The following is a 144179-nucleotide window of genomic DNA, read 5'->3' as shown; positions in this document are numbered from 1 at the left end:
GCTAGCTCTGAGTGTAGTACCTTGTCACCACCCCCCTTAATGTAAGAGCAGTCTATTGGTATTCAGCTGCACAGGTATCTAAGAAAGCATAGCCTTTTAAACATCTTAACTGCTGTTTGTTCTGTCTCTAGAGGACATGTGCAGTACACTGGGGTTTTGGGAATAGACAAGGAGAATTGCAAATTTGTTTTGCCAGCTACATGTGCTCTGTAATTTCATGCCTGATGCATTGTAGCCAAGTGTGTTAGATTTTTTTTTACATAAACATGCACAAAGGTGGGATGTTTTGTTTAATTCTTAGAAGATTTGGGATGTTTAGTTAGGATTAATGACTCCTCCACAGGAGAAACATTATGCAGACAGGGGATATGATGTACCATTGTTTTGTTGTTGCTGTTGTTGTTTTTTTCCTCTCAACAGCTACAGAACAACAAGAACACACGTAACAGGCTTTCATATGTATCAATTTGGATCAACATTAGGTCGTGCGTGTAAGAGGTGGTCATGATTTTGATGCCACTTTAGGATTGAGGCCTGTAACCATGCAGGTCTGTATCATGACATCACTATGTATATCTGGCTTAACTCTCAATACTGTAGCTGTTAGTATTTTACAGTACAAGTTTCTGATGCCTCACTTAAGTTCAGCACAACAGGGAATGACCTAAATGAGAGCAGAGGGAAGTTCCCCAGGCGGAAAGTGTAAGAGAACAGGAAACCTTCTCTGTGTCTGTCTCTTAAGTCCCGGGCATGCATCTGAATGACAAACCTGTGTGTCTGTCCCCCTTTTAAGAAATCCTTTACAAGTGGTGAGACACCAGGGCCTGGGCTGTGGAGGCTGTATATTTCTATTCATAATTGATGACCCGGTCCCAGACAGACAGCACACTACACATGTAATATGGATTCACTCTTGGTTTCAGATGCATGCCCTCGTCTGGACTTGAGTCTGAGCCATCATTGTGTGTGGAGAGGGAACGGAGAGGGAATGGTGTATGTGAATGAGAGTGTGTGTGTGTGTGTGTGTGTCTGTCTGTCTGTCTGTCTGTCTGTCCGTCCGCCTGTGTGTGTGTGATATGTTTGTTGCAGCCAAAGATGTAATGGAATAGCCTTGTGTTTTCCAGCACCAGGTTGGCGTATATTTTGACTGCTAATACCTGGTTTGGTTTTCCAATTTTCTGGTTTTTGAAATATTACTTTGATTTCTTACAAGTTGTTTTTTGTTTTATACTTTTTGGTTCCAGTGCACCGAAGCACCTTCACAATAAATAGAAGCACAGTGGGTTAGCTGCTACCTTTGTGAATTCCTGGGGACTAATTGATCAGGTATCAAAGTCCTGGGGCGTTTGTTTGGTCTCACCTTACTGCTTTCCCCGATTTCTGTGAAGGTTCGTTTGAGAACATCTTGTTTTTTTCAAATCCCTGGTGATTTGTTTGGCCTTGCATGTGATGTGATCCACTACTTCTGTTAGCACTAATCTGTGAGGCTCGATGTATATAATATATAAGGGAGATGAGGATAAATGTTTGGTGTGCAGTTTTTCAGCATAGTTAGCTAATTTTTAGTTGTTGATGACAGACAAGAATCACATGTGCATCTGCTTTCGACATCAAAAATAACTGAAATCTATAGACTAGTGTCTAATGCGTTTTGAAAATGAGTTGTGACTCAAATATTTTTGTGGTTTGCTAAACAGGTGGATGAATCACCAAAAAACCTTTTACAATTATCACATCTCAGCAGAAACAAACCCTGTAGCCACACACTGTAGCTTTGTTGCATGTTGTTGTCATGATGTTTTATTTTTTGTACAGTAATAGCACTTGTATTTCCCTGTCATGCACTTAGACAGTTAAAATCTTAACATATGATTAATAGATGGATAATAGTTAGAGATGCACATGCGGATCGTTCACACGTGAGACCAAATAGAGGTTATGGTATTACACCTCACACCACCACAGACTTCCAAATACAGTAAACCCACTATGGTCTGATATTAGCCAAGCTACCTACCAGGGAGAGCTTATGTGTCATTAATTGCATGAGAATGCTTGGGCAATACACAGAAATAGAAACAGAAAATAGAGAAAAATAATTTTAGTAACTAACGCTAATATTTTGAGAAACCTGTTCCACAACTGCAAAATTATTGGGGTTTCAGATCTTCATAGTCACAGCCACCACTCAGTCATTTTTTGCTAGTTTATACTTATTGATGCTTAGCTATTGCACTCCATTACAGAGACAGAGAACTGCAGGTCTTCTCACTAGTTTGTGTCCCTTAAAAAAACTTTGATTGACATTACAGACACACTTTATGTTCATGTTTTTCAGTTCTCTGTGATTTGCTCCTGAATTTGTTGAGCTTAACGCAACATAAATCCTGGTTCTGGACCCCCGCTGCTTCTGCTGTCAACTCAGAGCTGAGCAACTGTTTCAGATTTAAAACCTATCTGTTTTTAGTAATACGTTTGAGTATATTAGCACAGAAACATAATTACAGATACATCTCATCATAACATGGTAGCAGGCAGTTCTTTTACAATACTATATCAAGTGTTGAGGTATAAATTAATACTTGAGTGACACTTTTCATAACAAGACGCAGGATGAAAGGAGGGCAACACATTTGTGATTTCAGATGTGTGTATCACAGTCGCATGCACAACACTATAGAATAAAGGCAAGATGCACCATTAACAGAATTAACATAGTGCAACCTTTTCAGTTTGATTCTCATGTCTTTTTTTTTGTGCATCTTAGGTTCAACTTTATATGTGACTGTTAAGTGCTGAGATAAATCAGCAGTAATGATAAAACAGAAATGTCACAAAATTCCATGCCACATTAAAGATATGCTCTTTGATTTTGTGATAGTGCCAGACAGTTGCCCCAAATTTATTTCCAGCTCACTGCTGAAGTGTTGATACTCAACTGTGAAACTGTGCTGACGCTGAAACTTCCATCACTGAGCTGTGAGGAGATTTTGGGATTCATATGTGTGTTGCTGAAACACCTCAACAGACTCTGGAAATATTTTTTGATTATTTTCGATTAATTTAATGATAATTTAATTGTCCAGTAGCTGAATAATGAGCCACTTCCTCTATCTGCATTAGAGTGTCACTCCTCCTCATATCCCGATTGATTCAGCGGTTTAATGGACTTCTGCAGTTGCCCCTGAGTCTCACTCTCTCCTCTGGTCTCAGCTGAAGTTCACAGAGGGCAGAGTTCATACCCCACGTTCCCATAGCAACATATGACATGTCACCCTCAAACAGAAACTCCCTCTCAATCCTCCGTAATGGATTTGGCCTCTGAACTCTGTCCCCCACTGCCTCTCAAACTGACACATAGCCAAGTGTGAAGCCCCACTGGCTGTAGCCTGCAGCAGTGTCCGCCGCATTACACTCCACATCCCTGCCACACCAGGGCTAATGATCAGCTCTGCAGTGGCATATGTCATCTAAGTGAACAGGCTCACATGTAAAGGTTAATAAACACCATCACTGAAAAAAAAAAAAAGAAAAAGAAAAAAACTCTCAACAATGACACAAAGTAAGTGGGGATTTCTTTTATAGCTGACATGGTTTTGGTTGAATCCTGAGCTTTACCAGCAGAGACTGACTCACTCCGACCTCACACTGGTCCCCTGTCATCGTTATGCAGCTTCACCTCGCTGCAGCCAATCCTGTTCTCGAACCAGCCTCGCCTGCTGCATTATTTATGAGCACTAATCAGGACCCCAGCTCTGGTGTGCTAGCCACCCTACCGGTAACATCACTTCCCTGACCCGACCCTGCCTGTTTCCCCACAGCATTAACGCGTGTTTACGCTAACGCCTGCTCATTAGGCCTAACTATGCTAGGCCAGGGCCTGCTGCCTGAGAAGGAGCTGGGGGCCTTTTTAACATGCTCTAACCAGCCCAGCCGTCCCCCTAATGGGATGCAGAGAACAGCTACGTGCTAATCTCAAACAACAGGAAAAAGCAACATCACTAGCCAGTATATATAGAGGTAGTTTACTGGGAGACATGGCCTGCGCGGACCTGCGATCAGGCTCCATTATTGTTGTAATTAGCGTGCCTCGGCGGAGCCCCGGCTCCCAGGCAGCGTGCCTCGACCTCCCTGCCTCTCAGTCTGTTTACAGCCAGCCAAGGCAACAGGGAAAGGGCAGGGGGCTGGCCACACAGCTCGATACCTCCACACAGCTCCAGCAGTAACACAGCTGTTTGTTCATTTGAAGCATGAACACAGGAGAGTTTTCATTTCTCTGCTGTCCTACGCTATTCAAATGTTTATTCTAGCTGTAGTATAGGCGAAGGCAAACTAAATACCCAGGGAGGTGCAGAGGGGGTCAGATATTGTGTTTATGTTTTTGATCGGTTATTCTGAGAGACTACAGCAATTAGCCAGTGTACATCAATCAATGTCAGGATCGAGCCTGTAAAAACATCAACTAAGCATTTGAATCACCCGGTATCATTTTGCAATCTGCAGCCAGCCAGAGGTGTGTGCGCACATGTGAAATCATGCATGAGTGTGTTGTGACTGCGAGTGTTGGGTCTAAACCTCCTCGTTCAGACTTATCATTCACATTCAGCCTCAACCTTACAGCAACTGCCTTACATTTACCCCAACCCTTTGGCCCCGCATCATTAAAAGGCCACCCCCTGGCGCGACACCCATCCCCTGATCACCAATTAGCAAGGCCGGTCTCTTTCCCTGCGCAGATGCAGAGGTGGAGGCGTGGAGAGGCAGAAAGGTAGAGAGGCGCGATCAGGGCAGTGTGAGGTGGAGGTCCCATGAAGGACACAGCTCCCTGGGTGGCTGAGTGATGAGCAGGGGAGCGTGAAGGGCTGAGGCAGGTCTTTCCCACAGACCATCAGTCCTTCAGTCAGCCAGTCAGTGTTGCAATGCTGAAGCACAAACTATAATCAGACAGCCTCTTCTCTTCTACCCTTTCTGATTCATTTTGAATCTTTTTTTAGTCATTTTTTTCTAATTGAGACATTGTAATTATGTGGATGTCTGCTCTTACATGTGTGTGGTAGCTTTTTTTTTTTTTTGTTGTCAGTTTTTTTTGGCTGTCTCCATTTGAGCTTAGCTGCTCTGACATAATTTTGATTAAGATAAAACATTGCTCTCTGTGTGGACATTGAGAGAGAACAGCCTTGTCTTTCAGTGGCCTTCCCCAGTGTTTCTCCTTGTTGTCTCACTTCATTCCCTCTCTTATTGCATCTGATAAGAGACCCCGTGTTGTAGTGTGGTAATGAAGCCTGTGTTAGAAGATCAGCACCGCCGGGCATTCAGGCCCCGCACACCTCGGAGAGGCAGAGAGGCGCGTGCATATCGATCTTATATTGTTTCCTTGAACCCAACTGCCTTGGTGTGCTTTGTGCTCTCGCTGCACTGCATCGCAGTTCACTGTAGTCTAATGTGTTGTCATGAAAAGCTGTGAGTGAAGTGTTGCTGTGTGTGTGTGTGTGTGTGTGTGTGTTTGTGTGTGTGAGCGTGTGTGTGTGCACGCGCTCTCACATATATACTTGTTTGTTGTTATGCTTGTTTTGTATTTATCTGTACAGTCAAACAAAAAAAAATCCATAACCATTTTAGAACTTGTATTAATTGAATCTGTAACAATAATAATAATTTTGAAAATAATCTGATATTATAATATTTATAAACAAGGAAACAAGGAATATGTTTAAAATTTGATTTCGACTAAGAATACAATTTGTTAATGTTTTTTCACAGACAGCATTAAAGCCGAAGCATACATAATTTTATACAAAGAATAACTATGCAGACAAGTCTCCTCCAAACCCAATAAATAAAGTATAATGCTAAATATTTGACAGAATACTAATAATTATAATATGCATTCATTAGCAACTACAGACATCCTTATAAATAAATGAATGGGAGGTCCAGTAACATCATGCCAGAGCTTCTCATATAAATCTAATGTTATTCTTGATGCAGCTTGTTTACATGAGGCCTAATCTGTTCATTCATACAGGCTGTGTGTTTTTGTGTGTCTCTCTTGCATGAGAAAGTAAGAGAGATCTAAAGGGCTAAAGCGCCATCTGGTGGAGATGTAACATGGTGGTTTGCACTGTGTTAAGAATCCATCTGCACACTTATGATTCCTTCATCACCAGGTTAAAATATAAATGCAGACATGTAGTATAAAGCATCAGTCTGAAACTGTGAAAATCATTTTGAAAACTCAAAACTTTAGGGTTTAATAGTTTTGTGTAGCAGATTTTTCCATGCATATGTTCAGTTGCTGCATGAGGGAAAACTGAAGCGATGTCTATCCTTGAGGAAACTGTCTTTAAGGGTGATTTTTAGGTCAGAGAACAGGGAATGGTTTTATTTTTCATTGTTTAACATTGTAAAAAACTTACTTCTTACTGTTTTAATGCAGTGGCTTTTAGACACTACTTCAGATCAGGTAAGAAAATTTGGAAACGATACGAAACATAGATGAAGTGTGGTTGCATGATACTGAGAAAAGAATTCAGTACACTGTTTAGTTTATTTTTAATGACTCTATAACACAAATGTTTCTCTTTGTACCTGCACCATACACTGAATGTGCTTTATTTAAATTTGAATTATCTTTAGAGTAAATTTCTTGTACTAAGTGCAAAACAAATATGTCATGTTTTGGCATCACAACAAGTGCTGAATCTCATTTGTTTGCAGAATAGCCAGTGAAGCTTGTCCACGCTTTTTACCGCAATTCTTTGTACACAAAAGACTTATTTGGCATAATGCATGTAGAGAGGGCTCACTGTTCTGTCCTCTCTAATTGGCGCTGTCAGGCGTCCCTTCGCTGGCTTGTTTCACAGTCTGATCGGATAACCCAGTCCACATGAAGAGAGGAGTGAAAGACAGCCTGAGCAAACTAAAAAAGAAAAAGAAAAAAGAAAAAGAAGGCAGAATGAAAAGAGATGCAGGTTGTTAAGAGGTGGTGAGCTGCTTAAGAATGATCAACTGCCAAGTAGACGACAGGCTGCGCTCTCTTTTATACATAAATAGTTGTCTTTCACCCGGTATTTCGGCAAACAATCGCTGATCAGAGGTGTGTAAGCAGGTAGAGGAGGAGGGACTCTAATGCAACATGACAAAAGTGCTACTTTGATATTGCTGATATCATTACCCTCGTTAGGAGGTAAATGCCACTGATAAGATAGAATGGGGAAATAGACATGGAAGGCCCTGCTTTTAAGTGCAGGGAGGAGCATGATGTTTAAGTGAAGAGAAGAATGCAAAAAACAACAGCTGATGTTATTCTCTTTTATTCTTTTTCACTAACTTGTCAGTCTCTCTCAGTCCAATTTACTCATTTAATATAACCTGTTTTCTTTTTTCTTTTTTAAACATTTTTATGCGTCTTCCACTTAATCGTTGGTGTATTTGTGCATGTGTTCTTTTCTTTACCAGCCATGCTTCTATGTCTGTGTGTGTGTGTGTGTGTGTGTGTGTGTGTGTGTCTCGTGTGCGTGTGCGCGCGCCTGTGTGTGTCACAGTAATACCTGTGTTACAGTCGAAAGTAAGTAACTTCAGAAGTCAAGTGTATCATGTTGCCAGGATCTTCTTTGTGGTGACAACAGTGATTAATAATGGAAAACAGATGTTGGCATCTTGATCTGAAATTTTCATGAAACTTCGCTAACGTGATTAAAGTGTATGTCTTCCTCAGTCACTCCGAGTCTTTTAACTCCGCTCTCTGGGGAGTGGCAACAAATCATGGTTGAGACAACATGTCAAATCATAGAGAATCTTATGCATGTTAGAAACAAACTCGTTTTTCCTCTCTAACATTTGAACTCCTTCTCTGTTCATTGAAGCCAACAAAGATGGACAAAGTTTGATTATTTTACAGCATTTTACACTTTTTGTATTTTCACTTTCATATTTCTATTTCTGGTTGACTTTAAGTATTTACAGCATTTCAGCAAACTAGGCCTTTAGATATACTTTTATTTTTGCCAGTGAAATTAGCTACAACACAAAATTACAAAAAATAACCAAATGGATGAATATAATATTTGAATAAATGGTCATTTATGTTTTGTTTCTATTTGGTAGTATTGAATTATCTCAGTAGTAATTGGTTCCACATCCAAACCTAAAATAATCCAAAGAACTTCATTTGAGTTCTAAGTTGAGATGAATAAACTTGACTTCCAGCGTGCCAAGTGTCTTTTCCTGTGAAAAGTGATGTATATTTCAGAAGAATTTAATGACATTTCTATTTTCTCCTCATGGAAAGCTTCAGGATTCATCTTTATATTTTTTTGTAAGGGTGGATAAATGCATTTGCAGCTTCCGCTCAGCAAAGTTTATTTATATCTTAGGATGCATTTAAAAGCCCGGGCTGCTGTCACAAGGAGATGGCTTTGCTCACTTTGGATTGCGAGGTGCAAATGTATGAAAAAAGGCTTGAGCTGGAGATTCAGCGCAAAGTAGCCGGGAGTGTTGTGGCAGCAGAAATATCACATCACTTAAATGCTTTCTCAAACATTTCTTGAAGAGGCACCAAGATCATCTTTTATCTCTCTATTTTTCTCTCCATCTTTTTCCCCCTCTTTTATCCCTGTCTCCCAATTTCCTTTCCCTCTCTCCTCCATCCCTAAAATTACAACACCTCACCTGCAGTACATCTGTACAGATGAGCGCACTTTCCCTCTGCACTCCGCTGAGAGACCATGAATAAAACCAGTGTGATGAAAATAATAAGAATTATGTAAAACTTTTTTCTTAACCTTATAAGTACCTTTTTATTGTTGTTTTGGTTTGTCTTTTGTTTTGAAAAATGAAAATAAGTCTCCTGATGTTCTTTATTTTTCTTATTGTCAACAAATGACATGAAAAGACTGAAACCAACCATAAATAGTTGTGTGTCTGTGTGTGTATTACGTATTAAAAACACATCAAGGTGCCACATTGCTCACTGAGCGACACTGCGATGCTGGTCCCACGTACATCTTTCCTACTGCCATAAATACTTATAGGGCACCAAATGTGTTTTAATCCATGGCTGAAAATAGTTCCCAACAGATACAGTACTTATTACTGTTTGCCCAGCTGTTTTGGGAAATTACTACACATTTAAAAAAAAAAAAAATGAAACTATATATTTTAAACCTTTTTTTTTTTTTTTTAAAGGTTTAAACGTCTTATTTTGAAAACAGTGGACATGGCTGTTGTCAGAAAGTTGGAGTTTTTATTGGATAAAGACCCTAAAACTCTGACCTCAGCTCCCCTCTTTGTGAGTGAGCCCCGACCAATTGAAAATAATATGATCAGGGCCTCACCGTTGTTCATGTAATACTTGGGATAAGTTAACCCCTCTGACAGCTGATGACTTTCCATCTCAGTCTCTTTTGCTTTTCCTCTGACGGTTGTGCGACTTCCACACAAGGAAAAACACCAGCCTACCAATAAATCCTGCGCGCAGTACCTCCTGAATTATAATGTAACACAACAATTTGTGCAGTAATTCGAACAGAGGAGGAGGACTTCTGCTGACTCAAATTTCCTTTGTCATTTGACTCTCCCTACTTCAAATCCACTCTATTTGGGCTCTAAAGAGCAAGCACCATAAATTGCATAAAAGAATGTGTGTAAATGAATATGAAAAGCAATGTTCTTTTCAGCAAGGCAATGATAGCTGTTTTCACATTCCATCTCATTTTTGTGTTTTCTCTCCTACCTTTCACACTCTTCCCTGAGGCCATAAAACAGTACTTTTACATATATTACCTTTTGATTAATGGAGCTGTATTCATTATTCTGCCCTATTGCTAATTAGAAAACGCACCCTGCTAATGATATACAGTTGGAATAATACTTGCCCACGAGGCACGCTATCACATCAGGTTTCATGCTTGCACGCTCCTGGTATGAGCCTTTACTCATAGATCCAGATCTGCCTCCTTCCTCCCCGCTCGGCTTGTCCATTAGCAAAAGAGTCACGGCTAGCATAGGGTGTCATTGTTTTTGTTCTGGCATAATGAGACCTGTTTTCTCTGGGGAGTTGTCGCTGAGGGTTGATGAGGTGTGCAAGCACTGAGTCAGTCTTAATCAGGAGATCTGTAAGAGCGTGTGTGTGTGTGTGTGTGTGTGTGTGTGTGTGTGTGTTTGAGTGTATACCTGTGTGTGGTCTGGATTGATTTTTTTTTTATTGTGCATGTGGATATCCTCATTTTGTCTTTGATTTACTGCTATTAAAGAAAATATTACATTTGATATCAAATATGACCAATCAGATCATATTTGATTTCATTAAGGGTTAACATAGTAGAGTGGCAGTGGAGTATCAGGTGATTCCACTGCTCTGAAAGTGCTCCTGTGTGACTGTCTGTCATGGTCCAAACAACTGATGGCAGTGACAACCATCAATATTACACCAGCGGACTTGTCTGTACTAATGCAGGCTTATTCCCCTGGCCGGGCCCTGACTGTGTTAATGGCTGGAGGGGTGTGATGGAGGCATAGTGGGGAGGGAGCGGGTCACGACATATTGGTGACAAGGTAACACCAACTTTTGAGCTGACATCTGTCATTTGTCCTCTTTAGACTACCAGTCTACTGATACTTTGCATCAATCCTGATAAAAAGGCAATTATGCACATTATACACATGGTTTTAACCCTTTTCTGTAAATTATATATTAAATATCTGCCTCTGCATGTGCTTCCGCAAACTTACTGTAATTTCTGGACCAGGTGTAAACAATAAAAGAAGTATCTCTACTGAAGTTCAGTTTTTCAGATTGTGGCACTTTTACTCAGGTGTTTTCATTTGTTATTCTACTTCACTACACTTGGAAACCGAACCTGACACTAGCACTTTACAGGAACCTATGAGAACATAATGAAAGTTCCTACATTTCTGTATTTGAAATTAATCAGTACGCGTCTACTCTAAATATTGCTTAAACTGTTAATGACTCAGTGATTTAAATAAGACCTTTACACACATTGTACTGGTAACACGTATTGAATTTGAAGGCTTTGATGTGATACTGCTTTTATGTACAGCATTTTCATTCTTGTTTCTTTAATATGAAGAGGTCCAGTTTTTTGTAATTCAAGATTGCAGAAGAACATTTGAACTTTGTATTAAAAAAAAAGAAATGAAAACACCAATTTGATCATTGGGGCCATAATTTCAGTCCTCAGCTATCTGACTGATTCATCCTATTATTTGAAAAGACAGTGTCAACAACAACTGTGACTGTTTTGCTTAACTCCTCTAACACACAGAGACCCCTACACATGCCCAAACAAAATTACCGTGCTAAAAATTAAGCCTCTGGTCAGAGGAAAACAGAGCTTTTCTAAAGGAGATTTATCTTTGGTTTCATTTGACCCTAAAATAAGGGCAGTGAGGAGGCAATAGCAACTACAGGAGCTGGGAAAAAAAAGGAGATCTGCTCTCTAAAGTCTACAGAGAGAAAGAGGCCAAAGGTTATAAAGAAAAGCTTGGAGTAGTGCCAAGCAGCCGTTAACACTTCTCACCTACTTTTTGTGGCTCAGAGGTCAGCGTTTTCTGAGATTACCTCTTCTTATTTTCTCTTTTCCACTCTCTCCAAGCACCATTACAGCCCAATACACAGCCATTAGAGATCAACAGCCCATACAGTTGTAATAGCACCCTCACATAGCTCCAGGGTCTACTAACCCACAGCCTCTCTGTGTACTGTATGATCCTGCTGCTGAAGTCCTCGCTAAGGTCAAGTAGGTTAGTGCAGAGGTTGGGCTACAGGAGTACAGTCTGTGTTACATCCATGTTACCAGTCTCTAGTTAAATAATAATGATAATGTAGTGCTTTATTGATCCCTGTGGGGAAAATTGTTAATGCCTCCCAAGAGAATTCAACGTGCACAGTCAGCTACACAGCAGTGTGTGCAGTTATTTCACTGTCTTGCTCAAGGGCACTTCAGCAGGGTGGATGCTTGTTGGCACAAGACTTGAATCCATGTGTTTTAGTTAAGTTCATCCTTTTCATTATGTACTCCACTGCTGGATAAGGGGTTTAATTCACGTAGGCCTTATTATTTGTTTTTCCATCATTCTTCCTCCAGTATGACAGTGATAAAGGTATCAAATTGCCTTCTACGTGGTATTAAAAAGGTCTTAGATTTTATTTGGAGAAGAGTGTAGAAACCCTATTATAAAACTATGTGACTTAGTACTGTGCGTACACATTTCGTCTTTTGAAAATTTCTTTTGGCTTCTTTTAACCATGACTGCGATTTTCCCCTAACCTTAACCGAGTAGTTTTAGTTGCCTCAGTCTAACCAAACTTCAAACGTTGAGGTAGCAGAATAGAAAATGCTCATATATTGTATTTGAAATGGTCAAATGGGTTGTTTTACAAAGCAATGTAAAGTTTTTTGAACAGTGTGCTAAGAAAATAGAGAGATTTTCACTTTAAAGTCATAAGAATTCAGTGGATTTGCTTACAAGTTTGTCATAGCAGCTTGAGCCAAAACTCAGTTAACACAGCTTTAAGTGTTTAGCATATTGTCAGCTGATTTGGTTTATAGTCATTTCAGCCAGAGATTTATGATTCTTTTCTTAGGACCAATGCAAAACTCCAAACTTTATCATTGTAACATTTCAAAGTGACTCCTGCTGTATGTACATGTATCCTGATTCTCCGGCAAGAAGCTCTGTGCTGCTTGATGTGGGAAATCTAATCACTCTGGATTGACACAGGATTGGGAGTATAAAAAGGCAGAATCAAGACAGGATAGGATTGTCAACTAAAACAGATCTGCCATTGGACAGGAAGACATAAATTGGTACCAGATGAGAAATATTTTGGCTCCCCTGTCCCTCCAGACCCTCCAGTTTGAATCTCACTTTTCCATTTTGATAGCATCGCAGACGCAGTACTTACCCTGCTCTCCAGAGGCAGTGACGTGTCTGTCAGAATGACACGAAAGGCAATGAAGTCAAAACATAGACTCAGATGGAGAAAGCAGAAGGCAGCACGATTCAGTCATCAAATTGCTGCAAGCTTGAATCATTTGGCAAAATTACAACTTCTTTTTTCACAAATCTTCAATCAAATGCAAATTATTAAATGATGTGTGACCTCTGTCAGCTCCTATTGGCCACTTGCTAAAATTCAAAACTGGCAAGTTTTGAAAGCATGAATCCCACACCTGAAGTTTTATTAATCACCAGCCCTGTTAAGATAAACAGTAATTGGGATATGATCGTTTTGGGCAGTAAGAATCTGATGTACTGTAATTCTCCTTGAATTTTCCGTGTACATACCTGTAATTTGCAGCCAGTTATTATACTATTCATCACTTCCCCGTATGGACAAACATATAAACTATGTGTTACACTGTCTCTCACAATATTATCTGGGCCAACATGCCACAACATTTCCAAGATGCTGTGGAAAAGTGAAAAAGTAATGACACAAGCACAAATGCTGCTGAGGCTACACACTGTACTTGTAATGTTGAAGCTTGTGGCGCCTGGTTTAATGAACTTGTATTCCAGGTTTCCGCCTGAGAAGACAAATCAAAGTGCAGCTCTACTTTTGCAGACAAAATAAAAACAAATTAAGCTCATGTACATACAAATTTTTAACTATATTTAGAAAATGCCTTGTGTTTCCTGCTGAAAAAAACACCTTTTAGCATATCAGCAGCAATTTTACAATATGTCCCTCAACGCTCCCTTTACCACCTTGTAATAGTCACCTTCCTTTTTCTGAGGTGATGATGAGATTACAATTAGAAATTAGTCAATTGTTATTCATGATATTTGTTTGATTTTGAACATAAGCTTTTGATATGTCTGAGTTTTCTGTTTAATCCTGAGATGTTAATGATAGAAGACACCACACTGCAAAGCATTCCTAATTCTAAATCCAATCATTACAAGTGAACCCTTTATTTAGTTCCTGTGACATTTTGCAATCGAGTACTGCAAGAGAGAAGCAATTTGCAGCTAGTGTAAAAGCACAAACACATGACTGTTTACCTACGAAATCAAACATATTTAGATAATTGCAGAGGGACATTTTTATATTATGTGATTCCGCTAGAAGCCAGATGGAGGTCACTGGGTCTGAAACACTGCTGGGAATAAATGATTCATCCTAACAAACAGTGTTTTCAGTGCTGCGTTCATGCTGTATGTGTTTTTGGAAGTCTGACGTGAGTACACCACAAAATTGGTCATATACAGATTCTCACTAAACTAACTACAGGTTCTACATTAAGAAAACAAAACAAAACATCACAAGTACGTGATGAGAAAAAACTTTTAGAGATGCAGCAAAAGGGACGGTGACCAGTTTCTATGAAATTTTGTACATAAATATTAGTTGCAGAAAATCTTGGATTGTTGTCTTTCTTTTAGCTTTGCTGCTGGAGGACCTTGCTGTGTTTCCGATATTTTACATACACCAAATGACACGGACAAAAAAAACGAACAAGTGCCAAAATACATTTTAAAAAACATCATAATTCAACAGTGCGCCCTAAACTTAAACTTTTTTTCTCTGAGCTTAGCTTTGCGCCTTTCTGCTGCTTAGTAGCAGTCTGCTTCCTCCCTGCCCCTAAACCATCATCATCTTCATCACTGATCCTTGTTCTGCATATCTGCAACCAGTCTTTACACAAGGGCCAAACTCAGGCTTTCAAAGAGTTGAGTTGAAGGTGTAGGCAATAGTACTGGCATGGATCCCCAGGACAGCAGGCCAATTATAAAATTATGAGTGAAGAGTTCCTCTATATCCCCCGTTGTCCCAAAGAACCCCATTACCCAGAAGCCTTGGCTTTGAAGCACCTCTCCCACACCAAAAGATGACACAACCTCTAGTGCTGGCTCCTGTCAGGCAAAGGTTCTGCAACAGAAGCCATTTTTTCTCCCTCTCTTCCTTTTCCTCTTCTTCCATATCTCCCCGAGTGTTTTAAAGCAGCACTGCAGAGCCGCGTTTCCTAACAGTGTCGGTTTAAAGGCAGCACTGGCAATATGACAGCCAGAAGAAACAGTGAGTGCCACAATTGACATATTCCCCATCCTTTTGGCATGTCATCTCCCTTTTTCTGGACACCTGATTGATTCTGACAGCCTATATTGGGTATTTCATATGAAAGAGAATTTTGTGATTAAATGTTAATGAGTTGGAATTTCTCTCAGTGCTTTTATTACAGGCCGCCAGTTTTGAACATTTTTCAAAGTAACACACCCAAATTCCACTGTTTGCAATGAATTAATAATACAGTCTTGTCACTGAAGTATCATGCATTCTTTAATCAGGCTCCGGGTCTGAAACAGAAGCTTCTTGAAAGGTATTTCTTTATGATCAGAACAATTAGAAACTTAGCGGCAATCATAAAGGGCTGCTCACAAAGTCATACATGCATATATACAGTATGTATGTGTATGTCAGAAGCAGAGAGAGACCCCTGGGGTGGACTCTGCGGCTTTCTTGTAGCTGCGATCTGAATTATATGTCTTGACTGGCTCACATCAGTCATGACGGGGAACTTGAGAAGACTGAGGCCAAAGGCTGTGTGAACGCGAGGACAAAAGAACAGAACCATGCGTCTTTGTTCCATGTTCTCAAAGTGCTCGCCAAGTTGTAAAATAAACATCCCCAAGTTTATCTCACCCCCCCCACCCCACCCCACCCCACCCCACCCCACCCCACCCCCTTTGTGCAGCCAAGTCTGGAATCAGTCCTCCATTTCTGTTCTTGTTGTTGAGGACAAGACACAAATTTGTGTTGGTAGTTTGTGGTGTTTGGTCTCCTTTGTGTTGAACTGTATTGGAGCTGACACATATCTCATGTCTGCGTCTGCCTCCTACCTGAAATCCTCTGCGGCTTTTCTACAACTGCCAACACGAGAAGAGATGGGAGCAGCCAGACTGTTTTATTTCATCATCTCAGATCATGATACTGCCTACCTCACCCACACTCTCTTTACCACTTTACCACCCTCTGCCAGTTGTGTCTGTGTGCGCACTGACATGGAAATAAAGAAAAAAAAAAAAAGGAACAGGTAAAGTGAAAAATACAGGGTGCTCAGCAAAATGTCTGAGGTGTACTCGCCACCAAGTGCAGTAATCACAGCAGGGAATGTCATTCTCTTAGAAATTGTCCCTGGCATCCATATTGTAATTCTCTGGCAGTCTCATGTGTGGTATGTGAAAGCTGACTTTCCCTCACAGGGCAGAGCAAGAGACTATGACACCAGGATTTAGTTTTTGTCAAAAGAGTGAGCGGCCTTTGTGGAGGGATTGACTTTCTGTCTTTCTGTCTCTTTGGAGTTTGTTTTTAAGAGTCTCTTCTGTTCTCCTCTGCAAAGTACAAGCTCGCTGAAACAGACCTCTGCGCTCTCAACTCTCCCTCTGTTCCTGAGCAGAAGTTAGAACAGTTGGTGCCCCTCAATAAGTTATACCACCATCATCCCAACTCAGAAACACGCAACAGTCTGGAAGAATTTCAGGTAAAGGCCCGGCTAATTAGTTCCCATCAAAAATGTAATTCTTTTCTGGAATTACGCCGCAAGGGCTGAGTAGCCAAAAGCGAAGATACCTGGTGGAGAAAAAAAAAAAAAATGAATGAAAAAAGATATTCTAACCTCGAGCCATAAGTACATTTATATGCTTGACATGACTCTGCCATCAATGTTGGGTCGAATTCTAATTTAATTTCTGAGATGTATGTGTAATTTTGCCATTAATATGAATGTTACCACCCTAAATATTTTACGCTTCTCATGGATATTGTGAGCGCCTCATATATCCTTCAAGGGTGTATTAATTAATAAACTCTTTTCTGATACTTTTTTCGCTGGAAACTTGTAATAAGAGCAAGCAGGTAGGATGATATAGTGAGAGGAGCCAGAACATAGTTGTCTGGTGCCTCATTAACATCCCCAGTTCATTAGGAAGAGGCTTTTTTTCCTGTCATCTTTTTACAATGTGCCAGTGTTGTGTGGCCTTTAAGGTAATTAATAATGAATTAATTAACCAAATTAATTCCTAGGTTAGAAACGTTGTTCAGTAGTGAGGCCAGTCAGTTTGGATTTGGGCCCTGATGGGTGAGGCCCTTTACAAGCTGATGTTGTTCATGCTTCTGACAGTGCCAGCCCCCTGTCTAAAAGCCCTAGCAAGTGCCATTTGTCTCCGGGTTAACAGAAAGACGAGATATAGGGCGGGCTGAATTATTTAAGCTCCCACAACACATGCACTTTTGCTTTTCAAGCATGAGTTATAATTTAATTAGAAACTTCTGGTGCGTTGCTGGCTATTTAAATATTAAAATCTTCCGCTGATCACATTGGATTAGCCATCCCTGTGAAATTCCCTGAGATGTCAGTTGTTGTCTTTCTGTCTCCCCCTCTCTCTCTCTCTCTCTCTCTCTCTCTCGCTCTCTCTCTCTCTCTCTCTCTCTCTCTTCTCACTCGTCGCTTTCTTGCATTTCCGTCAGTGTTTTCTGAAGTCCCGCGCTCACAGATTGTTTGTCGACTCCTCCATTAGAGACAAAGGAGTCGTCATGGACCTCTGGGAATCTTAATGGTGCCAGTGTGCATGAGTGTGTGAACACAGAACTGACCTGATATGAATGAGAAGAGAGAGGGGTGATGCTTATTATCAGGTCTGGATTCAAAGAATATTACATTAGGCTTCTCCACTGACAGTATTAAAACAGGGGGGTGGGGGTCATGTGCAGGCCTGTGGTCCAGCGCCTTTTGTCTCCTGAATGCAAAAGATGCAACCTGTTGACTTGTGGTGATGCATGTGTGTTTGTGACTTTGTTCATGTTTTTAATTTATTTATCAGTAGTTCCACAGAGGGCTGGGTTCTTATGCAGGAGTAATAGAAAACCTCATTAAAAATCAGATTGGAATAACACAATTTATTTAAAAATTTCAGTCCCACAACATAACCTTGCTCAACAGTTTGTCATATGGTTTACTGCATTTGTCAAGACAGAGATTCTAAATTTAAAAATCTAAAAAAAACTGATACAATGTCTTTATTATTTCTGTTTTTTACAGCCTTTAAGTTAAGATAAGATAATACTTAACTGATCCATAGGTATGAAACTGTTACAGCAGCATAAGACACAAATATACATAAACGTTTGAGCAAAGGAAAAACTAATGTGTGTGTGTGTGTGTGTGTTTGTATTATAGACAAGAAACAGACCGTTGCACTTACCTATAATGTGTGTGCTTTTGCACTGGTTAAACTTTATGGAGCTGTAGTTTTTTGAATGCTAACAAATCAGTTGTTGTTTAAAGAACAATTCTGATGGTGATATTCAAAAAAAAATCTTCAAAATCTAAATCTTCCCTGTCCTGTCTGCAGCACTCAGCTCCGAGCCCATTCATTCCCACTGAAGACATAAATCTGTAAAAACAGGTCACAAATGCACAAATGTGAAAAGGTTAAGTAAGTTTCCTAAAACAGCTGGGCACAGTGAACATCACTCAGACAGGAGAAAATTAAATTATTTGTTGGGGAATATTTTTAGCTGCAGATTAACACACATTTGCTGCACTAGTGACAGCAAATGCAGGATGGAGCATGTGGGATTGGCTCAGCGTGCCTGCATTCATGTTACTGGAGGAACATGTAACCTCACACAAGTGGCTCATTTTTGGACGTCGTTGGCACAGATAATGAGATTAATCAGGCTTCAGCAACACAGATACTTGTTAGCTGGATCAATTCTTCTTGGTTTGAATCTTTTTCATTGGACTTCTTGACATTAATAAAATACAGAATATTGCCGACTTTATCCTTCAACTTTGTTAAAGTGTTCAAATCATAATAGCAAGTGCTGTCATATAGCAGACACTCATTTATAGAATATGGATGGCAAACCCAGAGAAGAGGCTTGACTTTTTCAGCAAGACTGATGAAAGAAACCCCTCAATGAGAGACTCCATTAAGTTACAGAATGTAGTGGAACAGTGGCTACTCCAAAAGCGACTTCATATATTTTGCCCTCTTTAAGTGATTGTGCATGCCACGCCATGCATATGCCAAGTGTGTGAGAGGAACACTGAGATAGAGACTGCGAGAGTGTGTACAGCCTATGCACGGCCTCACTGTACAGTTTATGTGTAAATTATGGGTGACAGGTTGCTCAATCCTTCCCCCAGTCAACCCTGTGACACACACACTCTATCACCAGTGGCAAAGATGTACTAGTGATTCCTAGCTGTGGGCCAGCCGGCTAATTATAAACCAGCATCTACTTTAATCTTCCAGACGGTTATTTATTCCTTTATGCGTTATCTGTTATCTGTTAGCTTTAGCTCCTCTCTCTTGCAGCAGATGGATAGAAACAGACGGTAGATACATACCTCACCTGTCTTTGACTCAGAAATAGCTCTCACATGACAGCCATGGAATACCTTACTTTTCTTCCTCACTGAAAGCCTGTGTGTGTTTCTGTCTTTCTGTGTATTTCTACCCGTCATTTTGTGTGTCTGAACAGGTGTATTTGTCTGCTCACAGTGGGTGCATATTGTGCTCTGTTTCTCCAAAGTCTGGGAGGGGCCCTGGCAGTAGCTCTGCAATTGCATGTCAATCAGGCAGTGCTGCAGACGGCCTCTCCGGCACCCCATCGTGTGGGGTCCTGTTCTTCTCTTGTCTCGTCCTGTCATCCCAAATTCCTTTCATCTCCCCCTCTGTTCCTCCCGCAATCCCTCAATCATCATCATCAGTTATTCTAAGAGAAACATTTCTCACTTACAGTCTCCTTTATATCAGGGATCTGCTGCACAGTTTTATGGTGAATGGTTATAAAATGATATGAAATGAAACAGAGATGTACAGTGTTGGTCTGTACAAAAATCCTGGGAGACTGATACAGAGCATTCAGAAAGTATTCAGACCCTCTCACCTTTTTACATTTTGTTATGTTGCAACCTCACGTTAAAATAATTTAGATTTATTTTTCCCTCATCAGTCTACACTCGGTACCCCTGAATGACAAAGCAGAAATTGAATTTTAGAAGTTTTTACAAATTTATTAAAAAGGAGAGACTGAAATATCACATTAACAAGTATGCAGACCCTTTACTCAGAACTTGGTTGAAGAACTTTCTTGGGTTTGACGCAACAAGCTCTGCACACCTGGATTCTGGGATTTTCTGCCGTTCCTCTCTGCAGATTCTCTCAAGCTTTGTCAGTTTGGATGGGCACTGTCAGTGGACAGCCATGGTCTCTCAGGTCTTTCCAGAGATGTACCATTTGGTTCAAGACAGGGCTCTAACTTATCAGAATAGTAGAAGAGTATATGTAGTATAGAGGTAGTAGTATAGTATAGTAGTTAACTAGCACTGGATGTGTTGTCATAGAGAGTTTGTGCAGGCTTTGTGTCATGGTTATAAAAATACAACCAAACCTAATGAAACTCTTTATTTGTCTTTAAGTACTGTCTAATTTGTATGGGCAGTCTGACTAGGCAGACAAACTGAGTTTTATATATATGGTTTTAAAATTGAACTGACAAACTAATTTTACAAAATTCATTTCTAAATTCTTTGAACTTAAGTTCTTCAAATTAACATTCGGCCGTGAGACTCAGACTCTGAGATAATTCAAAATAAAATCTCCTGCCTACTGATGAGGACTGGCTCCAGTGAAGGTGCTTTTCCTCGCCATACTCTCAGAAAGTTCAATTTAAATTTGGTTCTTGAATCTGATTTTTTTCTTCTTTTTTTTTGATCAATATTAAAATGAAAGTTACATCATATTGTTTGAATTGCAGTTCTTTTAGATTTCTTAAACAAGGTTACAATAAATATCTTTTACCCAGGGAGCAGTTAGTTCAGTTCTCTCAGACAGAGACGGGAAGGTGCAAGTCTTTCACTGAATAAAATTCTAATTCAAAAAAGATAATTAGCAGGTACTTGATCTTCTTTCAAGCAGCCTTTCATTAGGTCATGAAGGTTATTTTCTGTTTTTTGCATATTTCAGTTTTATTTGCCCTTACAGTGACTTTAGTTTCATGACTTTAAACACAAAAGGCCTTTTGCTGTGTCTTTAACCCGTAAGACCCCAAGATAAAATAAGTCATTTCAAATACAGTAACACTGTCGCAAAGACAAACCAGAACCAGAGTAGTTTGTATCTAGTCTGTATTTCAATTTGTTCTCTGTTATAATAGTTTGAGGATGGAGATATCAGTTTGTTATCGTAATATAACATATAACATCAGTATGATTATTGAACACACTTTCCATGTTACTGTGTCAATTCTTGATTTCCTTGATGTTAATGACAAATGTGTAAAAACTAAGTGAACAGCTGTGGACAGCTGTGGACAGAGGCGTTACGTTTCGAGGTTGTCCGTCCGTCCATCCCATTCTCGTGAACTAGTGATCTCCATCATTTCTTCAAATTTGGCAGATTTTGGTGGTCAAAGGTCAAGGTCGCTGTGACCTCACAAACCACATTTTTGGCCATAACACAAGAATTCACAAACTAACTATGACACAGTTTCACACAGATAAAATAATAGGATGATGTGATGACACTCATTATTGAAAAGGTCAAAGGTCAACATCACTATGACATCATAATGTTTTGCAGAAACGCAGTCTGGCCATTATTCAATGCCATAACTCCGGAGCAGAAGGAGGGATTGTGACCATATTTCACAATCGTTCGGATACTGAGTTGGTAATTATATAGATCCTCTGTGCTGCCGGGTTGAAGATGTGTGTGTATGTGTCTTGGCTACAACTTTGTGTTCCATTAGAATCAGCTTCATCGGCCAAGCATGAACAACAAAGCTAAACAAAGTCCAGTCAAATCAATTAACTTATATATCCCCATCTCACAAATGAAAAAAAATTGCCTGAAGGGGCTTCACAGTCTGTACAGCAAACGGCTTCCTCTATCCTCCGAGCCTCAACTCAAATGAGGAACAACTCCCATTAATGGGATAGAATAGAAGAAACCTGGTGATTGTTGGTGGAGGCATGCAACCATGAGCAGGTAATTCTAGTCAAGAACAGTGTACAAAGGGAAAATTTTATATTTCTGAATACTGGCAGGTGCTCTTACCTGTTCAGTCGAGACCAGTCAATAACCTCACTCTGTCTCTCCTCCCGTGTCTCTGTTTCTGTCTCTGCAGTCCTCCCCAGATGTTATTTGACTCTTATTTGCTTTAATGTTTCAACAGTTATCACAGCTAGAAGGGAGGATTTGCTGCATGCCTTAATAATGTTACGCCCCTGTAAACAAAGTCGGAGTCACAAGTTTAAAATGCTGATTGAAACAGTGTCTTGGGAACTTTAACTATTATGACACATTGAACTCAGTGAGGTCAACAACATTCGAATTTTCAGCCAACTTGACTAAGTGAATAACATGACCTCCAGCTACCCCAAATGAAGTCTTTTGATCTTTTCACCCTGTATTCTTTTAGATCTATTGATTATTTTAACCTCCCAACATCACTATGAAAACCCTCTCAGTACAGACATTTCAGCCGTGTCTTTTCCATATTGTATTTCCATGTATCATGAGCTCATCTGCAACCAAATGTTCAGTTCAAATATGCCAAAGCAACCTCTGAGTCAAAGACCTTCTTTTTTTTTTTTCCTTTTTTTTTTTTGGAAAGAGAACTATCAGATGGCTCTGACGATTAATACTGTGGCGAATGGGGCACTTTAATTATTAACACTGCGTTACATTTGAAGAATACTCACCAGGCGTGAGATTTAAAAGAAGCTAATGTTTCACTATCAAACCATTTCATCCAATCTTCATAACAGATGTGTGTGCAGGGGAGGGCATTAGTTTCCACAGCAGGCGCTGAAAATATGCCTGCTTTCCCTTCATCAAGAAAGAAGTCATGGTTTGTCTTGAGGGGCCAAGTGTCTTCTTGTGACTGGCCATTGGTTTTAAGTGGCTTGTGCATTTTTCATGGGACAGTGGTCGGTGGGAATGTCTTGTCACTCTATTAAGGCCTATTCAAATGGTAGCGTCCATAAAATGAAGCAGGCACTGAAATATTAATTTGATATTGCAACACACCACAGTGTGTGTGTTAATTAAGGAAAGAGCTATATGCTTTAGATGGGACAAGGCTTTCAGCGTGCCATAATGGTGGAAGATGAGTTAAATGGAAGTGACACTTGGGCTTCCCAGCTCCAGTGTGATGTCAATATGTAGATTTTATTTTATAAGGTGTTTTTAGGTCAGTAAAGTGAAGAAAAAATGACATGCACCACTGAAAAGGAGATCATTAACAACTGATGTTAACGTCCATTTCCAATGTATCCAGTGTAGTTTTTTTTTTGTTGTTGTTGTTTTGCTTTGTTTTTTGTTGTTTTTTTTTTTGTTTTGTTTTTTTTCACAGATTTTCTTCGTTTATTTGACAGAGCCACTTCTCATTGAGCAACAGAATAAAACTGTAAACAAATCTGAGTTAACCAAACTGCTGTCCCTGGCTTAATGTTTAAAGGGAAACCAAAAAAAAAACCAAAATCAAAATAATTATCTAAAATTCGAATACACAATATAATAAGTGTGTAGACTTGATAGCAGCGACTGTATGTACTGTATAAGTGGTATAATTGATTGACTGATTGAATGAAAACTGATTGCCTACTATTTAAATAATCATTGTAACCTGAATATCTGTGTTTGGTCTGATGGTCGGACAAAAAATGCAATTTGAAGACATCATCTTATAGGCTCTGGAAACAGAGAGTGTGATGAGCTATTTTTCAATAATACGATTTTAATAGTCTAAATGATTAATCAGCTAAACAGGAAAACCAACCCACTAACTAAACTAACCCTAACCCAATCAACAGATTACTTAATAATGAAAATGGTCTTTACAACAAGCGCACTTTTATAAAAGACTGTAACATTACAGCTAACATTTGTTTACGTATTTATATTGTGTATTTCTATATTTCATAATGCAGTTAAAGTGTCTGTCCTTTTCTTCCTCACTTCCTTTTTTGGGATTTTTTTTTTTCTTATGCTCCACCATTCTTCCTCTCTCTGTAGGACAGACCAGCGATTATATACCCTATCCTCCATCTTAGAGCTTATTAACCTTTTTGTTGAAATATCTGGAGCATAAAGACCTCATTAAATATTTACATATGCACTAACCACTATGAAAAATTAAGAAACCCAAAGTTTTATTAACCTGTAGTAATATAATGTCTACTCCTGGCCAACAAAAAAGGTCTTTTTTTGCACATTAAAGCATTCTGTAGCGCATAATAATGTATGGTAAGAAGGTTCCCCCTGCATTGATTAACTCTGCTTTAATATAACATTAGGTTTCCCTAAACTAGCTTTATCATAGAATTATGCTTTTAATACAAGGTGTGGAGTTGAGGGAGGGGGGTTGGTGGTATTTTGCCTGCAGAAATAAAACATTGCAACAATCCTTAATTATCCATGGCTCCGTGTGTTGTGACGTGAGGACTTCAAAAAATTCATACACTCACATTTCATGAATATATTAAAAGCTGTAGCATAAATGCATGTCCCTGCAAGCCATACTGACCCCGTGCCTCCATAGGTGTAGTTGATCCTGATCCACAACACTCAGCCATTCAAATGGGACTAAGTGGCTTTCAATTATTTAAACATATATTCAAGAAAGGCTGTATAATGCTCCCTATCACCTGCTCTTGGCGCTCCTCTCCTCTGTTTTGGATTTCAGTTGATGCCTCGCTGCTCAGAACTGAGTCATAGCTCACTAAAATGTTTAGATTTTTCACTTTAACAGCTCTGTGGACGGAGAATGAGGCACTAACATCTCTGTCACTGGTGTCTTCACTGTCCTTTTTAGTCTTCTAACATCATTCACCTTTACAGTGATAACTGCTCAAACACTCAGGTTTCCAGAGACCCGCTGCTTTGATTCTTCCAGCGGTGCAGACAGAGCAGACTGTGCTTTATAGCTGTGTACCTGCAGGCGCTTACACCTGCATGTCACCAGTGAAGTTCATCTGAGGGAATAATGGTTATCTTTTTAAAGCAGGAACAGAATCATCAGTGTCAACGGCCAGACAGACAGAAATTTAAGTCCAGTGCTTATAAACTACTATGCTACAGTTCTTGTGCTTTACTTGATTATTCTTGATTTTATATTCAAAACTAGTAAAATTGATCAAATTCAACACTTTCTAAAGACATTTGACTCTTGATTCCTGTTCAATTTGAACAGACTTATTGTAAGTTGCTAGGGATAAAAGTGTCTTCCAAAGGAATATAATGTAATGTAATAGTATAGGTTAAACTATCATATAAGTATTATAATTATAAAAAATTATTTCTACTTCGCCAAGTTACAACATTAAAAATGCTGCTTATTTATTAATGCATCACTATAATAATACATGGAACATTCTGCCCACATAATGCAGGTGGTTTTTCACACTCTAAGTGCATTTTGTTGATAACATTGTGCTTTTACTTGTAACAGACTATTTTCATATTGTTCTGTATTGTATTACTTCTCCAAGTGTTACCATTTTATGTTACTTTTAAACATCTACATACCACAGGGAAATATTTTACTTTTTACCCCACTCCATACATTAAAATTGTGTAGGTTTTGCAAAGTAACTTTAATAACTATAAAGATCTGATGCATTGTTAAAGATTTAAATAGCTAATAAAATATAAATTAGCTCCATATGGCTTACATGTAAACAAAGCAATGCAACAGTGGCCATTCTAAAAATTTGGAAAAGTGGTTCATACTTTTATTTGACTGTAATAAAATATTTGAATACGTCTTTCACTGATAAAGTGGAAAGAAAAAGTTGAAGAAAAGAGTCAAAGACAGAGGTCAAAGAAGGACAGAAGTGGAGTAAAAAATTACTATTACAACGCATGATGAAAAGCTCGGTGAAACATGGAAATATAGAAAGTGAGAGATGAGCTGTGACTGAGAGCTGTATGTTGTAGGTGTTAAACTTTGATGCCTCGAGTGAGTGAGGCAGTAAAGTACAGTGTGGACTGTGAGTAGCAGTAATAGAGAGTGAATCTGTCCAGGCAGACAGAGGGGGAGAGATGGGGTGAGGCTGGGGGTGGCAGTGGGAGGATACGGGGCATTGTAGAGGTAAGAGAGAGAAGAAGCGAGTCGTACATAGCCTGAGTGAGACAGAGACTAAGTTAGGGGGTGCGGATAGTTAGATAGCGAGAAAAACGAGAAGGTTATCCATGATTTAACGCCTGTGGGAACGTGAGATGAGCCTCACCAGTTCAGGCTGCTGTGATTGCTTGCTGGTGCTGGATAAGGCTGGGGCCTTTCAGCTCATTTCATCATGGAGCTCCTAATGAGGCCTGGGCTGACTCCCTGAGCACAGGGGCTCCAAACACACCTCTGATGGAGGGTACTAAGAGGCTCCAGCCTCTACCAGCAACAACACCAGGTCTTTGGTATTTGCAGGGACGAGGAGGGACAGTTGGGGTGGGTGTTGCTCCAGGGTGAGTTGGGAGACCCACTTTGTCCCGAGGCCGTGTGAAAAGGTCACTGCCCGTGAGGAGTACCCACAGGCCCCTGCTGCAGGGCGTCTGGAGGGAGAGTTGTTTTTGTTCAAATAGGAAGTGGCAGGTTAAGAGGAGCGTGTCCATCAAAACTATGTCTGCTGTTTGCTCGTACAGAAGTAGGAGCTTTTGTTTTTGGAGTTTGTTCCAGGGTACTCTGATTCGCCACTGATTCATGTATTGATCCCTCCTTTGTTAAGGTATTTCCAATATTTAAACACAGTGAGCCAGTTGTTGCTGCCTCGTTCTACTGGTTATTTCATGTAACACCTTAGATCTTTCTCACATCTCTCAGGGGAAATAGTCAAGGACTGAGAGCTGTACCGTATGTGGAAGTATGGGTGCCTCCCTAATGAGAGGCAGCTCTGGGGGATATGAAAGGCATAGCGGTAGGGGCGGGTGGCAGGGGGTGGGGCAGGAGGTTTGCTGGTTGGAGCGACCTGTCTGTTCACCCCAGCTCTGGCCTTTGTGCAGAGTTAATGATGCCACTAATATGTTCTTTAAAGACCACACTGTGATTCATGGCTTTCATTAGCCCCGTGTGCCAGGGTGTCTTTCTCCCTCTCTCTCTCTCTTTCTCTTTTCTGTCGCCCTTTTAATGATGGCCTGGAGACGAGGTGGCACGCTTGACCCTTAATCATACGAGCGCGAGAGGAGGCTGGGGTGAGTGAGAGGTGGTGATGAGATGGGAGGTTTTGGGGAAAGGCAGAGGGTCGGAGGAGGAGGAAGAAATCAGATGGTTGTGCTTCATAATCCCGCTCCTCGGGGCTGGTTAAGCAAGACTCTTCCTCTCGGACAGGACAGTGCAGCATCCAGTGTATAGTGTTACATAAAACCTTCCACATATTAACAGTATCTGATTTTCACTTGTATTTAAAACATCACTTTTTTTCTTCACTTCATATTGAGACACTGCACCTCTGAAAGCAGCTCTATTCTCTAAGCTAAACCTGGACAATATCTCAGTAGCTGATCAGGAAAAGGGGAGCATCTCCTGTTCGAGTAAAATTCTGTTCTATCACAACTGGGAACATATTGTTGTGGTTTTGGCCAAAATGCCTATGAGTAGTAATAACTTTGTCATTACAAATAAATTGCAAAGATATAGGGGCATCACTAGTAACACAGCAAAGCTCATCAGGAGCTCTTCAGTAACTCTTGAAATTTTGCCATTTTCAATGCTACGCTGTTTGGGCAGAGAAAACAAAGGCGAGTGCTGAAAACTACAGTATGTTTACAGACTGACTTCCTGTTAAAACTGGGACATACGGCACCAGATCTTAGCAATGACTTTTAATGAATACAATGTTATTGTAATCCTGCAAGAGATGGTCACAACTATGAAAACAACACCCAAGTTGCAGTAAGGCAAAATTGCCCAAAAAAAAATCTTCTCTGAAAAAGGCAAAATCCTGCCAGAACTGTTCACCGTGCCTCTCTAACCTTCAGCCTTCCATTACCTCCATTCACATTTTCCTCTTTAAAAACAGGCTGTGATTCAAGAAAGATTGACTCTGGCAATCGTGTGTGTGTGTGTGTTTGTGTGTGTGTGCGTGCGTGCGTGCGTGCGTGCGTGCGTGCTCCGGGGTGCAAATGTGGCCTGAGTGTATATGTTTGTGGAGGGGTAAATACACAGTATCTCTCACCTCCAACCGCCTGTTGGGAGGCAAATAAATAAATGATAAATAAATTACATACAGACATACTCTACTTGAGCTTGCTTAGCAGAGAATTACAGTTGTTTACAAGTGTGTTAGGGGGCCTGACAGGTAGAGCCACATCATGTCTCTGTGTATTATGTTGTGCTGTCTTAGACCACTGACGCTGGGGATAATTTCAATAATTTACACTCTGGGTGATTGTAGGAGACGCCTCATGTGTTGCTTTTTAAAAATGTAAAGCAGGCCATGTTAGTCCTTGCCAACCGACCACAACCTCCACACACACACACACACACACACACACACACAAACACACACAAACATAACATGGCTTTGGACGAGACAAGCACCCAGATGATAAAGAGCAGATGTTTTCCCAACTGGGGGCATACTCCTAATGCTTCTATACCTACCATCCTATAAAAACCCTCCCCCCTTCCTCTCCGCCTCCTCCTCCTTTCTTTTCCTCTGGTCTCTATCCAAGCCATCCATTTTTCTGCAGAGTGAAGACAGATTAGGGCCTAAATCCTCCGCAATTTGGGTCGTGGCCTTTTGTGTGCTCCGTATGGTGAGAGTTGTGGCATGCGACTGGGCCCCCATTTGCCAGAGATCAGGGGGTTAGGCCGGCCGGTGATTGAGGGGGAACCACAGAGTATGACCATGTTTGGAAAAATAATGAGATTGAATTAACAGCGAGTCTATGGCAGAGACCTGGGTATCAGAGAGAAGAGGGGTGGTGGAATAATTAAAGCAAGGGGGATAGTGAGAAGCAGCTGTATGAAAGCAGGTGAAGTGAGTTTGTGATCATGTGAACCTCCTTCCATGCCGAGTTATTGTCTTGAAATATTCCCACTGTATGTTTTATCCACTATAATCATGTGTAACACTATTAAATTTGAAAATAGTTCTCATCAAGAGTATGATATGCTGTAAAACAGTTAAGTTATATCAGCTTAGAAATATATTTGACCAGGCTGCTGAACTACTGTGGAGAGAATTTAAGTGTGTTTGATAAACCCAAACCAGTAAATGAATGTTGGGATGAGTTACTGTTTTAACATGAATGCAGTGAATCATGGAAAGTATGTAAAATATGGGTGTAACGCTACAAAACTCACTCAAAACTTTGGTACATACCTCAATTTTTTATTCACAGTTTGGTATGTTTTCGGTACAGTGAAAAAATACACCTGAAAAACATTAAATTTCTTTTAATTTATTATGAATTTAACTTACATAAATGTGTAATTGTAAATTTGCAACCCGGTGGCAAACTGGCTATAATTTCAAATTGGGGGACTTTTTGTTTCTTGAACACAAGAAATCACATAAAGGCACACACTTCTTAAAAATAAATAAATAAATGAGAGATAAATAATATAATAATAAGATAAAGATCCATTGAAGTACAGCATGTAGAAAATTATTGATAAATTCCCTCTATTCACATGTTTTTCTTTTTTTTCAGAAAGATCAATGTATCCACATTGTCTGCAGAAAAGGGCAGGTCTTTTTTTTTTGCCTTTATTCTGATAGCCACAGTGAGAGAGAGAGAGACAGGAAAGTCAGGGAGAGAGAGAGAGGATGACATACAACGAAGGGCCACGGCCAATAACACAAGACACATTCACCAGAACACAAAGCGTTATGCACGCGACATGTGTGGTTAAAGCTAGATTATATTAAAAACGCGATACGAATCCGTGCACGTACCATTACAACCCTATAAATTAGCAAACAACATTTCTTCACAACCTTAATTTGATGAGTTTAGTGAATGTTCAATTTACTCAAATCATAATTTTCAATCACTTGATCATAATTATAAATTCTGAGTTGTTGAAGTTCAATTATCTTTAAGTTGTCTTGACATTAAACTAACGAAAACGAACATTATTTTATCAATAATCAGCTATGAGATTTTACAGCGAAGAAACTGACCCCCATTTTCATCATCAGTAACAATACATTTAGGTCTGAACACATTAGTCTTGCACAAACCTCTCTCATCCATCATCATCCAGGAAGGTGAGTGGAGGAGATGCCACTTACAGTTACCAATCAGTGTCTGCATGTTTTCCTCAAAGTCCCAGGTATGAGCTTGCCTTGGATCTTGTGACGGCTTTACACAGTTTGATTTGTAAACTTTTGATATTGAGAAATTTCTAGACCTTTTTGGGCTGTAAATGGAGGAAAGGGATTACCCAGAAGCTCCTGCGCTTTCCTGAAACATTGTGCAAAAACAGGAAACGCCATCAGAGAAAACAGCACGCTGCTGCAACAATCCAACACAGCGCCTCTCTCCTTAACTTCAGTTTCGTCTGTATTACCATCTCATCCTGAGTTCAAAGCAGCGTGATGTTAATGAAGGTTCCCATGTACAAAGAGAAGCTTATGTAAATGTTACCTCTCCAGATGTTCTATAGCTCTCAGAGCCAGAACTCCAACTAGCCCCGAGCCACATACTACCAGTTAGCATTTAGACAAACCTTTGTACCTTCACTTGCCTATAGGGCCTATCAGATCGTCGCAGCCTGAAAATCAATATCTGCCGCTAATGAAGTTTAGCCACACATTTTAATGAAGGACCCAATTTGCATTTAAAAGTAACAAGAGGGGAAATGGGTTCATTTTCCTCCATATCTTATTTAGTATGTACATTTGAACAGAAAGCAATGCAGCGGTTTGTTGTGTGTGGTAACATTTGTCTGTTTGTGAGGAATTTTTATTTTAAGTGAGTATTGTACACATGCTGTTATTACATGTCTGAAGAAATGCAGCTGATCCATGCGCTCCACGTGTGTATATTCATGTATGTGCTGTGTGTGTAGCTTGAACACAAATATTAGAAGCATACTGCGTCTGTCATCTTGCTTGGATGAATATAGAAATGATTAGTAAAACAATGAAAACCTAAACTCCTTTTTTTTAAAAACAAAACAAAACAATGGACATGAAGTGTCTGTGCTTGAATGCAACAACAGACATTTCCCTTTGTCGCTGTGACATTATTGATCTGCTTTTATTCAAACAAAAGTACATAGGGGTATAATTAACTTTTATTTTAACTCTCTGCTTTCATCTGGAACATGCTAAATGTATATGTAACAAAATTAGCTCACTAGCTTTCTAGCTTTAGAAGCTTTCAACTGCATCTTGTTGGCACACGTCACATGACTGAAGTTGCACGCAGCTGTATGTTGACAGTGTTAAGGACAGTTGTATTACAGCTGTGATTGTCTCGGTGTTAACATGCAGCTACTCTCATGCTACAGTTGTGTAAAGTCTCTCTCTGTATACCTGGCTGTTTCTCTGTTGTTCTTGTCCTCTCTTGTTTCCCTTCTCTGTCCATCTGTTTCATCTCTCATCCACTATAGAAGGCAGCTTCTGTAAACCTCTAAAATACACTAAGCTTTAATCCTTGTTTATCTTGCTGTTCTACATGGATCGCACATCCAACCTGTGTGTCTTTTTGTTAGAAGTTAAATTACAGTAGAAAGGCTGAGGGCATACTTTGTTTTTCTTTTTTCTTCTTCTTCTTTTTTTTTTTTTAAAGTAAAGCTCAAATCCCACATTTGAGAGAGGCGTAAATGGTGGTTACGCCTCCAGACTTTAGACTTAATGATATGAATCAGATAAACAACCTGCATGCCTCACAAACTCTCACATGTTTTCTGTGTAATCTTCTAGTTGTATCAGGAGCTTTGATTCATGTTCTTGTGGGGGATTCTCTCCTGGACCAGGTAAAACATTAAAACCGCATCTTTTCACTAAACAGCTGTAGCTCACCCAGGGCAGTTTTCTCTTTTTTCCCTGCACTCATTTTATGCATGATGTTTCATATTTGTGTGTTTTCGACAGTATTGTTTTGCACTCTTTTTTTAAAGAACAATGCAAGACATATACAGTACCCATGTTGAAAGCTTGGTTGTATTTTTCATAAAAACTAATTCCCTCTGAAATACATATATATATATTTTTAGTTGCTATGAGATCAAGTATCAGTACTTTTTTGGACCAACTGAAATGTGTCTGTGGCGCAGATTTTAAGTCTTATTCACTTAATCTTTATTCAGACAGTTTCTGATTTAAATCACATTTGACATAGTCAGTTTAGTGATAAAGGATTAATTGTTTTTATATCAAAATGAGGATTTAAAAGGATGCAAACTTCAGATCACAACTGTTGAGTTTTCTTACCATGATATAAACAGTCTTCAGTAAATTTCAAAGTTCAAGACGATGTTGACCACAAATACAGGCAGAAAATTCAGACAAAACAATCAGAATATTTGACAAAACAATCAGAATAAGATGTTTTCCTCCAGTTCTTCAACCCTATGGCTGCTTGTATTTAGACAAAATTTAAAACCATCTTCTTTTGGTAAATAAAAAAAGGGGTTTGGGAATTGTCAGTGGTTGCTTATGTAATTGCCTTAAACTTGGAGGGAATAAAAATGGGAAAACTTTTGCCTGTGTTCTTCCCAAATGTACATTCTCGTCCCTGACAGTAAAAGTTCCTTCTATATGAGCGCACAGCGTCTGCACTACTATGTCATACTGTGTTCGTGATCCTCTTCTCCTCCAGCAGCTCCCTCTACATGAAAGCCAACCTGCTCGTTTTATGTAAATAACAACAAGGCTTAGTCTCCTGCCTGCCACACTTGGTGAGAATACTGTGAGATCTTTGCAACAATTTTCGCGCTCTCCCCTGCCGGCAAAGTGTGCCACAATTCCAGCTGCAGCAGGAAGGCAACTTAGCCTCCAGCAAGACTAAAGTGTGCATCAGAGTAAAACAGTTGTTTACTTTGTTTGAACTGCAGTATCTCACCCACGGGAGACTGTGTGCTTGAAGTTTTGCATCTTTCACTCTCAACTTGTGACAAAGAGTCAGATGAATAACAATGTCATTTTCTCTACCTTCTCCCTCCTCCTTCTCCTGTTGTCTTCCTTTCTACATTCCATCTATTCCTTTTACCACCCGCCCCACTGCCGCCGCCGCCGCCGCCGCCGCCGCCACCCCTCTTCCCCTTTGCACTCCTCTCGAATTATTCATCGTCTCTTTTAAAGTTTCAGCATGCAGTAAATTGATGGTGACACACAAACTACATTATGTTTTTTCACTCCTTTTTTAATAAACTAACAGCACTGCTCATCTCTCTTTAATTGCGCAGCAGTTGGGGACGCAGATGCACACAGATGCGAGTACAGAAGGGTGAGATGAGAGGAGGGAAAGTGGGGATGAAAAGACAGCAGAGCAGAAGATTGTGTAACTTAGTTAAAGTGATGAGGCAGAGGTCCTAAGTGACCCGGCTCAGATGTGAGCGTTGTCTGTGCGTTGATGTGGATACAAGAGAACAGGAGGAGAGAAAGGGCTGATACTCATTCTCTAGTTCGCTTCAACTTTAAACTCAAGTCAAACTAGTACTACGTCTGAATCTGGTACTTGTACTTTTTGAAAGTTCCCACAAAACAAACTTGTGTGGAAGGAAGTCATAATTATGCAGATTGCATTGACATAACAGTTCTAGATATAAAAGACGAACTGAAGATGCGAGTTTCCCTTTAGTAAGTTTGTACACCATATAGGAGTATGGTAATAGTGCGATTCTTTCCTGTGCCTTCGCTATATTAAAAAACCCTCTGATGTATTTAAAGGTAACCTTCACTTACTTTCTTTGGAAGCTTGATACAAATTATTTCTGTTGTTTTTGTCAGTCGTGTTGAGTTGTGTCATTTTTCCCTTGAAGGAACTGACAGATCCTCTCCACATAAATATTTATTTAATTTAGGAAACGTCATTCGCCATATTATTGTCTGTAATTTAGAACTATATAGAAAGAGCAATTTTTGATTTTAAAACGTTCAGCCGACCTGGTATGAACTCTCTATGTCATTGGAGGAGAACCAATTTAACACTGTCCCCACTTTCCTTGAGTAAGTAACAAGCAGGATCCTTCTATAAAAATGTACAGTTCCATATGAGTTGATTTGATTTGATTTAGTCATAAACAATATACAGGTATCAAACAGAAAACACAGATTTAATCTATCTAGCATGGAACTGGCACTTGCTAAGTCAGAAAATTAAATAAAATAAACAGTGAATAGAATGTAACACAAATAAGTCTTATTCATAAAACTGAAAGATTGATTAAGTTCATTTCCCCAAAAGTCATTGGTCTTGGGACCCATAAAATGAAATATTACACATTTAAAATTCTTTCTTTCTCAGTGCTGTACTTACTTTGGTTTCATTACGTTATCGGATATTTTTGCACAGCTGATGCAACTGCCCAGATTGCAATATTTGGCGTCTTGGCGAATGACCCCATAACAGCAGCTACATATACACTTACAACCTTTGCAACTTATAAGTTACATTCACTTAACTGGAAAAGTACAGAACTTCTTAAACACTTGTGGAAGTCATGCAGAACTACAACTTTAATTAATTGGTTGTTGCCCTGTTTTTCCTTGTATAGTGTGCATTTGGTAAGGTTTTGTTTTGTGTTGTTTTCCTCTGTCCCTTTGTGCTTAATAGAGCTACAGCACAGAAAGAATAGTGTCAGTCTGGAGTTGTGTAGAGCAGACAAAAAAGAGACAATAAGAGATTATTGAGCAGAGAAACTGTTGTTTTTGCTCCAGATATCAGGCTGAGGTGTCCAAATCCCTGTCCTTACTCCACTCTGTTTTCTTATCTTAATAGGGACGTGTGTGTGTGTGTGTGTGTGTGTGTGTGTGTGTGTGTGTGTGTGTGTGTGTGTGTGTGTGTGTGTGTTTGTGTGTGTGTGTGTGTTTGTGTGTGTGTGTGTGTGTGTGTGTGTGTGTGTGTGTGAGAGAGAGAGAGCGACAAAGAGAGAGATTTACTTTTGGGGACAAATTTCAGACTTAAGTTAATTGAGGACAGCTTGTCCAATTGGGGACAAAAGTCGTGTTATGAATACAAGTCTGTGTAATATTCCCAAAAGTGACACAAGTAAATGTGTGTGTGTGTGTTTGCACACACATGCATGTTTGTGTGTTAAAACATGTCAATACACCTCTCAGCAACTTCTGTTTAACTGTATTATAAATCAAAAAGTCGTCTGTCCTCAAGAGAAACATGTAGTAAAACACATGCGACACCAAAACATCTTTCCTTTTCTCCCTGTCTCACCCACTCCCTCTCTCTCTCTCTCTCTCTCTCTCTCTCTCTCTCTCTCCCTCTCCCTCTCTCCCTCTTCCTGACACACACACACAAATTACCGTCAGATCATAACATGTCACGTTTTTTACTAATGTAAAAGTCAAACAGTGGAAGAGATCAAAGATTTACAAAATGTGTCAGTTTGTGTGTGTGTGTGTGTGTGTGTGTGTGTGTGTGTGTGTGTGTGTGTGTGTATGTATGTATGTATGTGTGTTTGTGGCGGGACAGGGCTCCTGTTTCGACTTTCTGTCGCCTCCCCTTTTTTTTCAAGCTCTGCACCTTTCCAACGGAAAATAAATAAGTAATACTTAATATCATCATATGTGATTGAAGGGGTTCTGAAATGGAGGAGTGAAGAGCGTCGCCAGATGAAGTGAAGTGTTGAAAACAGTGATTATTTTTGCTTCACTGAGGTCTTATTTTTCAAAGTGCCACTAAAAGCATGAGAGACTTATGTCACTTTGCACAGGGAGGATGGAGGAGCTGAAGGGTGATTTGATAAGAGATGAAAGAAAGGTAGTGACCCCCCCTACTCCCCACCCCCATCCCATTTTTTTCAGACCTTTGCTCAAAATCTTGATACTTCAAGTGGCTCCAATCATATTCTCCATGAGGCAGTGTGATATTTATGGCCGAGTGCCCACAGCCAAAGCTAATATTATGAGCTTCCACAGTGCCATCCATATTGTTTTACCTCCCGTTGCCTGCGGTGAGGAATAAATAAAGTGCCTGCCGCTGTGGAGTGGCATTGGCAGTCTTGGCTTTCAAAGCACTCTTCTAGCAGGTTGGAGAGCGGGCCCGGCTGCAGAGAGGGGAGAGAAGGGAAGAAAGGGGACTGTCACTTTAGGTTGGGTAATTTTTGACGTGCACGTCAAGGCCTTGACAAGGGGAATGTGGCCGGCTTGTACATTAGAGTCGAGCTCACAGGCAGCACAGCACTGGGGACAGGTAGTAATGCAGTCCCAGAGAGTGCTGCTCATCTGCTCACACTATGTACTTGTCTGGTGCCACACAAGGATGCCCCCTGTCGCCCCGACTCCACTCCCCCATCCCTCTGCAGAAATGACTTTAGTCAGTGAGGGAAGAATCCATTTACAATGTGTGCTTTATAACATCTCCTTGACAATGCAGTAGTGGATTAGAGACATTTGTGATGAATCTTTTATAAAGACTTTTTCCCCATCTTTCTTTTCCATGTGCACAGGCTTTCTGGGTCCTGGCGCACCACATGCACATGTGTCTGTTCGGATGTCATCGCAGCAAGATAGGGAGAGGAGATAGCAATGGGTACTCTGAAAAAAAAAAAGAAAGAAAAAGAAAGAGGGAGAGTGACACAGAATCGTCAGAGTGGGGCATTAAAATTTATCTGCAAGTCACAATGGCTGCCATGATAGCGGCGTGAAACTTTCCTTTGAAAATGAACGTCGCTTGTCCTCTCAGTCATCCACTTCCCTCGCAACCAAGACAAGCGCTCTCTGTCCTCATCAATTCTTCACTGCCATTTTGACATTTATTTCATTCATTTGCATAACTGCTCCCCATGTCTCTTGTTTCGTCTCGGTTTGAGCGCAGCATTCCCTTTTCCTTAACTTTAAAATGCTGCTTTAAATTTAATGTTGGGGCAAAGAAATATATAAATATATCGTAAAGTTGACATGATGTTGTTCTACATTATTCCCTTTGAAAAGCGAATTTGTTCATACTTAAAGGTACTCAGACGCGCCGCGTGTGGAAGTGCGGGCACACACACTCTGGCTAACAAACACGCACTTGCTTGTCTGGCCTTGCCATCCCTCCTGTCTGTCTTATCTGTGGTGTTAACATAGAAAGATGCATAACGAATGTTACAACCCACAAGACCAACTGAACACTGTTTTTCTTTTTAATGCACAGGCCTCCGGCGCTCAGTAGAACTCTCACTAGAACTCTACTGAGCCAGAATTTGAGTTTGTGACTGAGGCTGTTGTTTTTTTGGGGGTATTTGTGGACACTTCTCTAAAAGTGGACTGTGGCTTTCCACAAAATCTCAGGTTCAGTTTTAAACGGAAGTGAAGAAACCATGAAACTGAATAATTAATACTGTTTGTCATCAGGATGAAATAATCCAATCTGTTATGAATAATTCCTTCAAGTAGCAAAAGGGTCAGCATGGGGCAAAGGGTGCTCTCTTTCTAGCATCTATTTTCTAAAGCAAAGGCTGAATAAATCCTTTTTTCTGCCTGAGTTGGTGTCGTCCAGTTTCCAGGAGGCTGCAGCACAGATGGCTTTTCTCTTTCCTTTTTCCACCTCAAACTCACCTGTCTGTCCCCATTGTCCATTTGAAAGGGGAAGCAGCGGCAGAATCTGAGAGTGAGTCAATGCAAATGCTGCATGAAAAAAAAATATATAAAAAATTTATCACCTTTCCATTTGAATTCAAGGTAGGCATCACTCTCCATAAGCAGGCCTGTCTCTTTAAATCAGAGGAACTGTCGCTTCTGTGACTGCCTGTTTACAAAATATGAGTCTGAAAATGAGACCTGCTCCCTGTGGACAAGCTCCTTGTATAAATATAAATAATGAATATTAGATAAATAATTTCTGCCCTTAAATAATGTACAACTCGATGAAATTCACTTACACTGTGAAACTGGAGAATCTAACTAAAAGTAGATAATGCAGTAGTACAATAGGGGTTAGAGTGTTGTGTGTGGCAGAGAGGAACCCTGCAGGTTAGAGGTCCTGCTGACCCTCTGGTCACCTCAATAAATTCATAGTGTGCAGGTGACAGTGTATGGTCAGGGTCACACTTTACAGTATATTCTATAGCCAAGGTGTATAAAATAATTATTCATAAAGCTTAATTAACATATCTTGTTGAAAGAGGCCAAATCAAAACATATTTACAACCCTAAAAAGGTAATCAAGGGAATGTGGTGTAAGCTGGAGCCAAGCTCCACTCCCCTGGGGAAAGGTGGACCAGGGAGTCTGGAGGATCAAGAGGTAGAAAGGGGTAAACGCCTTCTCAACTCCACTACTGCCGCCTGGGTGTCTTCTGGAGAGAAAGAGGGTGGAGATTTGATAAATGGTTAATTATGAAAATCCTTGTGCCAAAGCTAAAACTGTAATTAGCCTTAATTGGCTAATTGGATAGAATTGGTGGATGGCATAAGCGTAATTGCCCCCTTTTTTCAAAGCATTTAGGGCAAAATTGAGTATGTAGCTGTGGCAATGACAGTCAAGTCATTTTTTATTGCTTTTTGAAAGTGTATGACAACATAACCTGTTGCCACGATGACTGAACTTTTTTTTGTCTATTTTTTCTGTCAAACTCAAATGAGTGGTTGTCCCGGCCAGTTTTGTTCTTCAGCTTTTCAGCCATGTGTTGCCTGTTGTGCTGCAGCCAAAAGGCTAATAACACCCTCAGTGAAGGCAGTTAGGCTTTTCCTTCAACCTGCTGATTCTCACAGAGGAGATGGATTGTGCAAAGACCTTCACTCTGGTCTGAGACAGTCAACTAAAACAAGAATTTTCTCTCTCCTCCTCTCACCTCCTTTCCCTCTCTCTGACACACAAACACAAACTCACACTGAGTATTGGAGCAGCTCAGCTCAAGGTGCTCAGACTCTCTGCTAATAACACCATCTAGAATTCACGCCCTCCAAATAGGTTAATGTGTTTTTGCCCAGAGGGCCCTATCTACCTCAACAGCAGAACTCTCTCTGCACTTCCATTAAGCTAGAGCACTGCCGCCTATTAGCTGCTTTGGTGTGTATGGGGCCAGAAGTGAGAATGTGAGCAGGAGTCTGTGCAGATACAGTTTTATATGTGCATGTGTGTGCGTGTGCGTGTGTGTGCATGTGCGTGCGTGTGCGTGTGTGTCAGGACCACAAAGGTGCTCTGTAGTGCACTGAGGGTGTCACTACCTGGAGCAGCTCAGTGTGCTGTGTTAACTGTTGGAGGAGAACAATGTTATGGCCCCTGACAGCTTGTTAAAGACTCCACCATGTTGGAGCAGCTCCCACTGTGTTGTGTATTAGCACCCTGCAATACACTACACATATTGACACGACACACACACACACACACTGTAAACTCTCACAGAAACACATATTCTTGTTTGTTAACACATGAGTTTGTACAGTTGTAAGTGGACCACGTCTGAAATCCATGCAGTTTTGTTGACTGAGTAAACTCACCCATCCTCATAAACAAAGTTGCTGTCACTTCTGCTTTTAATGATCTTCCCGTTTGTTCCCCGTTTTTCTTTATATACCCTTGTATTTGTTCCTGTTTTATCTTTTGATGTGTTGGATTAGTTTACTTTATTAACCCATAAGAAATATCCTGTTGTGAAGAAGGTATCCGTAATATAATGATATAATGATGGACAAAATTCTAGCAGTGCTTGCCTTCATTAAACGATAGTGAATAATTACAGATACACGGGAAAAAAACAAAAAATTTTAAATGCAAACTGATTGTAAATATTAATAATTTTTCAGTTTACATGCAAAAATTTTTGGCCAGGATAGAAACATGCTGAGTGCTCATTACAACTCATTACAACTGAAACACACTGGATCACCAAAATCCAAACTGTGACATTTTACCATTCAAAACATATTTCCTCTTGTTTTTTTAGGCTTGTGCTTTGTTTCTTTTCTTTACCTATAGGATATAACAGAAAAACATAGAGATTAAAAAACAGAAAATTGGAGGAAATTAATGAGACCGTTTGAATCAGGAGGTGAAGGTTAATTGAATTATGGATTTAATGATAGGAACACACAAACACAAAGAAGGTTTTAGATGATGATATTTGATGTTCTTCTGTTATTGATTACTATTTTTGATTAAGTGTGTTTCAGTTTCAGCTTATTTCATCTTCACGTCTAAGTTACATCTTTCTAAAAATTCTAGTTCTAAACTTTTATAACATTGACTGACACATTTCTGAATATATTTGTCCTAATAATTAAATTTTGCTACATGGCTTAATATGTGATCTAATCCATGAGGGGTGTTACAAAGAGGTGTGTAACATTGGGCAAAATAATATAAAATATAGCTTAAGGTCATTTCTGATAGTAATGACACAGGACCTGAGGTGAACGGACAGTCTGTATTTAAGATATGATCAGTTTATAGATGAGGAATCATCATAGTGTAAAATAATTTTTACCACAGTGTACTTTTCATTTTATGTTGACGTTAAACATATATATTGAAATCAAACATTTCTTCTGTCCCCAGGTCCTTATAGTGTTTCTCTTTATGTAGCATTTATTGCTACAATGTCCTGGAAAAGGTTTTAATAATATGTTTAAAAATATATATATAATAATCTCATGTTTATAAACAGCTTTTTATTTCAGTTAAATAGTGTAGTGTTTTTTTAATCAAAATGAACACTTTTCTTATCAACAATGTGGATAATTTTCTGTGATGATCTGGCTTTACATTTTTTTACAATGCTGAAACATCTAAGCATGTGTGGAGTTATTTCACCCCACGCAGCAGGTGCTGAATGTTTTGTGTCATCCTGACCCCTAGTGGACACCCAGTCCACCCACTGGTGCACCACTCTCCCGTTTATAGAAGTATCACACAGAAAACAGTAAAAGGAAAACATCTATAAAACTTGTATAAATTTTGTTAAAATGAATAAATCATCTATTGAGATGTTTTGATTGCATTTCACAAGGAACACATGTCCTGAATTGTTTTGTAGGAAGTATTCAAGCTAAAACGCCTTAGGCCCTCAGCACTGGTCTGTGTCTATGAACATTTATTTGTATGTAAGTAAGACATTATTCATAATGTTTGATGCCAGTTTCAATAACAGCCTGTTCAGAAATGTGAGATAAATTGCTCTCAATTCTCTGAACTGCAGTTCAGTGCGTCTGCCTTTGACAACAATAACGCAGACATTGAATATGTATTAAAGCCTGAATAGTCCTCGGAGATGCAATGCATATATTTGATGAATTCCATGACTGACTGGACCAGCCCATATCGTCAAGGGCGAAATGGATCTGACCAACTTAGAGACAGCAGAACTAATTAAATGGATAAAAGATATATATGGACTCCTCAGTGTATGTAAAATTAATACCAGACCAAAGGACTTGCCTCTAAGCCACTTCATCCACTCTACAGAGCCGAGCCGCTGCACTGTTCTGAGGTTTGATGGAGAGCAGATGAGGCTGTGTGTGTTTGTGTGTGTGAATGTGGACGTATGCACATGCACCTGTTCCTGTGGATTCATTCTTATTCTGACGCAAGAGTGACATCTTTCTTTTGTATATTTTATCTTCATGTGCATTCATCTGCATGTCATCTTGTGTAAGCCGGAGTATTATATTGTCTGTGCGTCCGATGGAGAGGCTGCGTACCAACGGTAATAACCTTGCAGCTTATGGACAGAATAATATAAACACGTGAACAATAGAGTCATGCCATGAGATAAAAAGGAGGTTAAGACCTTAAATGTATTTTTTGCTTTTATGTGCTCAGTAATTTCAAGATGCTTGTCACAGTAGGTAAAAGTAGGAGTGACTATTTAAAGTAGGGCTGCAACTAATTATTTTCCTTGTTGATTAATGTAATGATTAGTTTCATGATTAATCAGTTGATCATTTGATTTTGTCCAACCAACAAATCACAACCAGGAGACATTCAATTTTTAATTTATGCTGTATATAATGTACATATATGTATATCAAAAATTCTTCAATCAGTGAAACAGTTCCAGATTCATTTTCTGTCGATTAACAAACCACTTAATTCAATAATTAATCCAGTCCTTATCTAAAGTTGAGTATATTATGGATGTGTCTGATTGTACAAATGATTTAAATATTCTTTCTCTATCTTTATCTCTCACACAGACTGGTCCTTTGCTGACCTTAGTTTTTCCTGAGAGAGCTGAAAAGCATGCGCTTACGCCAGTTCTGGGAATACTCTACACTGACCCACTTTGACTTTTCAGTGCCCTCACTTCAACTTCCCTGTCATCCAGTGAGATTTTGCATGAGGAGAGGAGACGGGAACAGTCCTCACAGCTTGTCTGCTGAAGTTTGCTTTCATTAAGAAACAAGATTGGTGTTTTACGGGTGCTAAACTCCAGCTTCCAAGTCTGATGAGAAAGATTCAGATTATTGTGTTTGTCATCTGCCAGGATGTGAGATATGGTTTGTAAACCTGGAGATGAAAGCCCTTATATTGTTCACTGATCAATTATTTATCCCCAAGGACTTGTTAAAGAAAGGTTGAGTGTCCAATTGCGAAATCAAGTGGACACAATAGCACAATAAGACCTGTGCAATGGAATCCAATACAACAGCCCTCATAGTGAAGCTTTTAAAATTGACGTTTTTAGGTTTATTTATATTCCTCTTATCAAAACCAGAGATTCGAGTGGAAAAAACAAGGAAGGGAAAAGGAAGAAACATCACACATAACAAATCATGTGTTGTTGTTCACACGTGTGAGAGAAGTAAACTTTAAAAACTTTAATCAATTCATACATGTAAATATACACTTACTGAGCACTTTATTAGGAACACCTGTGCACCCAATTGTCCAGTCAGCCAGTCATGTGGTAGCAGTGCAATGCATAAGATCATGCAGACACAGGTCAGGAGCTTCAGTTAATGATCACATCAAACATCAGAGTGGGGATAAAATTTGATCTCAGTGACTTTGACTGTGGCATGATTGTTGGTGTCAGACGGGCTGGTTTTCTGAAACTACTGATCTAGAGCTTTTAGTCAGAGAGGTGCCAAAACAAAAAAAACTTGCAGTTCTGCACACACAAACACCTTGTTGATGAAAGAGGTCAGAGGAGAATGGACAGACTGGTTGGAGCTGACAGAAAGGCTAGGGTAACTCAGATAACCACTCCTTACAACCGTGGTAGAAAAGCATCAGAGTGCACAACATGTCCAACCTTGAGGTGGATGGGCTACAACAGCAGAAAACCATGTCAGGTTCCGCTCTTGTCAGCCAAGAACAGAAACCTGAGGCTGCACTAGACACAGGCTCACCATGACTGGACAGTTGAAGGCTGGGAAATCTCAAATCTTAATTTCTGCTGAGGCACACAGATGGTTGGGTCAGAATTTGGCATCAATAGCATGAATCCATGAACCCAACCTGCCTTGTGTCAACAGGCTGGTGGTGGTAGTGTAATGGTGTGAGGAATGTTTTGTTGGTACTTTTTGGGCCCCTTAATACAAATCAATCATGGTTTGAATGCCACAGCCCGTCTGAGTATTACTGCTGACCATGTGTATCCCTTTATGACCACATCTTCACCATATTCTAATGGCTACTTCCAGCATGATAATGCACCATATCACAGAAGTCGTCTCAAACCGGCTTCCCCAGTCATCAGATCTGATCCAACAGAACACCTTTGAGATGTGGTAGAACAGGAGATTGGCAATATGATTGTGCAGCTGACAAATCTGCAGAAAAGGATGTGATGCAATCATGTCAACATGGAGCAGAGTCTCAGAGGAAAGTTTCAACATCTTATGGAATCCAAGCCACAAAGATCTGAGGCTGTTTTGAGAGCAAAGGTTTAATGGAGTGTTCCTAATAATGTGCTCAGCGAGTGTACATGTTACATATGTATTAAACTTATACATATACCAACCTACATACACATATAGATACACACATGCAAACCAAATTACCCAAATTAAGTAAGATTACTAAAAAGATTTTTGAAAGAATAGTCTGGAGGTGTTTAAATGGTAACAAACTAAATCATAAAATTGTCAGTAATGAAGAAGTATATAGCTTTTAGAAATATTCCATCATATTCAACAGTGTTTCTGTTATTTTGTCTACCCCCTGTGACTTTACCTGTGTGCCTCCTGTGTGTAATAGTAGTTCACACACTCTACCAGTAGAGGGCACACCAGTGAGCAGTCACTGAGAGACAGCTCTCGAAGGGGCCCAGCCCTGCCAACTTGCCTGGCCTTGACCATGCACTTGGGAAGCCATCATTTATTTTTGGAGCCCTAGGCTGCATGGCAGCTGCGAGACTGACGGAGGGTGAGGAGGTGGGAGGGTAAGGAGAGAAGAGATGCAAGGAGAAGGAGGGGAAGCAGGGCAACTTATGCCAGCACCAGTGACACAAAAAGCATTGTCCTGATTTAATGGCTGTGAAGTCTTGCCTCCCCCTGGTCCAAGAAGCTGCTGATGCTTAATTAGGACGAACATTCATTGAAGCACACACACAAACACACAACAAATGCCACGCACACACACACACACACACACACACACACACACACATACACACACATGCACACCTCAGCCCCAGACTTGCCAGGATTTTTTCTGCTACCAGCCTCTAGCAAAGATGATTCAATCCAGCTCTGCCATCACAGGAGATGAGTTATGAAGACAGAGGGGTTTCTGTTGTAGCACGGCACAACATGTTCAGTCTTCTTCCAGTATGGAGGCTATAAAATTGTCACCAGGCTTTAATGTGAAGAGTTAAATCTCTGATGAGTCATCAAATGTAAAATCAAACAGGCCCATGGTCTATGATTCATAACTGTACAGGGAGTTGTGAGTTAGTCTCTGTAATGACAAGAGGGAAAAAAAAAAAAACCCCAAAGAGCAGCAGGGGAAAATTCATCCTCAAATATGCCTTTAAAGTGGTCTGGTATAACACTGTCAGATGGAGATGGTGACAGGTATGACTGACTAAATTGTTGATGATTTATGCATTTTGTATATGTCCTTTTTTAAATAGTAACAGATGAAAAACTGTGATTTTATTTTAATTGGACAGCAGGATTTCCGTTATTAAAAATGGGAACCTCTATTGATCTTTTTACTGAAGGGATGATTGTGTTTAATCACACAAATAGGCAATATGTTGTATATTTATATAGTATTTTATATATTCATACAGAGACTGTGAAATCACTGCCTGATCTATTAATTACAAAATTTGATTTTTATTTCTGTCTGAAACTAATTAATCTCTTTATAATGTTTAATTGAATGTTGATTGAATGACCTTGTTCATGATGTAGACTATTCATTGCCTTGTATTGACAATATGAGCCTCTCAGCAGCGCATCAAGAAGCCGACAGACGACATTAATATGTATATGTATCAGACTAGTAATAGTATCTCTGTTCATATCCTTTGAGTGCAGGACCCAAATGAGCACATGTCCTATTTGTACAGGTTTCTGTTTTTTTTTTTAAAGTGATCCTGCTCATTCTCTATGTTAAACATAGCCACAAACTCAGTGTGAAATGCTGGATGAATATTTTACTGTCTCTTTACACAGAGAAATACGGATACAAGACAAACTCATGTACGAGCCCCACACAAATATATGCCAAAGTGTTTCTTCAATGGATTTACATCCAAATGTATTAAAATTCCTTTCTCCATTATCTGGAAATGCATATTTCTTAATTATTCATCGCAAGGCATTGAGGCACCCAGGTCTTTTAAATTTTTTATTTCTGCTCAGCTTCAAACAGTAGATCTTGTAAAGGGGACCCAGTTTTGGGGTGTGGGAATTGCTGCAGGGCGAAGCTGACAGGATTTTCAGTCTCGAGGCACCTCTCGCTTTTTCATTACAGAAAAGCAAAGGAACAAATCCAGGTCAATTAAAATAGGGAACGAGAAGGCTGAGTGGCTGGCAGTGAGTGAAATCACCCCCGATATCTGCCACCAGAGGGCACAAGGGGCTTAAACATGCAGCGTCTAAACACTGAGCCATACAGTACTGGGACTGGTGACAGGTCAAGATGACATGCGGCATAACCTTACGCATTTAATTTGAAGGTTATACAGGGTTTTCCTAAGGAGGATGTTGCGTCAATGATCACAATAAACAAAAAATATGATGTAAGAATATGTTTCAAGTTGTAATTTGTAGGCTCACTTAAAAGCAGTGGCCCTTCACTTTTTGCACTTCATAAAAGTCTGTGAGATGTCTCCTCTTCTAGGTCTTCCATATAAAAGCTGCTCCTCCAATCCTACCAGTGCCTTCTGCCCGTGGTGTGTGTGTGTGTGTCAGAGAGTATCTCCTCACCACTTTCCATGATGGTCGTTAAAAACTCTCAAAGTGACACACTCACGTAAAAAGCATCAGTGGCTAACCTGGAGAGTGTCACATTGAATTTAATGGCCTCTTGTTCCTGCACTGTTCTGTGCGGGACATCATATCTTGATGTGAAAGGTGCTCTCACTCGTCTGCCTCATCAAGTGTTGTCACGCAAATGTTCACATACATTCTCTTTATCTGTCTCTCTCTATCTCTCTCTCTCTCTCTCTCTCTCTCTCTCTGTCTTTCTCTCGCTCACGCACACGCACACACACACACACACACACACACGCATGCATACAGTCAGAAGAGAGACCTAGCTCAGGCCCAAGACTGAAAGGCTGTAATTGTGTTTATGACTGAGCCCTGACTCTAGTACTGGCCCTAGTCCTGTGTGTGTGTGTGTGTGTGTGTGTGTGTGTGTGTGTGTGTGTGTGTGTGTGTGTGTGTGTGTTGTGTGTGTGTGCGTGTGCGTGTGCGTGTGTGTGCGCGCGCGCACGGGCGTACGTGTATGTGTGTGTTTGTGATAGATTAGGTAGCTTACTGTGTGTTCCTGAGTGTTAGGTAAATGTGTATGCGGCTGAGTCTGTAGCCTCCTTATGACCTCCCTGATGGCCAGAGATGGGCTCAAGTCATAACTCTTCTGTCTGGCTTTACCCTTGAGCAATATCACAGGCACTCTGAGTGCAGTGAGTCAAACCACTGCACTTCTTTCCATAACCATGGATGCACAAACTGACACCAACACACATACAAAGACATTTTCAGTTCAGCATGCACAGTCAGACATCCCCACAGTCTTCAACAAAGAGAGAGCAAACAAGTTCCATTAGAGGATAATTCCAGTTTATAGCAACATGGATCCTACTTTCATATTTTTGATCATTATCATCTCTATTGGTTATGATACTGTTGCACTCACTAAAGAAATCGCTGCAATCAGGAATGATGTAGAATCACTGCAGTACAGATTTACGGGGCAAGAAACATGTGTGTTCAGAAAATCACACACAAAAAAAAGAAGAAAAAAACCACGTTGGACAGTTTAAGCTAAAATTAAAGGCATCCCAAAAGATCAGTAAAAATTACTCATTGCACAGAAACACTTTCACAACTTTGGCCTCTGTAAACCGTAATGGATATTTACAACATTAGGTTTAGGTTAATTTTTTAATTATTTACCTTTTTATATTTTTTATTTTCTGTTTTCTGTTTTCTCTTCTAAGTAAGTTTGGATGACCTATCTTTAGCCAGATTTCAGCAGTTAACTTGTTGACTACAATGTTATCCTAACCACTAGAAATGATGGTCAAAATGAGAAAAATCACTTTCAAGTTGTAATAAACCAAAATTATCCTTTCAACCTGCAAGGACCAAATTTTTGGCCACCTGAGGCAGAGGAAAGGAAATCTGTCAACACAACACTGTACAACATCATCTTTTAAGTTCATGTAGCAAAGTTGTTGTAAACAGATGTGTTGTGAACATCCAGCAGCACCAGCTGATACAGAGTCAGGACAGAATTAGACCAGACTAAAAAGCTTTTGCACTGTAGCATTCGAGGGCAAAGGTTCATGTCTTGACTCCTGACTGCCGTGCAAACATTTCCACTTCCTCAACATTTCATCTACTGACACACCAGCCGCCTGTGGCCGTTAGTCTGAGAGGAAACAACAACAAAAGGCTCTTGCAATACCATTATTACCATTTTGGGTGCTTGCCAGCAACACTCCGGATTACCTTGCATGGCAGACAAATTGGCAATCGGAACGCCAGCGTAATGGAGGCTAATTGCCTGAGTGCAGGGCTAGTTTGTATTTCATGCAAACCTCATGTGCATAGTAGTGAGACTTGGCTGACAAACAGGACAAGTAATAGCCAATCTGAAGCAAAAACGCTCATAGTCACTAATTATTGCTCACAAGCACTGATGACCTCACTCTTGAATGTACTATTTAAAGTGTTTGCAACAGGATTTTTCCCCTCAGATATGATTTGTTTGGGGTTTACTCTGAAACAAAATAATCCCTTCATGTATCAAAGAGGAAAGTTCAGGTCAAATATATTTTGGATTGAATGTTAGGACATTAAGTAGATCTGCAATTTCATTTCAAGTCTTTTAGTTCTCTAAATACTAACTATTCAATTGGTATGACATTTGAGCCTTTTCCTTTCAAAGCTGTATAAAGACAGTCTTTTGCAAAGTCGAGACATCGTCCTTTCAATTAACAGACCTAATAATTAAATAGTTTATCTGTTCGACTATGCGGAGGCGGCCCAGCACTGCCGTGTCTTTCCAAAACCCACAGTATGTCACCTTTTTAACAACAGAACGTGCAATTGACAAAACAGTCTCACCTCAAGGTCCATTTAGTAGATGTTCTGGAGATTTCAGTCATGTAGCATGATCCTCATCAAGTCAAGTCTCAAATCTTCATTTTTGAAACTTGAGTCTGAGTTCAGTCTCAGTCTCAAGTGTGTGATAGCCCGTTAGAATCATTTGTGTCTTAGAGCTTTTTCCACCAGATCAAACATGTGAAGGAAATAATCTTAAATAAACCCTCAGAGAAAGAATAGAGACATCGATTGAAGATGCCACACTTTACCCCGACCCTGAAGCCTCACTTGTTTTTGCTGACAAAGGCGGTGACGATGAAGACAGACTAGTGACGCAAAACATACAAACAACAGAACAAGTTTTACCTTGTCGAGAAGAATAGCGGTGATGTGCTTTGTATTCCCATCCATCCATCTAATTGTGGTGTAAGTGGGTCAGGTCACGGTCAGTAATACAATATGGTTAACATGTAGTAAGATTTCAAGTGAATGTGTTTCCAAAATAGAACCTGCTGTTGTGGGACAGCTGGAGAGCCTTTTGGGGTCAGGGTTCAAGGACTCACGTGGATCATGTTATTGTACCACGCAAGAGTTTTCCTGCCTGGTGTGTGTAAGTCTGTTACTGTCCACAGCCCTGGATCCTGTGCAACACGCTCATAGTAAATGTTCCGCGAGTGCAACAGTACTGCTCTCTGGCCTCCTGAAGGGTACCTACTTACACTCCCCTGACCTTACCATCTACATCATGCTGCCATTTGGAGCCAAGATAAATCACGGAAGCCCCTGTCCATGCTGGGAATAGCTTCTTCCAGATAAGAAGGTCAAGGGTCACATTTCTGGCCAAGGTTGGCTGTCCTCAGGGCTAAATAAAGAGCCTAAGGGTTGTAGAGCGGCACAGGCCAGCACAGGCCCTCATACTCAATTAGGATCAAAACAACCATCAAACTTGAACTTGGATTTAGGTTACTGAAAGACAACAAAATAGAGCAGGGAGCCTTCTGAAAAACGTCAGCAATGCACAGTAACACACACTTCACCCTTTATTATGAGGGTTCTAGCCTTAACTGACTTATGGATTATTAGACAAACAGGCAGGGTACAGTTTATTAATCAGTAGCAGCTGTTTTCACCATTAGCCTGCCATTGTTACGCGGTGTCGAAGGTGTTTGTTTATTCTGCGCTAACCTAGCAGGACCTCTGACCCAGCCAGTGGAATGTGAGAGCGGACACACAGTGTGGGAGGTCACTGCCATCATTTACATCCTAAGCACATGACAGGCTGTCAGGCAGAGGTTAAAACTGGTCAAGTTCACACAGGACAGTGCAGCACAGATCCAAATACACACTTCTTTACACATGCAAAAACAAGTATGTGTTACTTACATCAAGACAGTACATACAGGCAGAGGATACAGTGACAGTATAATGTGATGCAAGAAACATGATCTGTGTTTAACTTTTAACCTGAGTCAGAGAGGTGTTGGTTACCAAATGACCAAATGGACATTTTTTAAGCTGTAATTTGTGGTTTTGTGTTGCATTATATTGCAGTATGTTTGTGATGTTTTGTCCAGCCCTGGGCATTTACCACACTATTTTATTTGTGCATGCACATGATGAATTCATTTACCATGTGGTAATTCTGTACTGCAACAAGGGAGAAAGAGATAACTTGAATATTAATGATTTGTAGTAGACTCTCCATCAACCCTGGCAAAACCATTCACATGAAAAGATACACAGTGAATACATTTGCATAGAAGACAGAAACATGTCCTCCAAATGAGAACATGGTACAGCCAAACATTTAAAAAAAACAAAAAAAACCCCACTGATTTTCAGGTTGTCCTTGTCATCCTTTGATCCCTTGTGAAAAGGCTAGACAGTCATGCTGCAGTGATCAGTCAGGGTCAAAGTCATTCTCCACTTTCCCTCCTCCCTCCCTTGCTCCTGTTGTCTCCTACTGTAGTTTTGTCGCTCTGGCAGCTGGTGGTGCTGTAAGACTTAAGTCTTCCCTTGCTTTTTCTTCTACATAACAAGGCTGTCACCTATCCTCCTTTGTCCTCTCCCCTCCATCACTCACCTCCATACATCAACGCTGAGCCACTGCAGCATCCTCTGCGAGACCCTGAGCCAGTCTGCTTTGATGGGGGTAAGTGGGGACCAGTGCCCTACACAAACTAAGCCAAACAGGGGAAAAAGGCTGGATTTTTCACATTCATCAGCCTCCTTATTTCAATGATCCGAAAGAAAAAAAAAAATCTGGGTTTGGGAAAGGGTTGGTGAGGCTAAAATCAATACTCAGATGTTGACATGCACATGGACATGCAAAATGAAAAAGTGGCTACATCAGTTCAGCGTTTTTTTTTTAAAAAGTACATGGTTCAATACCATGATGTCTGCCACTAGGTCATTTGTGTGAATGGTATTAATTGGGTTCCCTGCGAGGCCACACAGCCAGCGGCTCAGTTATGATTCCAGTGGGTAAATATTTGCCTGTACTAACCCTCACTAGGTGCCATAATGATTCTTTGTGTGTTGCACTGTGTACAATGCGTTTCTGTGTACACATCACTCAGTGCCTATGTCTGCCTGTGTGTGTGTTTGTCTGTGTTGCAGCTCAATCCCCCCCAACATTCCCTCTCTATAGCTGCAGCTCGGCAGAGTTTGATCAATAACGTGTCCTTCATTCTCAAGTCGGGCCTGACCTTGGCAGCCTTTTGTCTCTTTCCAGGGGCCAGAGTGCGCATGTACAGGTTGGAAAACAAGGCTCTCAAAAATCCACCCATGGAAGGAAAAGAATTCCCCCCACTGCCTCCACACTACAGCTTTCTCATTAAGAGCCTAATGAATCATATATTTATAGCGTTCTTATCTTAGCGTAATGAGGTGATGCCACTTTTGAACTCATTTACTAAATTATCACAGGCCACACTAAAATGGAATAAACTTCCAATTCCATGCATATGCTGCTGTGTTCCTTTTCACAGGGCAACGTCAATGGAGACGGCAGAGCCAATCCCAACCTGACTTAGGAACAAAGAGCACCTGTGTGCAGTCACAGATGACAAAAGGTAAGCTGTGTGTTCTGAGACATTCAAAAGCACTAAAATATGGAGGACTGCTGCAGAGGGCAGTGGGAGTTGATCTGATAGATCTGTTTACATGTAAATGCAGTCTGACATAACCTGCAGGTGGCACCATTTATAGATTAGTCCTGCAGTCATACTCTTTGGTTTGTCATTCAGTAATGGATATTTGAATGGCCAGCAAAGTGAAAGATTTTTGTGCATAAGTCTGTCCATAATGCACCATTAAAACAAGCAACACATTACTTTCATATGTATCATGCAGTCATATGCTCTACTAACTCTACTATTACTCAAACAAAGTTTTATTTAGAATTAACATTTTATTTTATTTATTTGATCATCAGATGACTTGTAATGATGAGTACATTTTTATAGGGGCTGTTCAGTAATGGGTTTCTGCAGGCCAGTCGTATCAAGATCAATTACAAAATTAGTACATTAGTTCTAACAAATTACAATAATATGTTCTAATCCTTTTGAAGCCTTGTGGTAAAACAGTGGTAGATTTGGGCGTCTTTGCCTGCTCCGGGGATAAACTTTGAGTGATTTAGTGAAACAAGGAAAAAAAGTCCACCTTTATCCCACTGCTACAGTCCCACTGGCACTGAAGAAGCCTGATAGACATTCAAGAATTAAATCACAAGATATTACAGTGTGAACTCTTCACAAGAATGAAAGTCTTTTTCAGAATTAGGCTTTTTGGAATTATAGTGTTGTATAGTGTGTTTCAGAAAGTTGAGAACAGAAAAAAATAGTTTCTATAGTTTCCCTTGTGTAAATAATGTACACCCAAATCAAACAAAGATGAAAACTCAGGATTTATTAATGTATTCCACTTTTACAAAAACAAACATTCTTCAGGACTTCAGGCTATACAGAACCAAAAACACAGGACAATTGTCCACTGACGCATCAAATAAACACAAACACAAAAGGAGCTTCACTAAACTTTCCTCTTCTGGGTGCTGATGTACAGAACTGTGAAGAGAGGAAAAGAAGAAAAGGTATTGAAATTTACAGTTTTACAGTGCAACATAATGAAACTACTCTGAAACTTCCTGACACATAATTTCTTGTTTTATGGTCAACTTGTGATCATGCACCAAATGAAAATGTCTTTCCAGGGGCAAAGCATATTGTAATCTCAGTAACAAATGGTTGAGAATATCAAGATCTAAAATCTAAGTTATAAGACGCGGAGGGAATTTGGTGTCAAATGCGTGTTTTTTTATGGAGATGTATATGAAAATGCATATTTATTGAAAAGCCTGCTACAGTAGTGAATCCATATGGAACTGGTAGTTGGTTGTGAAACTGATGTTCTTTACTGCTGACTTGATGCTCAGTGCTGTCTGTAGTCACCCCACCTTCCACTTCCCATGGCTGACCCCAAATAAATTCTCTGTGGGGAAACCCTGACCCACTGAAGCAGATCTCATTGTGAAAGTCACATTTCTCTTCCTATACATAGAGTGCTGAAATGTTTTGTACTGGTTAGTTATTATGGGATTCTCGGTAGAGGTGTAAGGCTGTCGACTTTATTAAGCACCAGCTGGGTTAAGTGATTGTTAGTTTTTATTTTATCTATGGCTTTTGTTCCTGTTATCACAATGAGCACTCTGCTGGCCAGCATGACTCATATTCAGGAGGGATTCATACAACAGATCCAATACATGGCTGGAGTCAGGAAAATCTAGAAGGATGGATTAAAATATGAACTTGATTCTTAAAGTAAAAGTTCTGACTGTAGTGAAATCATTAATTCATCAAAGAGGGATAAGCTGGCCAATGTTCAAGAAAAAAAAAATATATAGGAGACCTCCCAATGTCGGTTGCTTTGAGCTTCCCACATTATCAATATTCCAGGGCAAGGCCTGTTTCATGGATTTAAAGAGACAGTTCAGACTTTCTTTTTTTAATATGTAAATTAGGCCAGTTAACAGACAAAAAACATGTTTGAGCACCCACATCAGAAAACTATGTTAGTGCATCAGGTCTTTCTGTGACAGAACTATTTTGTTTGTTGGGTTGTTACGCAAAATGTTTTGTGAACCAGCACCTTTTCTATGCCAAAAAGATCATTACACAGAGGTGATGGACATGCATCAATAACACTGAAATTGACATACTCATATTTAAAAGGTGATTAAAAAAATTAATTTTCCATTCAGGATAAGATTTTTTTTCAAATTTGGTAGATTTGATAGAACCAATAGTGTGGATGTCAGCTGAAGTTTCAGGGTCCTGGTAATATGCATGCTGGCTCGCTGTCATGGTTTACTGGGATATTTGAATAGAACCAAACCAACATGTTCACACCTAATATTATTAGTGACAACTGTGCTTTTTCCACCATGAAGCCAAAACATCTGCTGTGAAAAAGGCATGTTAGAAACTTGATGTATAAACTATGGCAGACTTAGTTAAAAGGGGACGTCACCATAAACAACCCTTTTGGAAGTGCTCATAATAATAGAATAAAAATAGTCAAACAACAGCTCCTTTTAGTTCAACATTGTTCATAGACAAAATAAAATACCAGGGAATATTCAGCCAATGCACTATCACCATTTTCATTGGATATACACTAAATTGGATGTTTATGTCTACAAACTTTCCTCAGAGAGAGTATGACCTTAGACTTCACCAAGCAGGTTACTCTAAAATTACCTGCTTGGCAATTTTGGTAATCAGAGCACTGGTTTATGTCATAATTTGGTCAAAATATAACTAGAGTAGTAATTGATTTTAACAGTATCTACATCACTAATGGATAAGCTGCTCATGTGAGGGAATAAGTGAAGAAAGTGGAATCATAAATATGAGGTGTATCGCTATTTGAAACTGAGAAAAACACACCTCATTATAGTCCTAATTAAGTCCTAAATAAGTTTTTTGTTTGTCTGTTTTGCACATAAGCTCAGAAACTGCTTACTTATGAAAAGGAATAAAGCTCAAATAAGACATGTTACATTGTGTGAACACATGTGCTGTGATCATAATACATGTGCATAGATGACAAAGTAAGAAAACAATCATGCATTTCTGACGTTCACCACTGCCTCAAATCTTGAAGAACCAAAGTTTACAGTATGTAAGTTTGGACACACTGTCCCATAAGTGTCTCCAAAACCTTGACTGGTACTGTGAAACATAAATATAAATTGGATCATCTTACCATTGTTTCCTCTTAGAAAAGCATCTCCATACTTGTTCTTGAGCTGCCCATTGACATACTCCTCTGTCTGCTCAATGGCAATGTTCATGTAGCCATCCAGGCAGGCCAGGACACCTGCAGATAGACAGTGAGTGTGTGTATGCATGTTTTTTATGAGGATGCGTAAACAACTGGATAGGCTGTGACGTTACCTCTGTAATCGACACCAGAGTTTAGTTTGACGACCACAGGTCTCCCAATGATCTGCTTCAGGAAGTCACTCGGGGTCTGCTTTCTCAAACTCATCTTGACTGTGATCTGAAAGGGTTGACAATGACCAGTAGATGTTCACGTCTTAGTCGCAGTTTATTTCAACTTGCTACATTAGCAACATACAAGCAAACGAGCATTATACCAACAACATAACAATTGCTTGAAGGTGTTCATTCGTTTAATCAAACGGTGGGGTTTTGTTTGCGATGAGCAATGTGTGTAGTTATTTATCTATTTCACCAAACGCGAATGTGATATACAATAATACTATGTGGCTAGGTAGCGTTAGCCGCTAGCTAATTAGCTAACCCGCTAACTGCCAACTCTTTAATGAATATGCTGGTATTTAAGGATGTGGGAGGATCATTATACTTGTAAGTACTTTATATACGTTTAGTGGAGACGAAGCTGACCGAACAGCACAGGGAAATTTCAGTTTTTTTGTAGTTATTTGCAGTAGCTGCATGTGTAATCGCATTTCACTTACCCGGTGGACGTTCTCCAAACGTTTTGTATTTGACATAGACCAATGAGCGGCGTGTACTCTACGGAAGCCGCGCGGGGACCGAATTGTAAACTGCGCTGTGGTACTTTTTTTTTTTTTTGGTCTTTTCATGAAATTTGTCAACAGTAATGAAAATATAGATTATCGTCAGCCTTATCCTTATCAAGTCTTCTAAAATACAAAGGCAATAATGTGACTTGCTGCAAAGTTGGTTAACAGTAGATATGTTTAGAAATAGGTTGCCTTGTCCTGTTTGTTGTATTTTATGTATCTGCTATTTGAAAATTAACCAGAAAAATAGTCAGAAGAAATATTATGCAGAACAGAGACCAGCAATCTATTTGTGCTAAGTTAAGATCTGGTGTTCTGCCTCTGGCTGTGCAAACTGGACGCTTCCACTCAGTCCCAGAGGAGGACAGAGTGTCATCTGTGTGATTTGGATGAGGTTGAGAATGAAATCCATTTTATGTTCTACTGTCCATTTTATCATGATTTTAGAGTTACACTGAAAATGTCTACCAGTCTATTTGATGTGTTTGATGAATGTAGATTACAGTAAACATGCACTGTAATCTACATTCTGTTGATTGTTGATTGATGAAACTCTAGTATGACTTTTCCTCTTGGTATTTGGTCATTTTGAAGTGTGTGTTTTGTATTTCAGATTTTTCCCTAATATAACCAGTCATCTAATGAGATCATGACCAAAGCAAGATATTTTTAGCTTCTGGATGTTTAAAATCAGACTTAAAAACATACAAAATTACAACCTCAAACAAGCAGTAAAGGTCACTTCAACTAAAAACAACAACAAAAAAACAAAATAAAGTACAAATACGCAAAAACTGACACAGCATTATCTTGAGGGAAAAAAAATCACAGAATAAAACTAGAAATTATGTTAATCTTATTTACACAAATGTTTTGTTTTCATCCCCATTAATCCCCATTTGAAAATAATTTATGATCTTATGGTGTGACAGAGTTGAATTAAATGTAACTAAACTGACATATGAACTCTATGTCAATTTTACACCTTTGGTACAAAATATCTATGTGGGGAGTTGATAAAAACTAACACTGAATTTTCCCAGACCTTGTTTTACCTTCATCAAAGCAATTCCTGGAATGCACTCACTTTAACAGATTTACATATGTGTCACATAACCTAAGGGAGGATTTTGTCCCTGCGTTCCTGTGCTATGTTGAGTTTTTACAGTACAGCCTCCATGAACCTGTACAAACTTTCACAGCCGTGATGGAAACTGGCTTCTGCTGGACAGCGGACTTGTAGCTGGGCACCAGATGTACAAGGAGGAGAGCAATGTCTGGATCTTAAGCCAAACTGTAAGTACAGTAGAGCTGCAACTATTAGCCCATTCATCGATTAGTTGATTGACAGAAAATGAATCGGCAACTGTTTTGATGATTGATAAATCTTTGAATTCGAAATATTTGCTGGTTCCAGCTTCTCAAATGTGATTTGATGATTTGATGCTTTTCTTCATTATTTATGATAGTAAAGTGAATGTTTAGTGGGTTCGGACACTTGGTTGAATAAAACAAACAATATGAATACATCACTTTGCGTAGGAGGAATTATAACAAGCATTTTTCACTATTTTCTGACATTTTTAAACAAAACATTCAAACTAAACTAAAACACTACCTTGTTCTTAGGGGAAAAGAAAAGAAAGATATGGATAATACCAGCATAACTGTTATATAAATACATATAAATAACTAAATACAATAGAATAAATAAATAAATATAAATAGGCCACAGTATAAATAACATTGAATTGCGTTGCATTTTAATTTCCTCAACTATGAAGTCCACCTTTAATTGAGAGATACCTAATAATTCTCATTTATAGGATTGTTTGCTTACTTTAATTCCTTTAACATAAATCATTATAATACTGCTATAGCAGTGTTGCATATACCATGTGACCTTATTACATTTAAGATTATGTACATCGTCTTATAAGATTTCTTAAAGGGACGTGTGCTTTGAAATGAATATAATTTTTAAAACACATTATGATTTTTTTTTTTTTTTTTAATAGTGTGACTGAATTTAAGCGGCCTGGAGGTTTCAGATCTTTTTCTTTATTTTATTCCGCTTTCGCTGTGCTGTGTTGTGAAGGATAAGAGAAAGTCTACCATCTGATAAAACTCTGGTTGCTGGGTGCATGACCCAAACACTGCACAGCTTGGGAGGTACATGAAAAATGATGTAGGGGGGAAATAGGGATGAAATGGTGAGGTGAAAGATAGAAGAGGATAGAGGGAGGGAGGATGTGCCAGTACGTGTTAACAGAAACAGAGAGGGAGAGAGACAGTGGGAGAAAGAGGGATTGTGAGAGGTGGAATCATAAAGTACTTCTTGTGTGTCTAGACAGGTTGCTTGTTAGCAGGGCATGGCTAGCCCTGTGGAGGCTAGAGGTTAATTTGGTATCTGCTGCTGTGTTAAACTAAGGTCAGTACTACAAGTCCTTAAGTCATAAACAAGAGTGGTTAAGAGCCATGTATACACCTAGGCACCGGTTAATGAATATTCAATGAAGATTTTTTTTTCCCTTTGTCCCCTGTTGCCTTCGTTGTTGCTTGCTTTGAAAGAAATTTTTGGAAAGAAAAAAAACAGTTTATCTCTGTGGCCTTCAAAAATGACCTCTGTACACTTACATTTATTTGTCCTTTGTTATCATAATACATGGCCTTAGTCGTAATAGAAAGGGTCTTTTTGCTATTTGAAATGCGGCATGCTAATTATGCAGCTCTGTCCGCGACTGCACCAAATGTAACTACCCATTATTTAATTGCGTAATACAATAAAATCAATAATGTAATAATAATGTGATAATAAAGTCATAAAAGTTTGTGGTTAAAAGGAAATTTAGACTTACGACCAAGGTCATATCCTCGCTGGCATTTGATGTAGAAGCTCTAATATGCAGCTGGTAACTAGGCAGGCAAAAAGAAAATATGCGTGAACTGACTGATCACAGACGTGGTATCCAGGGGCCCTGAGATAAGTGTGTTTTGCTTGTAACCTGCAGAAAATTCACTGACCACAGATAATAATTCAGCTGAAATGGGGGTTAATTGTAAACATTGACACTGTGGTCTTAAATCATTGTCAACATGACATCCCATTTTACCATGGATTACATGTCAGTGATGGCCACTCATTCTGCTGCCTATACATTAGTTAGAATTAAAGTGTGTAGGAGTAGATCTCTAAAATGCCAAGCTTTCTTTGCATTCCCTGTAACAGCAGTTAGATACTTGAGCATTAGTAGGCTTTGTTTTTACTTTTAGTTTCAAACCAATTTTAAATATTATTTAATAGTAAACTTTCAAAACTCATGCTGATTTTTTTTATGTAGGTTATTTTTAGGTAGCAGATTTTCCTGTTTTGTGTCCTGTTGCTTTAGGTATTTTTTCTGTCTTAATTTATTTTAATTTTATATTAGTTACATATTATTTATTGCTTGTCATGTTGTTCTTTTTTGTGAGGTTTTACTTTCATTGTTTTTACTTATTTAAGTGTTTATATTAAGAATGGATCAAATGACTATCACTCGTCACTCATACTGACAAACCCACAGAGAACTATTATCCCACTCTGCAGTTCTCCTCAGCTCTATGGAGCATCTCAGTGTGTTTCAGCGCTGTTTCTAGTTACAGCAGGCAACTGTTTTCAGGAAAAAAACATTCTAAAAAATTCACTGTACACACAGTGCCCAGCACCAAGAAGCAGACATTCACAGTTAGTGACTAGCTTGTGAATAGAAAGGAGCATTTAATAGCTAAAGAGACAAATATCTTCCTTGGGAGTTGGTGGAGACCAAAACAGAGATATAAGGAGAGTTACAACTATTGGATTTAAATTCATCAGGTGGCCAGAAATATGATAAACAAACAATAAGGATGTTCTCTGTCTGCTAGATGTGTAAACAAGTAACTGTTGCCAATAAGTTACAACATATCAACTTATATAAAAGGTGATATTATGTCAGTGTTGAACTGAACTAAATTAATCCTATAGTTCCTATAATAATCAATTATATTTTTGTTAGCAGTAGTAGTAGAAGTAATAGTTTTGATAAATAGTAGAAGCAGCAGCAATAGCTTTATTAATTACTACCAGCATCATTATAATCAGTAGTTATTCTATCTATTTTATTGCACACAAATGATCTATATCATCAATCAGATATTTGTAATTGTATTTATCTCATTTCAGTGTGGCTCTTCCACACGTAAGCACCATAAGGCCACATTTCTCAAAATACGTTCAAAAAACATCTAAAACATATGGATGTCTGGACAAACAGTGAGTGACTCTCCCTCAAAAATGCTCTGACCGTCCAGTACAAGAGTGGTCAGCCAGAAAGCACAACAGCAGTGCTGTCAATTGAGAGACAAATCCCGTCTCCATCTCCAGTCCCCTTAACCCCAAGGGGCGGGCTAGTGAAATAGAAAGATTATGGTGACGGGAGATGCTATTGTAGGTGGGAAATGGGGGACTGGACCAAAGGAGGTAAGGGCTCAAGGTGAATGGGAATAAGAAGGTGGGGGGTGCGTCCCTCTTGTATCCAAAAGCAATATGCAGGATGGGGGTGGAGGTGGGGGCTGGCAGTGCAGGATGAGGAGAAAGTCTAGACTGCATTGACCCTTCTGAAGCCAGGTTTTCTCTTCAGGTCAAGCTTGATATGGAGAAGATAATGGAAAGCTTGGGGGAGTTTTCAAATAAAAAAACAGATTGGTAGACAGAGTATCCCCGGTCTTGCTTCTATGTAATCCCTAACTGTATGGAGGTAATAGCTTGGAAGTGATGGGAAACCTTTCTTCCATCAAAAAGGGGCCAGGAAACCTTAGCTGCCTGGCTTGATGTTTGGATCTGTTGCCTTTGTAGCACAGAGGGTTGTTTTAGATGGCTGACTTGTTCAAAGCTCTTGTGACTCTTTCCATGACTGCCCTCTGTTCATTTAACTGTGCAGCAGCAAAGGTGCTTACCAAAACAGGTGGTCATGTCTTCACATCCACTATATTACCCATATATGCATTCTGAATCCCTTTGTCATAAACTGTAACTGAACAATAAAGAATGAAAATTTATAAGCTGCGGTGAATTACCCACAAGGGGAGCGCGACGAGTGTCCCTGTGCTTTGGGTTTTGCTCCTTATTATTTCCGTGCCAATGAAAACTTCCACTTAATGACTCAGTTGTGAGCACTGACAGTTGACAGCGGTTGGCTGGCCTGGGGCCCCCATGCTGAGAGAAGGGGGTGGCGCGATTCAGACGAGGTGGGATGTAATCACTCCCTGTAATTTAGAGGAAATCCACTGAACTGCTCACAGTCAAGATGAAAGCCCTCCTCTTGTTCTGTCTCTCCACAGCTTGCAAAAGCCTGAAAAGAGAGGTTCAGAGAACCAATTCTGCCTGGTTGGTGTCCCCCAGGGGTTAGTACTGGGACCATCTCAAATCAGCTACAGCCCTGGAGCCATGTTCTTTCCCTAAGGAGATGCACTGCAGACAGACAGTCAGACTGCCCATCCTGTGCTGAATGGCCCAGGCGCACCCAGCCAGCACACAACTCTCCTGAGATCCTCCTTAGTGGAAAGAGAGTTCAGTGGAGCTTATGCTGAGGGCTCTGCCTGTATCTGGCTGTCTGTCTGTCTTTCTGTCTGACACCCTCCCATGCCACCTTATCCTCTACCACTTCCCTTTAATATCTCAATCTGAAATCTCCACATTCTGTGTTCCCTTTTCTCACTTTAAGGGAAAAAAAGAGCATTGTACAATACCCTAAAATAAACTATTAACAATAATATGAGAAGCTTGTGTGGATAGGTTTCCCTAGAAACACCCTGTCATGAAAATAATTACGTGCACATAACTAATAATTACACTTTCTTAACCTCAACATTCTTTATTGTCTAGATGTCAATTTCACAAGAAAATTTGGCTCAAGCCAGGAGCAAATTACACAGTTTTGTCACACGACACTATCCTACCAAGTTGTCAAAGAGACACTGTAGTGGTTTTGCTTGATAGATGGTGAATGGTGCTTATACAAGGAGCCACTCCAGTGTGCCCATAAATATGCATCGTGACATTTGGAACAAAGCCGCTCGTCCTCTCTTTCCTGATGAGCTCTGCCTGCATACTATAACATATTGCCATACTGTCACACCTTGTGTTTCATAGCCAATCTCTCTGTTCATCAACTTGGCAGATAACCTCTAGATGCTGACAGATGATATGGGGGATGGCATTAGGGCTCTATTGTATGCAAAAGCAGGATGCAATTTTCCAACACTGATGCATATACAAGTAATTAATAATTAATCCTTATTATTTTATGATGTATATGATGAATGGTTATATGAATATTTAAAAAGAAGGTTACTGTATTTTCACAATCTTGTTTTTCAGACAGTTTGGAAAGAGTCAATCAAATTTCCCTATTGATCAACAACAGGTCAGAGGTGAGGACATGCTCTCACATTGACAGAACATAGTAAGGCAAGTGCGGAAGAATGCTCCCTGTTCTCACTGTAGCATTAAGAACATAGCTGGCCTCTTTCTCCAAACACCTCATTGCTTTAGAAAGGAATAAATATCCAAGACAGCCAGGAGCAGTTCCTTTCAAATCCCACACACACGCATATCTCTCTCTCCCCTCCATGTCTCTCTCTCACTCTCTCTTTCTGTCATTTGACCAGCAGTGCTTCCTGCCACGGAGGACCTGTGACTCAACAGCCAGAATACAGCAACGTTCTCTTGCCCACCCTCTTGAATATTCATAGAAATAAGAGGACTGAAGCTCAGACCCATCCATCTTGTATCCATCCACATTTATATTAAAAAAAGGAAGTGTGTATGGGTGTGTTAGAGGGGGGTTGCAAGCTAGCACTAGATATCTAAACGGGTGCTGTGAGAGAGGGGGTGTGGGGGGCTGTTTTACACTAATTTCTTTATCCCTTTCACAGGAGTGCCATGTTACAAGAGAATTCCTGAGGCGAGCCAATGGCCCGATAAATCTGCCGGAGCCTCTCTCTCAATTTGTCTCCATGGAATGTCAGCTGGCAAGCGCCCAGACACTGAGAACCTCTTTTCACAATGCGCCAATCTAACAGACGAGATCCCATGTTGGAGCTACAGTACAAGGACTGGCATGGATAAATTGCCACGTGCCTTATCTAGGTCTCTTTATGTCTAACTGTCTGAGGTCTTGCTCCTCACACGGCCTCCGAAGGCCACTTCCTCCTAGACCTGGCGGTTAACCTAAACGGCTGAGTGGATGACATTGACAAAATGCAGGTGTCACCAAAGAGGAAGCTGTGATATGACACAGATGCTGTGTCAACCTGTCTTCCTCCATATGACCCACAGTGTGAACAGAAATTGTGCTGTTTGGTGTCGTTCTTCACTGTGTGGCGCAGTCTCCCACATAGCTCGGTCCAGGTGGTGGAATGGCAGAGTGGGAGAACAGACCATGTTTGTGTGAAGATGCAACAACTATCTCTCTTTTTTTCTTTCTCACTCATTCCCTCCCTGCCTCCCTCCCTCCCTCCGTCTTCAGACTGCTGTAGCACTCTTTGTACTCTATTTAAAGGTTGTAGGTTAGCAAACAACAAGATGCCTTCCCACCTGTACCCCTAAATGAGTCATGAGCCATGAATGAATTCGTCCATTTATTTATGTACAGTATTTGCAGGAAAAATACATACATGTATACAAAGATGAACAGGAGCATAGATTGTTCTTTCCCCATCAAGATATCATGTTGCAATCATTGATTTATAAATGATTTACTGTTTACCACAAAATTTTGTTAATGTTACTGTTAACATTATGTTAATAGCTTACACAACTGTATCGCGTATAGAAATCGGAATTAAGTTTATCTTTATATCATATAATGCAGTAATGACTTAGAAAAATGCACATAGACACAGATGATATTATCCTCCTGTTACATTGCTGTACAGTTAGATTATGACTATGCATGTCTGTTGAATCACAGTGTGGTTATCTGGGCATATTAAAATATCTTTATTTTGTAAATCAGAAACTATCAAATGATTCAGGACAAAATAAAAACCCAAATGAATACAACCCTTTCCTCTACAACTCTGAAGTTTCTACACAGCCAATCACACAAGCGTATTTAAGGGGTTCATGTTACTGCGTGACAGTTGGCATGACTGTAAAAAAAAGGCATGTGCCAAGTGGAGCTGCCAATTCTCAGCATGGCTGGTTTTAATATTTTAATGTGTTTCATTACAACAGTATGGGCCAGATAGCCTTTCTGACGTCCAGACAATTGTCTGCAAATGAACAAGATTACATGACAAGCCCTGAATGACAGAGATACCCACTGCTGCCTACCCTAGCCACTTATCTGATGGTAGCCTAGCAACAGATCCCTGACCTGGCTTTGACCTCCACCCGATAAGGTCAACACCTGAAGGCTCTCCCATTGGAGGGCTGGCTGAGAGAGAGGTGGAGCTTGGGGATGTAGGGAGACAAAGGACTCACAGAGCAAGGGCAGCCTCCTCTGTATACGAGTACAGTTCCCTGCTCCCTGCTGACAAAAAAATGTTCATACAAAAGCATGTCAAACCTCTTTATGTGGGTTCGTTATACCTGTGTGTGTGTGTGTGTGTGAGTGTATGTGTGTGTTTTGGTGTCTGCACGTCAGAGGCAAGCCAATCATATAAGACCGGTCAGAGAGCAAAAGCATTTGCCAGTGCAGTATCCTCCTTAAAAAACACAGACAGCAGAGTCTTATTTTACACAGGGTCAATAATGCTTTTCCCCTCAACACAGCATCAATGAGAGGAAAAACAGCAGCTGTAACTGCTCATAATGAAAACTATTGTGGTGCCAAATAGAAGAGATGCATTATGAAAGAGGTGCTGAATGTGAAATTAATCGACCAGAGCAGCCCACCCTGATAGACATCCCCACTTCTCTGTCATTTGTGTGCACACACACATACAAACCTCACTTGGTTTAACAGCAGTGATATGGAAGTTAATCCAAATTGTGATAGTGGCAATATCCTATTAGACCATGGCAATAAAATCAAGCTGCGACTGGTAACACATTACAGATATCAGAACATGTTCAGCACGCTCCATTACAATATGAAGTGACATTAATCAGCAGGGGTCCTCTTGCACACACACAAAGGCATAAAACAAACATGCAAATCATACACACAGACATACACAAGCCCAAAGTACAGCTCAAATTAAAACAGATTCAAGTGTTGAAGTGCTCTTTCAGCAGCTGATATTATTTTAAATGGTAAAAAGAATTTATCTCTGGCCTTATGCTTGATGAATTCAAACATATTGTAAAGGAAAAAGATAGTCAAGCAACCAAGGGCAGAGAGGTAGACAACTGAATAGCCGTTCATAATACTTTTTGTAATTATTTTTGCTCGCCCAACTTGTGGGAATAAAAAAGTGATTTAAAGGCAGGTGGCAGTGTTACTGTCCTAGTGCTTTGTGACATTTTATGAAAAATGTTCTGTAATGCAGTATGCAAACTACTTGAAATGATAAAAGAGCACACTGTTTTCAGAACTGTGTTTGGAAGGGGTGTGTCAATGATCAGCTCACTGATTCCCTTCAGTTTTTAGTCAGACAGGGCTGTGTTTTATAGTGTGCATGGCTCTTTCTTTCTGATGTGCATATTCACTGAGGTGTTGGCACTGCTGGGATGATCATTCAGCCTGTCAGGTTTGGCACTGCAAGCTAAAATAACTCTTGTCCCCGAGTCTAAGGACCTTCACTTCCCTCCAGGGCCTTTTGCAAGACCTCTGCCCCAGTTCACCCAGGGCAACCTAGGCTCCTCCTCTGTGTGTGTGTGTGTGTGTGGGTCGTTGTGTGTGTGTGTTTGCACTGTCTCCTTACTGCAGGGAAACTGTTGAAGGTCAGAGGGCAGGAAGTTGGCCACCTGCCTCTGTCACACTAGTAAAAGTAGTAGAGCAGAGACAGGAAGCAGTAGCAGGAGAGTAAGACCGAAAGAAAGAATGAGTGAATAAGTGTGTGTGCATGCTTTTCTCTGACAGCTGAATTTACTAGAGGGTCAGGGAAATCCTTAAATAAGTCAAAGCTATTGTCATTTTAGTCACATACTCTAAAATCTCCTACTCTTTCTGATGTTTTTTTTTTCACTGGGCATTTTGTTGACCTTTGCGAAACTTAGTTTATCTGATCTGCAGACTTTATGCCTGATTAAAGGAAACGACTGCTATAAGCTTTTGAGTTCCCTAGGACCATCGCTGAATAACCTGGTACAGGGATCTCTCCATTGGTATTTGCTAGAGGCGACAACCCTTCCCGCTCCCTGCATAAATGTGCCAACCGAGGACGAGAGCATAGAAGGCCAGAGGGCAAAAAGGGAGTGAACCACCTGCTTCTGTCACACTGTCAGGATGAAGGCGGACGGGTGCAAATAGGGTGAAGTGTGTGTGTGTACGTGTAGGGGTTGGGTTGGGGATATTGTGTAGGAGGGGGACAGGTGGCACGCCGGACAGCGCTGGCACAAGCCACCCCAGGATTTATCACTCAGCGACAGTCACGGCTGGGCAGGGGACAGATGTTTCTGTTTACCCCAGGGCAACATCTGACTGGCCGAGCCTAACATTAGCCCAACCAGCCTAGCCCGCACAGGACAGGGCCTGAGAGGATAGAGGAGGAAGGAGAAAAAGAGACAGAGAAAAGGAGGAGAAACTGGAGGATGTTCAGTTTGCCCCCAAGGCACGTAAGCAAGTTAGCTCATTTCTCTCCAGTCTGCTCCAGTCTCCACTGAAGCACCTGAAACTCATTTAGCCCCCACTAACTGTTGTGCCACTATAGGGAACCATTTTAATAAGTAGTAATAATGCCGACTGACAATATGAGCTGTTTTCAAAGCAGGGATCCTGCACCAGTTATTGGGAAGTGAAACAAAACAATTCTAATTGACCTTGAGTATACAGTATTCTACTTCTTCACTTAGTTAGAGAAACAGTCATAAACGCACAGCTCTTATTGTGGCGTTATTTAAAGGCTATTCAGGGCATTAGCGTATGTGCGTGTATAGTGTGTGTTCTACCCGGGAAATTTGAGAGCTGTTGCTTGTAATATAGCTGGAGAACTCATCCCTGGAGCAATGAGGAATGACCTTTAGGTTCAACCCTGAGTGAGGTCATGTCAATGTTGCCATGGCTACTATCAGCAGACTGTCCTGTTGCCAGCATTACCTCAGCTGCCTGGCATTGTCGGGGTCAGGGAACAGTCTGTGACCTCCCCATGGTGATCAAACTCAATGGGGAATAAAAACACCACCAAGAGAAACACTACTAGTCTAGTATAACTAATTTGCTGTTACTGTACTTGTTTAGGGGCAATCATGGTAGGGGATGTAGCCTAGAAGTTTAAATTTCTGATGATTTATGTCTGGAATAAGGCAGCCAGTTAAATTGAGTTTGATGTTACATTAGGTTTTCTGTCATTAATTACCACTGATGTGGTGTAAAAAGCAAAGGGTGAATACACAGAGGAAGATTTAACACTGATGAAACCATCCAGCATAAAAAAAGCTTAAAGGAGAATTCCAGCTGCACTGGGGTTGTTAACTCAAACTTTGTAAGTATAAACATCTTCCTAACAAACCCAGAAACCTACAGAACAAAGACATTTATCTGTAATTTCATCAAGCTGTACAAACCAGAACTGCCGCATTACACTGATTTAGTGGAATTATAAAAGAACTGTTTGCACTGCATTGCATTTTATAGACATGATAACTGACGTGAGCCGTAACTGTCTATCCATGCTCTTCAAGTTACCTTTTGTGTCTTTTAAAATCACAAACATGCACTGTATATGTAGGACATACTCTGAAAGGTATAACTCTCTCAGAGTTAAAAACTATAGTATATCCCAAGGAATGAATAAGCAGATATGAATGCTTTAATTGAGAACTTTTTCCCTGATGTAGTTCAAGAAGTCAATAGAGGTCTTGCCATATGCATATGTTGTGCTGTACAAAAACACACAATCTGCAAAACACAGAAAGCTAAAGGATTTTAACCTTTTTCTTGCCACAGCTCATCCACTCTCTAGTCAGAGCATCTGTCCACGGACAGTCCATCTGCAGGTGCAGGTGAGAAACACAGCTGTCTACACACACATAAACACATAAACACACTCACACAAGTCTATTAAAAATTGTAATGTAAGCCACTGTAATATTCACAAGCCAACATTATCCTCTCCTCAAATGGAAAAGCTAATGGGATGTCTTCATGCAGGAGATTCAATAATATATAACGCTTTTCTATTTGTGGAACATGTTTGTCCACTCTCCTCCTGATAGGCCCCATTTAATCATGTTGTTCTGTTTCCTAATTAGCAGAAATGCAAAGTGTCTTTGTCACCTGTGGACAGCCAAGAGGGCTAATTTGGGCTTTTCACTAATTGCCACGGTAACGAGCCTCCTGCGCCTCCGCTGGGGGTGGGTGGAAGGCATGGCAGGAGGAGGACTGGAGGATGGAAGGATGGAGGGATGAAGACACAGCTCTCCTCGCACACGGCCGAGGTGTGAAAGAACGCGGCAGGCCAACAGAACGCAGCCTGGAGGAGTCCAACAGCAGGGAGTGGGGGACAGCCTGCGCTGTGAAAAAGCCCCAACACCCAGCTGAGAGGGAGGAGGATTCAGCTCTGGCCAGTTTTGGTCTCTCAACTTTGATGAGGAGATGACTACATTGGGTTGGATAGTTGCTGGACATTTTTCTGACACTGACACCTGTTATTGCCCCCACCTGATTCAATACTGGTTCCCACACAATGTACCTTTTTTTTTTCTTTTTTTTTTAAACTATTCTTTAATAGACAGATTCTAGGTATAACACAGCAGGCAGTTTTTAAATGAGTGCCTTGACATGTATGGAGCCTGTGTGTGGAAAAAAGGGGGTAGGGGGAAATAGTGATGAAAATCAACCAAATTCAGATGTATAATGTTTGATAGTGTGACAATCGACTATTTCAAATTAGCTTTTTGTTATAACTTGTCTTCATGCAACTTTTATACAGTTAATAAATCATTATGAATTGGTAAGCCAGTAATAACTTTACAAAAAGCCAAGACTTTAAATGTCTTCCTCTCTGAATGGTATATAAATGTGTACTATGTATGGACTAAGTCACTAATATACTAAATAGTCGAGAGTACAAGTATCAAAATTAATCAAAGTACAGCAGCATATGTTGAATGTATACATTAGCAAAATCTCTGTCCCAACCAAGTCACTTAGTCAATATTAACCCGCTAATATTTATTATCAGCTTAGAAAATTTATCTTGATTCATTATTTTTAATTATAATAAAGATGAGGTTATGGTGGTAAAATGTCTGTTTTGCTAAATCAAGCTAAATTCATGTTTTACATTCCTCTGCTTTATATTTCACAACGGCCAAAACTGAGATGTACATTCATGTGTGCATCATTCGCATAAATTATTATCGTCACTCACTATTTTATTATTATGTTTGAAGGAAATTAAATGGATTCCGTTAATGTAATTCGACTCCATCAATATGGTCTCTCCGCTGAATTATGCCCGCTTTGCTTTTTTTCAAATACATTTTCTTTTCAGCAATACACCCTGAAAGCTTGGGGGCACCTTGTCCGTACGCTGCTCTCGGGGGCGAGCTCCTCGAATGTGTGCGTGCACGCAATAGTGTGTTTGAGTGTGTGCGTGAGTGTGTGAGAGCGTGTGAATGTGTGTGAATGAGTGTGTGTGTATGTGTGTGTGTGCGTGCGTGCGCGTGTGTGTCTGCTCTGCTGTTGCTGCCCTTTGATCCCTGCATTAGTGTTAGTTAGGGGCTCGGAGACACACTTGCACCGAGAGCAGCCATAGTCAAGACACGGCAACAACAACAGCGGCACCTCCTCCGCCTGTGTTCCCATTCCCCAACAATACACTTTAAACCGAGCAAAGCCAGGTGCACGACCAAGTCCCTGCCATCACTGGCGCCTCCAGTCTCAATGGGAAAAACCTTTTTTCTTCTTATCCCTAAACAAGGACGAGAATGTGATTAAAAACGGGGGAAAATGCCAAGGAGGAAGCAGGAGCAACCCAAGCGCCTGCCTTCACGTAAGTCGTTCACTCGATTTGTGCAATTTTAACGGCTCTCCGTGTGTTTTGCGCAGTAGTTTAGGGTTAAAGAGGTGAAACAGACAAAAGACTCGGCGTAGGTTATTTCTGCCTTTTTAGGTCCGAGCGAGGCAGCCATGTTGTTGGCGATGGGTAACGTTAGCAAGGCAGTGAGTGGATAAATGATACGTGGCTTTATTAAGAGTAAAATCGATAAAGGTCCGGTTCCGCTAAAGGTTGCGGTCAGTTGGCATATGTGTCGGTTGTGTGTGAGGAATAACGGCCGAGCGTTTTCGGTTAGGGGTTCGCCTCTGCTTGGTCGCTTTTCGGGTAGAAAGGGGAGGATCTGGGAGTCTGGCCGCAATAAAATGAAGGGTCAGTCGGATCAGACAAGCCAGAGTCTGGCTACCCATACCCTAGTGTTCCTAGTTAGCAATAGCGCTATCTAGCAACGCTCGGTAAACTTCATTTCCTCGGCAATAAACGTCCAACTTTCACCTCATAGTTTTGCTGCTCCAAATCACGGAACCGAATTCGTTCGCGCTTGTTTGTCGTCGACTTTTAAAAGTGTGGAGAGTTTTTTTCCCCCCTCAAGCCGATGTATTTTTTCTACCCCTCCCAGTCTGTATGCAGGCTGTGTCAGAGCCATGGTCGGTCACCTGAAGTTCAGGGTTTTTCCCCCCGTCCTTTTGCAGCCATTCATTGCAGACAGACTACGATCAATAACGCGGTTAGAAAAGGGAAACGACAGTTATGCTCTAGTACGTTGCTTAGAATAACGTTGCACCGCAGCAGAAACCTACTACAATTCCCTTGTTGTTGATTTTGGTAGGAGGTTGGTTTACTTTTGTACATTTGACCCACGGTATCTTGGATGTTCGTATTGTGCCTTTATCAGTCCAGATAATGAAAAGCCGCAGTACCCCACTTTGGCCACTAGAGGATTGCTTAGATGGTAGTGGGCAATGACAACGATTATTAAAGGAATTGTCCGAGGGTGACATTTTTTGCTCTTGATCATTTCTGCTCCATACATGCGTAAGCAAACAACTCACTTAGTCACATGGGTATGCAAATGTAATGAATAATGGAGTGATTCATCTTTAAATCAATGATGGCTTGGTACATTTATCTTATGACACTATCTTCTTCATTTCTTAAATGTCACACCATGCCACCTGTTTCAAAATTACCAGCCATGATCGAAAGATACTTTAAGTGGCTTCTTTTACTCAATTCACAGACATTTAGTTTTCCTTTGATGTCCAGTGGTTTGAGGAATGAATGAGCTCTTACACTTGTCACCAATCTAACACTTCTGACACATTAAAACAAATGAACATCATGGAGTAAATTCTGCAGCTTCACGCAATATGCACAAATGCTGCTTTTTCATTTTTTATTTTTTTAGTGTTAATATTTGCTTATTTACTGCTCAGGTGTTTGACCTAGGGTTGAACTTGGGAAATTGCAGCGGTTGGCTGGGAGGCATAGAGGTGGAGACTGGGTGACAGTGGGTGCAGCGAGTGTATCTCTGTGTGTATGTGTGATTGAGTGACAGGAAGATATTTGGACAGTGAGCCCTCACTGATATGCTGCATAAGGAATATGTAAGCCACATGGTTGGACTATACAGAGCGGGGTCATGATGTAAATCTGATTATAACTCATTGCAGCCCTTTTACAAACACTCTGCATATTGAGGCTTCTGTTTGGGCGCTTGTCCACTGAATGTATTTTACCAAAATCAGTGTATTAAGAAGTGTATTTAGTGTACAGTGAATTCATGAAATCTGAGCTGTAGCCTTTTATTTCAGTACCAAAGACATTGTGTGATCTACTGAATTTCCTTTCTTCATCAATGACATACATCTTCTCTGTTTGAGATGTACTCTTTAAAACTGTATAGAATTAAATTATGAATACAATATGAAGTGTAATATTGCCCGCTGATACTTTTCACAAGTTGTCTTTTATCATGGAAATAAGATAAAGTGTCTAGTTTTGGGCAATTGGAGTGACTCGTGTTTGATTTTATGACATGTCACCATGTTAACAGGAACACATGTGTTTTAATAGATTTTTTATATTTTTGTGATATGTGTCACTAAATTTCAAACTGATTTTTTTGTGTAGCAGACATAAAAAATATGTTTTTAGCACATAGTTGCCCACCAACAGTAATAACAATTGATTGCCCATTACAACATCCAAATGTACCCTGGAGATGAATTTGCCCAACAAGGATTTTCTTTTGAGAAACAAGCTCTGCATTATAATGGCTAAAATATTTAAGGGCATACTTTGATGTTTTTTTTTTTTTTTTTAATTATTAGAAAAGCGGTGGACTGAATAAATGTAAGATCTGACTATGAAAATGCTTGAGTTTATGTTTGCTAAAGCTTCCTGATTTTGGACAACTTGTGTTTCAAAAAATACACATTTGAGGGGGGAAAGCTGTGTTTGGCACAGCGTCATTATTGTGCAGTCTGGATCAGTCAAACATGAAGTCCAATATTTTCCGTCTTTTGGACATGAAATCAAAGTAAGCCCATGTCAACCTTTCAATTAAGCTGCTTCGTAATTGGTCTGTAACAAAAATACTCTTCACCCACGTATCTGAAATCATGTATTCCTGTGTAGGCACTGTACTGGAGCACTGCTGTGCCTGTGTTCCTGGGTTTAAATGAAAGCCTTTTCTGATTTAGGAGTTGTTTCCCTCCTCAGTCAACAAACTGTCAAAGAAAAGTATGAATTTGTCAGAAGCTTTTTGTGCTTTGTTTTGGATCTTCCCACTCAAGAATGGAAGTGTCACCTCATGCCATTCGCTGTCAGTCTGTGTGTTTTCATTATTCAGCCAACAACACCCTGGTGGTGTGCCAGCCAACAAGCACAATATCGAGCTTCAAATCTCTTCATCTGTGGTGAAAAAGGGCAAGCTAATACACTGGCTTTAATGCTGGAGGTGCTTTATCTTAGCACAGACCCAGATATATGGGTTGTGTAGCCCAGTGTGTACTGTCCTATTGTCTGTGGCACAGCTTGTGAGAGGAGACTATTCTTTAAGTGTGCGTGCACGGCACGCACATGTGAAAGTGAACACGCAACCCTTCTCTGTGTGTGTGTGTTTGTGTTTGTGTGTGTGTCTGTGGGTACATAAGCCGGCTATGGAGGTCACAGTACAGTATGGCGCCTTCACTCTGACAAGTAAACATGACCTTTGGTGCCACAATGAAAACTGCCATTCTTTATGACCTTGCAGTGAGTTATTGTTTGTAATTTTGCTGCCTTATTACTCACTCTTTAAAGTTAGGGTTGGTTAAAAATGCTTATAAATTCAAATATTTTGTGTATGTGACTTTATGATTTCAAAAAGCAAGTCAGTCAGAATAGGCCTAAGTATTCAATATTGTTTTGGCACAATCTCTGCCAGATAGTACATATTATAAGCTGTTGGATCAAACAAGTCCCCTTAACATTTCTCAACCAGTCGTCATCCGTGTCTCAAATCCTTTTAATGTAAGTGAGTGAGTATGTTAAAAATAAAGACTGAGTGAGAGTCCACATCATGAAGAGTACAAACTAAAGTGTATTGGGAGGAGCACTTGTATCCTGCTCCCTCCTCCCCTGGCTATCTACATTTGAAATGGAGAGATTTGAAACATTTCTAGACAGAATTCTGCTCCTCTCCGTCAGCCAATAGCCGACTGACTGGGTGGCTCTCTACCTTACCGTAATGGCGGGTCACTGGCTCCCTTCCACTTGCTATGATTATAATGACCTTGGTGGGGCTGGGGCTTGAAAACATTGGATTAAGGGGAAAGGAAAATGAGAGGAGGTTTCCATTTCGCTCTTGGCATAAAATTTGTGGGGAATTTCTGCCAAGAATCCCCCACCTCACCACCACCACCACCACGTCCCCCCCCTCAAGTTGATGGGGCTTGGGTGCTCTGGCAGTGTCGGGCGAGTGGAGCTCAAGCGAATAATGATACACAGGCTTTAACTTAGAAATGAATTAAAGGGCAGGGGAAAGGTGGTGGATACCTCACTCACAGTACACTGTCATAGAGAGCATGGAAACCAGCTTTCAGTGAGTAGTCATATTCAGTGGACAAACTAGACTCTGCTTTTTGTGTTTTACTTGATGGCAACAGAAAACACTGAGACTGATGTGAGTAAACAGTTAGTTGGGCAAGGTTTAATGGGCCTGGTTTCAAAGAAGTAGCAAAGCCTCAGGGTGTGGATCAATACTTATACACAAATGTTAACCTTATTTGCTACTTTAGACGATTGGCAAGGCAAGTAGGCAGCCAGGTGGTTTATTATAATGTCAGCGATAAGTTTCTGCCTTTATACCACTTTGTGAGGCTGTATGTTACCTACCTACACCTAAAGAGTGTTCTCAAAAAAACTTATTTCACATTGCCATTGAATAATTCATTTAAATTTGTGTGCCCATTTGTTTTAGATAGAACATTTTGGTGTCTCTATGGAACTGAGCTAACGCCTGAAATTATTAATTGGCTGAATTTCAGTGCAGATCCTTGTATGGTGGCAGGTTTCAAAGGGTACCACATTTAATTTTGGTAAGCTTTGGTTGAATTTATCATTCTGGACCTGCTGAGTACAGCCATATAATAGAAAACTATATTATAACACTGTGGGTGAAGTGCCTTGTTCAACATCACATTGACAGTCGCTGTTGATGGAGGAGACTCTGATTTTTTCACTCTGTCCAGATTTTCAACGCCCATTCAGAGACCTGATTACAAGGACTCCTCACTAGTCCTTAACTAGCATAGAGAATAGAGTATTGACTTAGGAAATTCCCTTCACTGACAAGCTTTATGTCTCATCATTGTCCTATCCAGATATTTCCTGAAGGCCCCTTCAAGAGATGTCATTGGCGCTTACAAACGTCTTAACTTTTACAAACTCTCAACTCAAAAATTATGACTGATTAGCAAAGTGAGATGTTTGCAAATGTCAGAACAGTGACAGCGAAGATGCACAGTTGTGCTGGTTTCAGTTTTGGTAGGTTGGGTTAGTAACGGTACTTTTTACAATATTGTTTTGTACAGGATGCTCTGAGAAGTGAATAAGTGCACTTTTCATCTTGGCACATGCAAAACATCAATTCAAAAGTCCAAATTCCACGAAGAAGGCACTGTTAGCATTTTGATTGTTGACTGTTAACTAAAAAATGCTTGCCAGTTTAGCCCTACTCTAGCTAGTGTAATATTGAACATGAGCTTAAAGAACCTCACTTATTATTTAGATCCACTGTTTAGAAGCTTTGTGAATTCATAGTAAGTTTTCGCATCCCAGGGCAAAAAGTAGAGAGTCAGACAAATCCTATGTGTCTACATTGTTCAACCCAAGTCAGTGTAAGTTATGTCTCTGCAAATAGCTATATCCAACATACTAATTGATTTGCGATTGACTCAGGTACAATTCCTTCTCCCTGTGGTGTTTAAGCCCCCTACACTGCTGCACATTCGGGCATGGCCATAACAATATTATTAAATGTGAATATGGGACGATTATCAGTCATGAGGAACATAGGATTCAAACAAATTCCATGTCCCTTCACATGTGCATGGTATTGTAATTAAGTCGGAGAAATACTGACATATTTCCTTCCTACTGACAATATGTAAATCCTTGTCTAACTTAATTTTAACAACGAGAGTAAGGCTGATTATTTCTTGTATCTGTTACAGAGCAGAATGTCCACAATTTCACCCATTTCCTGTCTCCTTTTATTTGTTCAAAATACACACAAATACATTTCTGGATTAAAAAAAAAAAAAACAGTGATGCCTCCTAAGTATGAATTACAGCCCATGTCTTTGTTTTCTCTCTGTACTGAAAACATGCTTAACCTTGACCTGAAAACTGTGGTACATATTAAACTCTGAATTTTGCATACCATTGCTCCCTAAACGGTCGCTCTTGTCTTATCCAATAAACAAGAAATTTTCTTTATTAGAAAATGTTTGAGGTCACTGGAAGGAGATAATTTAGGAGATAATTTAATAATTTAGTAAAACAATTACGTTTTCAGCATAGCAAAGTATTTATATGAGCATGCAAGAGACAAGTTGTGTCTCAGAAGTCTAAAGTAGCTTACCCAAAGTTTTTAAGCTGATCACTCATTTAAATGGCATAACAACAAAAAGTGACTCTTTATTAAAAGTAGTATTAGTGTTTAAGCTTTGACTAATTTTAATATAGGTAGGTGATTGTTGTACAGTATTATGGTACATAATAAGATGTATGTACAGTGGGATTTTGACATTCACAAGGTGTCATTTATCTGGGCCGGGTATTGAATTTGAATACTTCCTGAAAAGCGGCTGAACTGTGGCATCAGTTATCAAAGACGGTCAAACAAAAGTTACGACTCAGTGCTCAGTCAGATTGTTTTCATGTAGCTGTACAGCTGTAAACAGTGGTACTATTAAGTGTAGGCTATTTAATGAATAATAAAGAAGCCAATATATGTATGTATACTCTAGTATAGTATGCCAGTAGCAAAAACTTTCACACAGTCCTGCATTTACCAGTGATGGTAAAAAACAAAAACAAACCAACAAACATGAAAATACTTGCTCTTTCCAGTTTTTGACTTATAAGTTGTCTGTTCTTTAAAAATACAGTCTGATACTCTACACCTCATGTTAATTCAAATTGTAACAAAAAAATCTTAAAAAACGGAAATGGTCAGTTTTTAAAATGTTGAATCAGAGATGAAAACATCTGATTAGTCATGTTCAGTGTCTGATTACAAATAGCATGATTCAGTATCAATTGTGAACAAATTTTTTTTTTTTTTTCAGATATGTGTTACTGTATCGAATAATTTCATAGTGCCTTCTCCAACCAGCGAGTCCTCTTCAGCACAGAGTCAGATAAGCGTCGTTGTCCTAGTACCTCCAGTACAGTACCTGCCTGTCTGCCTGGTCTCAATCAGAACCCCCTCTGTGTGGAATGGAAGTGCCTCAGCCTTGGTAACGATTTTTCCCGTGTTGACAAGTCACAACATGGAGATCTACAGCTCGGAGAGCAGCCCTTTGGCTACGCAGAGCCCTGCTTGCACTGAGTAATAGCAATCTCACAGGAGTAGCAGGCTTTCAGCTGGCAGCAGTTCATACGGAACAGCTCGCCGGTGCAGCTGGGAAAGACAGAGCAGTGTGGAGAGGGAGAGAGGAGCTGGTGGTGGTAGCAGTGGAGATGGAGGGAGGGAGGAAGTGGAGAGGAAGAGCTGTTAAGAGCTTTGGGCGGTTTCTCTGTTGTTGTACCACACAAGTGCATCCAGGCCCTGCAGGACAAGCCTTTAACAGGCATGAGGGATGGAGAGCATGAGAGGAGAGGAGAGGAGGAGGAGGAGGAGGAGGCGGCGGTGGAGGAGGTGGTAGTGGTCTGGGGAGCTGAAGCCGGCCAGTCGTGCCAGACGCCCGCTCTAAACAGGGATGTGATTTATTGCTGGACTCTATCTCACGTTTCACTCCTAGAAAGACACTAAAATTACATTGTAGAGAGATAAAGAACTTCCTCAATTGTCTTAGAAGAAAGACAATTGCCTGTGGGCTGTAAAGAAATTTTGGAGCATGTGGTACATCTTTAACTAGTTCATGAAAATGGGAAATTTCTTTGGCATAAGGTGTCATCTGATTTTAGTTTTTTGGCTATGGATTCTGCTTTGGTTATTGCTTTTTGACTTTCCCTATAAACTTAGAATATTATACATTGATTTTCCATAAAGCTGCTCTTTGAAACAGAATAATTCAGATTAGGTCATCAGCATATGTATATTTTGCTAGGGGGCTTAAAATGGCTTCTGGCCAACATGTTGATCTTTGTCGCCCTCGCTGAATGCAGTCAGCACAGCACAGTGCTATGAGATGACCTCACTTCCTGTGTGGGTAGAGGAGGGCAGGAGGCCTCTTACACATGCACATAGACGCTCTCTCTCAAGCACAGCCTGGCTCTAGTTAGCCTTTAGTGCACAAGCCAGCCTAACCCCTCTCTCCTCTTGGTGTGGACGTGTTTCCACATTGCACATTTAGGCAGTCAAGAGCAAGGGACAGGCTAATGTCTTTAACTAGCCAGGCTAACAGCTGTGCGTCTGCAGCTTTCTGGGACGTAAGATCAGTTTTATAGGGAGATTAAAAGTAAAGAGAAGGAGGGGGGCTGTTACAGACACAGGATAGTAGGACCATAAGGCAGTGACAGCTCTCTAGGGAAACAATATATCACCTCTAAAAGGAGAGTGGAAGTGTTTGGCTGCGGGACAAAAATCCTGAGAAGTTAAAATCATTGATGTGATGTCATCTCTGAAAAAGCCATTGTCAGTGCAGTATGAGGTTATTTATGATTATGAAAATGCAGGTGAGCATCTTGACTAATTCAGTGTTGTAGATGAGGCTTCCCCATTTGCACAATGTAGTCATAACACTAAAAGAATGATATGACTCAAGTTTCATCCTTTCATTGTTTACCAAGGATAATTGGTAATTCTGTCACTTGATTTTGCCCTTGTGATGCTAATGAGATTAGCTAATCACTGGGTATTTCATTCTGTGTGAGGAGCCTTGTATCTTATGTTACCTGTAAGAGCCATAACCATAAGTAGAAACAAATGAAGCTGGACAAATTAGCAGAGTTAGCATAATGAATGAATGGACGTAGGTAGCGAGCTATTCTGTAAAAGAACTGAATCAGATGCCTCAGCCCGTGATTGCCCGTATGTTCCCACTCCCCACGAGTGTTTTGAATGGGGGCCATGTTGGTTCAGATTGCCATGTCATTAATCCCTCGTACTCTACAGGGGAGTGGTCAGCGGCAGATGTATTTGCACTTCCTCCAGAAGGTTTTCTAGATTAGCACAAATCCTCCCAGAAAAACCGTTTAAAAACCTCATTTGGCACGCACAGCCAGACTTTGTGCTCATAGCTGGCCAAAGACAGCCATCCCTCCCTCTACATCTCATTCTCTCTGACTCCCCTGATTTTTTTTTTTTTTATCCCCCACCTTGTGGTTCTCAGAGAGAGCCCCATGTCGATTTGGACAGGGCAGTGTAATTGTTTGGAAACTGGGTTCTGTCATTTGCATGTAGCAAGCAGCCACTTTTCCAGTTTCAGTGGTTTGACCTTGTTGTACCTGCCAGCCAGAAATGAGATCATCAGAAGAGTAGACGAGAAGCTGACATCTCTCCTCCACCTACCCGTGGCTTTAAGTGATGGTTGTCATAGCAATCATTATGCCACAGAACAGACTCAGTGGGTGAAGGATGGCTTTGAATGCGGCAGCCTCAGGTCACAACCTGGTTATGACAGAACAAATAGACCTATGAGGGTTGGTTGCAGTACACTGTCTGCACAAAGTAAACAGCCGCATACATCGTATGTCAGGTTCATATAGATTTCAGGTTGAGATTGAAATTACCGAGGCAATGTCTCTTTTTAAACCTTGAAGAAAGCGAGGCAGGTATTGGTATAACAGAGAGGGAAAGAGCAGCATGGGGCGAACAATGCCTCTCATTCCCATCAGCTGCCCTGGCCAGCATTTAACATGGAGATTGGAAATGGAATAAGCCCCCCCCCCCCCATTCTCCCTGGACCTGCATGTAAATGAGGTTAGCGGTTAGCATTTCCTGCTGTGCCACAGCAATTCTTCTCCCTCTCTTGCTCCCTTTTTTTTCCTTTTTTTGATAATGGCCTGAAAGTGCTCCCCCTTTCCTGGGGTAGGGACCGGGACCAATCCTGATTAGTGTCCCTGTCCTAAGTGACAGGCTAAAATCCAAGCAGGCACTGCCTTGGGCGCCTCTGCCAAACAGCCGTCAAACCAATACCACCATAAAAAAGCCCCCACCCCCTCCTCCCCCTCAATTCTCAAGATCCCCCCCTCCCCATTCGTCTTCCTCGCTCCTCTGCTCATTCTCCCCTGCCGTCCTTTCTGAGTGTCTCTAACAGAAACTGCCTCCATCGCTCTAACACACTGTCCCCTTACATACATACATGCACATATAGAATTACCTCTCACTCTCCCCCCACCTCCCACCGGACCTTGCTTTGTATCCCTGGGTGGACTGGCTGCTATAGAACCGAGTGTCCCTTTTGCCAGTAGGGTGATTTACAAACAATACATGGACGCTGTACACACTCCCACCTTCCACCCTCCTACTCTCTCTCACTTCTCTTCCACAGCCACACAATCACCTCTGTGAGGAGCTTCGGTATGCCAGAAAACTACGCAGCAGGGTGATGGCCTGTTCTTTTCGCACTTGTTTCAAAGAATGTACCCTGTCTTCTTGAGAATGCTAGCGCGACGTCCACGTCTCGGTTGAATGAGGTTACTTTGTCAACTGGAAGAAAAATTGATCTCACTTGTATGTCAAGTGGCTTATAATTAGTAGTTTTCAGAACCACATTAAATGGTTATCTGAGCTGTATTCATGAAAATTTTTCCTGATATAAAGCAAATACACCAGGGAGTTATGTTCGTTGAAGAGGGGACATGCTAATTACTCAGTGTTTGAAACGATGAAAATGTGAAAAGTAAATGAGCACTGGAAAATATTAGTTGTTTCCATAGTAGCTATAACAAACTGCTGTATATTGTGCTATCTTTTGTATCTTACTATGTCAGTGTGTAGGAAACACGTTGTACGTGATTCCTAGTAAATCAACTATTGCAGCACAGCAAATTGATCTGGTTAGTGTCAATCAAATGTAAAACTACCAATTACACGTAAAGCAAGCAAACTAGCATGAACATTTATAGGAATAACATGTTTGAATAACAAACGTAAAAACATTAGTGCTGTTGTGAGCACAAATATGTCAGAGGCACAGTTTTCATACATGCGCATGTAGCAGTTTAAGTTTTATTTCCTACCATATGTGGTCTTTTTAAGGGTGCTGCATGTGTTTGTTTGCCTTTATTTGGTTTCACAAAGTAGGATGCCACCCACATATGCCTATCCCTATGAGACAGAACGGGTGAAGTCTTTATGAATATGATCAGCTCTTTCTCACAGAATCAAGAGATTGGTCTTTGATGTAAAGTGTTTAGACACAAAACTGGCAATCAGCAGCATTTATCAATGAGCCCATGAATGAATTTGCCCCCTAACTGTAAGGCATTTACTTTAAATTTCACAGGTATTATTTACTCACATATACATACGAAAATGTTTGCCATATGAACTGATAGATGATCGACTCAGCTGTAGATATACATGAGTTCCTAAGTCTATGGTGTAAATCTATCAGTGAAAAGACAATGTAAACACTTAGTTAGTATTGCTTTTCAGTAATTACTTTAGATCAGTTAGTCTTAATTTGTGTAAGGGAACATGCCATCTCAACAGCGTCCTTCTGAATTGCCTACTGCTTTTTCAGAAATGAAAGGATTGTTTTTTTTGGCTGGTTACAGACAGACTTGGCATCTGGCTTTTATCTGGCTTTCCAAAATCATTGAAGTGTTATAATATGACTCATGATTACAAATTCTGGATAGACAATGTTTGTATTGAAATTAAAGCAATATTGTATTGCGTCTTTAGCTCATAGCAATGGTACAATAATACAATGAAAGAGCATAAAAGCCTAAAACCACCTAAGGAATACTTAAAGTAGTTAAACAATGAAAATTAGGATTAATAAAATGGTATAATGAAACGTAAATGTGGCTCCTTCCATACCCAAAATCTTTTAATCAGCAGTTTTAAAAGCTGGGATTAGATTTATGCTGCTGGAGTAATAACCTTTTACTGACACCTTGCTGTTTTGGAGGTTATTTCCTTACTCTACTTGGATGAAAACTTGTTGCCCCCAAACATTTTAAGTTTTTTATTTAAGAATTTGTTATTTGGGAAATTATATAAGCATTTATCAACAAACCAATAAATTACATCCAGTGGCAGTGAGTGTACATTTGACCTTTGACATTTGATACATTGCCACTGCAGCTTTTATTCAAATCAGTCAAATTATCATGTGGATTTTCTTATTCATTCAATAATGAGCCTCACATAGAATTGCTCTAAGAGATAAGAGGTGTGTACAACCTTGTTGGACATGAGTTCTTATTTTCCATGCTTAAGATTATTTACCAGTGCTGTGAAGCATGTTTAAAAGAAAAAAAAGTGACTCATTACCTAAAACACTGGAAGCAGCGAATAAGTCATTCACAATAAGCTAAGAATTTTGGAATAGAGTCTGACAGTACAAATTATTCAGCGGCCCAGGGCAAGTAAGCAGTTGACCCAGGTCAGTTTATTGGCCAAACTAGAGTCATAGGAATACCAGTATGCTGCGAGTATTTCATACACTGTAATTAGCCAGTTAATCCTCACCTTTCTGCTGTGCTACTGGCCCACCCTCCTTTATGTTGTGTTTTATTTACCCAGTCAGAATCAATGCCACTTCAGAGCTGGTCAGCGATCCAGTAGTTTGGAGAGCTGTTTAGACTGGCTCATGTCATGAATGCATCAGTGTTGGGATTTCTATCATGACTATCATACATTTGTCAGTCACACGGACTTTTAGTGCCTTCACTTACCACAGAGGCACCTGATATCCATGACCGACACTGGCAGCAAATTAACCCATGATATTTGTGCACTTTCTTACGTTGATTTGATGATAGTCCTGTTTTTTTCAGGAGCTCAGAAAAATCATCATGTAGGAGTGGGTGATATGATGATGTATATATCTTGAGTTCTGTTGCATCAAAATGAGGCAAAATATTAATCATTGGGTAAGCCAAAGACTGACACTCCTGTCTGGTTATTTTATGCATTAATAATTTGTTGATTGACTGATAGCTGCCACTGACAGTTTTGATAACAGTTGGCTATGTTTTGGGCTTATCATTATGATGTCCTTGATGCCACCACGCACAGAGGCTGCCACAGTCACCTCCATGATTAACAGTCAGTCTTTGCATCTTATAGTCACAACTGAAATCAACTGTATATAAAAGAAAGAATTCAGGGAAATTATCACGGACTGCCGAAGGCTCCTTAATGTTCACTTACCACAAACTCTCACAGTCACTCCCCCTTGAGTGATGGTCAGCATTTTTCATCTTATATTCATAACTGAATGCAACTGCACAGACAGGTTAAGAAAGATTTCAGGCGTGCTATAAGAGACTACCAAAGGCTAAGGAAGACTTGAAATGTGTAACTATGCCTTTGCAGGGGCTGTATTTTCTGAATGAAACATAGAATAGAAATGAAACATTTTTACAAACCGCTCTACAAAGAACCAGAATATACATTGAAGTTTTTTTTTTAATTTGATCAGGCTGAGATGTCAGTGTCTTCTTACCACCCCAGTCATTGTTTTGATGTTAATATGTATGATCTACGCACTGTTTGAGAGAATGGTTCTCCCTAAGTTGAGAATCGGTGACAGTGGTGCTCTACCATCAAGCAACAGCAACACCTTCACAGACTAATTTCTAATGAGGGAAGTCACGTTATCCTGTCTGTATGATGGCACGTGAAAGCACCATTGCAGCGGACCTGGCATTTCTTTGTAGACTTTTCAAGAAATACTAGAACTAAATACACAAACATTACCTTGACAGTCTCTGATAGTATGGTGCAGTGACTAGAAAGTGCCTGCCCTTTTGTCCACTGAGTTGAATTGGGGACTGGTAGACTGAGATGGGATTTGACAGTCTCATGTGTAATGGATGTTTCAAACGTTCTGATGCTGTTTTTGGGACAGTGACAGAGCGCGTTGGCCTGTTTTCACTCACCAATTAGTGTCATTAGCCACGTAATGCAGTTTGATTTCAAGCCTGAGCTGCAAATTACTGCTACAATGATAATCCTAAACATTTAGTGAGATGCTCTATGGGTTTAACTACAGATGATGTTCTTAAGTGAGATGAAAAAGTTTGAAATTTCAATATACAAAATAGTATTTTTATTTCTGGTTGTTTAATTACTCAGATAGTCGTTGCTGTAATGGTCTCACACCACATGCACACATTTGCAGCATGATGTTGCCTATGGAATAGGTAATTGACTTCATCTGTTCAGGAATTTGGCAAAATTTCAAAATAAATCACAGGTCAGTGCAATTGAACTAAATTCATATTCTGTGCTACTTGGCAACAAATCAATCTAACTTTTTTTTAACCCTATGACAGTAAATTAGCATGAAGCATGAATGTTTATCAAGTATTCACTTAGTATGTGTTTCTGCTGCTCTGTATGCCTTTGTAACTGTATTACTCTAAAAATGCCACATGCTTGCTGTTCAGACATCCTCAGTGCATTCCTGAGAAGAAGCCCCCCCAAGGCAATTTCCACCAACTTTTACACTCATTTTCAATACAGTAATATATGTAAAACCCATGTTCAGCTGTCACATACTGTGAAACAGTACAGGCGCACAGTAAATTACACGTAACTAATACAAACATTACCATAACACATGTACAACATGACATGGTCTGTCCGAAGCATGTTCAGTGGCACACTAACTTCAAGTCCAGGTTCTATTACTCCAGGGTAGGACAATAAAGTGACTAACATTTAGTTAGTAATGTGTCAGTTTATCCTGCAAAGATGCAATAGACATACCACTTCTCTCCCTCCAGCAGTTTAGGTCCATAGCTTTGATGACACATCTGAGGTTATGAGCAAGATTTTTTTTTTTTTTAACATGAGATGCTAAAAATGGAAGGGAAAAATAAACCAGGGGGTAAAGTGCACTTCATCTGCAATGAGGAATTTCAGAGGTCTGGGGCTCTCAGTCGTCTCATTCTCTTCCAAGAACACTTCTCCTTCCTGTTTCACCTCTGGCATGCCGCCCAAAGTACCCACAAACCACGGAGGCCAAGGCCGAAAATACACAGATGGTAATTTGCACTACATTTCAATACGACTCAACCGCCATTATATATAGCCCTGCTGCCTGAACCTTGATCCTCACTGAGAGTATCACCTCACCTCAGATTCCAACTAAAAGATGGGGTCTTTATGTCTTTGTCACAGACTTCCAGTTGGACAGGATAACAGAGAGAGCTGAAGATGAAATAGAGGAGTCGATTCTGAGTTTTTATAATGTTTGAATATCTAACATGAACGTTGATCAATACGCGGAGGATTTTTTCCCCCCATGGATCTTGACATTGTGTCAACATAATTAATCACTAGACAGATGTTTAATGGTTTAGCTTACTCTTGCATGGAAGAAAAATAGGTGTCAGTTTTTCAACTCACTGAAAGTAAAGGCCTTGATTGCCTCTTTATAACTGACTACATATATGTCTGTATATCATAAGTACTCCTATTAAGAGTACAGTTTATCTAATGAACATTTCAAATGACTGGGTTAATATAAAGGAAAGAGGTGTTACTGCCCAACATAGGGTACAAGTTTGGTGCTCCATTGTCTGACACTTTGCCTCAGTGATCACGTCTTATCCATTCCCTTGTTGGTTGTCATGTTTCATCAACTTCCTTTGGGAAATAACGTGATTGTGATGGATAAACTTTGGAGCAATTATCATGTTGCTCCTGCAAAAGAACAGCAGCATTTAACAGATTGATGGTGCATAAATTCATGTGAAGGGGGGTGTGATATATGTACGCTAGCTCCCACACATCCAGCTGGATTTATTTAGAGCATCTGTGTTTTAATTATTTCTTTATTTTTGATATTTGTCCTCCTCGTTATGGAGATGGGAGAAACTGGGGATGGGATGAAGGGGAACATGTACAAGAAGAAAAGAGAGCACGCTGGTGTGAAAGAGATCAAGCAAATGAGAGATTATGGAAAAAGGAAGGGAAGCGATCCTGATCCAGTGTGTCCCAATTAACGGAATTACCTTCCTCCTCGGGAGGACTGTTAGTCATTTGCAGAGACGTGAGCCCGCCAGTAGAGCGTCTCTCCCACCATATTGTCCAGCGAGCACTAATAAGGCAGCCCTGACTGCCGGGCGTGCTCATTAGCATAGCCCGCGGCCGTGGCAACCCCCGCCAGGGCCCAGCCGGACACTTAATTACCGCCGCGGCTCCTTCTTCACCACATCTATACTCACCGCCTTCCTTCCTATGTCCTCACCCCTGCTCTGCCTCCTTAACCCAGCCCAAAACACACACACATGGACACACAGTACCATGAGGCTAATCATTTTGGTGATGTAAATGTGATGGCTTTAGTCTTGGTATGTTGTGGCAGTCTTTTATGTTATCTCATTTTTTTTATGGCTTTGCGGTCAGTAATCTTTGCGATTTTAGTGATTCCCTGACCTGCACTACCTCTCTCTCTATCTCCCGCTCCCTCTCTCTCATTGCTATATTAGCTCATGGGCATGACTCTCCTTTTGACATCGGCACAGTATTGATGCACCCCCGTCCAGCCTTAATCGGCTAATGGCCTCCTCTTCTTTCCTGCCCAGCCAAATCAGCCCCTCCCTTAACCATCCCTCTATCTCTCCCTTCTTTCCTTCACCCTCCCGTCTCCTCTCCCCCTACCCTGTTCAGGCCTGGGGTCAGCGAGGCCAATTTTCATGCCTGGCTAAGTCACAGAGTAGTTTTGTGTGTGTGTGTGTGTGTGTGTGAGAAAGACAGTGAGAGAGAGAGAGGGAATATGTTAGTCAGCAGCCTCACACAAGTCATGTGGTGGGTGACCTCCTGACCTACCTTTACTCCAGTCCCTTGCTTTTCTCTCCCTTCTCTAATTCGCACTATTCCCTTTACCAGCAATCATTCTGTGTGACAAGGTTAGGTGAAGTCTCGCTGACTCCTGTACTGTACTTGTATGTGCATGCACGCACACACACGTGTACCCCTTGCTGACCTAGAAAAACCATGGCCAAAATAATCCTGCCAAGTTCACAAATGGAGATTGTTGACAGCACTGCATGGTGAAACAATGAACAAGTCTACTACCTGAAATATCCAACTGTTTTCAGCTGTAGTTACAGGCTGTGAGCTCGCTGTCTGTTTTTTTTTTGTGACAGGTTACACCAACAAATAGATGTCCAAACACTGTAAGTTGCAGAGGTGCAACATCAAAATAGTTTTAGTTGCTCAGTGTACATCTCTGGTCAAACTCAGGACAGTTTATTCTAGCCAGTCTTTTGGTCCTCTCTCTATGCAGCCTCAGCCTGCACTTTAACTTGTTATGGCTCCCTCTTTGTCTATAATGTGGTGGCGCTATACATCTCTGTGGCCCGGAGAGAAAATCCCCTGCCGCTGCACCACTGAATCACTCGTGTGTGAGTGATAACAGATCCAGACTGCTGAGCACCCCGCAGCTGTTTGTCTCAACATGCAAGTCATCCCCGCCATTACACCGCTAAATGGTTCCCTTTCAGTGGCAGACGCTTGCCGCCTCGGCCTGGATCTTCGTGCCTCCATCACTGGGGGGGGGGGGGGGGTTATAGTAACTGTCGCTGAGCCAGCCACTGTACCGGAGGCAAAGCAGTAAAATGTGTGTCAGAAAAAAATTGCAGTGGGGGAAGACTTAAGCATTAATTATATTCTTGGCTGTGTGTTTGTAGTTTAAACATGTATGCACATGCATAAGTTTGTCCCCACGCGTGTGGTAGGCATACAGCAGCAGTCGTGAGGACAGAGCTCAGATGAAGCCCCCTTAGAGCTCGGGCCGGAGACCATGACCTTGGGAAATGTCATTCCGCCCACAGGGGTGGTTCGTCTGTGACACACAAGCCATGGTAGTGGAGTGCATCAGTGCAATGTAGCACTGGCAGAAGCCTTGTGGTGTAGTGTTGCATTCTGCTGCATCTAACCCTGAGGTTTAAGATTGAACCTAGGAAGCATGAGAGTTCAGCCTCAAAGCTGAGACCTTGGGTCAGCAATCTAGCGATTTCCCTCTAACCACATTATAGCCATTAGTGGTTCTTGCTGCTTTTCGCATGTCACATGGAAATGGGTCAAGCCCTGCCCTGCATGACTCATTGGCGCTTTCTCCCTCTCCCTCTCTTTCATTCCTGTTAACCCTACTCAGGTGGCAAAATGGCTTCAAGGAGCATGGGAAATTGGGTTCACAATCTTCACATTTTGGTGTTTTCATTCACCTTTAGAAAAGTATTAAAAATGAGAAGGGTCATGCATGCTGTGTATTAGTCTCTTACATCTTGTTTGTTTATGTGAAGTGTATTATACATGGGCTAGTTTTAAAAGCCCTAGGGCCAATATTATGACATAATCTGTTGCATTGGTTCTGAGCACCTGGCATTTTCTGTCAGTGTTAGTGTGTTTCTGTAACACGTTAGATGGAAGTGTGTATGTGTTGAGAGATGAGAGGATATTGGAAAGTGTGTAAGCCCTGTTTGATATCTGTTGCAGCAGAAGAGTAGCGGTCATAGTGTGTTGTGATTGTGGTCACCTTTGTGGACTACGGTGAGCTGCGCTGGCCAGATGTCAGCCAACTCTAATGATCCCAACAGGTTGCTGGGCTGGGTTGCCTGGCAACCGTTTTGCCTTTGCCTGTAAACACGGAGCAGACCCACTAGGCCTCTGTCAGGGTCGTGAGGGTGAAGACGTATGTTGGTGTGTGAGACATTTTAAATAATTCTTTCATAGCTTCATGTTTTTGCCACTGTACGAGTGCCTAGTTTTCTCCGAAATCTCAGCCAATTCCTTTTTTATCAGATGTTTTGTGAGGCTGTGTACAGTAACCCAAAGAGGAGAAAAGAAAAAAGTCAGTTTTGACATTTTGTTTTGCCCAGGCCTGGTGCTTTTGACATATTCTTATGGAGGTTTGTTAATATGTATCAGGAATATTCACTTTTCTTTGTTCGCCCTTGTCTGGCAAGCTGTAATGTTTTGCTTATGAATATTGATACATGAAGTGTATATTAATGACCCTTGGTGACCTTAACCCTATCCTTATTGGCTCCCCGGTGGTATCTGCAGGCTCATGAATATTAATCTAGTTCTGTAACCTCCATTACCCTAATCTTTGCTGTCTAGCCTCCCAGAAGGACCTGTTGTCATGGTAACCCCTTTACTAGACTCTTTTAGACCAAGGGTGGGAAAAATATTGTTAAAAAAGGACAGAAAAATCTAAATTACTCAAACATCCTGGATGCGCCATGTGGAAAGCTGCCATTATATAAGAAAGAGGTTGAATTTGTGGTGGAAGTCATTTTAGTCGTGTCCTTGCTGAGCACTGAAGTGTATTTTTGCACTTTAAATGGCTATTTGAGTTGGGTTTGTGCAGGTAATTGTGTTATGAATGTTGAAAATTGTAGTCCCAGTTAGGGCTCCACATGGTACAGATCACTAATTGCTCTGAAAGATCAGACAAGCAAACATGGGAAATAATAAAAGTGAATAGTTAATACTAATTTCCAGTGTTGAAAGCCATCTGCAGTCAGCCAGAGGCTATGACTATGCCCTCTACTTAACTCTTAGTAATAAGTGCTTGATGTTAACAACTCTTTGTCAAGTTTTTAGCTCTAAGATTATGCCTAGTCTAACTGTCCACGAGAGCAACATGGTGGTATCTTTGTTACAGTACTTACAGTATTTATTTCTGTTCCCTTGAGGTAACTTGTATGTTTTCACTCTGCTTCCAGATGTGGACAGCAACGAGGAAGGGGGGCCTGATGGCGGTGCTGTGGAGGAGGAGGCCTGGTTTGGGAATGCTTCTGACACACGATCAGAGTCGTCGTCTTATGGAGACACCCAGGATGAGCTCCTCCTGCCCAGGGGCTCCTCGCCTGATGAACGACCTGGAGTCAGCAGTGGGTCTGGGGACCACGATACCTGTGGAGGTGAGAGCTCACTGGGTTGCCCCACACCTGTCCATCGTGCCTCTTTGGAACTTCTTGGACTGGATGGAGGTGCATTCTCGGCCCAGGACACACTCTCCTCTGTGGTGTCATCACTGTATGGCGAGGCAGCGTCTCGAGCCCTGGGAAAACCCCTCAGCAGTAACCTACGACGCCTCCTAGAGGCTGGGTCGCTGAAACTTGACACTGGGGAGCTCCTGGGTCGGTCATCAAGGGGGGGTGCTGGAGGGGAGTCTCCTCCAATTGGTCTAGCCCCACCCTTGACCCTCTCCCCGTCTTCCCACCATGCCCACCAGTTAAGTGCTCTTGCCCGAAAACTGGCTAATAACAACAACAACAGCGGCTCAGCCTCACCAGCCTCCTTGGCACCCTCAGTCACCAACATTAAGCAAGAGCCCCATGACCCCTTTAACTCTGTCACCCCTAGCAACGGCAGTGGGTTTGTATGGGCAGGTGTTGCAGATAAGTGGCCACCGGCCAGCTGCTCCACACCCTGCGGCTCCAGCCTGTCCCCGGACTCTGCAATCCAGAAGTTGAAAGCAGCAGCAAATGCTGTGCTTCAAGACAAGAATGCCGTGGCCGCCTCCTCAACAACTTCTTCCTCCTCGTCCACCTCGGCCTCATCTGCAGTGCCCGCCCTCGGAGGGGCAGGTCGAGGAGACGAGGTCGTGCGCTTTGATGCCTTCAACTCTCCGTTTAGCCCACAGTCAGCTAGCTCCACCCTCGCTGCACTTTCCAAGAAGGTCAGTGAGCGGAGCCAAGCTTCGTCAACGGCAAGTGCTGCTACTGACCACCAAGCCTCAGCAAGTTCCTTTCTCTCACTTGTGTCAATGACCTCCTCTGCTGCCTTGCTCAAAGAGGTGGCAGCCAGGGCAGCAGGAAACCTGCTGGCAGAGAAGAAGGAAGGTTCCCCCTTGGCGACTCCTGGGGTCCTCCAAGAGGATGTGAAGCCCCTGCTGGACAAGAATCAGAAGGCCCCCACGCCCTCAACACCCACCCAGAGCCTAGAGTTGCTGTTGCCCTCTACTCCAAAGGGCAGAGGCAAACCAAGCAGCCAAGCAGGTAATCAAAGTCGACAATAAACAAGATAATAATGACTGTATAGAAATGACTATACACACACTAATATTATATATATTTATGTAAATCAAAATAATGGTATAGTGGTCACTAATACAGACAAGAGTAGAGCTCAGCTTGTGTTAGGTACATTTTTGGATTTTTATTTCTCTTTCTATTCAGTGACATAAAGTACGCTACATTGTTGCCTTGTGACACAGAATCAGGCTCCAAAAAAGCTTGCTAGACTGACGGTTCAAGATCATTTCAGCTGCACTTCTTTCATGGAATGTTTTCATCCTCTTTCACTATGCCCTTGCTTTCAAGAAATAATTGTACAAATTTACCTGAAGTTCAAGATAAATCTTTCCCCCATCATTAAACTTCTTCCCATTCAGCTGATGCCATTAAATGCACATTAAAACTGTTAGTACTAATAAATTAAAACTAATATTGCAATTGAAGCTCAACTCCAAATAGTGTGGGAGAGTAGCAGGTTTCCTTGTCACCAGGATACCACCAGAAAGCACAACGCTGAACTTCTGTGTTTTCCCTAGTTTTGTAATGGTTTTGTTCTCACCTCACTGCCGCTGATGTAGTGAGTAGTGTAGCCTCAGCTTAACTGTCAGCCGAGCAGAGAGCATAGCCGAGAGAAAACAGCCCTGGCTGGCCTTCTAGTCTGGGAAATGGTCTGTGGGCTCAACGGGGGGTTCCGACTGAGACCTCACTGCCGTCCCAGACCAGCTCGTTTGTGCTCGGATGTGCGTGCTGCCAAAAGGGGGCCGTCAGTGTGTGCTCGGCACAGTGGGGAGCCCTGGAGTCCATATCCATCTCGGCAGCCTCCTCCTGGCTTCAACCCCCACTAACCAGAGCCCTCTGCACTGATCAGCACAGCAGACTTAAGGCCAAACACATCATACTTTCCACTGACTGGATACAGATGCGTGCACACTCTCTCTCTCCTTCTTATGCTCTCTCTCTCTCTCCGTAACTCACAAATGGTCATGCAGTATAAGTGTGTACTCAGATGCAGACATATAACCCAAACAAGGGTGCACACAAAGATCTCACTCTTGCAGAGGGAGAAAGAAAGCTTCAAAGTGCAGGCTCTAACTAAGTAGTCTTTAGGGAGCACAGAATGTTTTCAGAGAGATGGATGGGCACTTTTGAGGGATTGTGTCGCAACCCCGCCAAATCTAAAATGGCTGGATCAAATTGACTTCAGACAGATGAGGCCGTTGATGTAATATTCTGTGATCTGCATGCTAAAAAGGGGGTCTGCTCTAACCCGTGAGCCGTCAAGGTCGAGCAGCGCTGTAAAAATGCAGGTAGTTGTTTGGTCGCCAGACTGAAAAATGTGACCTTGATTATTGACTGTCATGTCGTGTTTTATTGTTGTCCCTTGCCAATTCCACTATAAAATTGTATTGCTCTGTTATGTTCTGCACTTTGCATATACAGGGAAAGCTTATTCCCTTTTTCCAAAAGATGGTTGTGATTACTGAGGAAACAGACACCTTAAGTGCTAAGATAGAGGTACCAAACTCACACACATTTTCACTCTCCTGCTTTGTTTCTGCTTCACATGCCTCAACTTAGTGTAAGCAGAAGTCGTTTTTGCATTGTGATCTCTGCTGTGCTTAGAGAGGTTGGGCCGCAGATGGCAGTTTATTGTTGCAAATAGGCAGTCTCGAGGTTTTACACCTCAGGTCAATGAATGGCTGAGCACAGTAATTTCACCAAACACTGATTACCAGATGTTTTTCAAGGAACGGCGCTGGAATACTTATGAAGCCATCCTGACAGGCCCTTGTAGAATTTGTAATGCAATCATGCCTCTTTCTAATAAGACCAATTAAACAGTAATGGATGCCGGATATGAAGCCAACAACAATAATCGAGATACTAAAACATGCTTGAGTTTTTACTTCCATTGTTCCATTGCTTCCAGCTGGCTTTTCCCTTGATAGTTTCACCATTAGGTGTGCAGGAGTTGTCTCTTGCAGATCTGTGAATACTGTAGTCTGCATTTGGATAGAGTGATTTTTATTTCCTTTCAGTAATGGAGGTATATTCCAGCAACATAATACATTTTTCCACGCTCCATAAGACTGATGAATAGATTCTGAAATGTATCAAATGTTCTCTGTAAATGGTAACAATGACCTTTGGTCCCCTCAAGGCTCTCCTGAGGATGGCGGCAAACCATTCCAGTGTCCTGTGTGTGGACTGGTCATCAAACGCAAGAGCTACTGGAAGAGACACATGGTCATCCACACAGGCTTAAAAAGCCACCAGTGTCCCCTGTGTCCCTTCCGCTGTGCTCGCAAAGACAATCTCAAGTCCCACATGAAGGTGAGATCATATGGATATTTTCTTTCTCTTGTCAACCTGCAATCCATGTCATCCCCACCCACATCATCTTCAATCAGTGCTGATTATGGCTCTTGATATATAATTGTTAACATCAAAGGATATGCATGCTTTAGTTAAACTTTTAATCTTCTACATGCCATAATGAAACACGATTGTTTGTAGCAGAATATCACTGTTAAATGTAACTGAATTAAAGCTACGTCTTTCTTTTTGTGTGCTGTAGTGTTGGAGAGAAAAAGTGATTTGACACTTAAACCTGTCCTCCTTTTCCAGGTACATCAGCACCAGGACCGGGGTGAGACGTTTCAGTGTGAACTTTGCCCCTTCACCTCTTCCCGTCACTTCAGCCTGAAGCTTCACATGCGCTGCCACCAGCACTTCCCCCGCACAGACGTCAAGGTGAAAGAGGAGCTCACCACCGACACGGAGGGCGAGGGCTCCCTGATGGGTGACAGCGGCTCCGCGGACCTGAGAGGGACGGAGGTGTCCCCGCTGCACTCAGACACTCAGCAGCAGACGTCCCCTCCGGTCGAGGCTTCCTCCAATCATGTCCACATCAAGGAGGAGCCACAGGAGAGAGACCTGTCTGTGCTCTCCCCCTTTAGCATTTGCAGGGAACGTCCTAGCAGCAGTGCCAACTCCCTGGACCTACCTGGAGTTGGGGTTGGAGTTGGGGTCAGATCCAGTCCGAGTGGTCCAACCACAGCCTCCCTCTTCAGCCCTGACATCACTACCAAGACGGCCACTGATCTGCTTATGAAGTTATCAGGTTAGCATTCGTTTTATAATAACTATTAGATGAAATGGTTGCAACTAACAGTTATTTTCATCATTGATTAATCTTCTTATATTTTAATAATCTGTTAATCCTTTGGCCTATAGAATATCAGCAAAGAGCAAAGAAAATGCCCATGATGACGTCTGCAAATGGTTCGTTTTGTCTGACCCGCAGTCGGTTATATGGTTTTGAGAAACATAAAACAGCTTGCACACACAGACTAATAGCTTGACTCCTGTAATCCACAATTGTTTTGTTTATTGTACCATTTTCTCAACTTGACTTTGTAACTCTGCAGTCATTGCCGTTGCACTTTTATCATAAGTATTTCACTTCTTTGAGACTTGAATGTGAAGGCATCCGTGCTGATCTGACGTTGTCTTGCCTTTGCCTTACGTTTTGTTTTGATTCTTCACTGTCACCAGAAATAACATTCGTAAGAAGTGTAAACAGTTTTATGTTTATCGTCCCAGGTCAAGGCTGCAGTTTGTCTCTGTGAGCTGTTTTTAATGGATTTTAAAACAATGGGAGCCTAAAATGTCTGGAAATTAGTTCAAAACTGTAGTGAACAAACAGCTTTAGCTCTTGACAGTGGCAAATACATTGTTTTTTTTACTTTTAATGGGCATTAACAAAAGAAAAAATGTAAAGTCACACTGACGTCACTGTTTAAACAGTGAATTGAATCCAACACAGTATGTGCCAGGTCACACTGCATGGGTCTTAGGTAGATTCAGACAAAGATGCGTGTTTGAGCTGCTCTTCAACATTTAATTATTACTGTGCATATTGATGCAAGTCTTCACCTGCACAGAGGTTTATTCACAAACTTAGTTTCAGTGTATTTTCCACAAGCATGATAGAAAAGTTGGCCATGGACACACTCTTTGCCTTGGAAGTACCACATGCCTTTAAAATGACAAAACTTATCCTTATGGTGCTGATTTGAAGGAGACAAAATACTGTATATATGACTAAATACATTATATTTTATTTTTCCTGTAAGTAGTCTTTAAAACAATAACATTATATTTAGATAGATGTGTCTCTTAATTACAGCAGTGACACTTTGCACAGACACAGGGTTTTTGCCTTCTTATATGTAGAAAATATAGGTATAAATATGCACTGTGATTGTCCTTTGTGTACAGTAGACACACACACACACACACAATATTTTCACTAACTGTCCACTGTATTTTCACAATAGACAGTCACAGACAGTAAAGGCTTGAAATATTCCTGTAACATCCCTGAAAAACCTGCCCAGCTGATGTATTACTAGGATGGACGCAGGAAACCTGTCCCCTGTGAGATCTGACTTTGCAAATATATATTTAAAAGATGACACATCTCAATGATCAGGAACCAGTCCACGTGCAAATTGTTAATGCTGTTAAGCCAAGCACATCTGACTCAGTTATTGTCACCCTTGTGTCATGTCACTTCTGTGTACAATTAAGGTGTGTGTTGGAATAAGTAAAAAAGAGGAGACATTCTTGGCATAATAATAACAGATTCTAAGCATGCCATGAAGGAGTAAAACACTGGGAATGTTCTGATGCTGAGCTGTTTTTTTTTTTTACTTTTCAGAACCAAGGCTTTGTGCCTCTAAACATTGCTTTACTAATGGTCAATGGGGCTAAATTTTTTTTTTGGTATTCATCAGTTAAATTGCACCTCAAGCAGAAATTGTGTGCACCACCATGATTGGTAGCAGCAGAGTAGAACGTGCACATAAAAATCAGTTTAAGTACCGTGGCGCAGCACTAAAGTCATGACCTAAATCAGAGCATGTACACTGTGTTCATCTCTAATTTTGTGAATAAATGCTCTGTTTTGAATTATATTTTATTTGCTTCCTAGGCTTCAAAATACACAATTGGTACATTTTTCTAACATAAAAAAATCACTTATCAAGGGTATTTCCAGGGTCTTTTTAGTTTAAAAAAAATCCACAGTCCTCTGCTGTTGGCCTCTGATTAGCTCTACTTAAGTAGTTGGGAACTTAATGATTGGCATCTCAACAATAGTTGTTGTGGGACAAATTTTCTTCATGCACATCTTGTAAGTTGACAGGGTAGCTGAACTTCTATAACCTCTAGGCACTTTCCTCCTGCTAACAATTCTGTCTTTCTTTGTGTAAGTATTACTGACAAAATGGTGGAAGATTTCACTGTATATGTGTTGAGGGGATAGATTGAAAATGTCACAATCCACAAATGGAATGAGGTGATCTGAAACCCTGCATTAAGTGCTGTTAACACAGGGCTGCTGTACTCTGGTGAAAGACCTTGTCTAATACACTGAGAAGTCTTCCTCTCCCCACCCTTAATGGTATTTGTTTTACTGAAACAGTTGATGCAGCTGATGGTGTGTACCTGGCCGTTCCTGTTCAAGAAGCAGTATTTTCCACTGGTGAAGTTGCTGTGTATTGCTCTATAACATAATGATACAGCATTTTAACCAAACAAACTTGACAAACATGCTGCTCCAAGGTATACCAGGCTCAGGCCGTGTTTAGATGCGTTTCACTGTGTTGCAAAATATCAAAGGATGAGCCTGGAGACAAAGGCAAGATTGATGGAAAAAGGTTGACCGAGGTTCAGCGCCGGGGTCGAGGCTACGCCTGCCACTCTTCCACTTAATGCTGTGTAATTAGATTGAGATCTTGAGTGAGGATGGGAGGAAAAAACCCTGGGAACATTAGATTAATTAAAAATTTATGCATAATTCATAATTAAAAAGGAATTCATAATTTGAAATGATTAGCGCCCTCAGCGCCATCCTGTGACCCCGCCAGAATGCACAGGGACTGGGCCGGCTTAGTTAACTCCCCCTCGATCTCGCACGCCCCGGCGCCACATGGTTGCCCCCTGGGTGCCAGTTGCACTTCACTCCCAGACTGCACAATCAAGCTCAGGCAACTCCCGGAGGAGCCAAGATGGCTCCTCGCAATGTCAGTCCAGTGTCAAGTGGCGGACATCTTACTCAGGGCATCATTCAAGGAGAATGAGGGAGGATATAAAAAGACAGGACGAGAGGATGTTGAACTTGAATGCATGATAATAGGTTTTAATGAATGCTGCTTCTTTGATCACAAAGTTCTCCCTTTGTTGGGGGGCGGAGTTAAAGATAGAGAGTTATGAAACTGAGAAGAACTGGGCTCAGATCTCAGTGAGAGTTACCCATGCCACGGAGCAGCCAGAGAGGGAGAGGTGAGGAAGTTCCTCCTGGGACCTGTAGACTCTATTTCTTTTGACCTCCCTGCCAACCCAGATTGAGTGTGTACACGAGCAGCTCATCCCTCCTGCTTTTACACTACTGTCTCAGTGCCTCAATTCAATCCCACAAGGCCTATGAGGGAGGAGGGAGGAGGGGGTGGTGGGGGGTGGGGGTGGTGGTGGTGTATAAAAAGCTAGAGAGAAAAAGATAAAAAAAAAAAGAGACAGATAAAGTGACAGCAAGGGAGGGAGCGGGAGAAAGAGGTAAAGAGGGAGTTGCATTGAGTTCCCCAGGCATAAAAAGCCACTGAACTCTTCCTGACCTCTGACATAATAAGCATATCATTTTTTGGGCTGCCCTGCTTTCCATTGAGTGTTATACTGATACCCTTTGATTTTTATCCTTGCACGCTGACACAACCGTTAGCTATCCAGTGTGATCCACATTTTGATTCAGAGATGAAAGCCACCGAGGCACTTTGAAATGCACAGCCCTACCCTGTGCCCAGTGGACCCTGAGTTAATAATGACAGTGGGCACTGCACACCCTCCAAACACCACCCCCCGCCCCCCGCTGCGGTGACACAGGCACAACGAGCTTGACCCTGGCTGGGTGTGAATAATTGGCATGCAGGGGGTTGTGGGAGGTGTTGCATCTGTCATGATGCTTCTGCAGTTGTCTTATTTATCTTTGTCCTAGGAGAATATCTTGCATGCAGTGCTTTGCTACAGTGAGATGACGCACAAGCAGAATTTCAACACTATACATGGAAAACCTGGAGTATTTTAAGGCTTTTTTTTTTTTTTTTTTTTTTTTGAGAATCTAGATTTTGTCATTATCTGTTTTTGAAAACACAATAGGGGCATCTTTTGTATATTCAAGTGTAGAAATACTTGGATTTTGTTGCACCATCTCTTAGTTGACACTTAATATTTTGGATACTGAAATGTCTTGTCCTAAGTTTTGCCTCTTTGTGAACATCTAGATTTAATCTGCATGTCCCTTGCTTTCCAGCTCGGCATGAGCAGACAGAGGCAGGCCTTTTGTGTGTGACCTCTGGTCCATACATCCCCACTGCAGCCATCAGTATCACTGTCCAATGTCTAGCACACTGTCAGCTATTGTTGGGTTCTCAACCTGCCCCACGTAGCCCTTTGGTTCTTTTTTTCTCCGGGAGAAAACAGCAGCCAATTGTCAGAGGGGGAGCAGGCCAGCGTGACAGAGGTGGAAAGCTAATGAAGTTATTTGACGGCAGCCCTGGCCACGGAGCGAGAGGTGAGGCGGAGTGGACAAGCGCCTGGCAGCGAGACGGATGAGGCGCGAGAGAGAAGCGTGGCAAAGGGGAGAGAAACAGGGAAGAGAGCGGCTATGGAGGTAGTGTTGGTGGCAGGTGTCAGAGGGGTGTGATAACATGGAGACAAACTGATAACATCGTCAACCCTGAGCTAGAAGCAGCCTTACAGTATCATGCACAGGGAGCTGACATTGGCCTGGGTACGTATTCACACAGCCAGGAAGCTCACAGAAGAGAAGCCCAGTCACCCAGAGATGCCCATCTCGTCCTCAGATGTGTGTTCACTTCACAAGATGATCTGCCAGAGACTGAATGCTCATGATGCTGTTGTGATTGTGAAACTCTGACAGACAAAAGGCAAAAGTGTAAGCTGAGCATTGTAGGCCGCTTTGGCTTTTTGTTATTGAGCCATCAGCTTGAAGAAATAAAAAAAACTTGCCCATTGGATTAGGCTACTAAATAATTCATTGGGCTCTGTAACATAGATTCTGAGTGGAAATACACTCTATTTATAGCGACAATCCAAAAGGTCACTGGAGTGGTGTGACTTTGTGTGTGAGTGCACGGCCTGGGGTTGTTTTTGTTCTCATGAGGCCACAGAGGAGAAGAATTTGAGAATCTAAGTTTGTGTTGAGTCTGTATTTGTCAGTGGCTCATGTGCATCCCAGCATTTGCGTATGGTTTGAATGCAGCATGAGCACTGTTGTACGTGGCAACACAAAGTAAGGAGTTTTCCTAAGATATGGATAAGTATGTGTCTGTGCAGGTAAAGGCAATAGTGTATCTTTATGTGTGTTTGTAAGACAGTGACCAAGTGTGCTGTCCCTGTCTGATCCGACATGGCCCAACACGCTTCTAATTAGAGGACGTCCTTCCAGGTGCTGACCAGGTTATACTTAGCCTGCCCGCTGACATCTGACGGTGTGACATTTCCAGCTGGTGCTGCGTGCGACCCTGCGCCACTGCCCCTGAACTTGAAGGTCACCGTCCCCCTCCACCCCCCCCACCCACCACTCAACCTCTTCCTTTTCCCCCTCTTGAACTCCAGCCCCGGCCTGCCATGGTGTGGCACTGTGGCATCGTGGCACTGCATGGGTGGTCAAAACACCAGCACCTGTTCCCTTTTCCTGCCCTGTATCCCCTGTCCCTGAGCCCTCTATCCCTCCGGCATAGATCATCATTAATCAGAGAGGCTGGAGCCGGCACAGATTGATGATGCGAGCAGGGGGCGGCAGGCCTGTGGCGGTTAGAGATGTTAGGTGAGACGGTAGGGTGAGGAGTGGAGCAGATCTCTGCTGGGGCCAGAGGAGACTGGACAGCAGTCTGCCAAGAGTGATAGCCTCTCTTATATCCATTCCCTGTGTGTGTGTGTGTGCGTGTGTGTGTGTGTGTGTGTTGTGTGTGTGTGTGTGTGTGTGTGTGTGTGTGTGTGTGTGTGTGTGTGTTGTGAGAGAGACAGATAGTGTACATGCTGGGGTGTACAGTGTGTTTGAAGTGTCAAGGGTTGAGTCAGGAGATGTGTGTGTTGGTGTCACACTTGCCACAGTCAAATTATGTTAGCTTTGAGATTGAAAAAAAAAATTAAACTTAAAATTATTATTTTGAATTTTTTTTACTTTAAACAAATAAAGATGAGCTAGTAATATCCACACAGTTCTTCTGAAGTTGAAGGCACCTGTGGTGTCAGCAAGTGAATTATTTTATTTCAGATTGGATGACAAGTACTTTTACAGTGACATGATATTAGAAATGTATTCTGCTTTAAGGAGAAATGACTCTGAGGTGCAGGTATTTTTACAATTAACACAGATAATTACAGAAATACTGAATGCAACCTCTGCCACAGTTGGTTATCAGTATCATATGTGATTGCCTTCCTGTGAAATTTCGCAATGGCAATATGGTTCTGCTTCCTGAGTCACATGTGAAAACAGTCACAGATATTGTTGCATCCACATCGGCTAATTAATTCTTACTTTACAAACAAAAACAAGGTAGCATTGCAGAGTCTAACATGTACTCCCTACAAGTTTTATGTTTGCTCAAATAAACCCTGCTTCCCCACTTCCTCCTTCAGCAGGAGATCATCATCAGTAGGTCTGAATATCAAAAAACTTTACATTCTTTCACACACACATGCAAACGCACACACACACACACACACACACACACACACGTCTTTAAATATATAAACACACAGTGTCTCTCAGTGTTCTATAGCCATTTGAAATTTCAGTACTGTAAGCTACAGCTTGTGTAAACCTTCGTTTTAGCACAGAGTGTAGTGGAACGTGCTGGGAGACACAAAGAGACGTGCTTGCCCCGCTGTTCTTTTCTTGGCGGCTATCGGAAGTTGCTCCATGTCTAATTATTAATTATTCATCTAAGGCGGATTAGATGTGGCCCAGTTTCTCTTGAAGATGACTGTAGTGCAGAGGGATCCATGTGACAGTTCACTCCCTAACCTAGGCTACACACTGCAGAGATGGCAGATAAGGCTTCAGTTGATTGCAATCGCGTTCCACACAAGTACAGGAATTATTTCATGTCCTTATGTCTGAAGAGGATTTAGACGATGTCATAGGCAAGACGGAATTAGAAAGACCAGACTTAATGTGGAATGGTGCTACGAACAAAGTGCACACGAATGAATGGGATGGGGGGAAAATAGTAGTATGAAGGACAAAGGAAGAAGGAGAGGACTTGGGAATATTGTTACAGATGCCCTAAAGACTTAGAGAGAAGGGCGGCCATAAGGTTGCACCCTCCTTGTTGGCCCACAGCATGCAACTGTGGCAACTGTTGCAGCGATAAGACTATGAAAATGGATCATGTTCCGTTTAATTTGAATTTTCATGTATCATATGTTACGTGTGTGTGTGTGTGTGTGTGTGTGTGTGTGTGTGTGTGTGTGTGTGTGTGTGTGTGTGTATACACACAGTCCTCTTCACTCATATGAAGCTTGAAAGTGAAATTTCCTCATGGCATATTAGATTGAACCTCAGGTGTTATTGTTTTGTTGTATTCAGTTAGTACCATAATAAATCTGTTATTTATTGTTATTATCATTAGTTGTAGGACCTCTCATATACAGAATAAAATTTGTGACTTTTGTAAACAATGCAGAGCCTCCACATGGCCTCTTGTTATTGCTGAGTTAAACTTATGATACACCTTTCAGATCAACATGCACCTTCATTTCTTCTCATTCTTTCTGTCTTCTCTGTCTTCTATGCTGCAGCGGCCAACCAGAGGGAGACGCTCAAGTCTCCATTCCACTTGAAGGAAGAGCCCAAAGTAGAGGAAGCGCTGAGCCCCAGACCATCCTCCCAGTCCCAGAGCCAGGTCCAGTCAAGCTTCCCTGTGACTTTCTGCCAGGACGGACCAAAAGGGGCTGCAGGGGCCGCAGAGCGCCCGGGGCCACTGAAACCAAGGGAAGGAAGTCCCATGGCTAAGAACAGCCTGCTGAGCCAGGATATCAACATGAAGGTGGCCTCTGAGTTGCTGATTAAGCTTTCAGGTACGCTGTGTACTTAGCTGTGGATTTATGTGATGTGTTTGCGATAAGGGGGGAAATGCAAATGAGCTTTGTAGTTCTCAGGTTGACCTATGCAACAGTCCACACAATTCTGTAGTTCTAATAAATCTAAGCAGAACAATAATTTCAAGTGGTCTTGAAATTGTGTATGTATGAGATGCGTACAGTATATTTAATGACTTTGTGTAAAACTGTATGCAAACATTTCAATATGTCAAAAAAAAAAAAAGAAGCATAACAACATGCATGCCCTTTGTTATTGATAACTGTGGTGTTGGTCGGCTGGTTGGAGGTTCAGATCAGCCAGTACCAGCTCAGGAGGTTAGCTGTAGGCCAAAGGTTATGTCACTGACGGTCATAATAGGGTTCTATTGTTTTATACCATGGCACACCTAATCAAGCTCAAATTGGGGGCTTCTCAGAGGTGAGCAAAGTGTACCTTTGGGGGGAAAAGCAAATATGGTGGAATAGACTTTGTTTTTCTGAAGCCTCTGCTCTAGATGGTGGCTGCAAAGACTACGGTATGTATCTTCTTTGATGATATTCGGGTCGCTTGTCTCGACCCTTTTATTTTCTTTCTGCCCTTCTCTGCATCAGGTTATTCCAACTTTTGTGGAGCAAAGGGCCTTTTTACTTTTTGAAGTCGTTAAAGTTCCTCTACAAAACAAGACAGACAACTGGCAGATAAAGTATAGTATCTGCTTACGTTATTGAACTTAAAACTCGTCCCTGACTTGCCCTTTGTTCCATGACCATGTGTGGACCTGTGTGGGCCGCTCTGACATCAACCAGTGCAGCATGATTTAGCCCTTTACAGCTTGCGGTTTGAACTCAGCAAGAATGTCGGTAACAAGTCCGCAGACAGGGATTCCTGCTTGGTTCTTAATTTTGTAGCACATTACGCATGCTGTACTTGGCGGTATTTAAAAGGTAACTGTTGCTTTTCAATTTCTTTTCTAACAGTTTGTGTCACTGCTAAATAAAGTTTAAGGCCACTGCTTATTTTAGCCTACATCAGAAATCTCTATTGAATGCTAGGTCTAGTTCAAGTGTGTTATGGACAGGTGTTTGTCCACTGTGGGCTGCTGGAGTGTATCTCTCAGGCTATCAAAAATGAAATTTGTTGAAGTACGTATCAGTATGCAGCAACAGAGCTGGCTTTTCTAGCTATGTTACATGCACAGAAATGTTCAATTATCCGCAATGCATGCATGCTGTACACATTATTCTGAATTAACAAATACTTTTCAAATTTTAGTTCATCCAAAACTTAGCTGACCTCATGGACTACTTTTATTTTGGGGGAAAAAAATGCACACTGATATCAACATTGCAATGACTAGTGCCCTGGAACTATGCAGCCATAAAATGTACAATGTTACACACTTGTGCAAATATGCATCCACTGTATTAAAAACCACAAAGCACAAATAGCAGTCTGATGGTGGCGCAGTGGGGCGTTACTCTATCAGTGGCTCTTCATCCAGTGCCAGTGTGTGCGTGCTTTACAGACACCTCACACACCGGTTGCCATTGTTCTCTCCGGGTCGACTGGTGTTCAGAGTGACTCATGCTGGCTGGGAGCTCAGTGGTACTACACGTGTGCTGCTCCACTGCCTGCCCCCAGGTCACGTTTCCCTGTGTGTGTGCATGTGCTTTTGTGTGTGTGCATTTGAGGAAGACAAAACTGACATGATTACTTCTTTAAAACAACACAAAAAAAACAAATACAAGACGCCGGCCTTTGTGTGTAGAATAGAGAAATTGAGAGAATGATGTGGGTAGTATATAATTCTTCCACCGTACTGCCTCCACCTATGTTCTTTGTTTCATCACTGTTATCCCTCTGTCTCCTACCTTTTTCTGCCGTTTCAATCCTTGCACTGACATTATCCTGCCAGTTTATTTGGTCCTCAAGCAGCATGGCCAGCATTTATCCCCTCCCATCACTTACACTAGCTCTGCAAGGTTGACCTAGGTTAGGGAAAGATGCTGCAGCGTTCATCCGTCCGCTGGCTCCCTCTGCCCCCTCACACAGTCCTTGGAGCGCAGTGCCGTCCATTGCCATGGCAACAGCGGGGGCGGTAGATGGAGAGGGCTGTCTAGAGTGACAGCCTTGACAAGAGTCTGGACCCTCAAATGACCCTGGGGGGAAGGGAAGGAGAAAAAGATGGTGAGGTGGAAAGAAGGGAGCCAGGGAAAGGTCAATGCCGTTACAGTCACGTGTGATTACAGCCATGAGGTTCAAGGGCATCTACACTGTAACCTCTCTCTGTCCCCTGGTAAGGGTCAGCGCCAGAATACAATAACCAGTACAGATACTTTAATAGGGAAATCAGATTGGGGAGTGCAGGCTAAGCATTTTCTTTGTTAAAACATCACTCGTAGTCTGTTAAAAACTGCTTATTTCCTCATTCTTGCTTGTCAGTACAGCAAATGGACACAACCTAATTAAATTCTGCTGCTCTTCCCTCCTCGACCATGGCATTGGACAGTCAGAGCAAGTGGGGTTGTCATCATTACTGCCCATTGTGCTGTAACATGAGTTGCATCATCCCTTTAACTAGGTCACTTCTTCTTCTCTTCTTCCCCCTCTCTCTTCTCTTCCTTATCAAACATTGGTTGGTCGTGTTGAGTCGCCTTGCTAACGCTACCTCCCCCACATCTGTTTAAAACCAGGCTGCTGGTGTCTGGGGGCTAATTATGCCAGGCTAAATAGTCCCTGGCGCCAGCGGCTAACGTGTCCTAGCAGATGGGCACTGGTGTTGCAGGGCAAGGGGAACATGGCGTCACAGGAAGGGAGAGGGGAGGGGAGGTGCAGGGCCCTAGGTGGTGCCCTGGCAGACTGGCATCGTGTGGGTAACAGCCGCGCCACCCACTCACCATCCAGCCACCCTCACTATAGGTGTGAAATCACACTTTGTACTCGCTTAACTCATTCCTCATTCCTTAGGAACAGGCCTTCCATCTCTGAGGACATTTTTACAGGCCCTCTCCCCTCCACAGTGCTTGTTACCTAGCTAATAAAAGTTGCATTAAACTATTTTGACCACTAAGGAGCAAAAAGACCTCGAAACAGCAACAATCTTTAGCTTATGAGGTTCTTTTTGTTGATATTACAGAAAGCAACCTACCTACACAGAAAAAGAGCAACATGGACTTCCCTTTGGAGCAGGGTTACCATTCAAATATAGGTTTAATATTAACTGGTGGTTCGGTTCACCAACTCTAGTGATATTTGAAACCCATGTTTTTTTTTTTTTTTTATGATTTCATATGATTATAGGCCAATGACAGTATTGGTCTGAAGTGTGTATATTGTCATTGTCAACTAGATAAACTGACACTTACACACTTCGCATGATGTGCCAGAGAGAGTTGTGAGATTATATTTTTTTTATCCCTTAAAAGAAAACTTCTGACTTACCACTTTTAAATTCAACTCGAACATTCATTGTTGTAATTCTGCTGTACCACTCCGTATTGCTCAAAATGCATTCATTAAAATGCAACAGATGAAGTAGTGGAACATACAGCTACAGTATGCAGCAGCTGGGTTTTTGTGGATTTTTTTTTGCAGCAGCAGCAGCGGCGGCCTGGTTGGCCGTGCATGATTTCCTGAAGCTAACCACAGTGAATCATAGTTCATAATGGCTCTGGGTTTACTAGCTACAGGTAGATTATACAGTGTACACCGCCTGCTGCCTTCAGGTCACAGTAAGGATTTAGTCAAGGATTTTCTAAAGTTAGAAAGCAGTTTAGGATGAGTGATGCAGACAGCCTTATTGACGTTGCCATTCTTGCTTAAATTACATTATGTTTTATTTTAATGCTTCTACTTGTTGTAGAATGTGTTTATTTTCCTCACTCAGTATTTATACTGTGTGTAATTGCTGCATATTTCCACCACACATTTCCATTGCAATGATGGTGCATTGAAAACAAAATTTCCAAACAGCCAATTATCACTTAAACACCAGCACCTTGCCATACACCAGCCTGAGCTTACACCCCTCCTGCCTTTGCGCCATTAACGGTAATGCACAGTTGAAGGTTAAGAAAATTGGTCCTGTTGTACTGTACAATAACTGTTATGTGACAAAGATAATGATTTAATCTCTATTAAAATGACAAGTATCTGTGTAGTTTGAGAAATGTGGGAAGTGTACCATCAATCAGGTTTAGGAATGAACCAAACTTTAAGCAAACTGCAACAATAATGATGACAATAATAAATATAGCTTTTCCCCTTTTAGTTAGTAACTGTATGTAATGCTCATAATTTATCTTTACCCTCACATAAACGTATTCACTATTTACTCAGTATGGATTATCACAGCATACTGTCCAGGCAGTTCATCATTCTTATTCACAACACTGGCATTACTGTACAGTCTTACTTTATGTTAAGCTCAACACTGCTCTGACAGTGTCCTCACCATGCCCCCTCAGTGTGGCCGCTCGCTGACCTCTCTTACTCCCACCCTCCCTACCTCCATATTCTGTCTCAGTGGCTCCTCATCACTGCCTATAGTTCTGTTTACAGAAATGGAGAGCCGAGTCCTTTTGCACCTTACTATATATGTTTTTTTTCCTGGGTGCCCTGTGTAAATGAGAGACATGATTGACAGAATTACTGAGACAATCACTTGCCGTCTTTTGTCTTGACCTTATATGATAAAATTTTGGTAGCCTTGGATCTGCTCTGGCTTGTGCCAAATGTTTTTGTTTAGGGCTGCTTTATAAGGGCCATATCTGGCTCCTTATGGGCTGTTTATCAAGCGCACTGCTCTAGAGTCAGATGTAGCTGCAGTTTGCAACTGTTGGAAGGCTGAACTACTGAGAACTAACTGGTCGAGGATCAATTGTAGCAGCAGCTGTCTGTGAAGTCTGCAGGCAAGGCTGCTGTGGCTCCCACATGACATGCAGTCTCCACACTGCAGCCTTTGAAGCGCCTGAACTCTTCACCCCTGTCTGAGCAGGTCGACTAGAGAGCAGGAGAATAGAGAGATTGAGAGAGAGGGATGGGGGCAGGGATAGAGAGATGTGGAATAACAGAGCTGGGAGAAGGGTAGACTAGGATAACAGGAGGGGGAGAGGTGGAGAGGTTGTCATTTAGGCTCTAGCCATTCCTCATCCTTCTGTCCTCCCCCAGCTCTTCTCTCTCATCCCACTTTCTTCTTTCCTCTCTTACCCTCGGGTCTTCTTTTTCTGGCACTGTTTGACAATTTTTTTCTTCTCTTTACCCTTCCTCTTTGCCTCACCCTCCGTCTTTCTCCCTCACTGCCTGTCTGTCCAAGTTTTTGTTCCTATGCTGTCGATGCATCAAAGCGGTGCAATAAATTGACTTTGCATGCATTAAGTCACTACTGGTATGTGTTTTTTTTTGTATAGTGTACTGTAGTTATAAATCTATGCTGGGTCTGTACCTACATACTGTATATTCTCAGCAAAACGGGCTGTCATGTCCACACAGATTCAAGTAGACACCTGAGGTCAAAGTTGATCACTAAAAACAGAACATTACACGAACCCCAGTCACTTTCATTCTGACTCAAAACTTGAGTAGTGCTGCGTCAGAGGGAACAAGGTATGTATAGTGCATTTGGAGCAACTTGCCATACAGCACATATACACGAATACTGTAAAAGAGTGAAACTTGCCATAACATACCTTATGGAGCTCAAAGAAGCTTCCATGTTCACTTGGTTAAGGGTCACGCTTGGTCAAAGGCTTTAACCTACTTAATCCAGACAGATCTAACGCTTTGTCATTATTGCTGATGCCCATACTGTGTGTGTAAGCCCAGATATGAAGCTTAAGCAATAAAGTGAAAGTTCACCACTTATTTAACAAACATACAACAGCCAGTAGAACAAAGCCGCGTGCAAGTGTACTTAATTGTTACACCTGCTCTTAAATTAACAAAAGCTTAAGCAATTCATTGTTGAAACCTTTGGGAAAATAAGGAAAGCTCATAGGAATTTGGATTTAAATAGAACAAGACGTGTCAAAGGAATCTAGTATTTTTGTGTGGCCCTGCGCCCTCTTGAAATATGTATGTTGAAACTGAAAATGATGTTGGATAGATGAGTAATACTTCTGCTAGTTAAAGTGGACTAGGTTGCTCCTTGTCTAAACTCTGCTGAGGACTTTGTGCATTTTGTTGCAATATTAATATTCTACTAAATCTAGGCCACATTGTTAAAAAATTAATAAACTACATTATATTGTATTTAATGAAATAATACTCAAAATGCCAGTGTTTGTCTGTGGTATTTAATATTTCCCAAATATTATCACAGAAATGTGTGCTCCCATGTGCACTACTCCTGTCCGTTTGTAAAGAATCACAATATAAACCACCAAATACCCGTATTAATTTTTGAGTGGTACAACTGTAATATAAATTCTCACACACACACACACACACACACACACACACACACACACACACACACACACACACACACACACAAACAACAAAACTTAATAGCCTGCAGTTTAACCTCTTCTATTTGTCATAAATCTTGAAAATACTTTTATGTTGTATTTATATTTGTTGAGTTTTACTGGCATACTTTGACGGAATATTAAAAGGAATTGGAACAACACTGACACTAAAGAGAAGCTATGATATTTATTGGGAAAGGGCACAGGCACTCTTGTACACACACAGACACACATTCCTCCAGACCTGATTCTCTGGCCTAATGGCAGCTGGTGCATCGTAGAGGAGGCTTCTGGACCAGAGGAAATGACACACGCACTCTCATACAACAAACACACACACACACACACACACACACACAACACACACACACACACACATACACAAGCTGGATTCAGACAGACTGAGGGCTGCTTTTTATGGCTTCAGAACATTAGGTCATGACCTCGACCAAAAAGCCATAGCTATTATCGGTGTGGGAGTGAGGCCATATTTTCATTTTTTATTTTGTGACAGGTAGACTTGGCCCGCTGTGATGCAATGCTTTCAATATGGTGTCACTGTGTTTGCGATTTAAATTTTTTCTCTCTGTGTCATGTGATCTCTCCGTAAAGGTTCTCTGGGACGTGAGCATGTTTATCCCAGCACTGCGTGCGTGTGTTTTTGCGTGTGACTGTGTGTTTTTGCAGCTCAGCAGTCCACTCAGCCTCTGTCGATAGGGTGGTGATCCAGTGATAGAAGCTCGCGTGTCCCTTGGTTGACCCTTACAGCGCAGTGCCCCCTACCCCTCCGCCCTCCTCTCTCGCTCTCCTCTCCTCCTCTGCTCTGCCCCTCCATCAGCCTCCCCTAGGTTACTCTTGGCCAACTCTGGCCACCTGATTAAGGGATTAGTGGGGCTGATGGTTGTCAGTGTCCCCCACATGCTGGCTACTACCAATAAACCAGACACCTGGACCTAGGGGAGGAGGCTTGGGGGAGTTTACACTTTAATGCATCCACATAAACAGTATAGTACACTCGCACTTGTTCAGCTTGAAGTAGATACCCTTGCATGTTCACACGTGTGCACAGTGTACTGTAAGTTCAGTCTTGGTGTTTCACACTGGTCTCCTTCAGCAGAGGAGTGGAGAATGTGAGGGGAGGGGTGGCAGGGTTAGTGCAGGGTTACTGTCTCATATCTCCCCCCCCCCCCCCCCCCCTGTTCCTCCAGCTCCTCTAACCTCCCCCTGCCCCTCCTACTGCTCCTGATGCCCTGCCAAATTCATATATCCCATAATCGTGCTGAGTCGCCATGTCAGCAGCACTGTATCAACTGTGCTGCTTTGTCTTGCTCCTGCTTGTCACCACACTGAGACACTACCTCCTGCCATCACTCCAGTCAAAGATCAGCTACCTTGGATATACAGATGCTAAAGGATGTCCCAACCGAGGGGTTTTTTTTCTCCTCCAATCTCATTTTTTTTCTACATTACCCAGCTTCACAGTGTGCACTTACTGTAGCCTAAAGTAGCGCTACTTTTAATCTTCTAAATTTAGTTATTAGAGACCATTAGAGAAGCAATATCTGACAGCTCAGTAGCTCCACATTAAGAAAATAAAGCCTGCATCACAGTTTCCTTTTAATACTTTCCAGTGTTTTTCATGGTGGCCTGTAGTCTTTTGTTTAATATCCGTAGAGAGAGGAGAGTCAGTGTTTGATTCTGCAGATCAGCTCGGGACATTCCTAACAGATGCCATCTCCCTCTCAGCTATTTTTAGCCTGCTCACTTGGCCTCACCTTTTGAACTTGTATGAGAAGTGAGTCAACGGCTGTTTTCAACCCTTTCAGACCATTGTTTATGTGCTGGAAAAAAAAAAAAAAAAAAAAACTATCTGGAATCGAACACTGTTACATCAAACACCTTCTTACCATAAACATAGATTGAAGTGTGCTCAGTTAACAGTTAAAGTGTTTTCGTTAGCATCTGTCTTGTTTGCGTCAGTGAACTACACGAGCTGCTGGAGCCTTCCCCAAGCAACAGTGTGACCTCCCGGTGCCCTCTTGCCCTAATAATTACACAGCTAGATGCTAACTGGCTCAGCTCAGCTTTAGAGGCAACACTCATTTTGGATTTCCCTATTTTAGATTTAATTCCATTCATACAACATCTTCCATACAACATGTGCACTGGATGCTTAATTCATTTATGTCCATTTGTATGATAATTTTTTGTTTTTTTGCTTAGATTATTCAACCAGACCAATAGAATATATTAATTATCTGAATACATCAATTGAAGGAACAAGATAATTTATCGTCTAAGTCAATCTTTTTCATGTCCGTCCTCCCTGAAAGAGAAAACCCTCTGTTGTTTTTTCCTCATCCAGATCAAGGATCAAAGGATAGAGCGTGTTGTATGCTTTACAGATTTTAAAGCCCTCTGAGATAAATGTGTGATTTGTGAATTTGAGCTATAGGAATAAAATTGACTTGACTTGTACAGGATTAGCACATCTGGCAGGCAATTTGACAGGAAAACACATCAAATTAAGCCTGTGTTTGTGACGCAGGTACAACGCAGTCATCTGTGTCCAAACCATCCTCGGTCAGGGTTACATGGGATGCCGAGATGAGCTCAGCCATAGGTTTACACGCTAAAGATTCTTATTATTCAGAATATGACATTAACATGCTTCCAGTCTTCCAGTAACAAATGGATTACATTTATATTTTGTTTTGGGATTATCCTTTGATGTATATATATTGAGTGACCAGAAAAACGGAAACCTACTGTAGTTACACCGTCAAACAATTCAACACAGTACTATACACAGTGTGACCTTTTTGTTAATTCTTAAATTCTTAAATTATACCATTTTTTGTTCCTCTGTACAGATGAAAGTAAAGTGTAATGTAAAACTGGAAAGCGCACAGTAGAAAAACGGTTCAGTATAATACAGTCAAGTACAACAGCAATATAAAGAACCGTCCACACGAACTGAAGTGGTAGTAGTAGTCAACAAAAACTGAATGTTTTTAGTAAGGTATTTATCACAGCACTGATGCATTGCAATATAGCTACAAGTTCCTGTTTCTGGGTAATCATTGTACGTACGACTCACAGGAACCTCTATTCTAACTCTAGATCTCTACTTTGATACTGTGTATTGGTTGAATCTCTTTGAGTCTAATCAGTGATTGTCCTCTTGTTCAAACATCCTCCACAGAGAACAACAAAGATGCCCAGTACCAGAAGGTGAAAGTAAAGGCAGAGCCCATGGAGGTGGACCCACCCCCTGCAGAACTCACCCCACCTGCCTCTCACCTGCTGGCCTTCAGCACTTTAGGGGCAAGTGAGAAGAGTGAGCCAATGAGTAACCTCCCCGAGACGTTGGCCCGCCCCCAGAAAGATCTCTTCTCCCAGGACATATCGGTCAAAATGGCCTCGGAACTACTGTTCAAATTGTCAGGTATGTCTCTACTAGACACATATCAGTGTCAGGCACACACTGTTCTCTGAGCAACAGTAGGTACACAACACACACATTCATGCACAGCAACATGTCATCTTTTTCCCTGCAGCATCGCGTTGTAAACCTTGGACAGTTTGTGATTTTCGACTATAAAACCTACATGTTTCCATTTCCATCCTCTGGAGGCTCTGTAGTAAAGCCAAGGATATATGACATGTAATGACATCCTGCTTTTTACCTGTACGGCCATGAAAGTGACATTGAAGCAGCAGACAGCTGTTTGTATTGCTAGATTAAGACATAGCTTTGAGGTGTTACCATCGGCCCCCAGAGAAAATGCGCAGATATGTGTGTGTAGGAATGAGTGTGTGAGGGGTCAGACTTGCAGTCCTGGGCTGTGACCCCAGCTCCACCCAGCCTCTGATTGCTTCGCTTAAATGCCATATAGAGAAACAAGCTCGTGTAAAATCTCTTTTTTTTCTATTCTTGCTCTCGCACATATTCACAAATTCACACATTGACAGTCTTTCTTTCCCACACACTCTTACACACTCACACAAGGCCCCTTGGGGAGTGGTGTCTGCACAAATGCCCCCGTCTTCCCTCCTCCCTCTCCTCCTTTCTCTCATTCTCTCTCCCTCTCTCTCTCTCTCTCTCCCTTGACTCGTTTTCAGACATGCCGGCTCAAGCACACTTGGCTGCACACGCTCTCCCCCTGCACTTCCCCTCCCTCCTCCCTTTACATTTCTCCCGTGCGGCATCTCCATGGCAACGTGGAAAGAGACCTCTGTCCTTGGCGAGCAGTGTGACGGAGTGGGGTGTTTAGGGTGGAGGGGGGGAGTGGAGTGGGGTGGTGGGTTGTAACAGGGGGGCACAGGATAAGAAGGGTAGAGAGGGCAGCGGGGATACACAGTATGCCCACCCAGGGAGGCCAGGGCATCGCTAGCCTGGCAACAGCGACAACTGCCCGCTTAGAACTGGGTTTGAATGTGAGGGGGACTGGAACGGAGTGGGCTGCTGTCACACAATGAGCAATCAATATGAATTACCCAGAGCAGTAGGACCTCAGAGACACATCAGTAGCAAGGTCGCTCTGAACACTGAGATGGTTGCAGCTTTGAAATTCACTTCATTACATCGCCTTGAAACTCACACATGGCTCCATTCTCAGGCATTTTGTATAGTGCTCTTTACGGCTGAATACTGAAATCCAATGGTCTGTACTAACATTAGTTGGCCAGGTAGTGGTAGTAGTTGATTTTACAGTTCTCACTTTACTTACCACTTAAAAACCTCTTAAAATCTTTTTTTTTGTATTTTTGTTAAAGACTCAACCACTCTGTGAGCAACCAGAAATTGCTAGCATGTAAAAGCATGCTGTTTTTGATGCGAGTTGGCTTTACTAGGGATCTCTGGCATACAGGGGTGTGGTTGTGACCTTAAAACAGGTGTGATCTCAGGTGCCAGAAGGACAGGTGTGAACACTGCCCATAGTGTAAAGCTGCGAGAACCTCTAAGACATCAAGTCTTTTTGTAAAACACAAGCAATCACTGACGCTTTTGACTCCATATGCTCATGTTTTTCTATTAATTTGTATGTGCTGGATCTACTGCAGCATTTTCTTTTCCTTACCTGAATGAAACATTTCCACTAATGCTGGGAGAAATTATTACATTTTTATCAAATGTTATTAGGATTTTTAAGATCGATCACATTGTATGTTCACGTTGCTGTAATTAATCTTAACAGCACGTTGCAATGTCTGGAAAAAAGAAAAGTGCGGAAAAGCAGCAATAATGAGCCCAGCCAGTTACAATCAGGTGCTGATGAGTAAGAATAACTCCAAAAGTAGGAGGCCAGGCCGAAGTTAGTTTAATCATCACAAATATATATCTTGAAATATTTGAACACATTTTATTGTGATACATAGCTTAAACAAGCTTTTCATGTGCGTTCAAAAACTTTGTAAGTAGTATTTTACACTGACTGCTGGTCTACTGGGTACACCTGTACAATATAATCCTCCCCAGTAAAATATGCAATAAATCCCTTTTCAATCTTAAAATCTTCAATTTTTGTTGACATTTTATCACATATGTTAATACAAGTCTGCAGCAGTTTGAGAGACCAGAGTCAGTGTAAGAGTGATGGTCTTGTTGTATTGGATTCCATAATATTGAAAGGTGTTGGTAATTTGTTTCCCCACTTACATACAAGAGCATGACTGTTAGAACACACACACAAACACACACATGCCATCTGGGGAGTCTAATGCAGGTCTGGTTCTGGCCAGCTATGCACATTGTTTTTTCTGTTTTTTTTTTTTAAAATGTTCATAAAATGTTGTTGGGCTAACTTTCAGCCCACAGGTCGGCAGACCCACTGTAGAGACTCCCACTACTCCAGATGGCCAGTGCACCCCTGCTGGCATGGCAAACCTGTGTGTTACCAGCCAAATTTAACTTAAAGGGATTCAGCAACCAGGCACATACATAGTCTCAGTATTTGTGTCAGACAATGGCCTATATGCAGGGAAGTTTTAGGAGACTTATCAACTGACACTGAACTTAAATTGGCAGCTACTCACGTCTAGATGTCTGTTGTCAACAGCAGACTTTGGGCTTATTATAAATTGAGCATGAACATTTATTCTTGAACTTGGAAATAGTAGTTTGACAGAAGAAATCTTAACTTTTTCTGACACCCCCAACCACATCTTACTGTCTTTGGCAGCGAACAAAGGCTTCTCCTTGTCATGGAGATGGTTGAGTTGTCATCATTCAACTTCAGTCATGCAATAATAGATCATCTTTGGGGTTGTTTGAATAGATAATACAATGGATAAATAGTTTTGTGTTGTCTTTTTTTTTTTCAGAAAAAGTCAGCAAAGCCAACAACCACAAGGACAGTAATATGGTGGGAATAAACAGGTGAGTCACAGAGTGTGTAGCTGTGAAATGTCTTTCTTCTCAATTTCACATAATACTTTTTTTGTATTAATTGTCACATTCATGATCGATAACTAAACTATGCTTTTCAAGTAAACCTGAAATCAGGCACTACATCAGTTTGATGTAGTGGCTATGTAAGTGTAGGTATTATTTATCATGTCTCTGTGTTTCAGTCCATTCCTGGACGAGTGCTTCAGACAATCACCCTTTAACTCGCGCTCTAAGAGCTCTTCCCCCGCAGAGGCCAGCTCCTCTACCAGGGCAGCATTCCACGGTAAGACACATGCAATATACACACACACACACACACACACACACACATACACACAGAGACACACACACACACATACACACAGACACACACAGAGACACAGAGACACACACACTAGGGAAACATGATCGGAGTAGTAGCAGAGGTAAAGTTGCAGACAGGCAAGAGATGGATGGGCATTGTTTTACTCTTGTCTTTTAGAACTGCAACAGTTAGTTGATAAATCTATTAGCTGGTCTACAGAAACTATTTTGTTAATTGATTGCGTGTTATGGTAATTTTTCAATTCCAGCTTCTTAGATGTGAATATCTGCTGTTTTTCTTCCACATACGGCATCGTGCAAAAGTTTTAGGCACTAAAAGTAAAATGATGATGCTTTCAAAATTGAAGCCATGAATGGTACTTTCTTCATACAAAGCACAGTAAATAGAAAAAGCCAAAATCAAATCAATATTTGGTGTGACCAACCTTTGCTTTTAAAACAGCACCACTTCTCTTCAGTACTCTTGCACAGTTTTTCAAGGTACTTGGCAGGTAGGTTGTTCTAATTCATCTTGGAGAACTTGCCACAGTTCTTCTGTCTCAGTGTCTTCTGTCTCCTCATGTAATCCCAGTCTGACTCCATGATGTTGAGATCAGGGCTCTGTGGGAGCCAGACCATCTGTTTCAGGACTCCCTTGTTCTTCTTGTCTCTGATGATAGTTCTTTATGACTCTGGCTGTACGTTTGGGGTTGTTGTCATTCTGCAAAATAAATTCGGTTCGATCAGAACTGAAACATCTAAAGTTTGCATTGCACATTACTGTATATGACAACACATTGAATATCGTTTAACAAAAACGTGTGTTACATAAGTCAATAAGGGCATTAAGAAAAGAAACGCAGGACAATATAAAAGGATTTAAGAGTAAAATCAGTGACTAAAAGATTAATTGAGAAAATAGATTAACCAATAATGAAATTAGCTGACAATTAGTAGAAGCCACAGTGTATTTGTTTCTGTTGTATCACCATTCCAAAGAAAAAGAGACAAAAGTCATCTGCAGCTGACCAAGACCAGGAAGTAATTAACTGCTAACAGTGGGTGCCGCTGCATCATTCATACCAAAGTATCTTCAAAGGTATCTGTTGTCTGTTAATCTCACTGTAGCTCGGAGGAATAATTGATTATGCAGAGGTGCTCATTATACACATACACACGTGTGCATGCATTTACAGACACCCCCGCTGTTCACACACAAAACACATACTTTCACACGCTCACACAGAAGCTTTGTAGCCTGGTGAACATCTCAGCATTTAACTACAAATAAAGACACCTGAGTACATAGTCATAACCAACCACCTCCTATTTTACATGGTCTCACCCCTCTCTCTGGTAAACCCCCTCTTCTCCTTTCATATTTAGAGCTCCATCCAGCTTTTCTGCACTCTCACGCATTTCCCCAACCTGAAGGCCTCTGCCCAGGGCATCCCCCTGCCTCCCTCTCCTCCCCTCTTCCCTGCCATCCCAGAACTTCCTCCATGTTCCTTTGGCAGTGAGAGATCCAGAGGTTAATTAGCTTGTGCCAGCTTTGCCTGTCCCTCTGCCAGTTAATGAAAATCTGATTGGCTTCTGGGTGTCAAGAGTGTCCTGAAAGTTAATTCGCCCAGCCCACTTCCCCTTTCCCTTGTGTGTTTAAGCTTCAGATCCAGCCTCTGCTGCTTTCTCTTTTCCTGTTGTACTGTTTTACTCTTTTCTCCCCTTCATATGTGTCCATCCACACCTGCTCTTTTTCTTCAGTGTGTCTCTGTCGTCTTTTTCACCCTTTTTAATCACCTCAATGTTCCAAATATTCGTAAGCATTTCTAGTTGCAGCAGACCTTCAATTGAAGTGATTTTCAGTGTAAAGGTGCACATCACTTCATCCCACATAACCAGCTACCCCAGCCTTCAAACTTTTTGGACCTAGCATCATGAGGTTTAGCTACATTTATTTTGGAATTCACATATCAGTAGATATGATTGACTGGGTGTAAAACGACCTGTTAGTAATGAGTGACAAATGACTTCTGTATATAATTGTCTACACTGTTAGATTACTGCAGAAATTTTAATGTACAGTATGTATCTACCTATATTTATAGAACCTGTCCAGTCTGGGGTGTAGCATAATCCTTCATTTCTTGTTTGTGTCCCTTTCTCTCTAGATCTAATAGCCCTAATTAAACCATTAACCACTTCCAAGCCCACACCACACCCTAATTGGCCTAATAATAAGTGTGTTTGCTGGGTCATGGCCTCAAGTCCCTGCCGCTCAGCTTCTCTTCACCTTGTATGACCAGGCCATCCCCTAGTCTCACTTATGTGAGTCAGGACCAGTTAATGCTTTTATGTGCTAAGCTTTACCTACAAGCCCCATAAGAAGGTCTTGGATTCTCAGAATAAGCCGTGTAGTGACAACAAGTTTAGAGATAAACAGTGTGAATAGCCGTCATGGTCAGATATCAAGACTGCCGTCATGGTGAGAGGCAGATTCAAGGTGATGCACAGGATCAGGGAGTTCATGACCTGCAGGTCGACTGATTACTTACTTAGTTTAAAGGCAAGTGCTGCTTTACACTGCTCAACTTGCATGCCTTTACCATCACACACATGCCCTCACTCACCCTTGCTACAGTGGTGGGTCACCGACCTACAGCTGACAGGACTCACATGAGGATGGAAACAGGACAGTTAAAACTGCAACTAACATTTATTTCCAGTGTTGATTAATCTGATGATTTATTTTTAATTGTTTAGTTGCATTGTACATAAAACATTAAAAAATAGTAGGGAAAAAAAGAACAGGTCACTATTTTGACGCCAAGGAGACATCATGTTTTGTCCTACCTGAACATAAACCAAATGACCAATGAATGTCTGATTTTTGCTTGAAAATCAATTTAAATGATTAATTAATCAAAATATTTTAGTTTGTCAACTGATTAACTGACTTTTCGTTTCAGCCTCAGGTGAAACTGATGTGCACCAGCAGATTTCTGCGTCCATTTCTTGTGTTTTGGAAACTAAATTCTTTAGAAAGAACATTCTGAAATTATTGTGTAATCATTACAAATTCAAATGTAGTTTGAGCTTGGTGCATCTCCTGAAAGTTGAGTTCTTAAAAATATATTATTTCAGATCTACAAGTTATGATAGCTGGGTTATTCCCCTCAGAACAAATTTAGTATTTCTTAGACAACTATCTGGTTTTGTGTTTGATTAATTATAGCTCTGCTGTGCTACATACCTTACCTAAATTACAAAATAAGATACCTATTGGTCGTCCACATGCATCGTGCCCTTATTCTTCTCTCCCTCTTTCACAGCATAAATAAAAGGTACTTTATGTATTTTATTATATAGTAGCCAAAAGATTTAAATTCAAAATTCAAATTCAAAATAATCATAATTTGTGCTTGAATCACAGTGAATGAGGCTGGTTTTGCTTTGACAGTTCCGAAAATATCTGTGAGGGATGGTGTGACACAAATAAAAGGAAATTAAGTTACACAACATAAATTCTGGTTTGCATGCAGAGGGCAAAGATAGGATCAAATATGTGAAGTAGATACAGAAAAAAGTGCTCAAGGGTTTGTGAGTCAGAGCAACAACAGCAAAATGTCCTTTCACAACACCTTCTTAAACGTTTGCCATAAAACCTGTCCTAAAATACCAGAAAACATCCTTTGCTTTTCCTCATTGTGGTATTCAAATCCCAACTAATACCTCGTCAATCGGCTACACTGTATTTTATAGGGCAACTTTAAAAAAGAAAAGCCCTTTCAATGGTAAAATGTGATTGCATGAAGCTACCATAAGTTGTTGTTGAATATAAACTGTAGATTACATTGCTTTTTTTCATCTTGTCTCTTTTGTAAAGTCAGAACTGTCAAACTTATGTGATCCATCTGCAAACAACCAAAACAGCAGCAGAGTTTTTCCAACACTTTTATGAAGATTAAAAATAAAACTCAGACTTACAGTCTTTTTACTGTGTTTTTTTATGCCTTGCATATACAGAAGTTTTGGCTAAGGTCAGTCTGTGTAGCATATTCTTGCAACAGTTTAGATAACAAGTAAAAATCTTCCCTTAACAAGTTGTGCAGCACAATGAAAATAGTATTACATATTTTTTCCTTGTGAATTACTCTATGATCTATTCATATCTTGAGGTTTAATTTAAAGCAGCAACGTCTATTCTTCAGAGTCTCTCACAGCGTCCGAAAACATTCACACTCAGTCTTTTTATTTCTTAGACTATGGGGCAGCGAAGGAAAGGAGGCTTTAGAGCGAGGGACTAGTGCTTGTTGTTGACATTAAAGGCCAATTTATCATTTTTACGAGTCTGTGTGAAGGACATTCATGTGCAACCCAAAATTTGTGATCGTGCAGACTGTACGCATAGCATGTGTTCCAACTACTCATGCTCCAGATAACAAAATGGATTTACCTACCAATACCTTTAAATTCTCTTACAAAGTATAAAAACAACACTTTGTTGGGGGGTATGTTGAATTATTCCTTTATTCGTTTAAGGAGATATGAATGGAGAAGACAAGACATGTCCTGTATTGTGTTGTTGAAGCTGTTTTACTGGTGATAAATCTCATTAAAGATGGATGAAATGGGTGAATCCTTGTGGCCTAGTGTTTAAGACGCATACGTGTGATCACAACTTTCCCCAGTTTGGTTCTGACCTTTATTGCATTTACGCGCCTCCTCCGTCCCCTTAAATAAAATAAATAAGACCAAATTTACATGTTAATTCAGAGAAAATGTCCATCAGGACATGAGCACATACCTAAGCAGTGTGTTACGGTTTCAACATCAATACATATTGAATTTAAGTTACTTTGTTTGATTTATGGGAGCTTGACTTCACAGCCTTTGGTTTATCTGCAGATGCTTTTGTGGATGACTGTATCAGCAGTAAATGATGAGTATGGTTTCCTGTGCCTGTGTGTGTGTGCCTGTGCCTGTGTGCGTGTGTGTGTGTGTGTGTGTGTGTGTGTGTGTGTGTGTGTGTGTGTGTGTGTGTGTGTGTGTGTGTGTGTGTGTGTGTGTGTGTGTGTGTTTTCCAGACTCAGAAAAGGATGATGGGGAGCCAGGAAACGGGATTGCCCAGTGGAGACTAAATGAACAGCTCTTCCCCTGTCCAGTCTGTGGCAAGGTGTTTGGTAGACAGCAGACTCTTTCTAGACATCTGTCACTACACACAGGTAAATAAACACACACATACACAACCATATTGTTAGTGTATGTGCACTCCACCGGCGCACACTGGCTTCTACATTTGCATTTCTTTGTTAGTGTATAGATGTTAGCGGTTGTGTTTGTGCACATGTGCATGTGTTTTTGCTGCTCACAGTAAGTAAATAAGGTTGACTAGACTAGATTACCCTCCTTTAAAGAGATTACTACCATGATTAGTCTCACTGGGAAAACTGCCCGTCTAATTACCCAGCTAGAAGGATGCCTCACGGAGTATCTACAAACACACACGCACACACACACACACACCAGTAATTCTGATGCAGCTCCGATTGGTTGCCTTTTTCACTTTCTCTCTCACATTCACAGACATTGGAGACTTGCTCAGGATGAAGCTGTACACTCTTCACTCTCCTGATTACACTGCATTTTTGTTAAACTTGCCCGTTCTTTGCTCCAAATTGATCCATTCTACCCCATCGCTGTCTTCCATAATCCCTCTCTCAGAAATAAAATTAATGAATACAGTTTTATTTAAAGCAAATTAACGATGCATTAGAAATTAATACAACCTACTTGGGATAGCGGACCAAATCACTCACTGCACAAATGGAGACTCATGTATGAAATGCCCCCACACAATTGGACATGGTCTCGCGTTTTGCATGCACACACTACACAACACACACACATACACACACCATCTGAGAGTGTTGGCTGTGAACAGCTTGGCCACACCACAGAGAGCAGAAGCAGGGGCATATGTCAGTGTGATGGTCTTTTTGGTTTCCCCGGCGACATAAAGGTTGCCTGGCTCCATGTCCTTGGGGCAAATGGTGTGTGTGTGTGTGCGTGCATGTGTGTGTGTGTGTGTGTGTGTGTGTGTGTGTGTGTTTGAGGGGGGAGCTAGAGGAAGTTGATGTGTTGTTATGTTGATTTGTTTTGGGATAAAAGCGAAGATTGGGTTTTTGCATTTGATTTTTTTTTTTTTTTATTATGTTTTATTGCACAAAAATGAGGTGAAATTATGTTCATACACGTCTCAAATTATTACCATCTTATGACATCCAGATGGTACCCGGAAAAGTTGATTTTATCAGACATTTCTTCCTCTACTCGGGATCAGAGTTACAGCTGGGTCAGGTGAAGGTGAGGTGGGGTTAGGCATTAAGTAATTAGGTTTAAGCTTTCTCTAAAGGCTCAGTGGCTGAGCGCAACTTAATGAAATATCATCGGAGGTAATTTACAGTAACCCAAGGTCTTATGTCTGTGTGTATTGTGTTGCAGAAGAGAGGAAGTACAAGTGTCACCTGTGTCCTTACGCAGCCAAGTGCAGGGCTAACCTCAATCAGCACCTGACCATCCACTCTGTCAAGCTGGTCAACACGGACGCTGAGCAGATCGTCAGCGCTATTACAGCCGACTCTGCTGAGCGCAAGAACTGCCCTTACTACTACAGGTAGTAATAACAGACCAAAACACCACACCAGCCTCTGTTTAGGGTGTATCAAGCCAGGATCACAGATCAGAACTGAACCTGATCACAGCATTTTTGATGCTGCTTAACGTCCAATTGAATATTGATAAATATTTTTATTTAATTTCCCCAGAACTGCTGTGTTTTATTAGTCAGTTTTCTATTTTCTGTTTTTGTGAGTCAGTTATTTGGCCTTAAAGGAGTTGTTGGATATTTTGGGAAATGTGTTTATTTGTGTTCTTGCCTAGAGTTGGATGTGAAAGTCAATATCACACTCATTAGCTTTTCTTTAAATTTAAAGCCACAGTAAGGAGATAATTAGCTTAGCTTAGCATAATGATTGAAAGTGAGGGAAACAGTTAGCCTGGCTCAGTCCAAATATATATATATAAAAAATATCTGCCTCCCAGCACCTTTAAAGGTCACAAAAATAACATCTCCTCACAGTGATGACAAGACGCATTATTTAGTTTTAGATGTGTTGGTGGATGAATTTTGAATTTGAGACTGACCCAGCCTAGCTGTTTCTCCCTGCCTCCAGTTTTTTATGCTAAACCAAGCTAACAGTCTTCTGGCTGTAGCTTCATATTTACTGTACAGGCATTAGAGTGGTATTGATCTTCTCATCTAACTCTTGGCAAGAAAGCGAATAACTGTATTTCCCAAAAGTGTCATGCTATTACTTTAATACTTATATGTGTAAGAGTTAATTCTCGCCATTTCCCCATTGCAGAACTAAAGGGCTTTTTTAGTAATCTTTATCAGAGTAAAATAAATGTATCCACTTTATACCATATAACAATTAATGCAAACATAATGTGACACTAAAGCTGAGTGCCCCCCCCCCTCTCGTTCTCACCATCCTTCTTCCTTTTCCACTCTGTTCTCTGTCCAGCTGCCATGTGTGTGGTTTCCAGACAGAGCTGAACGCCCAGTTTGTCAGCCACATGTCGCTCCATGTGGACAAGGAGCAGTGGATGTTCTCCCTCTGCTGCAGTGTCTGTGACTACGTCTGCATGGAAGAGAATGACATGAAGAACCACATTAGTACCGGACATGCAGGTACAGATTCTTCCATATTGATTGGCGGCTCACTGATTCTGAGTGACAGCATCAATGATCGATCAATCCTCTCTGATATGCGTCGGTGGAATGTAGGGTTGAAATGAACATTATCAATTATTCTGCATATTATTTTTTCAGGTAATCAATTTTTGTCTATAAAATGTCAGAAAAGTGCTTGTGACAATTTCTTAAAGCCCAAGGTGACATCTTCCGTTTGTAAGTTGTTTTTTTTCCAACCAGCATTTCACAACCTAACATATGCTGTTTATTCTATGCTGAGGCTTTTTTTACTTTAAAATCTCTTAATTGATTAATTAATTATCAAAAGCTGCTGCTTGCTGATTTAGACTTTCCTGTCAGTTGACTGATCGATTAATCAACTGCTAAATTTCAGCTCTGGTGTAATGTTCTTGCTTCCTGCTGTTCTTGCAGACAAACATGTACTGCTGGATAGTAGCAAAAGTACATGATTCAACCCCTAGAAAAATGATTTATCGTGAGTTATTTTCAAAATTACTCTCACATGTTAGAGTGGGTGGTAGCTTACACATTGTGGCTCTTGTTCACAGCTCAGAATAGAAATACAGTGCAGTATTTGTACAGTGACACTTTTTCTATTGTTTTGGCTCTGTACTCAAACTCACAGGGTTTAAATTTAAACAATGGCTGAGGTTAAAGAGCTGACTTTCAGCTTTAAGGGTTTTAAGTTTCACAGCAGCTTTTATACCTATTCGGCTCAACTTTCGAACAGCACAGTAGGACGAAAACCTGTTGTTTATCCATTTAGAACTGCAGCTATTGATTATTTTCATCACCCACTGAATGTATTCTATATTAACTGATTAATCATTTTGGTCTATAAAATGAAAGAAAATAGTGAAAAATGCCCATCACACCAGCTTTGTTATTTATGCTTATAAATTGTATGCTCTGCTTGTTTTTTCTAACCAACAGACAAAAACCTAAAGATATTCAGTTCACTATTATAGCGGCTAAGAAGGCAGCGAAAACAATCAGACAGGCTGGTATCAGTGATTTGTATAATAAAATGTATCTTTATCATTGCTAGTTAAGTAACTTCCTGGTTTCAATCCAGTGTACTTCTGAAGTACAAAACCAACACAACAAAAAATGTGTCACTCTCCAAATACATTATATGAAAGGGAATCAGCAAAGACTGTTTGAAGTCACAACATCATAATGTAACAGTAATTTACACTTCATAAACACACAGTTCAGGATCAGTTCAGAGGACACAGGGAAAGACAAGCAGTAGAATTGGGTTTCACAAACAAGCCTCCTCCAGTCGACCTCCTTTGGACTTTTAAAGCTGCCGGTCTGAACCCCTGGTGGTCGATATAATTTTTTTTGTCTAAAACAGCTTTGTCCAGTTTATTGCTGACGTTTTGTTCTTCCACTGTTTCTCAATGTGCATGTGTCTGTGCGTGTTTGCTTCTTGTGTGTATGTGTGGGTGGGTGGGATTGTCCGGCCCAGACAGCTGAGGGGTCTTTCAGAGGCCACAGTGGCCTTGTTTATCTGAGAAGGTTGGCCCTTATCGTGCCTGAGGGGAAAAAAATCAATAGGCCTTGGGTCCTTTGGAGACGAGCTGGGTTTACGATGCCACTGTGGCCATCTTTTAAGTCTCTCAGCCAGGCTTGGCATTTATCTCAGTCTCGCACAAGATGGCCACCACCACCACCAAACACACAAATGTGTGGATCATTGTCAGCTTAAACTTTATAAACACACATCTTACCGTCCGTGTGTGGGGATTTAAATAATTTGTCATGGTCCAGCCCTGTTTGTTAAAGTGTCTAAACTTCAGAGGGTCGGGTGGATAAAGCACTGTAAAAGCCTAGTTATCTGGTCAACTGTGTGGACACGCCCAGGCAAGAGATGGCTGAACTCAGCAGGTGTTATAGTTCAAGCTGACCCCCTGTGAAGCCTGGACTCTGCACAGGGAAGAGGGTTGGTTGGGTGCCCTTCTCAGCAGGGGGAGGAAGGTGGTGAATTATGTGACTGTATTCCTTGATATCTGCCCCTGAATTCTCTGGAAGACTGACAGTTTCTTTATTTTTGTTCCTAAATCATGAATGTTGCTGTACGGTAACTGATGAAGCTCTTCGGAAAAAGAGAAGTTGGAAGATTTTTTAGTTGAGGTATATTTCAAGGTCGAGGCCGACTGGCTCACAGCAGCGTCTTTTTTTTTTTCTTTTCTTTTCTTTTTTTTTTCTCCTTTTGCTTACTTTCTGTGGCATTAACCTTTTGGATATTGTAAGAGAAGGCAAGTAGATGTTAAATACTGCAGCACAGGAGATAAAAGCTTCCTCAAGATGGTTCAATACTATATTCAGACTGTAGCTAAGACTGTGCTGCGAATGACTCTGGTATATTTAGATTTGACTGAAGGCAGTTAATCATGTCTTCTATTACTGTATAATTTCTTCTATGAAATATTATGTGCACAGCATGTGTACATTCGTGTATGTTTTGACTCAGTCTCGTGTGTGTGAGTGTGTGCCTGTATTAAAAAGTCAACCATTTCAGGATCCGTGCAGCCTTTTCTCCCTCCTTTCACTCCCTCCTGAGTGAATGCCCTTTGTTGAGCTGTACCCTGAGATGCTCCCGCCATCTTAGCTCCTTCGGCCATGACCTGCGCTCCTCACCCCTCGCTCTCGCCCCCTCCCCGTCTATTTCCCTCTCTCTTCCCAGTGAATTGCAGACTTAGAGAAGGGGATCAATAAAAGCACACTGCATCTTGATTGGACTGGCAGCCGGGCGTCAGTCAGAGCACAGGACTATCGAGGCTGCCTGCTTGTATTCTGTTTGTGTGTATGTCAGTGTGTGATGCACATAATGATGAGGATCTTGCGACAGATTTCTGCAGGTTTTTTTTGTTGTTGTTTTTTTGTTTTTTTTAATATCTTTGTCCTGGGTTTTTCTTTAGATTTGGAGCTAATAGTTTTTCCCCAACATTGTTTTTCAATTGTAATGATAAAGATTTCTTATTTTCTGTCCTCATGTGTCCAGGTCTGAACTCAAGAAGTCCCCTCAGCGAGACCAAGAGCACCTCCTCATCCCTGTCGGCCCTCAGCGATTCACTCAACAGCTCAGAGGGCGGAGACCTCACCCACGGTAACGAAGAACTCAAGAGCCTGCTCGCCCCGCCCTCCTCCGCAGGCAGCCAGTCCAGCTCCGGAAGCCACTCAGGATCAGGAACTGAGGACAAGTCTGACAAAGGCAAGAAACCAGCCAATTACACTTTATCATTTTAAATACTTCTAAAACTTAAATTCTAATTTCAAGTATTTCTCTACAAGATTAAATATTCATATCATTTAGGTAACGTTTCACACTTTCAACTCATAATCTGCTTCATCAAGACTGAGATCAGATTTGATTAAAAGTGATTGAACAACCATTGAATTCAAATTTTGTACATATAGTAAAATCGACTTTTCCTAACTGGCCCCGTCAGCGTTAAACCAGACTTCTCTTATGTGCAATAACTAAAATGTTTTCTAAACTAAACACAATGTGTCCATGTAGGGTCCCATCCCTCATAATAAGAAACAGTTTTCAGTTTTTAGGGTCTCCTGTCCAAAGTATAATTCCCCTCGTGTTTTGGAGCTGCACTAAGACTAAACACGTGCAGAAAGCTGTTGGAACCGGGTGAAAAAAACAAAGATGGGCGTCAAGTAAGGACACAAGGGATCACTCACTACAAATCCTGTCATTCAAAAATATACCCATAAATCCAGAGGAGTTGCAGAACATTGCAAAAGAGTCTGAAGTGACGACATTACATGCTGACTTCATTCACTTAATTGTATACATATGTGGCCTAATCCAGGCTGTAGTGAATGATTTTTCTTCTTCCATTAAGCAACTTAAAGGGGCGCTCCACCAATTTTACATGTGAAGGTCCATTTACTAATGATGCGGAGTACTTCTCAGGCTGTTAAAACAGTTGTACAGTGACTCGTGTTGCTGTGGAGGAGTTTTCTGAAGTCTGAAATAACCCTGATAATGTCATAGAGGTTGTCTAGGATTGGGCGTGAAGACTACAAATGTGTAACAGTCTTGCTGAGTCTTAAGAGTACAACCAGACTGCCAAACAAAATCACCATATTTATTTAAAAAAAAAACAGACAGACAGACAGACTCTTAACCAACCCTCTCATCCTCTCTCTCCAGGCTTCGAGTGTGTCTTCTGCAATTTTGTGTGCAAGACGCGTAGCATGTACGAGCGGCACCTCCAGATCCACCTCATCACGCGAATGTTTGAGTGTGACGTCTGCCACAAGTTCCTCAAGACGCCTGAGCAGCTGCTGGAGCACAAGAAGTGCCACACCGTCCCCTCCGGAGGGCTCAAGTAAGGAAAGCAAGTACAGACAGAGGTTCCTAACTCCGCCCGTCCTTCCCCTCCCTCACCCCTCACCCTTTCAACTCACTGCACACAAAAACACACACATACAGTTTATACACATTCATAGACCATGGCTAGAGGTGTGCTGGTTACAGAAGATTTAAATTTGGCTTCAGTCCAATAATGGTAAAAATTGATGCTACTAATATTAATGTTGAGCTTATGAGTTTCAGGCATCTCACAATGGTTTCAGTTATTATCTTACATGCACAGTTTAACTTATTTTATATACATTCAATAATGCATGTAAAATAACTTTAGGGGACATAAAGATGCATAATTTCATATGCGTAAAACTGGCTGACATTATCCTGGTCCGTTTTTATTAGGAGCTGACTGTAACAGTCATACAGATGACACCCCTAAACTTTCATTTATAACAAGGATACACAGATACATGGTCTATTTGAAGATTATTATAACTGGGTGTCCTGAATCAGTTAACCTCACTTAAACATTCATCTGCAGCCAGCAAATGAAATCATACAAGCTGTAGTTTTTCTCGACAGTCTCTCTTGGCAAGTAGAACTTATTAGATAGTGGTCTGTGGGTCTGCAGTGGCTGCTCTGAACATAAGGAAGAGTAGAAAGGAAATGGGCTTCCCCTAAGGGTCTGTTGTTCCACTGCCCACAGCTAACAGCGATGCCAAAGAAATTTTTTTTTTGATGAAACCTGCATTCCAGAAACCCATGTGTATTATATAAAATTTGTTGGCACACACAGCAAATGCACGCCATAAGCTCAAATGTCAGATCAGCTGCATCTGTAACATCATAGACTGGAAACTGACAAGTCAGTCCAAATGTATGTACAGCAAAGCTAATGCACGCTTTCAAGCTTGCACATTCACACAAATAATGCATAGCATGCATTATTTCAAAATCATGACCCTAATGAAAAGCTCACACTATAGTTTGCACCCAACCACTTCAGACCCCTACATATACAAATATATGGACAAATACACATGCATCTGCATATTGGACACAGTTATCTGCTGTAGCTCAAGGCAGCCTTTTTCAAATATTGACTTGAATTTTTTTAGCTTTAGTCTCCTAACATGCTTCCCTCTCCATCTCCATACTCCAGTCCCACAGGAGCCTTTGTTGTACTGTGACACGTTTATGTCCCATTTCAGGCCTGTCAAGCTAACGTAAAGTCCATCTGTTGACCTCAACATCCACAACACACACTGATGTCACAGTAATGTATAAACGCACAGTTTCAGGGTGGCACAGGGATGAAAAAGCTTCTACACATGAAAACATTTCCCTAAACTTTTAAGAAAGAAATCACAAAAGTAGGACATTTTGTTAAACACGCATATGTCACATCCGGTCTTCATGGGTTATGATTCATTTCAAGTAACACAAACCATTTTTTTTGTTGTTTTTGAGTTCTCATAACTCCAGTCTGTGCATGTGCAGAACCATTGAGTGTCATTATGACGATCGCCTCATTTTGTCATAAACAAAGATCTGTGTTCTACATCTTTTTTCTGTGCAGCCATCAGTGGAGTTAGGATGTTCTCAACATTGTTAAATGTCTGGAAATGCTAGCATTTCACTGAATGTAAACCAGGCAGTTGCCAACAAAGTTACACTGACTACTATTTTATACAAATCCTGTGGATAATAACACACAATAAGCCCCCTCCATACCTTAAAGATATCCACACAGCATCTTTTAGTTATTAACTTGAGGACCTCCTGCTAGCTATAGTGTTTCAGTGAATAAATGTAAAAGAGTTTTTTTGTAAAAGTTTTAAATGTTTCTTCTGTCTGGTGTGAATGTTTTTAAAGCCAGATTGATTTATGTAAGCCACCATTCAATAGGGAAAGAAATAGGTAGTTTCTATTTTAGATTCTTTTCATTCAATGGAGGAAAAAGAGGTGGAAAAACTGAGCTCTTCGGGTATTTTTTTAATATATTTAACTTTATTAAATCTGCTTTAACTAAACTTCTTTGCTGTACTGTTTATATCTGCACATGTTGGTTATATTTTCAATTTTTCAAGGTTTACACAGTCTCTTAATTTATGTAAACCACAATTATATTTACAAACAAAAGCAGGCAAGATTTTGCCAAACATGAGTAGAAAAAGTTAACGGACATTAAGGGCGAATTGCCGACATTTTCTGACCCCAAGTCCAAGATTTTTTTTCCCCAGTCCAGTGTGTACACGTGTATACACTTGAGCAATGTGAAGTGTTTTTTATATATGTAGGAGTGTGTAGAAAGGGAGAGAGGGCCTTGACCATTTCGAGGTTTTTCTGAGGTGATTCTGTTCTGCAGGGTTTGTGAAGCGCTTTGGGGCCCAGAGCAGATGAAAGGTGCTATTTAAATGTAAGTGCCACTCCATTCCTTCATTTCCCTTCATGTCCTACTGCTCCAATCTTTTCTCCAGCCTGTCAACCCCCCTCCCTCCCACACACACACACACACACACATACCTGATCACCTCAATTTTCCCATCATTAAATTGCCACACATACCACCATGAGCACACAGAACTGTACATGACACACACTTTTCCTTTATCTGTCCTTCTCCTCTTCATCATTTTGTGTTATTAAATTTCAAGTTGTGTTAGGTGCTTTTGAAAGTACACTTCGCCTACAACTGTCCTTTGCTTTTTGTGTGTTGTGTCCTCCCTCCCTCCCTGCTTCCTTTTTGTTACATTACCCAGGTGCCCTTTCTGCATCTACTCCACCAATCGTCCAGCGGCCATGGAGTGCCACCTTAAGACGCACTGTAAGATGGAGTACCGCTGCCGCATCTGCCAGGGACTGTGGCCCGACCAGGCCTCATTGGAGGCCCACATGCGCGGGCACCGCCTGGGCAACCACTACAAGTGTGAGCAGTGTGGCTACTTGTCCAAGACGGCCAATAAGCTGATCGAGCATGTGCGTGTGCACACGGGCGAGCGGCCCTTCCACTGCGACCGCTGCTCTTATAGCTGCAAGCGCAAGGACAACCTCAACCTGCACAAGAAGCTGAAGCATGCGCCGCGCCAGACTTTTGGCTGCCAAGAGTGCCCTTTCACCACCACACACCCCTTTGTCTTCAGCCGCCACCTCAAGAAACACCAGAGTGGAGGAGCGGGGGGACTGGATGGAGGCTTAGGAGGAGGAGGGGAAGAAGAGGAGGAAGATGAGGAGGCAGGAGAGGAGGAGCTGTCTCTCGAGGGAACATCGCCAGGGGGCTCGTCACTGCAGAAGAGCCAGGAGAAGTTCCTGTTCAGTGGAGGAGGAGGGAGCAGTGGAGGGAGTGGGAGTAACAGCCCTCTCATGAGTCTAACAGCGTCCCAGGCGCTCCAGTCTGTTGCCCTGTCACTCACGCTGGGCAAGTCCCACCAGCTGGACCCCAAAGGCCCTCTGCACTGCTTGGTCAGCACTAATGGCAACGACGCCACCAGAAACCCCGGTGGTCTGAGCAGCGGCAGCCCCTCCCTCTTCCTCCCCTCCTCCCGCCACGTGTTCGAGCAGTACAGGAACTGCGATCGGGCGCACCTGATCCCCCTCACCACCCTGTTCACCCACAACAGCCGCTTCACATTCCACTCGCACCTCCACTCCAGATGGCGGCCCGCCACATCTCCTCTCCTCTTCTCCTCCAACTCGGCCTCCCCCTCCCGCTCTTCTCCCTCACCCACCTCCCACAAACACTCCTTCCTGGCCTACCTGGGACTGATGGAGAGGGCCAAAACTGTTTGACCTCGCCCACCTCCTCCTCCTCTCCTCGCTCTTTCCCTCACTCCTTGGACAGTGGTGTGAATGACACTTGACCACTGCAGTGGGAGCAACATCTTTTCCAATCAGACCAGCAGAATAAGCTGGACCAGACAAACATATTGAAGAAAAGAAAAAAAACATTTATAAGAGAAAAAGGCTGTACATGCTAAAAATGCATTTATATCAAAAAGCTGCTTTTCTTATCAGTTCTATCAATTGAATTATTACTACTTCAACTACTACTCTCTATTACCTTTTATTTTCTGTTTTTAAACGTCTGAATGACCTGGACCCAGTTGCATTATCTGAGGAAACTAACGTATCTCAGTTTTATAGATATTTTTCTTTAGTCATTTGACGAGATAAAAAGTTGAAAAAGACGAAACAAAACTTGCAAGTGCTATATTTTAGTGCATTTTTGTCTATTGCTATTATGCATCGAAATAGCATGCCTGTTTCTGTGTTTCAACTAGCTTTGACGTCATTAGGAAGCTAAATTCGAGATATCCTGAAGTGTTAGCGGTGCGACAGAACCAATGAAACGGCATGCTTTTCATTGAAAAAGGCACGTTTCCAAAGCAACGCCTCAAACCACGCACTTACTTATTTATCAATCTTGTACATAGTTTTGTAGCCCTTCCCCCTCCCATCTTTTTGATTTTTGTTGGTTTTTTTGTATAATGGTGAAACCATATTATGCATAGCTGCTGCCTGATGACACCTCTGTCTCAGAATAAATGTAATTTAAATGGGTCACTAACTAATTTTGATTGTTTTTTTGTAAGCTCATAATACAGGAAATAAGCTGTGATGATGTAAATATTCAAATATGTAAATTGAAAACTATTCAATCTGACCTTCCATGACAAGAAACATACATTTATTTCTAACAATTTGATTTGAATATAAATGTAAAATGTTGCCAATGCATTTGCACTCACAGGTAAATAAGCAGTGAAATCCTACAGACAACTAACGCGTGACTAGACTGAAATATTCATTCATTATTTCTGAGACCAGGTGGATATCGGCGCAGCTTCATATGCAGAATTATGTATCACGCACCTATACTTAGAAGAGATATATGAGATAACTGTTTTGTGGAGGTGACTAGCTCTGGGTTAGCGAGCTACCCACAGCCAGGGTCACCACAGGCCGATTCAATGGTGCTTTTTGGAGCTTTTTGTAATTTTTGTGTACAAAAAAAAAAGAAAAAAACTGTTCCAAAATGACTTGAATGAATGTATTTTTGTTTATGTACATGAAAAAGAAGCGATACAGAAGTGTGAATAGGGACGTCTTCTGTGCTGGTAAAGGCAGGAAAGTTAGTGTGTTTGGTGGCCTTCTGTGTCTTTTTCTTTTGTTTCATTTTTGTTTTGTTTTTTTTATTTTTACTTTTTTTACTGAGCCTTTTACATCATAATAAAACATTTTCTACTAACATTCATAGAGCACCCATTGAGAGAAAAAGCTCCTGTAGGTGCAATGATGAAGCAAAGCCATTCACTTGTACAGCATTGTGTTCAATGGCACTGGCTTCTGTTAGGCCGGCTGACATGGTACTGCTTTTTACCCTACCCTCCCCCCTGTCAACCTTTTGAGTTTAAATTGCACTTAATGTAGTTACACTTCAAGCCAAAAGCACTTAAACCTTTCGTTTTCCTTTTTGTTTTAAAGTGCAAACTTAGATCCACCATGTCACTATAATGTGAAGTAGACAATAGTTGCTGGAAATTACTCAATCAACATCCCTCAGTTTCACGTGTAGGCATTTCTAGTGGTGCAAAAGGGTCTGCCTCCGTGAAATTGGAGAAAGTAAATACAAATTGCATGAATTAGACAGTAGAGGTTAAGCTCTCCCTGGGAACTAAAGGTCCCAGGCTAAATTGTGATAGCCAATTTTGCACAGTGCTGCACTTTTTGATTATGAGAATATGTATTTATCCGTAAAATGCTCAAAAAGAAGTATGTTTTGCGAGATGGGGCATCATAGTACAAGCATTTTATTTTGAAAAAGCTTTACCCGTTATTAATAGTGCTTGTGTTCCTAAGTGGTCTTCAAGCCAATATCCCTTATTTGTAAAGGGATTGTTTTTTTTATTTTCTTTATCGTTTCCTTTTGTCTGTTTTACTCATGCATTTTCTTTTAATGAATCATTGTTGCTTTTTTTATTTTTCTACTTAAATCTTATCAAAAAAAATGTTGATTGGACAGAGAACATGAATTGTCAAGACCAAAATGTAACTCGCAGCAGGATGTGATGTTAGGATTGAATCCGTCACATCCTGCTCTGGAGCAATGCCTCAATTGTCCCCCACCTTTTACACTGCTGTTTGTTTGTTCCTTTTTGCTCTGTCAATGTCTGGCATGCTGTCTCTGGAGTGAAAGGAGCATCCCTCTAACACACACACACACACACACACACAGACACACACTCTCCTTGTACTGTCTATGTTATCTTTTATACTCTAGTGCCACTTGGTGGAAGGAAACCACCTGAGACTTCTGAGAATAAGTCAAACTAATTGTCAGGGTCCAAAAGAAAAAAGATGAAGAGATAAAAAAAAGAATGTGTCTCCTCTTGACACCTTTTTAAAATGTCTGCCTTTTAATACAACATAATCATGAATGGCTGCACTTCTTTATGTCCCCTTAGTTTGAGTGTAACATTTAAAAAGGCAACAGGGCTCTATCCTTTTGAAAAACAGTATTCTTAAGCACTTATTCTGTTTATTTCCCCAATTGTAAGCAGCACAGTGACTTTTTTTAAAGCTTGACTACCTTTTCAGCACTTCAGAGTATGCATGACATTGCCCTCGCTCTAGTTCTTTAGCACTTAATTGTGTTTAAAACTAACTCCCTTGGTTGCGTTTAGTTAGCATCACCCTGCACTGTCCTACAATCAGTTAGCTTTAAGTTTGGCTGTATTTTATGATTAGAAAAGGCTCAACTATCTTATCTTTTGGCACTCGGTAAAGATTGGTATGTGCTGTACAAAGCTTTTTTTTATTACTCCATTGTTAAGGCTGTACAGGGTTGTGACGATAACTGGTAAATAGATCATTTGTACTTTTTTGGTTTTGTATTTGTTTCCTTTGTTTGGCATTATTTTATGTTCAACTTGCCAGATCTAAATGTAACAGGATTTGAAAGTAAAGCTTACATCAGATATTATGTCACTTGTCTGTCTTTTCTCTGTTTTGCAATTACTTTAAACAGCATCATTCAGCATCACTTTCAGCATCAGTTTCATTTATTTTCTCAGTTGGCCGTATCAACCAGGATGCTCAATGTCTCAGATATTTAAAATTAACTAGAAGTTAATATGAAACAATTAGTTGATTAATTGTTATACACTGACTAAATTAATTATCATTAGTTTTGATAATCATTAATTGTAACAGCTGTTTAATGAAGCAAAATGGTAACTGTTCCAGCCTCTCACATATGAACATTTATTGCTTCTCTACAATTAGAAAGTGCAAATTATATTATTTTATATCTTATATCTTATTAATATCTTTTGGGTTTTGGACTATGGGCCTGACAAAACAAGATGTGAACAAGATTTCAAGATGTCAACTTCAGCTGTCAAAAAGATGTCATCAGACAAACCTGCAGGCATTTCTAACTGTTTTTGGACATTTCAAAGACATTGCAATTGATCAGTTAAGATGATAATAATTAGCAACCCTAACTAAATGATAATAGAAGATTTAGGAAAGCAACTTCATTCTTGACCTTGAGAAGACAAGTTTAGCAAAACATTCGGTCCATTACGGAAAACTGTAACATCAGTTATATTTTTGTTTCACACAAGAAGGTTTTAGTTTGTTGTAACTCCTTGATCACAATTTGTCAAAATGTGGTGATATCAGCATATCTCAAGGTCCAGTTTACTTGTATTTTTCTGAGCCACTACTGTTTGCTCAGTATTCTTCACATTTACATAAATAAAAATATATGTATCAATGTGGATATGGATGTACAGTTGATCATTTTTTTTATGCCTTACTATACTGACTTTTTGTGCCTTACTTAACTGCGACTTTTTATGCCTTGCTACACTATGACATTTTAAGACCTTTTTATGCCTTACTATACTATGAAGCTTTTGTGACATTTTTTGCACATTACTGCACTATGACGTTTTTATGACATTCTATACTATGACGGTTTTAATTCCCTACTATACTGATGTTTTCGTGACATTTTTTATGACTTACTATCCTATGACGTCTTAATTACATTTTATATGTTGTGCTGTACTATGACATTTTTATAACGTTTTTATGTCTATATTATGTTTTTATGACATTTTTTATGTCTTACAATACTATGACATTGTTATGACATATTTTGTGCTTTACTATACTATTACATTTTTATGACATTTTTTATGTCTTACTATGCTATTATGTTTTGGTCAAGTTCTTTAAGCCTTACTATGCTATGACGTTTTTATGCAGTAATATACTATGACATTTAAATTAAATTTTTTATTTCTTACTATATTAGGACATTTTTATATTACTTTTTGTGCCTTACTATACAGATAAATTTTTATGACATTTTATACAATGATGGTTCTTATTCCCTACTGTACTATGATGTTTTTAAGAAATTTTTTATGCCATACTATACTATGGCGATTTTGTGACTTTTTATTCCTTACTATACAATGACATTTTGATTAATTTTTATGCCACACCATACAATAACGTTTTTATGAAGCTTTATGCCTTTCTATACTATGACATTTTGATTACTTTTTATGCCTTACTATACAATGACGTTTTACTGACTTGCTATACTATGAAGTTTTTATGCCTTATTATATTATGATCTTTTTTATGAAATTCTATACAATGATGGTTCTTATTCCCTACTGTACTATGATGTGTTTATAGATTTTTGTATTCCACACTATACTATGACAATTCTATGACTTTTTATTCCTAATTATAATATGATGTTTTTATGACCTTTTTATGACATTTTATGCCTCACTATCCTATGATGTTTTATGCCTTACTATACTGTGACGTTGTTGTTACTTTTTATGCCTTACTTTACTATGACGTTTTTATGACCTTTTTTGCCTTACTATACTATGGCTTTTTATGCCTTACTATACTATGTCGTTTTTATGACTTTTTATGCCTTACTATACTATGACTTTTTATTCCTTACTATACTATGTCCTTTTTAAGACTTTTTATGCCTTACTATACTATGACTTTTTATTCCTTACTATACTATGTCGTTTTTAAGACTTTTTATGCCTTACTATACTATGTTGATTTTAAGACTTTTTATGCCTTATTATACTATGTCATTTTTAAAACATTTTTATGTCTTTCTATACTATGACGTTATTATGACTTTTTATGCCTTACTATACTATGACTTTTTATGCCTTACTATACTATGACGTTTTTATGACTTTTTATGCCTTGCTCTACTATGTCTTTTTATGACTCGCTATACAATGTTGTTTTTATGACTTTTTATGCCTTATTATACTATGACTTTTAATGCCTTACTATATTATGACCTTTTAATGACTTTTTATGCCTTACTATACTATGACCTTTTAATGACTTTTTATGCCTTACTATACTATGAAATTTTTATGCCTTACTATACTATGACGTTTTTATGACTTTTTATGCCTTAATATACTATGACTTTATTATGAATTTTTATGCCTTATTTTACTATGTTGTTTTTATGACTTTTTTTGCCTTACTATGCTATGTCGTTTTTAAGACTTTTTATGCCTTACTATGCTATGACGTTTTATGCCTTACTATACTATGACGTTTTTTTGACTTTTTATGCCTTACTATACTATGACATTTTTAAGACTTTTTATGGCTTACTATACTATGACGTTTTATTCCTTACTATACTAGCACGTTTTTATGACTTTTTATGCCTTACTATACTATGTCGTTTTTGTGATTTTGTATGCCTTACAATAATATGACGTTTTTATGACTCTTTATGCCTTACTATACTATGACTTTTTATGCCTTACAATACTATGACGTTTTTATGACTTTTTATGCCTTGCTCTACTATGACTTTTTATGTCTCGCTATACGATGTTGTTTTTATGACTTTTTATGCCTTACAATACTATGACGTTTTTATGACTTTTCATGCCTTACTATGCTATGACGTTTTTTTGACTTTTTATGCCTTAATATACTATGACGTTTTTATGACTTTTTATGCCTTACTTTACTATGAGGTTTTTATGACTTTTTGTGCCTTACTATACTATGACATTTTTATGACTTTTATGCCTTACTATACTATAACGTTATTATGACTTTTTATGCCTTACTGTAATATGACGTTTTATTCCTTACTATACTATGACTTTTTAATGACTTTTTATGCCTTACTATACTGTCGTTTTTTTTTTACTTTTTATGCCTTAATATACTATGACTTTTTATGCCTTCCTATACTATGACATTTTTATGACTTACTATACTATGATGTTTTTATGACTTTTTATGCCTTAATATACTATGACGTTTTTATGACTTTTTAATGCTTTACAATACTATGACGTATTTATTACTTTTTATGCCTTATTATACTATGACGTTTTTATGACTTTTTATGCCTTACTATAATATGACTTTTTATGCCTTACTATACCATGACTTTTTTATGACTTTTTATGCCTTACTATACTATGACTTTTTATGCCTTACTTTAGTATGATTATTTATGCCTTACTATACTATGACTTGTTTATGACTTTTTATGCCTTACTATAAGATGACTTTTTATGCCTTACTATACCATGACTTTTTTATGACTTTTTATGCCTTACTATACTATGACTTTTTATGCCTTACTTTAGTATGATTATTTAGGCCTTACTATACTATGACGTTTTTATAACTTTTCATGCCTTACTATACTATGACGTTTTTATGACTTTTTATGCCTTCCTATACTATGATGTTTTTATTACTTTTTATGCCTTACTATACTATGACTTTTTATGCCTTACTATACTATGTCGTTTTTATGACTTTTTATGCCTTACTATACTATGACGTTTTTATGACATTTTTATTCCTTACTTTACTATGACATTTTTATGACTTTTTATTCCTTACTATACAAAGACTATTTATGCCTTACTATACTATGACGTTTTTATGCCTTTTATTCCTTACTATACCATGATTTTTTTATGATTTTTTATAAGTTATTATATTATGACTTTTTTATGACTTTTTATGCCTTACTATACTGTGATGTTTTTATGACTTTTTATGCCTTACCATACTATGACGTTTTTAAGACTTTTTATGCATTACTATACTATGACTTTTTATGCCTTACTATACTATGACGTTTTTATGACTTTTTATGCCTTACTATACTATGACGTTTTTTTTTACTTTTTATGCCTTACTATACTATGACTTTTTATGACTTTTTATGCCTTACTATACTATGACTTTTTACGCCTTACTATACTATGTCGTTTTTATGACTTTTTATGCCTTACTATACTATGTAATTTTTATGACTTTTTATGCCTTATTATACTATGACGTTTTCATTACTTTTTATGCCTTACTCTACTATGACGTTTTTATGACTTTTTATGCCTTACTATACTATGACTTTTTACGCCTTACTATACTATGTCGTTTTTATGACTTTTTATGCTTTACTATACTATGTCATTTTTTTGACTTTTTATGCCTTACTGTACTATGACTTTTTATGCCTTACTATACTATGTTGTTTTTATGACTTTTTATGCCTTACTATACTATGTTGTTTTTATGACTTTTTATGCCTTATTATACTATGTCATTTTTATGACTTTTTAGGCCTTACTATACTATGACGTTTTTTTTTACTTTTTTGCCTTACTGTACTATGACTTTTTATGCCTTACTGTATTATGACTTTTTATTCCTTACTATACTATGACTTTTTACGCCTTACTATACTATGTAGTTTTTATGACTTTTTATGCCTTATTATACTATGACGTTTTTATTTCTTTTTATGCCTTACTGTACTATGACGTTTTTATGACTTTTTATGCCTTACTATACTATGACGTTTTTTTTTACTTTTTATTCCTTACTATACTATGACTTTTTATGCCTTACTATACTGTGACGTTTTTATGACTTTTTATGCCTTACTATACTATGACGTTTTTATGACTTTTTATGCCTTACTATACTATGACTTTTCATACCTTACTATACTATGACGTTTTTATGACTTTTTATGCCTTACTATACTATGTAATTTTTACGCCTTACTATACTATGTAATTTTTATGACTTTTTATGCCTTACTATACTATGACGTTTTTATTACTTTTTATGCCTTACTGTACTATGATTATTTATGCCTTACTATAATATGACGTTTTTATAACTTTTTATGCCTTACTATACTATGACGTTTTTATGACTTTTTATGCCTTACTATACTATGTTGTTTTTATGACTTTTTAAGCCTTACTATACTAAGACTATTTATGCCTTAGTATACTGTGACGTTTTTATGACTTTTCATGCCTTACTATACTATGATGTTTTTATGACTTTTTATGCCTTACTATAATATGACGTTTTTATGACTTTTTATGCCTTACTATACTATGACGTTTTTGTAACTTTTTATGCCTTACTATACTATGACGTTTTTATTACTTTTTATGCCTTACTCTACTATGATTATTTATGCCTTACTATAATATGACGTTTTTATAACTTTTTATGCCTTACTATACTATGACGTTTTTTGACTTTTTATGCCTTACTATACTATGTCGTTTTTATGACTTTTTAAGCCTTACTATACTAAGACTATTTATGCCTTAGTATACTGTGACGTTTTTATGACTTTTTATGCCTTACTATACTATAACGTTTTTATGACTTTTTATGCCTTACTATACTATAACGTTTTTATTACTTTTTATTCCTTTATATACTATGACTTTTTATGCCTTACTAAACTATGTTGTTTTTATGACTTTTTATGCCTTGCTATACTACGACTATTTATGCCTTACTGTACTATGATTATTTATGCCTTACTATACTGTGACGTTTTTTATGCCTTACTATACTATGACTTTTTATGCTTACTATACTATGACTTTTTTATGACTTTTTACGACTTTTTATGCCTTACTTTACTATGACTTTTTATGCCTTACTATACTATAACGTTTTTATGACTTTTTTATGCCTTACTATACTATGACTTTTTATTCCTTATATACTATGACTTTTTATGCCTTAATATACTGTGACGTTTTTATAACTTTTTATGCCTTTTATGCCTTACTATACTATGACGTTTTTAAGACTTTTTATGCCTTACTTTACTATGACTTTTTATGCCTTACTCTACTATGACGTTTTTATTACTTTTTATTCCTTTATATACTATGACGTTTTTATGACTTTTTATGCCTTACTATACTATGACATTTTTATGACTTTTTATGCCTTACTATACTATGTTGTTTTTATGACTTTTTAAGCCTTACTATACTAAGACTATTTATGCCTTAGTATACTGTGACGTTTTTATGACTTTTCATGCCTTACTATACTATGATGTTTTTATGACTTTTTATGCCTTACTATAATATGACGTTTTTATGACTTTTTATGCCTTACTTTACTATGACGTTTTTGTAACTTTTTATGCCTTACTATACTATGACGTTTTTATTACTTTTTATGCCTTACTCTACTATGATTATTTATGCCTTACTATAATATGACGTTTTTATAACTTTTTATGCCTTACTATACTATGACGTTTTTATGACTTTTTATGCCTTACTATACTATGTTGTTTTTATGACTTTTTAAGCCTTACTATACTAAGACTATTTATGCCTTAGTATACTGTGACGTTTTTATGACTTTTTATGCCTTACTATACTATAACGTTTTTATGACTTTTTATGCCTTACTATACTATAACGTTTTTATTACTTTTTATTCCTTTATATACTATGACTTTTTATGCCTTACTAAACTATGTTGTTTTTATGACTTTTTATGCCTTGCTATACTACGACTATTTATGCCTTAGTATACTGTGACGTTTTTATGACTTTTTATGCCTTACTATACTATGTCATTTTTATGACTTTTTATGCCTTACTTTACTATGACTTTTTATGCCTTACTATACTATCTTGTTTTTATGACTTTTTATGCCTTACTATACTATGACGTTTTTATGACTTTCTATGCCTTACTATACTATGTAATTTTTATGACTTTTTATGCCTTACTGTACTATGTTTATTTATACCTTACTATACTATGACGTTTTTATAACTTGTTATGCCTTACTATACTATGACGTTTTTATGACTTTTTATGCCTTGCTATACTATGACTTTTTATGCCTTAATATACTGTGACGTTTTTATGACTTTTTATGCCTTACTATACTATGACGTTTTTATGCCTTTTATGCCTTACTATACTATGACGTTTTTAAGACTTTTTATGCCTTACTATACTATGATGTTTTTATTACTTTTTATTCCTTACTATACTATGACTTTTTATGCCTTACTATACTATGTTGTTTTTATGACTTTTTAAGCCTTACTATACTAAGACTATTTATGCCTTAGTATACTGTGACGTTTTTATGACTTTACATGCCTTACTATACTATGACGTTTTTATGACTTTTTATGCCTTACTATACCATGTCGTTTTTAGGACTTTTTATGCCTTACCTTACTATGACTTTTTATTACTTTTTATTCCTTTATATACTATGACTTTTTATGCCTTACTATAGTATGACCTTTTTATGACTTTTTATGCCTTACTATACTATGTTGTTTTTATGACTTTTTATGCCTTACTATACTACGACTATTTATGCCTTAGTATACTGTGACGTTTTTATGACTTTTCATGCCTTACTATACCATGTCGTTTTTAGGACTTTTTATGCCTTACTATACTATGACTTTTTGTGCCTTACTATACTGTGACGTTTTTATGACTTTTTATGCCTTACTATACTATGTCATTTTTGTGACTTTTTATGACTTACTGTACTATGACTTTTTATGCCTTACTATACTGTGACGTTTTTATGGCTTTTTATGCCTTACTTTACTATGACTTTTTATGCCTTACTATACTATGTTGTTTTTATGACTTTTTATGCCTTACTATACTATGACGTTTTTATGACTTTTTATGCCTTACTATACTATGACTTTTTATACCTTACTATACTATGACGTTTTTATGAATTTTTATGCCTTACTATACTATGACGTTTTTATGACTTTTTATGCCTTACTATAATATGACGTTTTTATAACTTTTTATGCCTTACTATACTATGACTTTTTATGCCTTACTATACTATGATTATTTATACCTTACTATACTATGACTTTTTTATGACTTTTCATGCCTTACTATACCATGTTGTTTTTATGACTTTTTATGCCTTACTATACTATGACTTTTTATGCCTTACTATACTGTGACGTTTTTATGACTTTTGATGCCTTACTATACTATGACGTTTTTATGACTTTTTATGCCTAACTATACTATGACTTTTTATGCCTTACTATACTATGATTATTTATACCTTACTATACTATGACGTTTTTATAACTTTTTATGCCTTACTATACTATGACTTTTTATGCCTTACTATACTATGATTATTTATACCTTACTATACTATGACTTTTTTATGACTTTTCATGCCTTACTGTACCATGTCGTTTTTATGACTTTTTATGCCTTACCTTACTATGACTTTTTATGCCTTACTATACTGTGACGTTTTTATGACTTTTGATGCCTTACTATACTATGACGTTTTTATGACTTTTTATGCCTAACTATACTATGACTTTTTATGCCTTACTATACTATGATTATTTATACCTTACTATACTATGACGTTTTTATAACTTTTTATGCCTTACTATACTATGACTTTTTATGCCTTACTATACTATGATTATTTATACCTTACTATACTATGACTTTTTTATGACTTTTCATGCCTTACTATACCATGTCGTTTTTATGACTTTTTATGCCTTACCTTACTATGACTTTTTATGCCTTACTATATTATGTTGTTTTTATGACTTTTTACGACTTTTTATGCCTTACTATACTATGATGTTTTTATTACTTTTTATGCCTTTTTATGCCTTACTATACTATGACTTTTTATGCCTTACTATACTATGTTGTTTTTATGACTTTTTAAGCCTTACTATACTAAGACTATTTATGCCTTAGTATACTGTGACGTTTTTATGACTTTACATGCCTTACTATACCATGACGTTTTTATGACTTTTTATGCCTTACTATACCATGTCGTTTTTAGGACTTTTTATGCCTTACCTTACTATGACTTTTTATTACTTTTTATTCCTTTATATACTATGACTTTTTATGCCTTACTATAGTATGACCTTTTTATGACTTTTTATGCCTTACTAAACTATGTTGTTTTTATGACTTTTTATGCCTTACTATACTACGACTATTTATGCCTTAGTATACTGTGACGTTTTTATGACTTTTCATGCCTTACTATACCATGTCGTTTTTAGGACTTTTTATGCCTTACTATACTATGACTTTTTGTGCCTTACTATACTGTGACGTTTTTATGACTTTTTATGCCTTACTATACTATGTCATTTTTGTGACTTTTTATGACTTACTGTACTATGACTTTTTGTGCCTTACTATACTGTGACGTTTTTTATGGCTTTTTATGCCTTACTTTACTATGACTTTTTATGCCTTACTATACTATGTTGTTTTTATGACTTTTTATGCTTACTATACTATGACGTTTTTATGACTTTTTATGCCTTACTTACTATGACTTTTTTATGACTTTTTATACCTTACTATACTATGACTTTTTTATGACTTTTTTATGACTTTTTATG

The 144179-nt window shown here is 40.2% G+C and overlaps 2 protein-coding genes and 1 long non-coding RNA gene across 4 annotated transcripts; 2 read left to right on the top strand and 1 right to left on the bottom strand.

Annotated features, from left to right (window-relative positions):
- The first annotated feature begins 51441 nt into the window (after positions 1-51441).
- On the top strand, positions 51442-63967 carry LOC130162892 (uncharacterized). The gene is made up of 4 exons (XR_008826319.1): positions 51442-51716; positions 51818-51901; positions 57108-57201; positions 62860-63967. It is a non-coding gene; the product is annotated as an uncharacterized LOC130162892 (long non-coding RNA).
- On the bottom strand, positions 52720-55888 carry lsm6 (LSM6 homolog, U6 small nuclear RNA and mRNA degradation associated). Its single transcript, XM_056366745.1, has 4 exons — positions 55837-55888; positions 55289-55394; positions 55098-55211; positions 52720-52897 (listed from the first exon to the last, which is right to left on the bottom strand). The coding sequence occupies exons 1-4, from the start codon at positions 55870-55872 to the stop codon at positions 52863-52865; spliced, it is 291 nt and encodes a 96-aa protein (XP_056222720.1). The 5' UTR covers positions 55873-55888; the 3' UTR covers positions 52720-52862.
- Positions 63968-69594: 5627 nt separating the features above from the next.
- On the top strand, positions 69595-134344 carry znf827 (zinc finger protein 827). Of its 2 annotated transcripts, XM_056371563.1 has the most exons (15): positions 69595-70029; positions 89614-90891; positions 93071-93243; positions 93538-94033; positions 101803-102081; positions 111758-112000; positions 114880-114934; positions 115129-115229; positions 120334-120471; positions 121751-121922; positions 122836-123002; positions 126037-126246; positions 127204-127381; positions 129731-129781; positions 130125-130264. In XM_056371563.1, the coding sequence occupies exons 1-14, from the start codon at positions 69987-69989 to the stop codon at positions 129777-129779; spliced, it is 3582 nt and encodes a 1193-aa protein (XP_056227538.1). In that variant the 5' UTR covers positions 69595-69986; the 3' UTR covers positions 129780-129781; positions 130125-130264. The 2 variants fall into 2 exon arrangements, with proteins under 2 accessions (XP_056227538.1, XP_056227537.1); XM_056371562.1 differs by lacking the exon at positions 129731-129781 and having other exon boundaries at positions 130125-134344.
- The last annotated feature ends 9835 nt before the right edge of the window (positions 134345-144179 follow it).

The sequence above is a fragment of the Seriola aureovittata genome, chromosome 3 (assembly GCF_021018895.1).
Source record: "Seriola aureovittata isolate HTS-2021-v1 ecotype China chromosome 3, ASM2101889v1, whole genome shotgun sequence".
NCBI classification, from domain to species: Eukaryota; Metazoa; Chordata; class Actinopteri; order Carangiformes; family Carangidae; genus Seriola; species Seriola aureovittata.
Note: the sequence above shows the minus strand (reverse complement) of the source record. Positions and strands in the feature narration are given on the sequence as shown.

Coding starts and splice junctions, on each gene's coding strand:
- lsm6 (XM_056366745.1), bottom strand. CDS start 55,872: ATGTCAAATACAAAACGTTTGGAGAACGTCCACCGG. Junction 55,395..55,836: donor GTTTGGAGAACGTCCACCGG/GTAAGTGAAATG, acceptor CAACCCTTTCAG/ATCACAGTCAAGATGAGTTT. Junction 52,898..55,097: donor TTTTCTAAGAGGAAACAATG/GTAAGATGATCC, acceptor CTCTCTTCACAG/TTCTGTACATCAGCACCCAG.
- znf827 (XM_056371562.1), top strand. CDS start 69,987: ATGCCAAGGAGGAAGCAGGAGCAACCCAAGCGCCTGCCTTCAC. Junction 70,030..89,613: donor ACCCAAGCGCCTGCCTTCAC/GTAAGTCGTTCA, acceptor CTCTGCTTCCAG/ATGTGGACAGCAACGAGGAA. Junction 94,034..101,802: donor TCTGCTTATGAAGTTATCAG/GTTAGCATTCGT, acceptor TCTATGCTGCAG/CGGCCAACCAGAGGGAGACG.